Source organism: Grampus griseus (genome assembly GCF_964374135.1).
Source record: "Grampus griseus genome assembly, chromosome: 16".
Lineage (NCBI taxonomy): Eukaryota > Metazoa > Chordata > Mammalia > Artiodactyla > Delphinidae > Grampus > Grampus griseus.
Window position 1 is genome coordinate 55190328 of NC_139010.1, and position 144179 is coordinate 55334506.

Below are 144179 nucleotides of genomic sequence, written 5' to 3' on the forward strand. Positions count from 1 at the left end.
TAAAGAGAATTGTTCTCCAAATTAATATCATTTAATTCTTTAATTATGGTTGTAACAGTTATCATTTTTATAATGCTTATGATATACAAGCTACAACTAAAAGCGTGCTTACATTTTTGTAAATGCATATATAAGCTTGTTATAACTTTATTGTGGTATGATGTTATCTATGATTCGAAGGTGTGAATCCCTATAGTGACATGTAATTTCCACTTATATGTTAACTATTTTTGTGAAGTATAGAATAATCCAGAATCCTTTCTTAAGCTATGTTTCAGTATCCTCTTCTTTGTATTCTTTCTCGCTCTTTCTTTTAACCATCGTCTTTCCTTCCTTGTGTTTCGTTCCCTTTTATGTGCTAACCTTAATGTTCTAAAAAGAGGGCAAGAGAGTGGATGGAGGTTGTGTGATACAGATGGAGGAAGAAAAGAGGGAAGAGACAAGTTTGGGGCCGATATAAACGTACAATCTAATTCTTTCATAACATATGCAGGTTTGCAAGATTTTTTAGGTGAATGTATAATGCAAGGGTGAAGTTGTATGTACTGCAGAGAAAAGGGGTGAAATTTCTTAATGTGAAAAACAAAAAACAAAAATTATATCAAAACACAAAATAACTGTTCATGTTCCCAATTATCATCATCTTTTTTGCTATTAAAAAAAAATCCTACTTCTCTTTCCTCTGTGATGTATGTGCATGTCTGACTTGCATGGAAATAAAGACGGGAGAGAGGAGGAGGATGTTTAATGCAAAATAAAATCCATTTTGTAAACATGTTCTTCATTCCATATTGGCATTCCTTTAGGTGTTTATGTAAGATTTCTCCTTGTGTGTTTTATACAGGCATACGAGTACAAGATATATGAACACACCTAATGTGTACTACCCCTCATTTCCTTTTTTTGAACTGTGTAGACCAGTAGACAGTGATAAGAAAATTCCTTAAAGACAAGAGTGAGGATTCCACAGAGTACATTTTTATTAAAGGATGCAGAAAATCGTGTGTATGGTTACATGTCAACATTTTCAAATCATACTCTAAGACAGTGAAAAATGTTTAACATTTTAAAAGTTTTTTTTTTCAATCACAAACGGCATATATACTTCCTAAGAACATATGGAACATAAAAAATAGAAGACAAAAATTCTATCTCACTGCCCCTTTTAATATTTTGGCATATCCCTCCCCTCCAGTCACGTTATTTTTTTCATTTAAAAAAAAGTTGCCACCATAACAACCCCCACCCCCTCCCAAGGAAGGTTAATTTATGTAAAAAAGTGAGGTCAATTAATAGATTTCATTTCAGAAATCCGCTAAAGGATAGAAGAGACATACTGGCCCCTGGCGCAAACCTAATCATATTAATTGACCTCTTTGTCAGCCCTGTGTGTAGTGTTGGAAAAGATTCCTTTGATGGGGATGAGAGCCTCTCTTGTTGAACGATGGTTTTCAGATCAATTATTAAATATGTACATGTTTGGAGTTCAATATGTCTTCCAGCGCTGCTTGTGGCAGCTTCCTTCGTTGACATGGGCTGCAATGGCTGCTAAACCCTGCCATGTCGAAAGGAAGGAGTGGGGGAGACGCCATTTGCAAAGCCGGAAATGATTAAAATCTCAGGGTTGAGACCATTCCCAGTCAAGCAAGGGTTTGCCAAGAGCACAGTTCCTGCTTCTGATGTCTTCTCTGAAGAGCATAGAATGGAGGTGTGTCTCTCATTCCATTGAAAGTAGGCTCTCTTCAGCTGCTGGTGAGCCAAGGGGGGCAGCGAGCCACTGCCGTGTCAGGCACCCGTGAAGCGCGCTAAACGAGAGGTCAGCAGCGAGCCCAGCTCCGTGGCCTAGACTCACCAGGGTGGGGGGAGGACCCTGCCGGCCTCCGTCCTCTTCCGCTCGCCTCAGGTGCGGCACGAATCCCTCCGCCTCAGCGAGCGCTCCCGGTAGTGCTGCGATCGGCTTTTCGGCAATACCCGGATGGAAGCATAATGGCCGCCATCAGGGACTCGCAGGCAATGGGGACCACGACAGGTATTCCCCGTGAGCGGGGCCGCCCAGACCTGTTAGGATGCCGGGACTTATAGAGAGCCAGCCAGGGAGCAAAGGGCGAGTTTGTGGGGGCTGGAGGACCCCCCGAACCCTCGCAGGGTTCCGCCTCTCGTGATAGGAAGCGTCTGTTAAATAGTCCCGGCCATTCAGCGCTTCCGCCTAACTTGTCGCAAAGTTTTTCTAGAGAAGTCGGTCCTTTTTCTAGGCGCTCCTAGGCTGCCAGAGCTAACCTTCAGTCCTTTAGCCTGGGCTTGCTTTACGTCGAGGCTTTTTGAACTCCGCACTCTCCCCACAGTCCAGGAACGGGAGCGGGAGCGCGGCACAGTGTGCCTCCGCGAGCCCGAGGGGCAGCCGAGCCCCGGAGGAAGGGGCGGATCGGGCGCGGTGTTTGGGACGGAGCGGGGCGCGCGGCGCTCGAAGCACCCACTCGGCGCGTACCGGGGCTGGTGGAGACTGCTTGGGCACCCCTCAGACCGCACCCCTCGAGCTGTAGGTTCGCAGGTCCACGGCACCCCGACTCGACGGCGTCCCCATTGTGGGTTCAGTCTGTGGTCTTTGGAGGTCTTTTTGTTGTTGTTGCAGATATGCTCAAGTCTCTGGCGCGCGCGCCCTCCTCCAGAGTTGGCCAAGGGCGCTCTTCCGTGCAGACCCCAACCACACCCAGTGGCAGATGGATTTCTTTGTAACTGGCTTTCTTACTTGTAGGGTCCATTTTGAGTCTGTTCTTAACATGATGTCCTTATTGTCAAGTAGTAGACAGTCTCTTCCTAGATGGCTATGGTAATTGAAAATATATAGGATGAATGTATGTAAGGTAAAATGTTATAGCTCTTAAGTAGACCAATGAAACAAATACGGTAGCTTTAACGTTCTGAATGCAAAAGTCCAGGTTCAGTTTTCTTTTTAGGTTTAAATTTGGGGGCGTTTAGTGTTTGTGAACAATTTTAGCGAAAACATTCGTTGGGTATGTTTGGATATCAAAACTTAAAAAAACACTAGAAAAGTAAAATAAGTCAGTGTTTAAAGAATACATAATAGTGTTGAACTCTGAGCGGTTGTCATGATGATGAAACATACCACCAAACTGTACATCAGGGTGGGAATTTCGTTAACTTTGAACGTCTATGTGTTAGGCCTAGTTTACTGAAATGGTTGAATTGTTTTTCATGCAGGAAGGGATCTGATTTGAGTGTACTGTAAAGTTATTGTACTCAAGTTGAACAGATAGAAATCACTTAAATGGATTCTGTGAAGTACCCTAACATTTTTCAGAGTTTAACTGCAAGTCAATAGAAATGGGTTCATTATCTTTCAGCAAAACTGAATTTTCCTGAAATTCATTAAGACATTGCATTGTATTAACTTTTTTCAGGGTGTTAGCATTTCATGAGGACGGTAAGCATAGTAGACCATGTTGATTTTTGTTAAAATTCTCATAAATAAGATGAATCCTAGATCTAGAAAATTAACAAAAGGGTGGGGAGGGAGAAAAATGTAGGTATCTAACACCTGTTCTGCACATCCAAATATTTCCTTGTTGTTGCCACGAAAAGTAAGTACAAGTATCAATTCAAAACGTTTTATGTCTGTTATTTGGGAAGGATAAAAGGACAGCAACCACAGTGAATATCTACTTTGCACATTGATAATGTATGAACTTTTAAATGCTTGCGATTTTTATCATCACACTTCAGATCTTCTCCTATCCTGTCTGGTAATAGTGTAGTCTGTTGTGATCCCAAAGTTTTTATATCTTGAAACATTCCAGAGGGGATATATTTTAGCATAACTCTACAGTTTGACTTTAAAATATACTTTAAACATGCTCTTTCAATATACTTTTATTGTTTACTTTCCTGTTTATTTTTGTTAAGGCATTGTGTACTGTAGATCACCTAATACAGCTTTTTTTTTTTTTTTTTTAAAGATAAAAGACTTGGACCTTGCCCAGTTTCCTTCAGTTACTCTACTAAAAGTTTTTTGGCAAAGCACTATAAGCAAAAGAAAAGAGTTAAAGTTGGAAGTATTCTTAGTTATCTTATATCAGATGTGTAGGCTATGAGTATTTCGGTTCTATATGGGGTATTGGCTTCACATGGTGAGCAGTTTTCATGGAACCATAGATATCAGAAGTGAGTATTAAGAGGTAGCATTATCATGGTAGGATATCTAGGTTGGAATCAGATCCAGATTCTAGTTCTAGCTTTGTGAATTTAGACAAGACTCATTTTCCTTATCATGTAATAAATGAAGATATTGAATTAGATTGATTCTAAGCTCCCTTCTAAGCTTTGAGTTTTGTGACTTGTAAATTGATGACATGTTATCACTGGGTGTCAATGATAGGTTATTTGTCTTAAGTGCAGAGAGATTTTTTTCTTCTAAATTTATACACATACATTGACTATGAAGCATAACTGAATCAAAAGTTTAAAAACATTTTATTGACAGTTTTTGCAGTCAAAGTTTTAAAATTTTGGTCTTCATTTCCAGATATCATCTCTTCTTTTGATCACTGCTCCTGATTGTGGCTTTGTCCAAGCATTAAATTGTGTGCCTTTTGTTCCTTGAAGAAAGAGGTATGGTGAAGATTGAAGTACTATAGTACATAGTCTATTAAGTAGTAAGTTAATATGTTTTAATATTGGGCAAAATGGAATAGTTACCTATATATGAATTTCCGTAAGTTATAGTTTTACTTTTGGCCTAAATAAAATACATGTGGGTTTTCATTTTAATGGAAGCAAAAAAAGTAGTTTTTTGTTTCATAGTTTATGTTTCAACATTGCATTAGAAATCTAAAGATGATTTTAACTGTATCATCCTTCTAAGTATAAAGATGACATTAAGGGCTCCTAGGTAATGGATGATGGAGATAAATACGGTAGGAAGATGTTTTGAAGCTGTATAAATGGCCAGAAGAGTGTTTCTGTTTTGCTCTAGTAAGTGCAAAGTAATACACCTAAATAAAAATTATCTAATGTATATTTGTATTGTGATTAATGATATCTGCATTGTGAGACAGAAAAGGGACTTAGGAATCACTATAGAAGTTATGACTGGTTTCCTGGAAACAGTCGTCTGAATATCCTGGTTTGGACAAAAAGAAGGAAAAATGCCTGCCAACAAATCCATGGTGTTATAATAAGGAAGGCTTTGCACTCAGTGGAAAATACTTTACCCTTGTACGAAAACGTGGCATATTTATCCTTGAAACACAAGTGCCTCTTGCTGTTTGTGTTGGATAGATTTGGGGATATCACAGTATCATATAATTCCCCTCACCAAATGTATACCCATAAGTAGAACCCTAAGTTAGGAATAAGATTGTGTATGTAACTACTAAAATAATTTAAGTAGACTATACCAACTTAAATTATTACTTTAGTAATTGTAACCATGTTCTGTGAACTTTACTAGCAGATGGATTTTTTTTTTTCAGGCCATTTTTCACAAAGGTACAAATTATTTTATTAAAAGTTAAGGTAATATAACAACTACAGTAAGAGAGCAACAAAGCTAAGTTGAGATACCAGGTTATCATTTATGTTCATTTACATGTGTCATTTCTTCGTATATAACATTTGTTTGATCTCTTACCGTGAGATTCACATGGGTACTGTGTTGCTCCTTAACAGAGAAAGTAAATGCTGAGTGCTAAGAGTTTTCTTTGCTAAGTTTGAGCCAAACTACTCAAAAAAAGTAACATGGTGAACAATGAAAGCTTCACGTGTAACGAAGTAAATAAGAGACTGCTGTATGGTAACAGATCAAAATGATTTGGATTATCTGAGCTTAAAAATTATAATCAAAATCTGACTAAAATTTTAAAATCATGATTGGTGTGACTGCATGAAACCAGTGTCAGAATATTGGAATGCAGGTGCATGACTTGAAGCTTAGGAAAATTAAGTGGGTTTCATGTGGGTCTCATTTCAAAAAGTGGTAATAGCTGAAAACAAATATTGGCTTTATAGGAAGTCAAATAATTTCAAAATATGGTAAAGTCATCACCAATTCCTAATTAAAATTGAGTTGTTGGAGGTTGTGGCTGGTAGAAGACGTATATACATGTGTGTACGCATATTGTTTTCGTCAATCCAGTATCTCTTCGTTTGGGGAACCATCCTTCCCCTGTTATGAGTGGTTGGTGTCTTGTCTTATGAGTCAGTGTTATAACGCAAGCCCAGTCGTCCCTGTTGAAACAGTGATTGCCCATTACTCAAGCAGAGCCAATCAGAATCCTTTGAAATTGATATATGAATGCTGGGAGAAAGATGCTCCCTTTTCTCTAATGTTGTTAATCTGGGAGGATGCTAGTGACATTCTTTCCTATGTGTATGAGAACCGCATTTGTAGTAGGTGAAAGTGAAGCCATATAGATGGGAGATAGATGGAGGTAGAGTACCACTTTTAGTCCCAGGAGCCATGGTATGAGGTATCTATGGGTTTTTTTTTGATTCTGTCTGCTACCCTGGTGTCCTTTCCAGTCCCTTGGCCCAAAATTCTGCATATAAGTTAGTTTGAATTGGATTGTAGCAGAAAACCTCCTGATGAATATATGGCCTTTATGAATTTAAGATCTATAGCTTCAAGTTGATCATTCACGTCCATACATAATTTGCCCTTTCCCTCTGCCTTATAAAAGATACCTTTTATTCATGCATGCATGCATGCATTCATTCATTATACATGTATTTAGTCCTTCATTCAATCTACAAATATTTATCGGATACATAGTAGTATGTACAAGTATGTGCACCTGCCTGGGTAGTCAAGGTTTGTACATACTTGGCTGAGTGGATGGTGGACTTTTTCTAATACAGCACATTTTTATATACTTAGGTTACACAGATCAACAAGCGTGTGTTGAGAATAATCTGTGGTGTACTTAGCTTTTTAGTAATATATAAGAATAAGAGGAGCTCTTTGCTTTCAAAGTGCTTATAGTTTAGTTAAGTAATCCAGATTAATATACATGAAACATAATACGAATGGCTAAAAAGGTTAAATGAACGCACAGTCATATGGGTTGTAAGTCTGAGTTCTGATAGGGAGGAAATTAGTGAGGGCTGGCCCAGTCTAGAAAGGTTTCTTGAAAGGAGATATAACTTCAAATGGATTTTGACTTATGAATTGGGTTTTGATAGGCATAAAGAATAATTGAAGAATGGATGGAGTTGAAAATGATTAAGTGCTCATCCAAGATTGGGAAGAGACTGGTTTGACAATAACAATTTGTATTTTGGGGGAATGAGAGGTAATGGGAAATAAGGTTGGCTGTTTTAGGTAAATCTATGTGTGAGGTATTTGGAAAGCCAGGCAGAAATTTTGCTTCTTTCTAGTAAGGTGGAGCTTTCTTTGAGTAAAATGTTTGTATTTCTTTCAGTGTGATACCATTTTTGTGATGCTAAGATATAAAATAAGTGTATTCAAGTGGTGTATATTTATTTGTCATGGAAAAGATCTTGTTGCTAATAACCATCCACCTTGAAAATTAAAAAAAAAAAGTAATTAACCTGCGATGCTGTTCTGTGTTTTATATGTAGTTAATTTCTTCTTACCTCCTTCTTTTTGAGAGCTCCCTTAGTACAGTGGCGAAACCATACCTCCTCTGTAGAGATAAAGCCAGATCAAAACTAATATAGCGATAGTTATAAAAACATTTGAAAAGAGATAAGGAGTGAAATTAAAGTAATGTTTGATTACTCATAGAATATTTGTTTAGAGCTCAAGGTATTAGGAATGATGTATAGGTTAATGTGTCATTCTCACTAAATGCTGTTGTTTCCTAGGTCTTTGTTTATCTTCTTTCTTCTTTGTTTATCTTCTTCTCTTTTTCTTCTTTCTTCTTTGTTTCTTCTTTTCTATCTGGTCCTCAGCTCAAAGAGTTAACAGAGATTCCAATATACCAGGGTTGGCAAACTTTTGCTATAAATGGCCAGGTAGTATATATTTTAGGCTTTGTGGACATATGGTTTCTATTGTACCTATCAGGTGCTGTGTAACACCAAAGCAGCCATAAACAATATGTAAATGAATGAATGTGGCTGTGTTCCAATGAAACTTAATTTACAAAAATAGGCAGCAGGCCAGAATTGGCTGTTGGCTGTAGTTTGCCAACCCCTGTCGTAGACTTAAATGAGGCATTTCTGTCCACAACCTCTCACAATAACATCTACCCACCTGCTGATGTCCTTTTCTTTCTCTCCAGTAACTACAGGTGAATTATCTTTGTTCTTTTCTAAGTTCAACTCTTGCATTTGTTCACTAGATTGCATCTCTTCTCACTTACTAAAGGACATTGCCTGCATTTCTTTTCTTTCTCTCTTCCGTCACTAATTTTAACATTTTTACTGGATCATTTTTATGAGCATACAATCATACTATAATTTCTTCTACCTTTAAAAAACAAACAAATCAAAAAACTCCAAGTCCTCTATTTCTTGGTCGTTTGTAGTAAAATTCCTTGAAACAGTTGTCTGTATTACACCTCTATGTCTCTTCCCATTTTCTCTTAAATTCATGTTTGTGAGCCACTGAAACCATTCTAATCAGTGTCACCAGCACTCTTGACATTAAGTCCAGGGGTCATTTCTCAGTCTTCATCTTATTTGACAGAGTTGATCATTATGATTCTGGAACCACTTTCTTCACTTTGCTTTGACGGTACCACTCTCCTAATTTACCTTCATTCTCACTGCTCATTCCTTTCAGCCACACCAGCTCTTCTCTTCTTTATCCTCTAAATGTTAGGGTATCTTAAGGCTCACGCCTTGGACTTCTCTCTTTTTTTACTTACCCCTTTCATTCAGTTCTATGTACAAAAATACATACACATATATATACACAGACTAATAACTCCCCAAATTTTATCTTAACACCTAGACCTCTGTATTTTGTATTCGGTTACACATTCCATGTTTCCATTTGGATGTCAACTGGATATCTCCAGTTCTACATGACCAAACCAAATTCTTGATATCCTTTCCAAACCTACTACTCCCACACTGTCCTTTCTTAGTAAAGAGCAGCGCATTTCTTCCAGTTGGTGAGGTCAGAACTTTCAGAGTTATCCTTGATGTGTTTCTTTCTCTCATAGACCAAATTTAGTCTGTCAGCAAATCCTGTAGGCTCTATCTTTAAAATATATTCAAAGTCTGACCGTGCATTATTGTCTCTACCAAGCCACCATCTCTTACCTGGGTAATTGTCGTATAATAGTCTCCAAAGTGGTCTCCTTGCTTCCATTTTTACCTCCCTCTCAAATACTGGGTTCTTAACATAGCAGCCAAAGTGATCTTTTCAAAAAACGATTCAGCTCATATTATTTCTCTACCCGAAATGCTCCAGCAGCTCTCCTCATTACTTCTTTGATTTCATCTTCTCCGGCTGCTTTCCCTCTGGTGCTTTCTGTTCCCATCATACTGACCAACTTCTTGCTGTTCACCGGACATGTTAGGCACACTCCACACTCAGGGTGTTGGCACTTACTCTTTCTTTTCTTTTCTTGGAATGCTGCTTGTCTGCCTCAGCTCCTTAAGATCTTAGCTCAAAACAGACCATTTCAAGTGAGGTCTCCCTGACTTTGTATTTAAAATTAGAACTCTGGTTCTGCCTTTCCTTCTCTACTTTGTTTTTCTCCACAGCATTTGTCACCTTTGACTATATTATATAATTTACTTGTGTTGATATTATCTAAATAACCAGTAGAGTGTTAGCTCCATGAGGGGAGGGATTTTTGTCTGTTTCATTCACTGCTGTATTCCCAAGGTTTAGAACAAAGGCCGGCACATATTTGGTGCTAGCTACAAGGCCAGCACTGTGCCAGATGCTGGTGGTATAGCAAACAACGTGACAGGTGTGGTCCATGTGTTTATGTGCTTTTATTCTAGTGGTAGAGACAGATAGAAAATAAATTGACAAATAAATAAAATATTGCCAGAGGGGAAAATGTTATAGAAAAAGAAATACAAGGGGCTAAAATAGGGAACAATTTTTTTTGTTTGAGGAGGGAATGGCTTATAGGTTGGGGAAAGCCTCTCTGAGATGGTGACATTTGAGCTGCCTAAAAGATAAGAAGGATCTAACCATTTGAGGAATGGGAGAGAGAATATTTCAAGCAGGGAGTAGCAGGTGCAAAGGCCTGAGATAAGAAAGATAGGAAGGGAGTATCGAGGAACTGAGAGTCTATATATGGTAGCTTACTGGAGTATATTTACAGATGGGAAGAGTGGCATGAGATGAAGTTGAAGAGTGAAGTCCAGGACCAGATGTCACTGTTTCTTGCAGGCCTTGGCCAAGAGATTAAATTTTGCTTGCTAAGTGCTTTGGGAAGCCCCTGAGGAGTTCTAAGCAGAGAATACTGTAACCTGTTTTATATTAAGAAGATCACTTTTGCTTCTGTGTGGAGAATGGATTCAGAGAAGGGTTGGTGGGCAGGGGAAAGCATGAATGCCAGTTAGGAAGACTATTATTTTAATCCAAGTTAGAGATGACAGTGGACTAAGATGATGCCAGTGGGGATGGAGAGACGAAAATAAAAGAATAAATGAATTAAGAATTTGTTAGGTCCCTGTGTGCCCAGTCTTCTTGGTTTTTGAGAGGGATAAATGAGAAATACAAAATAGAACTTATTTTTAAGATGCTTATAAGTTATCTTGGGAGGTAAAACTTAAAAATGAAATGATGTATCGATAAAAGTGTAATAAAGTGATGCGCAATGGCTATCCTTGAAATGAATATTCAGAGAAGGGGGGAAATTAGTGTGTATTGCAGAATGTTTCATGTCCCTACAGGAAGTAGAATTAGAAAAGAAGTTTGACCAGAATTGAATTAAGAGAAAGAGGGATGACAAGCCTGGTGAAAGGAAACAGTATGAACAAAGATTAATATAGGTGTATATATTGGGGAGCAGAAAGCATCTTATGTGTTGGGCTGTGTGTGTGTGTACAGTGAGCAGTTACAGTTTCAGAGAGTAAAAAGAAGATTCATCTGAGTCAGGAACTGCTTCTGTATTTTAATTTTTATTTTAAACTCCTTCATAATTGTATACCAGTGTCACAAATCTACCTGAATGGTATGTGGCTTACATGTACACTAGCATTTTGAATATTTCTATATCTGTACTTGATCACATTTGCATACTTAACTTTTTATTTCTCTTTTTTGTGGTAAGTTAGGTCATTAGACCACAATGATTTGAAGGGAGCTGACTTTCAATATAAATTTCTACAATATTTATTTTTCACTTGTTTAAAATAAGATAGGTGTCAGCTTCTGGGGTAAACTTTTTAAAAACTTAAAACAGCTACAAAAAGAGTAAGCCCAAAATGTTCCAAGTCATGAAAAGATAATAGTTTATTTTGAAGACATTAAAATAGGTTCTGTTAGTTTCTACTAACACAACATTGTAAAACAACTATACCCCAATTAAAAAATAAAATAAAATAAAATAGGTTCTGCTTTGAAAATAAGAGTTTTAGTATTTTGTGTATTCTAGGTTCCTTTTAGGCAGAACTTTATGTTTTTCAGCAAGCTCTTCCTGCTGCATGCTGCTTTGTTCTGTCTCCAATTGTATGTTTATATGATTGTTTTGCATTCAGTTATCTCTGCAGAGAAAAATTCAATAACTCAAGGAATGCAGTAGTTATAAAAAATAATGACTAATCAGTTTTCTTAACTGTGTATGGACAATTAATGTGACAAGTTAGGTTACAGAGGTACATGCTGAGTCACAAATAGGGCTAAACTAAGAGTTTTTTTAGTTCTTTGTTTAATGTTTGAGCAACTAGAACGTTGTGAGTTAGCACATAGATTCTTTTTATACCTTTTCACTAAAGCTGAACACTGTAGAATGTTTTTGCTTTTTAAAGCAAAACAAAACTCTGTTGTAGAAAGCAAAAAAAAACTCTCCAGGAATGGCACTTTTTGATTCACTCTAAGTCTCTATCCTTGGCATTTTATTCTGGGAATCATCTTTTAAAAACTTTCTCTGTACCTACTGTGTGATTCCTAACATATGCTAACACTGCCAGTTCTCTGGTTCCTCACTTTTTTGTTTGGATTGTCACTTAGTCCTCTTAGTTTTCTCACTTCTATTTTTACTCTCTTTCTCCAATATATCTTGCTGTCTAGTAGCATTCTAATACTATTTCTAAAGTACTGCTTTCATAACTCTCTGCTCATAAAGTAATATGGATGGCTCCTTGTTACCTTTCATTTCAAGTTCAAATTTGTCCTTTGTAGTCTTCTTTTTTTTTTTTTTTTTTTTGCGGTACGCGGGCCTCTCACTGTTGTGGCCTCTCCCGTTGCAGAACACAGGCTCCGGATGCGCAGGCTCAGCGGCCATGGCTCACGGGCCCAGCCGCTCCGCGGCATGTGGGATCTTCCCGGACCGGGGCACAAAGCTGCGTCCCCTGCATCGGCAGGCGGACTCTCAACCACTGCGCCACTAGGGAAGCCCGCCTCTGTAGTCTTCTTACTTAACCTTGCCATTCTGTCTGTGATCTAGATCCTGCAGTTCTTCTAATATTTCTTTTTTTCTAGTCTAGATAACCTTTCCTCATTTCTTACATGTTTAAGTCGTTTAACTCTTTAAAGGATCATCACAAAACCTTCCTTTCTGTGAAATAAACACAGTCAACATTGATCTATTAACTTAATGTCAGCGATGCAGACGTAGAGAACAGACGTGTGGACACAGGGAGGGAAGGGAAGGGTGGGATGAATTGGGAGATTAGATTTGACATAAATACACTACCATGTGTAAAATAGATAGCTAGTGGGAACCTGTGGTATAGCACAGGCAGCTCAGCTGGGTGCTCTGTGATGACCTAGCTGGGTGGGATGGGGAATGGGAGGGAGGTCCAAGAGTGAGGGGATATATTTATACATATAGCTGATTCACTTCCTTGTACAGCAGAAATTAACAAAACATTGTAAAGCAATTATACTCCAATTAAAAAAAAACAGAAAGAAAGAAACTTTGGTTACAAGTAATAAAACTAGCTTAAGCTAGTTTAAGCTAATGTTAGCTGAAAAGGGGGAATTATGTTAAGGATACAGAATTTCCTAGAATTCAAGGGCAGGAATATACAGGCAGGCCTCAGTAAAGACTTGTGGTAGTGACATTGCCTTCTTGGTTTCAGTCAAGGTTCTTATGAGATCTGATGATTCTTTCCCTGTTGTTTTGGTTTGTTTGTTTTTTTGTTTTTGTTTTATTTTATTTTGTTTTTGCTGTGCCATGCTGTCATTCCTTTAAAATAAATTAACCTGTTATCAGTAGTTTGAAGGATATCTATAAATTTGTCTATGTACAAACATGTACTCATAGGATCTTTGCTTCTGACATAAAAACAAGGCTCTTTCCTGCTAATTTAAAAATATATTACATGCCTTAGTCTGCAACTTCCTTTTTTGAAAACTAAAAAAATTTCACAATAAATATCTTTCCAAGGCAATTCAATACATATACCTCTTTCTTTATATTGTTTTCATGTGGATATTCCATAATTTACTTAATCATTTTCCTATTCGTGGACATTTAAGTGCTACTGATACATATCTCTATGTTGTGCTTTTATTTCTGTAGGATAGATTGTTAAAAGTAAGGTTTATGGAGGTATACTTAGAAAATGTGAAGGAAATTGCTTTTTTTTTTCAAGGAAAACATAAATTGCCAAAAGTGATTTAAGCAGTAGAAAACCCAAAGATCCCAGAAACCGTAGAAGAACTTACAAAGATTGTAAGTCTAAAATTTAAAGAGGTACCAGACCCATATGGTGTGTTGGTGCAGTCTGTAATTTTAAAGAGCAGGCAAGTCTCATGTTCAGTGAACTGTTCAAGAGCAGATTAAATGATGGAAGGTACCCCAGTTCATTTTACAAATTCTTCATAATACCAATACCAAAACTTAATGAGAACACTAGAAAAGAAAATAAGAATAAATACAATTTTGTCAGATCAAAGCCAGTACTTTATTAAAGAATTATATGCTTAACTACTGCAAAAACAGTTCAACATTATACTTGCTATTTATTTCTTTATATAGTGTATAGAAAAAAAAAGTCAAATTTAGATTGATGTTACAATTTTTATTCTTTCTTTTAACAATGTACCAAGATCAGGAATCGTATTATTAGTTGAATACTATTTGTTTTCTGTATAAAATACATATAACTTTTTATTTGTTTAACAGCAGTGCATACATAACTGCTATTCTGGTGGTGCCAACTCTCTTTTTACTTATTTTTTAAATAACCTCATGGCTTTCAAATTAATTGTTAAATTAAAAAATTTCTCTTCATAGCATGAATTTATGAGGTATAGTGACATCTAATAGCATAGTTCTTCATTCTCTTGAGTATTATGTTTGCCATTAGCTTTGTAGCTGTTACAGTGTAATTGGGTACCTGTGTGTTGATAAGGGGAGGACAGCGTTGAATAATACCTATTTTGTTTTAATTTCTTGTCCACCTTTAGTGTCAACATTCTTCAATTTTGTACTGGTGTCAAGTTTACTATTTTGAGTTTGTTCAGGAAAAGCTTAGTTGGTTTACCACAAAGTCAGTTGCTTTGTTTGAGAATTACAAAAGTTTCATGGATTCATGCCACTTTTTTTGATAAAGCTTCATAATAGTGTGGTCTAGGGACAAAGAGATTGTCATTCTTGTTATATCCAAATGTAAGCTATTTGCTTGTGCTATGATAAGGAAGTATGCCAGTGTGGAGGTCATAGTAATCCAAGGATAACATTTTAAGAAACACTGACCTAAGGATAACCAGTAATCACTATAAACATTTTTTGTGTGTATGTTCTTGACTTCTTACTGAGAGTTTGTAGGGGACCATGTGTCTGTTTATCCATTTATTTTCTACCCATCTAATAGTTGAACAAATTAAATCCTAACATGTCTACTGTTTGAGTTCTGTTTTTTTCACTTAATGTGTCTTGGATCTCTTCCTGTTAATAAATGTGGGTTTACAATGTTGCTTTTAAAATTGAAGAATATTCCATTGAATAGAAATACCGTATTTATTGCTGGGCTTTTAGTTATTTTTAATTTTGTGATTTTGTAAACAGTGCTTCTGTGAACATCTGATTATTACCTTTAGGATAGATTTCTAGGAGTGAACTGGAAGTTGATGTACTTTCTCCCCCAGCATATATGTAGATGTAGATATGTTTATATTTATATTATTTTATAAAAATTATTATAATATTTATAATAAATACATATATTTTACAAACTGTTTTTTATGAAAGTTCTGTCAGCTTACATTCCCATCAGTATGTTGTAGTGCCTTTATTTCTAGAAAATGAAATTTTATAGGAAATCCATGCACAATGTTTATCGAACGAAAAATAAAATGATTTTTAGCATGGTAAAAAACAAAAAAGAAAATGAAATTTTAAAAAGAAAGCATGCAAAACAAGCCCAAATTTTTATTGTTGGATTCAACAGACATAAACTTAACACTGTGAAAGTGCTGTTACAGTTTCTAAATGCTTACTTAGTTTCTGTACAAATCTTGTCATGGACTGGTGACAAATGGTTCATGGATCATCAGCAAACCACATTTTTAGTAGCCCTGTTTTAGCCTAGGAGCCAACTGGGGCATGGCATGGGGTTTGTGTCTCATATGTATATGGTCATTTAATCCTCTTCTTTTTGGTGTGGTACCCACTTTCTCAGCTGTGTCTGGTATCCTGTATTTCAAAGATTCTGTTTTACTTTATGCAGAGAATAACCTCCAGACTTCTGCTGTGGTTGGGGAACAGCAGTAACCTAGCTTGATGGAGTGGGGAAGAGAATCTTAGCATCTAACCAAAACTCAAGCAGCTTTCTCCAAAATTCTCTTTATTTTATCTTCCTCCTCCTTTCTTCTTCCCATTTCAGAGTGACTTGGTGCTGCCAGTTCCTAAGTCTTTTGAAGATTCAGAGTATAAAATGGGTTAGTTCTTAGTTTGCACTGTCTGCCTGGGATTGTTTTCTTGAGTCTGCAAGGTCATTTACTACTTATCTCCTTTCCAGTATCTAGAATTTTGTTGCTATTGTCACCTCTTCTGTTTCCCATCGTTAATTTTTCTGTAAGGGCTTCTTATATATTTGTCATTTAGCAGATGTTCCTATTCTCCAGTCTTTTCTGCTTTCTTAACTGTGTTTACAAAATATTTACATTTATTTCTCTTTTGTAGATGTTATTATTGACAGATATTTCTTTTATATCACATTTTTTTTTAGTTCTTTTTTTTTCTGACTGAAATTTGGTTTTTGCTGAAGTATTAAAAATTTTCCTAGAAACAGTGCATATGTAGTATATTCTCTGAATCTTTGCATATCTAAAATTGTGTTTTTCCCTCCCATATGAGAGTTTTCCTGGGTATAGAATTAATTCTTGGGTTAATTATTTTCCCTCAGAACTCTATAAATGTTATTTCATTGTCTTCTAGTGTTTCGAATTGTGAGTAAAATGTCTGATTAATATTGATGTCTGATTAAAGTTGGTACTGTGAATATCTTTTTAGGTAATTCCCATTCCACTCTTTTTTGGTAAAATTTCATTTTTATTTTTTAATTCAAACATTTTACTAGGATAAGTTTAGATACTGAGTTTTATATTTTCCCACTAATAATCTTGCCTGGCATTTTGGGGAGCCTTTGATTTTGAAAATTCAAGGCTTTAAAACAAAAAAAGCAACAACTCCATGTAATTTTTTTCTCCTGTTTTCAAAACCATTATTTCTCCCCCATCTACTTTGTTCTCCCTTTCATGGCAGTATGTTTTTTTTTTTTTTTTTTTTTTGCTGTGTGGGGGCCTCTCACTGTTGTGGCCTAGCCCGTTGCGGAGCACAGGCTCCGGACGCTCAGGCTCAGTGGCCATGGCTCACAAGCCCAGCCGCTCCGCGGCACGTGGGATCTTCCCGGATCGGGGCACGAACCCGTGTCCCCTGCATCGGCAGGCGGACTCTCAACCACTGCGCCACCAGGGAAGCCCGGCAGTATGTTTTATTTTTGTTTTTTGTTTTTCTCAGTATACTAGCTCAGGTCTTAGTGACATTGCCAATCACTACTTGATTTTTTTTTTTTTAAGCTTTCTCCGTTTTCCTCCAGTAACTTTCATTGTAGTTATTCGTTTTCACTGCTGGTTGAGAGAATGGGTGAGAGGTTTCTCTGAGTGTTCAGATTATTTTCCCTTTTTTGAGCTGCTGCATCCAGTGATGTTTCTGCCTGCTTATCTTTTTTGATGGCATTGGGAGTTGAGATGTATTGTTGGAGAATAAACCAAGATTTTCGTAGTTGGTTAGATGAAGTGGAGAAAGTTAATGTAATTTTCTTCTGACAGCTTAGAGTTAGTAATTTACTTACATTGAGAAAAGGCAGCACTCTTAAACAGAACAAGATGGCCATGGATTTAGGAAGATGTATCTTTGTTCAGAAATGATGTCTTCTTTACATCTCTCCTGACAGCTGGTGCTAGCAACCCCCAACTGTGTCTGGTCTCTGGACCCAGCTCAAAGCCCTGGATTCATTCTCTTCCCATACCTCAGCCTGAGCCTTCTGTCACCCCAAAGGGCTTCACACAAGCTTCCTCTCAAGCCCTCACTTCTCTCACAAGGTATGTTTAGGAGAGGGAGTGGGTGGACTTGTTACTTTTTTACTTAGGGCATAATAGATAGATACTCATTGAATATTGGTTGAATGAATGTCTCCTAGTGTGCTTCCTCTTTAAAAGTGGTGCTTTAAAAGTGCTGCTTGATCAGCATTTGTTTTCACTCTTCTCTCTCTGGACCTTTTCTTTCCAAACACCTTGTGGCATAGCTGTGGAATGTGTTTTAGTTTCTTGCCATTTTGTAGGATTTGTTTTAATTATATTTTTTGGTTTGTGTTTCAGTTGGGAGAGGGAGAAAATCAAATGGCTTGAGTTGCTATCTTGATGCAGCAAACTCTGGGTTACTTTAAAGGACCAGTCATACTTTAAACAAATAGTATTATTTTAAGGCTTGATGAGATGTTTTTCAAGTCTTATGAGATAATAATACATATATGTAAGGCAGTAATTTAAGTAGGAGATTTAAAATCAGTAATCCTTGGTGGTGGGGTGTAGAGATTGGTCTGTAGTGAAAATAGCATTAGCTAATAGGTTGGAAGATTAAAATTATAATAAAATCTCTTTCCTTTTTTTTTTTTTTAATGGAACACATCTTTTCCCCCCCATAGATGGCAACCGTAGTATAATTTGCTACCAGGTGTCATCTTTGATTGCTTCCACATAAAACAGGTTGAAAAAAATAAAACACATTCTCCAAACTTAAAATTTGAGGGCAAATAAACCCCAAAATACCTAAAATGCACAAACTCTCTTAAAGCTTCATTATATATGCCATACATTAAATATAAAAAATAATGACATTCAACATCAGTTAATTAGCAGTTATCAGACTTAAGTAAAAGCTAAGTGGATTTCTTAATGAGGTGGTCCCTTTTTTCAGCATTGTTTTTTTTTTTGCGGTACACGGGCCTCTTAGTGTTGTGGCCTCTCCCGTTGTGGAGCACAGGCTCCGGACGCGCAGGCTCAGCGGCCATGGCTCACGGGCCCTGCCGCTTTGCGGCATGTGCGATCTTCCAGGACCGGGGCACGAACCCGTGTCCCCTGCATCGGCAGGCGGACTCTCAACCACTGCGCCACCAGGGAAGCCCTTCAGCATTGTTTTGTATGTGAGGAAGGGGCATGTACACTAATGGGTGAACTCTGTGGCGTCTGTTTTGGCTGCCATGCATCCTACTTAACTATTTTCTATTTTTTTGTATTAGAAGCTTAAGGTTGCTGGATGATCAACTCTGAATAAGCAGTATATTAACTTATTTGTCCTGCCTCTTCCTTTAGATTGCGAGCTGCAGTTAAGGGTAGGGACCATGTTTTTGCATCTCTCCATAGCACTCATCAAAATGCAACACATTTATAGTAGGTATTTTTTTAGTAAGTATTAGTTGATGAAGTTATTTAAATCACACTGGTTGTCAAACTTTGGGATATGTGTTTTCTTCTAAGAAAAATTTTAAATTATATAGGTATTTTGAAATGAAGTTGATGGTATTTAGAAATATTATCAAAATATGTAATTTTTTAGCATTATACATTTTTGGAAACATAATATTACTATAAGAAGCAATTTGCCTTTTGTAATGAAACCTATGATACAGACTTCTCTTGATTATATATAGAAATACAAAAGCTTGGGTATGGATAGTCTGGAGTGACCACAATATGGTATCCAAATGTGGAAGAATCATTACTTAATGTGCTTTAAAAGTTTCACATATTTGAGCCCCACCCTCAGATTCTGGTATGGTGTAAACTCCATAGATGACCATGATGCTTGTCACTCACTGTTGAGAATGTGATACTCTGTAGAGAATCTTCTCAGTTGGTGTGAAGTATCCACCAGGTATCATTGAACTTTTTTCCAGCCATTTATTATTATTCTTACTTTTGAAGAAAAAGTCTTTACATTTAGCTTTAAATAATATAGTAAAAAATTTAATATTTTTTTTACTGTATTAGGCATGGTATGTAAAAAAATTTTTTGTCAGTAAACTCATACCCTTCTAATGAATTTATTTTCAAGTGAGCATATATATATTTGAAAAATATTGAAGGTGTTTTTTAGACCCAACCAAAAGTTTTAAGTTTGAGAAATATTCAAAGGGCCTCTTAGTAGTAATGTAAAGTAATTTAACTTTTAATTTTATTCTCTCAGAAGGGATTTTTAAAACAGTGAAGTTCCTAGTTACTTAGATTAATTGAAGTTTAGAGGTGAGACCTTTGGATAGACATGGATGAAGCTTAATGTGATTTATACTTTATTTTTTTAGCTTACCTAATTGTATCTATTACTCATATACATATTTAAGACCATGAAAGTAAGAAAATGTAGTACTGCTTGATATATTTACTACTGAACCTTCAGTAGTCAGATTCCATTCTCAGCAATATATTGTCACATCCTTTTTTTTTTTTTTTTGGCCCTGCTGTGTGGCATGTAGGATCCTAGTTCCCCAACTAGGGATCAGACCCGCACCCCCTGCAGTGGAAGCATGGAGTCTTAACCACTGGACAGCCAGGGAAGTCCCTGTCACATCTTTTTAACTCTACTGTTTTCTGTTCCTCTGCCCCTTGAATCATAATGTCTCATACATGGTGATCACATACAGTAATGGTGGTAGCTACAGTTTATATAGTACTTTACAGAATTCTGTTACTTATGTGTCCTCATTTAATCTTTACAACAACCCTGTGAAAGGGGTAGGGGAAATACTAATTTTTTTTTTTTCATTTTATAGATGAAGAAACTAAAACACAGAGATTGAGACTTGTCTAGAGTAACACAAACCAGTAAGTGTTTGAATTAATGGAGGCAGCTAGTAATGGGTACATTCTAATCTGCCAAGGGCTTGCCTTGCTGCCACCTGACTTAGTTCTAGGGACAAAAAAAGCCAAAATGGTAGGGAATCAGAAGTAGTAGCTAGACTTAGGAGTACCCCAGGGAAATGTGTTACTCCTTTTAATTTCTTCTTTTTTTACCAGTTATTAATGCTAACTTGAGACAGCAGGCAATGTCTTTTTGTTATTGTTGTTTAGGTGAATGAAACTTTTATTTTAAACGTAAATTATCCCTGAGGCACTAGGGAAGTAGAAAATCTGCAGAGAAGTCTGTTGAAATTCTCACAAGGTAATAGCTATAGGGTCAACTAAGTAATTGAGAAAGTTAATGGTATATATGTACAATTGGAACCATGTGTGTCAGTGGAACTTAAGTTTATAGGGCTCTCTTGTTGAGATTTTTAAAATCCTGTTTAAAAACTGTAGTATCAACTCTATATAAAATCTTAGAGCTTAAAGGTGCATATCCAATTGTGGTTTTCTTTAGATGAGGAAACTGAGGTGCAGAGAAGTCAAACCTTACCCAGTGTTACAGAGCAGAGCTGGAAGTAAAGCTTATATTTCCTGAGATCCAGATTAGTGTCATTTCTACTTCAGACTATTACTTCTTGGTAAGCTGTTCTTAAAATACTAAATAGGTCTTTTCTGTCTTTTGTTTGATCAACATTCTTGCTTTGTGCCAAAATAAACTTAAAATATGAATTTTACTGATACTTCTGTGATGAAAATTTCAGTTCTTTGTTTGATTTTAGGTGAGTTAATGTGGGAAAAGTCCTGGTATTTTGAAGATGTCTCGGCACAGTATTGTTTCCTGTTCAAATTACAAGTAACTTCAAGAGTTTGCAGGAAAAAAAGAAATTGGGATATTTTTGGTTAAATCATGCCATCTGAACAGAAACATTTATTTTTTGATGAAAAACAGAATACTTTAAAAAGAGATTATGATGTGAAAAATGAGAGAGTTGATACTATCAGATCAGTACTTAAACCAAAAATTTCAGAAAGTAGTTTTCATTATGAACTAAAAAATGTGAAAATTGTTTTGCCGAAGATAAATATTCCAAATGAGGTCCTATTGAAACATGAAGTTGACAAATACAGAAAATTATTTCAGCATAAACCACAGACTGCAAGAAAATCTATCGGTATAAAGACTGTAAGCTGTGTAGAGGAGTGTATGTTACTCCATAAGTCTGAGAGAGTTGAAGAAGAAGGTATAAAAATGTCTGCAAAAATACTCAACTTCAACTGTTTGAAGTGCCGAGATAGTACTCGGTATAGCCCAAATGATTTGCAGAAACACTTCCAAATGTGGCACCGTGGTGAATTACCTTCATATCCTTGTGAAATGTGCAGTTTTTCAGCAAACGACTTCCAGGTATTCAAACAACATAGACGAACCCATAGAATTACTTTAGTAAAATGTGACATTTGTAACAATGAGAATTTATATACTTTATTAGACTTGACAAAGCATTTTTCATCCACACATTGTGTAAATGGTAATTTTCAATGTGAAAAGTGTGAATTCTCCACCCAGGATGTTGGCACATTTGTTCAGCACATACATAGACATAACGAAATCCTTTATAGATGTGGTAAATGCCATTATATATGTTTAACCAAAGGAGAGCTTCAGAAGCACCTTCATATTCATTCTGGTACGTTTCCCTTCACTTGTCAATATTGTAGCTATGGTGCTACCAGGAGAGAGCACCTTGTAAGACATGTTATAACTTTGCACAAAGAACATTTATATGCGAAAGAAAAACTGGAAAAAGACAAATATGAAAAAAGGATGGCAAAGACTTCAGCAGGACTTAAACTAATATTGAAAAGATATAAAATAGGTGCATCAAGGAAGACATTCTGGAAACGTAAGAAAATCAACAATGGAAGTGACAGAAGTATAGAAAGAAACACTCAAGTGCTTAAAAAAGTGAACAAAACACAGGCTAAATCTGAAGACCAGAGCCATCTTGTTCAGGAACATATAAATGAAGAAAAGGATGAAAGACTATACTGTGAGAATAATGATAAACCTGCTGAGTCAGAGTCAGAAAAGCCAACTCTTCTGTCCACTGGGCAATGTAACGGAGCTGAAGAGGGATCAAATTCTACTTCAGGTTTCTTGAAGACTGCTGTACAAGGACCTACAGTGTTAATGGTAAAAAATAATAGAATAACAATTCCTGCTAACTACAGTGCTAAGTTTATGGGCTTTAAGATGGTGGATGGAAAACAACATATTGTAATAAAACTGTTGCCTACCAATAAACAGAATTTATATTCACCAGGCTCACAGTCAGGTGCTGTAAGGGACAATACTGCAATTTTGCAACCCCAGACTTTGGACACTACTGCATTTTTAACAGGAGTAACAACTGAGTTAAATGACACAGTTTACATGAAAGCAGCTACTCCATTTTCATCTTCATCTCCTATACTTTCAGGGAAGGTAACTTCAGAAAAAGAAATGGCTTTGCTATCTCAAACAAGTAATATGCTTCCAGCAATGGATGATGGAAAAAGTGTTTCTCCTTTGCCAGTAACATCAGAATTGAGCACAGCATCGGTGAATTTGACCACAAAAGTAGAAACGAGAGAGAATGTTGACTTATGGGGAAGTCATATTACTCAGTGTCACCCTGAGGTATCAGGTAGTGCCATTAAAAGTCAAGATAAAGTCACCTGTACTACCAAACCAAACTCATACAACAGTGGAGATATGCATAACTATTGCATTAATTATGTCAACTCTGAGTTACCTGTTGAATCTTCCAACCAAGGATCATTACCTTTTCATAATTACTCAAAAGTGAATAATTCTAATAAACGTCATAGGTTTTCAGGGACAGCAGTGTGTGAAAACCCTCAAAGAGAATCTTCATCAAGCAAGACAGCAGTTCAACAGCCAATAAGTGAGTCAGTTTTATCACTAGTGAGGAAGGAGAGCTCAAACCCAGATAGCCTGTTAGCATCTATTAGTCGTTTAAATACTAAAGATGGAACTTTAAAAGCACAAGCTGAAATTGAAGAACAGTGTGTTTTAGAAAAAGGACAAAACATTGATGGGCAGAACCTATACACTAATGAAAATCAGAATGTAGAGAGCATGACTGAAAAGCCTAAATGGGATGACGTTTCTAGTGTTGAATCACCTATGATGCCTAGAATTACATCTGTTTTCTCTCTCCAGAGCCAACAGGCGTCAGAACTTTTGCCACCTGAAATAAACCAGTTACTTCAAGATGTATTAAAAGCAAAACCTGATGTAAAACAAGACTCTAGTAACACTCCAGATAAAGACCTGCCGCTTCATTGTGACCAGTCATTTCAGAAACATGAGGGAGAAGACAAAATGGTTGAATCTTCAAAAGACTTGAAAGTACAAGGCTTCTTTCCAATTCCATCTGGTAATATGGGGATTAATGTGGCTACAAATTATCTGAATTTAAAATTTAGTGGAAAAGAAAAACAAATGTTGTCAATGTCACAAGATGTGAGAGATTCAGAGAAGACTCCTAGAATTTCTAGTTTTGGCACATTACTTAAGACTCAGTCAGATGCAATAATTACACAGCAGCTTGTAAAAGACAAACTACGAGCCACTACGCAAAATGTAGGTTCTTTGTATGTGCAGAGTCCACTTGTAAATTCAGAACCAAAAAAGGCTATCTTTGTTCAGACTCCAAAAGGCTTTTTTGTACCATTGCACGTTGCTAACAAGCCTACATTACATGTTTCAGGAAGACCACTTCCATTGGTTAATACACAAGGTGTCCCTGCCTCTCTCCTTTTAAACAAGAAACCTGGGATGATTTTAACATTTAATAATGGGAAACTTGAAGGTGTTTCTGCTGTCAAAACTGAGAATGCTCAAGCTTGTGGAACTACAAGTAAGGAGCCTTGCAGAACACCTTTTTTAAAAGTAGAACCAAACAGTAATTGTCTAACCCCTGCACTTTGTTCCAGCATTGGCAGCTGTTTGAGCATGAAAAGTAGCTCAGAAAATACTTTGTCATTAAAAGGCCCTTACATTATTAAAACGCCAGCAAGTTCTTCAGTGAAAGGTGTTCCTGCTCCTAATACAGTATCTGAGCATCAGGGCACTAAGTTGAATATCTCAGATTCAGTAAAACAGCAGAACAAGATTTTTCCAAAACCACCTCTTTACACTCTTTTGCCTGATGGCAAACAAGCTGTTTTTTTAAAGTGTGTGATGCCAAATAAGACTGAGCTGCTTAAGTCTAAATTAGTCCAGAATAGTACTTATTATAAAAATATACAGCCAAAGAAACCTGAAGGAACACCACAAAAAATATTGCTGAAAATTTTTAACCCTGTTTTAAATGTGACTGCTGCTAATAATCTGTCAGTAAGCAACTCTGCGTCCTCATTGCAGAAAGACAATGTACCATCTAATCAGACTATAGGAGGAGAGCAGAAAGAGCCAGAATCTTCTAGAGATGCCTTACCCTTATTACTAGATGATATGATGCCAGCAAATGAAATTGTGATAACTTCTACTGCAACATGCCCAGAATCTTCTGAGGAACCAATAGGTACTACTGACCATTCAGAGGCCAGGGTATTACGGTGTAAAACAAATTGTAGAATTGAGAGAAACTTCAGTAAGAAAAAGACTTCGAAAAAGAAATGTTCAAGAATAAAAACTCATGAAAGAAGTAAAGATTCTGAAACTTCCTTTGTATCTAGAAACAGAAACTGTAAACGCAAGTGTAGGGATAGTTACCAAGAACCTCCAAGAAAAAAAGCATTACACAGAAAGTGTAAAGAAAAAGCAAAGCCTGAAGATGTCCATGAATCATTCGGATTCAGCAGACCTAGGCTTTCAAAAGATTCAGTCAGAACTTTGCGGCTTTTCCCCTTCAGTTCCAAACAGCTTGTGAAATGTCCTAGGAGAAACCAACCAGTTGTAGTTTTGAATCATCCTGATGCAGATGCCCCAGAAGTAGCAAATGTAATGAAAACTATTGCTAAATTTAATGGACGTGTACTTAAGGTTTCATTGTCAAAAAGAACTATCAGTGCGTTACTGAAACCAGTTTGTTATAACCCTTCTAAAACAACTTACGATGATTTTCCCAAGAGGCACAAAACATTTAAACCTGTTAGTTCTGTGAAAGAAAGATTTGTGCTAAAATTAACTCTCAAAAAGACAAGCAAAAACAATTACCAGATTGTGAAAACTACCTCTGAAAATGTTCTGAAGGCTAAATTTAACTGTTGGTTTTGTGGTAGAGTATTTGACAATCAGGATGCTTGGGCTGGTCATGGTCAGAGACATTTAATGGAAGCTACTCGTGATTGGAACATGTTAGAATAATTTACTGTAATTACCAAGGAAAAGAAAAGTAAAAGTACCTTAGAAGAAAATAGTGGGTTGAATTACTAATGCAGACATTTTTTACTTCAATATAGTACCTGAAGTTAAACATTTAAAAGTTGACTATATTTCCATGGAAGAGCAAAAGTTTTAGTGTGATATTTGAAAATGCTGTCAGTGCACATGTAAGTTTTGAAAGAAACTAATCAGCACAGATATACCTTGATTTAATTTTTTAAAATGTGTTCTCGGGAAGTTAGAGCTAAAAATTTTGATAAAACAGTTTTCCGAGTTTAGCGACTCTTAGTAGAGAGTAACAGGTGACAGCCCCATTCCCTCTCTTCTTCCACCAGCCTTATGATTCTGATAACTGTAGCTCCCCTGAAGAGGTTGAGAGCTCTTTCATTATGGAACTGAAGGAGTTTCTCATCATTTGTGAAGATACTCTAAGAGAACTTGGGTAAAGAACGTACTCTACATCTGCAAAATGTAGTTCTTTTGAAGGTAGTTAAGCTCCTTTGAGGGTACATTTAACTCACTACAGTTACACCTCATATGATGGTTGATAAGAGTTTTTGACAAGCAGATCTTTTTTCCTTGTAAGCTGTGTTACATGTCATTGATTGGAACACCCTTCCAAGGTGATTTTCTTTTTCTAAATGGCTCTCAAGCGTTGCAGTAGATGGGCAATCTCGAGAGAAGAATTAAACTCTTTGTCTAGTTTGAAGTTCATTTAAAGAACTTGAACATTTTTTTGAATTTGGTTATATTCCCCAGTGATTCCCTTCCACAGAACTATGTTTATTTGATTTAAATTGTTTGTCCCCTCATAAACCAAGTGGCCAATTTTTTTCTTGGTTGCCATCCCTTTAAAAAGAGTGAAACATAGAAGCACTTCCAAGGGAATGGCTTTTCTTGAAAATTAAAAATTATTCCTCAGAAACAATATTTTGAAGTAAGATTAGCAAAGCAAATCATACTTTTGTGTTTATTATTAGTGTCTGAACATGTCCACATTGGGACAAACCATTTTTGTTAGCAACTTCTCAGTATGACTGACAACCCAAAGCAGATTACTGATTGTTTGCAGTTGGAAATTGAAGAAGCATTAATAGTGGACTCAGTGACAGTGCATAACACTTCAGGACAGATTCCGAAGGGATATGCCCAACAGGTAGAGTTTTAAAATGAATATTTTCGTGACAACAGAATCATCAATTTAAACTTCCCACTTTGTAAGTTTGAATCAAATTTTGTTGGACCGTTGGACAATGGAGTTCTTGTATTAAAAAAGTACATACTATATAATTTTTGTTACATTGTTACTACTAGTGTTATGACATTTTCATTGATTGAAAACTTCAGGGCTCCTTTTCTGTATATAACAAAGAATTTAAAACCTGTACATATTTTTGTACCTTTCAGTTATGTAAATTTTGCACAGAAAGTTTTTGACATAAAAAGTTTATTTTCTTTCAATTTAGTTCTGTGCATGCACTAATAAAACTTGTCGTTTAATTTAAAAGGAATATGTAAGACTTTACCCATGTTATTTTTTTGGTTTTCATTTCAGATGTACAATTTCTTTTTTTTGATAAATTCAGTTTTCAGGGATTGAACACTATTGTTAGCAAGTGCCTAAAAGATGTGAAACAGTTTACATACGTCAACTGTAACATTAGGTCCCAAATGGGCCCACTCCCCCAATAATTTTATTTTAAAGAAAGCCATACATAGATGCTTCAAGCTATCTTGCTATGCACATTATACATGTACTGTTTTTGTGCAGTTTGTCTACTTTCTTAGAAGTGAAGTATTTTTTGTATAAAACCTGTTACAATTGTGTTTCTTAAATTGAGCCTAAGAACGGAATTGATTGGAAATATACAGTATATATTAATAATGTATATGGTGTTTAAAGAATGGTAAGCATTGTTAAAATCTGTAACGAATGTCTTCTTCAATTAAATTTATCTTAAGTTTGTGTTTACATAATTTTTTTTACTATGATGAAGTCAAATGGGAATTTTATTCTAGTGGGAAATACTTAGTTTTCAAAGCTTTTTTTTTTTTTTTAATGCTAGTGAATGCAAAATGAAGTTTGGGATTTTATTCCCCAGAAATTATAGGTGAAATTTTGAGATTTTGTTTGAGAAGGGTAACATATATTATAATTTAACTATGCTGGTAAGAAAAGCCACAGAGAGGCTTATGTTCTTCAGTACCCTAATGGCAGCAAAACTGAAATGTTGCTCTGTTATGGTTAGATCTATTATGATGCATCACCTTCTGTGAATAGAGGAGAGAGAAGGAACTGTCTTGCCAATGTTTGCAGCACTATAAAAATACATTTCAGAATAGCCATACCAGTAAAAAAAAAAAATCTAATGTCAAGATACATACTTTTTGCCTTAAGGTTTTAAAAGCTATTTTAAAAAGCTTCATGCCCCAGATACTCTAGTTGATACCTTTTATGAGTTTTTTTGTTTTGTTTTGTTTTTTAAACTAGGTTATTCTGAAGGAGGAAAGCCTGCTTGGAGCCTCTTTATTGCCAGAGCAGAAAGTCTGAAAATAAAACCCTCTATCCTTTCTTTCCTTCTGGCTGAAAGTTAGCTAAAGATGGCTTTCCAAAATATGATATTCATTAGTTTGAAGTTCTTATTACAACTGGAAGAGTTAGTGTTATTTTTGCAATCCAACTTCTGGGTCAGGAGATTTTCATTTTTTCCTATTTGTTCTTCTGCATTGAAATGGGCCTCACTATTTGTCATTCACTTAAAATAATAGTTCAACTTTTACAGTTTGAAATATAATTTCAATACTAAGCATTCAGCACAGATTGAATTCTAATAGTTTTTTATAAAAATTTTTGTTTTCATTAAGGAGTCAGGTATTTCAGTAAAGGGTCAGACAAATAACTTAGGCTTTGTAGGCCATTAGTCTCTGTTGTTAACTACTTTGTCATAATGCAGAAGCAGCCATAGATGACACATGAATGAGTTTGCCTGTATTTTAATAAAACTTTGTTTAAAAAAAACTTGTCAGTGGGCCAAATTTGGCCCATCAAATGGTTTACCAACCCTTGCTTTCTCTCAAAGATCGGTTTTTAGATTGAGATTTTTATTCAAAACAGAAGTTTGATATAGTTTTTTTTTGTGATATACACCAGCTATATAAAAGTTACAAGTATAAAAACTAAAATGTATGTATATACAGTTAACCAAGGTAGATGTATTTGTTTGAAAGTGAAGTGAATGTAAAGGTAATGAAAATAATTAGTGGGTGAAGTAGATAGGTCTTTTGTGTGCTAAGGGTAATGCAATTTATGGAGAGATTAAAAATGAGATCAGTTGCTGTGAGAATTTATGTCCAGGTTAGATGAGAAATAGATACTAGTTCTTTTAGTGACTTGAAATCACTGGTGAGAAAAAGTAATAGGAATTCTTTAGGATGGGGGGAAATGGAGGTTAGCTGAAAACAGAATGTTGTATTAATTCCATGCAACTCACTTCAGATTTTTTCTTTTTAGTAAGATTCCTTTTCACCATTGACATCTGCTTACTTAGGATATGTCCCATTTGTGTTGAGGTGTTGGCTCTGTTCCTTGTCACAGCAATTTGTTACGATCTTTGTTTTCAGCAAAGTGCCTTGGGGATCTCACCTGGTAAAACTTGCTGGGGGATGTTAGTTAAGAGTGCAGTATTTGCAAAAGAATTTCCCTATAATGGAGAGCTGAAATAGGATCAGCTTTGTTGATTTGGGTATTTATTGCTTTAAGTATGCTTCCTTTAATAACTAGACAAGAAGTAGCCAATATCTTGGAAGAGGTGTTTGATAATCTTATTTGAATTATTTTTTGACTATTTCTCTGTCTAAAATGACTTCTGTTAATAAATGCCCCAAGTTTAAGAATCTTTTTTCTTTAAAAAGTGAACATCATAAATTATCATAGTGTAAACTTGAGTAATGTAGGAGGAATGTTAATGTACATCAATTTTGAAAATCATGATTTTAGTCAATGCCAAGAATGTACTTATAAAAAATATTAATGCCTAGTAGAAACATTTTTAATATGTTAAAAGAAGAATTCTTCCTTAATAATTTAGAGTCCTTCAACCAAAAGTGAAGGTTATATTCAGGTTGCAACTCAAATTGCCTCTTTCAATTAAGTAGTGAAACATAGGTGCCTACTGTCATCAATTATTTCATAACTTATTGCTATGTTATTGTAGGAAAGCAAAATGAAAACTTGGAGAGAGACCAAAATACTATTTGCAAATGACTTTATTTCAGTATTTTGAAAATCCAAGAGAGTACGTTGAGAAATAGTTTTCTGAACACTTAAGAGTAATCATTTGGGAGGCAATAAAAGAAGACCCATTTATAATAAGAGCCACAAAGTAAAAATTGTGTGAAGCTTCCAAAAGAAAAACCACAGAACCTAACTGGGAGAAATACAGTGTTTCTGGGTGTAAGGTTAAATATACTGCTGTTCAGAAGATCTCATTTTCCATTCTTGTGCCCCACAGAAGGCTTGTATTGAATAAGGTGGTGGCGGCTGGGTAGTGGTGCCCATTGCCCCATTCCTAATTCATGCAGTATAAAAATCAGGACAGGGCAGCTACAGAACTGTGCAGTCCCCCTTTCCCTCACAGCTCTGTTATAAGCGACTTAACCTGCTCTGGTTGGATTGGCAGTCATGTGGCAGCATACATCTCTCCCAGCTTTCTTGGGGCAGGAGAGCTATTGTATGTACATTCAGCAGCTGGTGAACCTTGGCACATTCTAGTCTCCTCCTATGCCTTCCCCAGCCACCAGCACAGGTGTTCCACAGGGAGTATTCAGGGAGCATTCAATGTAGACCCAGTTTCTCAACATTCCCCCACCCCACAACCTGCTCCATAGCACAGAGGCACAGGGGTCCTGTTCAGGGCAGGGTTGGAGTGAACTTCAAAGATTTGGTAAACAGGCTGTCTGGGGCCTGACTTTATCTGGATCAGACTGGAGCAATTTATACCCTATAGTATTGTTGAAAACAATAGAGCAATCATCTAGCAGTTACTGAAGGCTAACAGTTGCTGGTGATACCACTAGATATCACTGAGAAGCTTAAAGATGAGAGAGAGAGAGAGAGAAAGTCTGAATAAAACTGCAGACGTCCTTTGTAATCAGAAAGAATGTGTGCATGCTCAAGGCTGCAACCGCATAGGAGCAACACTTGCTGAATGTAGGGCAAATCTTGTAAACTCCCTAAACAGTGAAAGCAGCCTCCAAGTCACAGATCCAATGGTAAAGGGTGTAAATCTCTTCCTGATTCAGGGGGCTTAAGCACAACCTTTGATCAATCTGGCTGGTTGCTAGGTGGTGTTGACTTGAAAGCAACCCCTAGGAAGTCAGGCTTAAAGATAAAAATGAGGGGGAAACAAGTTGAGCAGTGACAACAGAGGGTGCATACCGTGAGGGGAAAAAGACTTGGTGAATTAGTTTAGCCAAATTACTAAAAACAAGTCCAGAGTGGGCGAGGAGTATGCAGAGATCCTACAATATGTTACCTAAAATGTCCAGCTTTCAATATAAAATTAGACATTCAAAGAAATAGCAAAGTGCGACATATGAGGGAAAAAGGCAATAGAAACTTCCTTTGAGGGGTACCAGATGTAGGATAAATGTTAAGCAGCTATTATAAATAGGTTCAAAGACCTAAAGGAAACCAGATTTAAAGAATTAAAGTATACTGACAATGTCTTATCAAATGGAAAATATTAAAATAGAAATTACAAAAAAAGAATGAAATGAAAATTCTTGAGTTGAAAAGTACAATAACCAAGGTGAAAAATTTACTAGAGAGGCTCAACAGTAGATTTGAACTGGCAGAAGAATCAGCAAACCTGAAGATAGATAGAAATTGTGAAGTATGAAGTACAGACAGAAAATAAAAATGAAGAAAAACAGTCTTCCTCACACCACATACACAAAAATTAACTCAAAAGGGAGTATAAACCTAAATGTAAGAAAAAACTATAAATCTTGTAGTAGAAAATACAGAAGTAAATATTTATGACCCTTGTTTAGTCAAAGCCTTATTAGACTTCTTCTTTGGTGTCATCACCAAAATCACAAATGAAAAAATAAGAGACAAAAGATATATCGAGTTTTTATTAGAAGAAGACATTGTAAAGCTGATCTATTTCACCTAGTTTGGATTAATACCAATTTAATTTCATTAATAAAAACTTTGCTCTGTAGCTTCATCTCTCCACCTCCCCCCATGCTGTTATTGTCACAGATTATATAGCTTTATAAATTGTGTGCCCATCAATGTAGATTTATAATTATTGCTTTATGCATTTTTCTTTTAAATGAGAGGGAGGAAAAGTTACAAGTAAAATGTGTGTATTTTTTGTCTTTTATATTTACCTATGCTGGTATTTGTATTTACATTTATCAGTTGTGTATTTCTTTGTGTGGAATTGCATTACTATGTAGTGTCCTTTAAACCTGAAGAACTTTTTTTGTAGAACAGTTCTGCTAGCAATGTTTATCTGAAAATGTGTTAATTTTTCTTTCCTTTTTGAAGGTTAGTTTTGCTGAATATAGAATTCTTGGTTGGCAGTTTTTTCTATGCAGAACTTTGACTATGTCATCTCACTGCCATTTGGCTTCCATGGTTTCTGATGAGAAATCAGCTGTTAATCTTACCGAGAACCTTTTGTATGTGATGAGTCACCTCTCTTGCTGCTTTCAAGATTCTCTGTCTTTCAATAGCTTGATTATGATATGCCTTGTGTGCACATTTTAAGTTTATCCTACTTGAAGTTCTTGAAGCGTTGTGGGTTGATAGACTAATGTTTTTCATCAAATTTGGGAAGTTTTTATTTCTTTAGATATTCTTTCTGATGCTTTTTTTTCTCTCCTTCTGAGACTCACTTTTTTTTGTTTGTTTGTTTTGTTTTGTTTTGTTTTTTTTGCGGTACGTGGGCCTCTCACTGTTGTGGCCTCTCCTGTTGCGGAGCACAGGCTCCGGACGCGCAGGCTCAGTGGCCATGGCTCACGGGCCTAGCCGCTCCGCAGCATGTGGGATCTTCCCGGACCAGGGCACGAACCCACGTCCCCAGCATCAGCAGGCGGACTCTCAACCACTGCGCCACCAGGGAAGCCCTGAGACTCACTTTTTAATATGCTGTTATGCTTGATAGTGTCCCACAGATCTCTCAGGCTCTGTCCATTTCGCTTCATTTTTTGTGTTTCTGTTTCTCAACATGGGCAATATCAATTGACTTATCTTTAAGTTCATGGATTCCTTCTTCTGCCTGTTCAAATCTGTTGCTGAGCCCCTCTAGTGAATTTTTCATTTCAGTTATTTTACTTTTCAACTCTATAATTGAAAGTTCTAGAATTAAAAATTCTTTTCATAAATTCTGTCTATTTATTTATATTCTCTATTTGGTTGAGACATCATTGTCTTACTTTTTTTTCATTCTTTAAACATAGTTTCAGCTCTTTGAACATATTTAAAATAGCTAAATTAAAATCTTTGTTTAGAAAATCCAGTGCCTGGGCTTTTTCAGGATTTTTATTGATTGCTTTTCTGTGTGTCTGGGCAATACTTTCCTCTTTGTTTACATGCCTTGCAATTTTTTTGTTGTAAACAGGACATTTAAAATATTATAATGCGGCAACTCTGAAAATCAGGTTCTCCACCTCCCCACACACACCCTCCAGGGTTTGTTGTCATTTTTGCTTGTTGTATTTGTTTGTTTGTCTAGTAACTTTTCTGAGCTAAGTTTGTAAAGTCTTTATTCTTTGTTATGTGTCACCAATAAAGTCTCTGTAATGTTAGCTTAATGGTCAGCTAATGATTGGACAGAGAATTCCTTATATACTTGGAATGAAAAAGTCTCTCAGTGTTTACCAAGGGACACTGTGTGTGTTTTTGTGGTGACCCTGCCGCACTTAGCCAGGCAGTTTACAGCTCTGCCTTAGCCTTCACTTCTTACTTCAACAGAGCCTCCAGGTCAGCCAGATAGGAGAGCTTATGGCATTCTTAGGTCTTTCCTTAGTGTACACACAGTCGTGGGCATGCGTGTGACCTTCTAGATTCCCAGGAGTATGTTAAAGCTTTACAAAGCCCTATTGCTTTTCTCCCTAGCTTTTTGGTTAGGGATAACCGTAACCAAATCGCCTCAAATTTTATCTATCGCATCAGACAGCAGCGACTAAAACATCTGCCTGTCAATGTTTTCAACATGGCTCCTAGGTAGCAGCTGTATCTCTCTGCCAGCTTCATGTCAGGCAATAGCCAATCTTCCAGGAAGTCACCAGAGTAGTCAAAACAAATAATTACAATTCTCTATGAATGAAGTCTGTTTTGTTTCCCTCTGATACCAGGAATGAGGTTTTTTATTTATAGGACTCTGCTGACATCAAACTTAAGGGTGAAAGACTGACAACTTTCTCTTTAAGATCAAGAACAAGAAAGGATGTCCACTCTCACTGTGTCTGTTAAACATTGTACTGGTGGCAGTTAGGCATCCAAATGGGAAAGGAAGAATTAAAATATCTCTATTTTTAGGTGACATGATCTTATGTGTGGAAAATCCTAAGGAATCCATTAAAAAATCTCATAACTGGGCTTTCCTGGTGGCGCAGTGGTTGAGAGTCCGCCTGCCGATGCAGGGGACACGGGTTCGTGCCCCAGTCCGGGAAGATCCCACATGCCGCGGAGCGGCTGGGCCCGTGAGCCATGGCCGCTGAGCCTGCGCATCCGGGGCCTGTGCTCCGCAACGGGAGAGGCCACAACAGTGAGAGGCCCGTGTACCGCAAAAAAAAAAAAAAAAAAAAAAAACCTCATAACTAATAAAAGAGATCAGCAAAGGTGCAGAATACAAGATCAATAGAAAAATCAATTCTATTTCTATACTTCAGCAGTGAGCAATCAAAGTGAAATTAAGAAAAAAATTCCACTTGGCATCTAAGGGAATAAAATGCTTAGGAATAAATTTGACAGAAGAAATGAAGGACTTTTACACTGAAACTACAAATCATTGTTGAAAGAAATTAAAGAAGACCTAAGTAAGTGTAGAAACATGACATGTTTGTGCATTTATTGTTAAGATGGCAGTACTACCCAAGTTGATTCACAGATTTGATACAAGCCCTGTCAAAATTTCAGCTGCCTTTTTGCCAGAAATTGACAAGCTGATTCTAAAATTCATATAGAAACACAAGATACAGAATAGCCAAAACAATTTTTAAAATTAATTAATTTACTTATTTTTGGCTGTGTGGGTCTTTGTTGCTGTGCGCAGGCTTTCTCTAGTTGTGGCAAGCAGGAGCTACTCTTCATTGCAGTGTGAGGGCTTCTCATTGCAGTGGCTTCTGTTTGTTGTGGAGCATGGGCTCTAGGCACGTGGGCTTCAGTAGTTGTAGCATGTGGGCTTAGTTGCTCTGTGCTATGTGGGATCTTCCTGGACAAGGGCTCAAACCCTTGTTCCCTGCATTGGCAGGCAGATTCTTAACCACTGCACCACCAGGGAAGTACCAGCCAAAACAATTTTGAAAAGAAGAATAACATTGGAAAACTCACACTTCCCCATTTCAAAACTTACCACAAAGCTACTGTAATCAAGACAATGTAGTACTGATGTAAGAATAGACATATAGATTGGTGGAATAGAATTGAGAGTCCAGAAATAAACCCAAACATTAATGATCAATTTATTTTTGACCAGAATGTCAAGACAATTCAACATGGAAAGAATAATCTTTTAACATATATTGCTTCAACAGCTGGATATCCACATGCAAAAGAATGTATTTACATACTCCTTCATACCATGTATAAAAGATAACTCAAAATGGATCAAAGACCTACATGTTAGAGATAAAATGATTAAAATATTAGAAACATATAAGTTGAAATTCATTAAATTGAAAACATTTGTGTTTCAAAGAACTCAAGACAATCCACAAAATGGGAGAAAACACTTTCAAATCATATATCTAATGTGGGAATTGTACCCAGAATACACATAAATGATTACAACTCAATAATAAAAAGACAAACAACTCAGTTAAAAAATGGTCAAAGGAGGGAATTCCCTGGCGTCCAGTGGTTAGGACTCTGCGCTTTCACTGCCGAGGGCCCGGGTTCGATCTCTGGTTGGAGAACTAAGATCCCACAAGCCATGCAGCCCAAAAAATAAAAGAAAAATTGTCAAAGGATTTGAATAGACATTTCTGCAAAGAAGATATACAAATAGCTAATAACAACATGAAAAGATGGTTAACATTTTTAGTCATTAGGGAAATACAAATCCAAAGCACAATGAGATATTACTTCACACGCTTTAGGGTGGTTACAGTTGAAAAGACAATAACAACGATTGATGAGTATGCAGAGAAACAAACTCATACACTGTTAGTCAGGATGTAAAATGGTGTAGTCACTTTGGAAAACAGTTGGGTGTTCCTCAAACTGTTAAGTATATTTGCCATAAGACGCAGAAATTCCACTTTTAGATACATACCCAAAAGAAATGAAGAACATACATCCACTCGAAAACTTGAACAAAATTGTTTATGGTAGTAGTATCCATAATAGCCAAAAAGTGGAAACAACTCAAATGTCCATCAATTGATTAATGAATAAACAAAATATGGTATATCTATATAATATGTTATTCAGCAATGAAAAGAAATAGAGTACTGATACTATAACATAGATGAACATTGAAAACAGTAGGCTAAGTGAAAGAAGGCAGTCACAAAGGACCACATATTGTATGATCCCATTCATATGAAATGTCAAATATGCAAGTCTATAGAGACAAACTAGATCAGTGGATGACTAGGATGGGAGCTCGGGGAGAGTGGAGAGTGTCTGCTTATAGGTATGGAGTTTCTTTTTGGTGTGAGAAGATTCTAAGCAGATTGTGGTAACGGTTGCCCAACTCAATATAGTCAAACCCACTGAACTGTATAGTTTTAAGTGGGTGAATTTTATAGTATGTTAATTATATCTCAATAATACCATTAAAATTATCAACTAGTAAAAGTTGGTTAACTATTAGAAGGGGAAAATTGGATATTAAGGAATGCAGAAATGACAAGTGAGAATAAGCAAGGAAGAAACTAAGCACTTAGAATAGGTCTCACCAACCCCTAGTCTGAGATTCAGGCCTTGTTGAAGAGGTTGTAGCTGCCACAGGGACATTCAGGCTGCTGATAGTGAAGAAATTTTCTAGAAGGTGCAGACCTGACTGAGCCGGTTTGTGGGAATAGTCAATTCAGTGGCTGTGAAACTCATTGGAGGGTGCTGGTCAGCTAGAGCTGGTCTACTCCTGCTAAGAGTTAAAGAAACTCACTGGAAGGTGCTGGCAGCCTTGAGCTGGTCCACAGGAAGTTTCCTCACCGAGTGGCAGACAAACTCATAGAGGGTGTGGCCAAGCTAGAGCCTACTGGGTGGCTGAGAGAAATTCATTGGTGAGAACTGGTGGGATAAAGCCAGTTAGCAGAACCTGGCCTGGGGGTGCTGCAGAAAAGCTCAGTGGAAGACGCCACAGCCCAGAACTGGTCTGCAAAAAGTGACCTGCTAGGTGGCTGAGAAACTCAGAGGAGAGTGATTGTCACTGGGCTTCCCTAATCCACTGATAGGGAAAAAGCACACTGGCAGCAGGGAGGGAGGGATATATATGTGTATATATATATAAAGCAGCACCCTTATTGGCCCATACTCTGCCTCAATTGATGCCATATTCTGTTAGCCTTATCCACAACTCTGTGAGCCCCCTTGATTGGTATCCTAATCTTGTTATGATAATTGAGACCCCCCTGGCTTCTGATATGTAAGTGCTGCTATCAATGTCCCAGGGTTTAGACTATTAGCCCTAGCTACCATTAGCCCTGGCCAGCAGAACAGGGCTACCAGTGAACTTCTTAGTGATATTTGCTCCTTTCTTACCAGTGCATTTCTAATGGCCTTGGTGATCACACTTGTCCTTTGGGACATAATTCTCTGGTGGGCCTTCTGCCCTCACATAATATATCCACTCCAGCACGCTCAGTTCCCTGAGCCTTTTAATTCTCTCCTCTACTATCTGCCATAGCAATTCAGGCATTTCACCCTCAATCAGTGAAGGTCATCACTTTTTCTAGTCTTCCAGGAGCCACTCAATGAGTTTGCATCATCTCCTAGGGTCATTGCCAGAGTATTAAATTATGTATCCTGAGAAGCGCCTTTAAGTTAATAAATTATTCCTTATCCAATCTTATATTCTGGCTTCTTTGCTCAAGTATTCTCAAAATCTAGTTCCATGGTACTCCCTCAGCTCCTGCCAGTACATGGTGCCTAATTCATCAGTCTCTTTCAGGATGTATTCTTTCCTCCCTCAGCAGGCCTAGCACATTTATAGCTGATTTAAGCTGCAACTTAACTTTAGTTATTGGCCTAGCAGCCCGGACAGAAGGTAGGGGCATATCCTGAGGGGTATTTCTGTTGCCTTGCAGGGGAGAGGCCTCTGCAGTGTCTTCCCACACAGGCAGAATGCTATTTCTTAATGACAGGGGTTAACTCTGCTGACTCTGAGGGTTCAGAGGAGTCTGGGAAGCCAAATAATTGGTGGCATTCACCATTAATGATGGTTTTACCATCATTCATCCCCAGATGTTCTCATCCCATCTGTCAGGGTCTCAGGGTTTTTGAACTAGGACTCTGACCTTGGTTGGACAGACCTGTCTTGGTTTAGCATTAAATTATCTTTGCATGGAATTCCCTGGAGGTCCAGTGGTTAGGACCCAGTGCTTTCACTGCTGTGGGCCTGGGTTTGATCCCTGGTCAGGGAACTAAGATCCCACAAGCCACACAGTGTGGCCAAAAAAAAAAAAAATAGTTTTGCAGTTCAGCAACTGTATTAAATCCTGAGTTTGGTCTTCCGCTTTTTCTTCTCTCCCACTGCAGGAGATTAGCAATTGGGTCACCACTTTGTACCAGGGATGGTTCATGCCTCAAATACCCCAAGGATGGAGTCCTTATTGTCAACTGGGTGGTGAGTAATCTGGTTCAAAGATGCCATCTTAATGCCTACTTTCTTGAAACTACTCCTGGTACTAAATCTGTCATTTGGGTCTTCTGGGGAGAAGATGCTGAGATGTAATTAGGAGTACAAGAGGTTTATTGGACAGTAATGCCTGGGGGATGGAGCAAGATTGAGTAAGAAAAGCTTTCACACCGTAATGCAGATCTGATACTGGTGAAAGAAAAGGTTGGTGAGTGGAAGCAGAATTAGGTATAGAAAGCCTCAGACTTCCATGCACCACTGACAAAGTCAGCCAACTCAATGGATACTTTAGGTTAAAGACGATCCATTAGTTAGAGGAATTCCATGTTGGGCAGAATTAGCGAGACTGAGGGCTGCTTAGGAAAAGCATAGGCTTGGCTCAAAACCCAAGGCAGATTCTGAAGGCATTAACAGCTAAAGGCTGTCAGCTAATTGCACTCCTACAGCTGAATGCCAAATTTTTTCCTGATGGGAGATCCAAACAGTGCACCTCCATGGCTGCCATACGATGGGGCAATATCAAGTAGTGTGACATTCATGTAACTGGAGTCCCTGAAGGGGAGGAGAAGAAGGATAACAGAAAAAATATTTGAAGAAAAAATAAGAATTGAAACTTTTCCCCTAAATTTGATGAAAGCTATAAATACAAAGATCCAAGAAGCAACATGAAGCTCAAGCAGGAAAAAGAAAACCATACCAAGACACATTATAATCACATGTTCATCATCACAGGTGATAAAGAGAAATGTTTTATTGCAGCCGGAGAAAAAAAGCACACATTATGTACTGAGAATCAAAGATAAGAATTACTGCAGACTTGTTGTCAGAAACGCTGCAGGCCAGAAGAGTGGAATGATATCTTTAAGGTACTGAAGTCATCCTAGAATTCTTTCTCTAGCAAAATTACCCTTCAAAAATGAAGATAAAACAAAGAAAATTTCACAAAAGAGAAGTCTAAGATATGTCATCACCAGTAAAGTTGCTCTATCTTAAATGTTAAGAGAAATTCTTCATGTGGAAGGAAAATGATACCAGGTGGATATTAGATCTATACAAAGAAATTAAGAGCTCTGGAAATGGTGAGTAAACAAATAAATATAAAAGTGAAAGGGGGGTATTATGACATTTAAGAATACAGTTATTTTTATAAGTGAGTTTGTGAGTTCATAACCTTCTAGAATTTCAAACTCCTTTCAGATTGCTGTCTTACTCAGTGATCAAGTGCATTCCTCATTTAATTATTAGATTTATCTTAATTAGCTGCTTTATCATTTCAGTGCTGTCTAAAGTGCACAGTAGGATAAAAAGCTTTGATATGACAGAGTATAATACATTGCTGGGACAACCTAAGACCTTGGATATGGCTGCTCACAATGGTATCTCTTTTATTCCTGAGTGTTCATCAATGTCTGCTTTTCTGCCCCTGTTCTGTGGGCTGTTTCCCTAGGCTTTTAATCTAGTTTTGCTCTCATCCCACTCTGAACCTCATATCAAGTTTAGGGTCCATTTAATAGACATGCAGATCAAAGAGGGTACAATTATATTTAATAAGCTAAGCTAACAACATAATCATGGATAAGAAAGTTCGTATCTGTATACATCTCCCATGGTTGGGAGCTCACAAAAAGGAACCATTACATCCCCCTTATTTGTATTTATAAATATCATATATTATCTATATTTTATTTTCTACACATTAAAATTTTAACCAAGGCAATTGTCAAGCACTGACAGTAGGCGTCCTAGTTACACTGGGGCACTAGGACCATTGTGGTGGTCTAAATTTTCAGCAGCTTTGTTTTATCCAAGAGCATCATTTTCTTTTTCTGGAAGTAGCGCGTTATTTTCTTACATGACTGAAAATACTTTACACCTGTTTTTTTAAATAAAGACATTTATTTGGAGAATATTAGTAGCATATTCTCAGCCTCACCAGATATTAACAGTTCATCAAGTCAGGCAACAGAACATGTCCATGTGAGCTTCTTATAAGGAAATCGACGACCACCTCAACAGCTTCCTCATCTTCTATTTTATTACTGGACGATTCATAATCCAAAATATGAAGTTTTTGGACTTTTTCCTCAAAAGTAGAAGTAGGTAAAATGTCTGAAGCAATGATGTTGACTTCCTTTAAAAAATTTTTTTTAATTTATGAAACTTTAACTGCATATTTCAGTCTTGTGGAATCTTTTGTGTTATTCTGACTGTCAATAAGAACCAGGGGACTGTGTTGATGATTCTTGATGATTTCAGCAACACTTCCAAAGTACTAGAACAAGAAAACATAGATGAATTATAAATTGGCGTTTATATTAACAGTGAACTCCACTCCTCTCATCTTCTCCAACTCTTTCAAGTTAGTCAGAGTTACTAGGTCCCAGATGACATTCTATCCAAAAAAGTCTAATTTAACAATGGCTGTAACCTTTGAGGTGGCAGACCCTGGCCATTCAATGAGACTGAAAATGCAACTGACATCCTCAATTAGTATAACTTCTTAGGGAAAATTACTTTATTGAGTTATGATGTAATATTTTAATATTTTGTTTTTTATTTAGTGCCAAGTGTAAAACTGTCATACATTGAATTTCTCTGCATTTTTATAAAACATAGATTATCTGTTATGTTGCATGTATTAGATACAAGGACTGATGTAGTAAATTAACATTAGAATTTAATGTGAAGAGAGTTATTTCCCAGGTTAATTCATGTTTGTTTTTGTGTTCTTTTTTTTGAATAAATAAGGGAACCTTTATAAACCTTCATATACCCATTTTTGCTTTAGCTCTCAGTAAGTTTAGAGCTAAATTAGTGCCTAGTTAATAATTTCATGCTAGGCTCTTACTATACATACATATTTTTCCGTATATTAATTCCTATTGTCTATTGGTTTTAGTTTAAGGCTATCACAATTTTTTTCTGAAAAATGATCAATGTTTTAAGTGAAAGATAAAATAAGTATAATACAGACCAAGAAATGAAATGCATTGATTATACAAAAGTGCTACAAGCTCATGATCATCAGATAAATGCATTTAGAGTCATTTTTTTAAAGGGATAATTGTTTTGCAACACTACCATATAATTTAGCAGTTACCACCAATTGACTTCATTTTCTCTTAGTTTTTCATATAAAGATAAACATCTGGAATAAAAAATGTTTAAAAGCCTTTATTAATTATTTGAATAGCTTCCAAATATTATATATTAAAATAAGTAAAGTATTCAGAATACTAGTCATTTTTCAAACAAAACACCAGTTGTCTTTTAGGTAATTGGCTTCTGAATATTAGGTCAGGGAGGAGAGACAGAGACTTTCAAGTACCTTTAGTCCTTATTTCTTACTTTCTCTTCAATCATTCAGCCCTCCTGTACTTGCCAATGAATTGTTTTTATGATATTCATAAAGACATTCATTCTGTTTGTTTGGCACAGCATATTGTTAATCTGAATGCAGTTGGAAGTTAAATTTATGGACTAACACACCAGGAAATGAAATAGTACAACCTCCTTGAAGTGAATTCCAAGTGAAAAAATGTGTTCTGAACCCAGTAAATATAGGAGAGAGTTGTTTTGCTTATACAAATAAGCATCTCATTCTGTCCTTATACTCTTCTGAATATTTCTGAGGATTGCTGTGTTGCGGAGTTTGGGGATTAAAATGTTTGAAGTAGGGGGTTGAGCTGAGGTGAAATGTTTGAAGTAGGGACTGGACTTGAGGCATATTTGTGATTTGACTGAATGAAGGATTGAGCATAACTTAGTTGCAGTTTCCCCTTAACACTTTTTTTTTGGTCTACACTAATTCAGTGTATTTGAGATATTCATACATGGACAGAAAAACAATTGTTTGATAACTCAAAATCCCATGGTCAATAAAATAAAGCAAACAGATCTCAGAGTGATAAAATACTCAATATGTATCCACATAATGTCAAAACATTTGCAAAAAAAGTTAAACAGTTAATCAACTAGTTACTTTTTCTACCCATGAATACCCAAACACAAATACAGACAAACAGACTTTTCAGGATCTCCACATGGTTGACATCATGTAACCAAAGTTTTCATTTTTCAATTCAGATGTTCAGTATATGGGAGAAATTATCTTTTTATTATAGATAATTTAAGTAAGTGTTTTAAAGGACTCTGTCAGTACTTCCAGATGCTATTATAATAATATGTATTTATTTTGGTATCCATAGGCTGGATAATTGGGGAGTGGGGTGAAGCTCTGATCTATTCATTCTGAGGTAGGGATGAAGATTCTTTAAGCCAAGAAGAATCACTGTTTATCAGAGTTTCCTAGCAGGACAAGGAAGTCCAGAGCCCCTCTGAGAGCTCAAAATTTATCTGAGTGAATTTCAGTACCACTAAAAAGGACAGCGCCCTCACCTACCCTTAAGCCTCTTATAGAAGTACTGGACCCCTGGGGAGGCTTTTTTTTAAAAAATTTTTTATTATTTATTTATTTATTTGGCTGCATTGGGTCTTTCGTTGCTGCGCGTGGGCTTTCTCTAGTTGCAGCGAGCAGGAGCTACTCTTCATTGCGGTGTGCTGGCTTCTCATTGCAGTGGCTTCTCTTGTTGTGGAGCACGGGCTCTAGGTGCATGGGCTTCATTAGTTGTGCTCGTGGGCTCTAGAGCACAGGCTCAGTAGTTGTGCACAGGCTTAGCTGCTCCGCGGCATGTGGGATCTTCCCAGACCAGGGCTCAAACACATGTCCCCTGCATTGGCAGGCAGATTCTTAACCACTGTGCCACCAGGGAAGTCCCTGGGGAGGCTTTAGAATGTAACCATCCATCCAAAGTCACTCTGTCCTACTAGGATCACCACCATATTCTACTACTGATCACTGTTGAGGAGCATATAGTTTAAAAAATTTGTCATATCAAGGTTTCAGTGAGAATGAATGTTTTTGTGAGTAGGGAGAAGCAGACAGTTCTGTTAAAGTTTAACTGGTGTGAAATGATAATGCAATCTATATTTTAAAACCCATTTGGTCTTGATCAGTGTTTTGTGTTTTCAGAGTTTTGCATTTTCTAACTATCTGAGACTTTATTAAAAGCAAAATAAAACTCCAAACTATAAAACTCCTCGAAGAAAACATAGGGAGAAAGCTTCACGAGACTGCATTTGGCAATGATTTCTTGGATGTTACACCAAAAGCACAGGCAACAAAACAAAACATAGACAAATAGGACTACATTAAACTATACTACAAAGTTATGAGTTCTTTACATATTCTGGATATTAACCTCTTATCAGACACATAATTTGCAAATATTTTCTCCCATTTCATAGGTTGCCTTTTTACTCTGTTGATTGTGACCTTTGATGAACAGAAAATTTTAGACCATTTTATTATACCATATACAAAAAAAAATAGACTCAAAATGAATTAAAGATTTAAATGTAAGACCTGAAACCATAGAAATCTCAGAAGAAAACATAAGCAGTATGCTCTTTGACATTGGTCTTAGCAATATTTTTTGGACATGTCTCCTCAAGCAAGGGTGACAAAAGCACAAATAAACAAATGGGACTACACCAAACTAAAAAGATTTTGCATAACAAAGGAAACCATCAACAAAAGAAAAAGGCAACCTACTGAATGAGAGAAGATATTTGCAAATAATATGTCTGATAAGGGGATAATATCCAAAATATATAAAGAACTCTTGTAACTCAGTATCAAACAAACAAATAAGCAATCTAATTAAAAAATGTGCAGAGGACCTGAGTAGACATTTTTCTGAAGAAGACATGCAGATGGCCAACAGGCACATGAAATGATGCTCAACATCACTAATCATCAGGAAAATGAAAATCAGAACCACAATGAGATATCACATCACACCTGTGAGAATGGCTATTATCAAAAAGACAAGAGACAATATGCTTGTGAGGATGTGAAGAAAAGGGAACCCGTGTACACTGTTGGTGGGAATGTACATTGGTACGACAACTATGGAAAACAGCATGGAGATTCCTCAAAAAATTAAAAATAGAACTGCCATATGATCCACCAATTCCTATCCTGGGTATATATCCAAAGAAAATGAAAACACTAATTCAAAAAGTTATGTACACTCTGATGTTCATACAAGCATTATTTACAGTAGCCAAGATATGGAAGCAAACTAAGTGTCCATCAAAAGATGAATAGGTAAAGATGATGTGATATATATATATACAATGGAATATTACTCAGCCATAGAAAGAGTGAAATTGTGCCATTTGTGACAACATGGGTGGACCAAGAGGGTATTACACTAAGTGAAGTAAGTCAGACAGAGAAAGACAAATACCATATGATTTCACTTATATGTGGCATCTAAAAAACAAAGCAAACAAAATGCCAAGTCAGACTGACCTCATTAAGCAACAGGATAAAAGATATAGCTTTTACATCATACCAGTCTTTCCTCCTCTCCGTTCTCTCATAGGATATACTGCCCAAACATAGTATTTTATCTCGTACTCTATGACAAGGTGCAAGCCTTAGGCCAGGTACTCTTGTATCCTTTCTCCACATCTCTGGCACCTAATACAGTATGATGGCATTGTGCTCAAAACATAGTTATAGAGTTGGATTAGAAGAGAAATTACTGACCTCTTCACCAGTTTTCTTTCTGCCCAAAGCATACTGTTTTGTTGCTTCAATAAATCGCACAGGGATATTATATACTCGCTTATTAAAAAATACAACTAGTGTATATGGCTGTTTGGAATCATGGCCAGAGCTTTTCCGAATAAGAAATGATCCATCCTGTTTATTAAAAGAAAGAATAATTATGATTAGTGTTACTTGTATTTCCATAGGTTAAAAATCAGTTTATGAAAAATACCTATATTATATTCAAAAGGTAATTATTTAGGTATATGATTTTTATTACCAATTAGAGCTTGTTTTATTATTTTGCAAGAAAATACTTCAGTAAAAATATATACTTACAGAAAATTCTGAAAGAAGTAAATGCTGGCATTTTGAGGCACTAAATAAGACCTTATGTTTATAGGCTTTGGAAATGTGTGAAGGGACACATTAAGATCAAACCTAAAGGGCACTCTTGAACTAGGAACCATGTTCACAAGTTGCCTATGAATAAAAAAATATATCAAACAAATTCCATTCAAAAGTGCTATAAGAAGAAAGCAGATATTGGGAATCAAAACATTTCAGCTGATAAAAATTCTCTCTCCAAAAATTTATGTTGAAGCAGAAAAAATATTGTAACACAACATTCCAAATTTAATTAAATATCTTGTAAAATATTCTACAATCATAAATACAAAAATTATGAACAAAAAATAGAGAAAAACAGGAAGAAGGAATGCAATAAAAGTTGATCAAACCTGGGAAAAAGCACTTACCTGGTGGCACAGTGGTTAAGAATCTGCCTGCCAATGCAGGGGACATGGGTTCGAGCCCTGGTCCAGGAAGATCCCACATGCCACAGAGCAACTAAGCCCATGTGCCACAACTACTGAACCTGTGCTCTAGAGCCCATGAGCCACAACTACTGAACCCACGTGCCACAATTACGGAAGCCCTTGCACTCTAGGGCCCGTGCTCTGCAACAAGAGAAGCCACTGCAATGAGAAGCCCGTGCACCACAACGAAGAGTAGCCCCTGCTAGCCACAGCTAGAGAAAGCCCACACACAGCAAACGAAGACCCAGTGCAGCCAAAAAAACCCACAAAAAACCAGTATATTCTGACAAGGCAAGGTGCAAGTGGGCGGAGAAAAGAGAAAGAAAAAGAAAAGTGGCACTTTAATCTTGGATTGTCCAGACTGTTCTAGTGTTCCTATATGACTGGGCTTCGACTCTCCAAAAATTTCCTTCCCAGTACTTTTTGCCACCTTGATCCCAATCTTTTATCCCAAGCATTGATCCAAAATAGTCTGTTACATTTCACTCCTGGATGGATCTCATGTAGCACCAAGCCTTACAGAGATCCCCTCCAGAGCTTTCTTCTCTTCCACTATTTGGAGAGCAGTGGAGCCTATGGATCCGTGTGTAGATGAAAGGATAAGCAGCAATACAGAGGAACAAAGAAAGAGGGAGGTACTTCAAAGAGAGGAGGGGACGGCAGTTCCTCTTGAGTAAGTAAAGAGAAAAGATCCCTGCATCCATAATTGTTGCAATTACTTAATTAGCATATTATCGGGATGACAACTGTGCCGATATAGGCTGAGGGCACAACATGAGATTTTAAAATGGTCAGACCTTGTTCGATCTGTATAATGCCTCTTCGGCCGACTTTCGATCGCAGGCACCAGCGTACCATGGTTTACAGTGAACGTCAGCTTCCTGTGAGTGAGAGGGCATTATTAAGCATGAGATGGCCCTTCAATGACACTGAACCTTCTGTGCACTAGAAACAAAGTCCCATTTTGCATTACCAGAAAGGCCTAAGTACATTTGGGCTAGTAATCTGAAGATGAGTTTTATGCTTCTTTTGATCAACCACAAGGATTATAATTGACTTTTCCCCAATTTGGCTGTAGGGGGTAGACTTAGTATTTCAACTTGAGACCTAATCCTGCTAGATTCCTGGACCATTTATTACTTTCTCCTAAATAAGTTATAATCTCCCTCTCTATTATGATCTTACTGTTGCTTTTTGGAGCGTTTTATAATTTCCGAAGTGTTTTTACAAATATCTTATTTGATTCTTGTAACAACTTTGAAGGCAAGACGAATACATGCTATCATCCCTATTTTACATTTGAGAAAGCTTAGAGACTTGCCCAAGGGCACACAGAGTCCTTTCTCTGTCTTTTCCTAAACTATGCTATTTTATGTGTTTTAATATCATATGCCTCCACAGATCTATTATGAAAAAATTACATAGTTTAAATAGAATCTATGTGAGAGGAAGAACAATAAAAACAACACACTTCTTTGCTAGTTTTGAAGAAACACCAATTGTTATTTATGGCATCCAGAATACAAATTAGTATAAATGGAGCAAAGTCTTAACAGTTGGGAAAAAAATGTATTCTGTACCCATCAGCAAATGACAACTCACAGGCTCACTTAAAATAGAATCTGTTTCCAAGCTTCACTCCAAAGTCTCTCTTATAAGAAGTCATGCCCTTTCCTGCAGTTTACTGATAACGAGTTCATTTCATACCTGTTCTGACAAATTGGAATTAGATGAAAAGCTGGGTAATGGGCCATCCACAGTTGGGCTTCCCCCTTCTGGAAATCCTGAAAGGGATTTGAAAAATCAGTGGATCCCATTATATCTTGAGCAGTTACTCTGCCTATACCTCAACACTGTGCTGGGAGCTACAAGGAACACACACACTGAAAAATCACACACATAAAAAAAATCACACACACCAAAAAATTCTTAAGAGTTGTGCTTCTCGAAGTGAGGTCTGAGGACCCTGGGAATCCCCAAGATTCTTTCAGGGCGTTTGCGAGGTTTTTTCTAAATACATATCTCTGTGAAGCCCAATTTTCCTCATATACTTCGACCAGTAAAACATATTGTAACAGATTGAATGCAGACGCAGATATGAGAATTCAGCTGCCTCTGTTATTCCAGGCATTAAAGAGATTTTAAAAATGTAAAACAATGCCACTCTTCCCCCTAAATTTCTTTTGTTTGGAAAATATATTTTTTTCATAAAAATATGTTGTTAACATGTAGTGAGTTTAATATTTTAAAAATGGATTCATAAATGTTTTAAATGTCTTCTAACTAATACATTAAATATCGTTAGAAAGAAACACATAAACCATAGTTCTTTGGGTCTGCAGTGATCTTAACAGTGTTAGAATGGTCCTGAGGTCAAAATGATTGAGAATTTCTGCCCTAAGGCATAAACTCCCTCAGGGAGTTTACCATCTAAATGTGGAGACATGGAGACACATGAAATGGAGAAAATACTTAGCTGTATTCATTCATTCATTCATCCACTCACTCATTCATTCTTTATTGTGTACCTGCCATGGATCAAGGCTTTGGGAGTATACAGCAGTCAACAAAACAGCAAAATGCCCCTCCCTCTTGGAGCTTAAATTTTAACGGAGTGAGATAGGCAATAAAGACATAAGTAAATATATATAAAATATTACAAAGTCGTAAGTGCTATGAAGAAAAGTAGGCAGGGAAGTGGGTGGGGGATATCTTCGGATAAGTAGTATGTTTAAATAGGCTGGTCAGGGAGAGCCTCACTGAGGTGACACTTGGGTAAGATCTGTAGGTGGAGAGGGAGGAGGCCTGTGGATATCTGAGGAAACAATGTTGCAGGTGTAGGGAACAGTGAATGCAAGGGCCTGGCATATTTGAGGAATAGAGAGGGGGCCACTGTGCCTGGACTGCAGTGAGAAAAGGGGTGAAGAATAAGGGATGAAGTCATACAGGAGGTGGTGAAGGGACCAGGTTTGTGGGACCCAGTGGACACTTAGCATGACTTGGGCTTTAACAAGCATGGTATGGGAAGCTTTTGGGGGGTTTTGAACAGAATAGCGTGATTTGCCTGTCTTTTAACAAGGTCACTCTGACTCCAGGGCTGGAAATAGATAGAAGGGGGCAAGAGCAGAGAGAGGAGGTCAGTTGAGTCTTGCAAGCCCAGGCAGGAGGTGATGGTGGCTTGGAACAGATGGCATCAGCAGAATTAGCAAGGGTGACTGGATTCCAAATGTATTTTGAAGGAACGGCTGGAAGGTGTGAAGAAAGCAAGTGAGGGGACTTCCCTGGTGGCGCAGTGGTTAAGAATCTGCCTGCCGATGCAGGGGACACGGGTTCAAGCCCTGGTCCGGGAAGATTCCACATGCCGCAGAGCAAATAAGCCCGTGAGCCACAACTACTGAGCCCGTGTGCCACAGCTATTGAAGCCTGCACGCCTAGAGCCCATGCTCCGCAACCAAAGAAGCCACCACAATGAGAAGCCCGCACACCGCAACGAAGAGTAGCCCCCGCTCGCCGCAACTAGAGAAAGCCCACATGCAGCAACGAAGACCCAATGCAGCCAAAAATAAATAAATACATTTATTAAAAAAAAAAAAAGGAAAGCAAATGAGGAGTCATGGGTGACTCTAAGGTTTTTGACCAGAGCAACTAGAGTTGTCCTTTCTTAGGAGGGGAAGTCTACAAGAGAAACAGGCTTAGATGAACCAACTGCTTCAGATAAAAGTGCCCTGGACATTCAAAGGTGACAGCCACCATTGTTAACAGGAGGGAGCAATGAGGGCTTGGCAGGCCCAGGAGGGCTGAGTATGAAGGAAGGCTGTGTTCTGACAGGTGGGGACAGTATTCCCGGGTGGGAGCAGCAAAAATAGGGTGGGAGGTCACGCTCTTCTAAAGTACGTAGTACAAGGAGGTTGGTGGTTTCCACAGTTTGGGCAGTTGGGGGGGTTCAAGGCTGACATTTTCTGATCCCTGAATATGTGCCAGCCCTGTCCTGTTTCTCGCATCTTAGCTCACTTTGCCTTCACTTCCGCCCTTTATGGGAGGAGCTATCAGACCCCATTTTACAGGTGACGTCTTCCCTGACCACAGCAGCCCTCACTGTCTCCATTCCTCTCTGTGCCCACCCACTGCCACCTTGCTTTATTTTTCTTTATATCACTTTAACATTTGCCTGATATTGTATGGCTTATCCAGTTGTTTATTTCTCCTCTAGTAGAAAAGAAGCTCCATAAAGGAAGGGGCTCTGTTTTATTCACTGCTGTATCCTCTGGGTCTAAAATATTGCCTGGCACATGGCAGACAGTCAATAAGTATTTGTCAGTTGAAAGAATGACTTGGGTTGAAAAACAATAAAGGGTATAATAAAGCTTTACGTAGTAAAAATACAATAAAATTTCTATAGCTATACCATTTCACTTTGTGTTCAGAATTTTAGAAAAGTTTCTTTTATTTAAGATGAATCAAAAATCCAATTAAAGCCTAAGAAACAGATTTATGTTTATATAAACACACATACTTTTTGTATATAATAATTATTCTCTTTATTTAAATTTATTGAATCTTGATTACTTTGGAATATTTTCCAACTTATCCATGTACAGGAGGGTTTTATTTTGTGTTTTCATTTTTTTCCTACATTGAGTAGAAAGTAAATCAAGGTTTGGGCAGCTGTGTTCTGTGAGTCTGACTTCATATATTTTTAGGGTATTGTATTATTAGCCTAGGGAAAATTATCCAGATATCTGCCAGATCTTCTTTTCAGGGTGCCCTCTGTAGATACATTTTACGATCATTAAAATGTATTTTAGATTCAATTTAAATAGCTATCATTTACTGAGGACCTTCTATGTACCAAGCACAATATGCTGTTTTACTTAATCATCTTATTTTGAAAATAGTTGTATTGTTGTTGTGAAAAAAATTAAATAAATAAAGATGACCAGTATGACCAGTAAAATATTCAATCAAAACTAAAAAAGTAAAAATGATCTCAAATCTATTTACTTTTCAGAACAGCTCCATGAAATAAATATTCTTGGCCCCGTTTTACGGATGAGGAAACAAGCTAGAGAGGATACTAAGATACTCCAGCTGGAAGAGGCAGTGTTGCCCTGGACCCCCAGGTGGCTCAGACGTGAAGAGCCAGCCTTAGCCGATACCTGATATTGCTCTCCGTGCCTTCATTGTACTTACTTGGCAGAGGTATGGGTTTTTGATGAATTGGTCTGAAAGGAAGAATTTCAGATTAATTAAAGGGCAAAGCACAAGATGAATAAGTTTGACTTTTTGCTTGCACTGAAGATACTCAGAACAGGTGCATCACAAAAGATCAACAGGAATGGCCAATAAAACATATCTAAAGATAGGAGAGGCACCAAAACCTTCAGGATAAGTAAAATTGTCCCCTTTAATTTTATAAAAAGAGGAGACTTGACTAGTGTTATTTTTTAGTGAAGTCCAATAATTAACCCAAATATTAGTTCAGTCTCTGTAATTCTAAGCAGTTTTTTTTAAAGTTGTTACCTACTTAACACCTTTTTAAATTTAATTGCGAAGCAATGAAATATTAAATCTTTACCAATCACAACAAGCCAGTGTTTCTGTGCAGTATAACAATGCAGGTGTTAAGGAAACTTTAACTTTTTTGGCCACACTGCGCAGCATGTGGGATCTTAGTTCCCCGACCAGGGATTGAACCCGTGGTCCCTGTAATGGAAACGTGGAGTCCTAACCACTGGACTGCCAGGGAAGCCCCAAGGAAACTTAGTTTTAAAGGAAAGAATTCTTACTTCTGGGGAGGAGGAGGAAAAACTTGTGACTGCATATTTTCTTGTCTGTGACTAGACCCTCGGTGGCGTTCAGCAGGTATAGGTTTTTCTGCATTAAGAAAATTATCATAGTAGGATTAGGGTGAAATGTCTGTCTCCATGCCCAAACTCAGAAACATCAACCAAGAGGAACCAGATTTGGTCACATGTCTTCCCATGAGCATGTCTTTCACCAGGATGTCATCCCTTTGTGCACCTGTCAGTGTGGTGGTGTGTCTGAGCTATTAAGACCAGGACTCCTACTCAGCGGTGTTACAAGCACACCCTACCACCTCTGCATTCACCTCTTGGCAATGTACAAATACGTGGGGACTGAACCTGTGGAATCTGGACCTTTAGGTGTGTGATTACAAGTAAAAGCCAGAAGATGGGCAAGCTTTAGCCACCCCTGATTCCTATGTGGCCTCCACATAGGTGTTACAACACCCTGCTGTGTCTTCATTAGTCATAAGACATGGTATAAGTAATTTCTTACTGATAAGAGGCAAAATATCAGCGTTTGAGAATGATCTACTTTTTTGAAAATTGAATTGAGCAAATTCAAGGTTATCCCTATAATAACGTTAAATCTCACTTGCATTTCACTCTTTTCCTGAGTGAGAGAGGAAGGGGTGGAGTTATAATTAGTTCACAGGGAAATGTGCATAACCTGAAATCTAAGAAGTTTATGGTGAAGAACATTTATTGCTGAACCACTAATAAAAGTGATTATAAATTATTGTAATGCTTTATTCTCCCTCGAATTTCGTCTAGGGTGTGTTAAAGTCTGGGTATGTCCAAAGGTCTGTCTCCTGCATGGAAGAAAGTTTGAGAACTACTGATCTCCCACTAGAGGATCCCCAAATAAATAAAAGCAGTAAGAACTCAAAGACTCAAATAAATGATGATAGACTTCAGGGTTTCTTGAGGTGCAGAGAAATTCAGAGGTTTTGAATCTCTGAAGATTGTTTCAAGTTTGTGGCAAGTTACTTCGAGCTGCCACGTGAGATGTTTTGTTCATGACTTTACAACATGGTAATTTCAGGAGAAACAGTGAACACTTTGGTTTCCCACGGCCTGATGAGCTTTGACCACCCCTGCTTTTGCGCCCGTCCTCCAGGAGGCTTCCTTCCTAGGTCAGAAGAGACCGCTCACCCGCTTTGGGTTTGGATGGCCATTGCCTCTACTCTTGAAATGAGAGACCACACTCCTGCACTGGGAGCCCTTTGGGAATGAGGACACCCGAGCCGCATGGGACATGCCAAGAGCCTGTTCTCTGATGGTTTTCAGAAGCTTCTGAAGCCATGAAATTTGCACAGGGTTGTACTTACTTCCTACAGAGTCTCACCCTAATGCTCCATTATCACTCCAAGCTCCCTGCTCAGCAGGCATGGAAGACTGTAAGGAATGGAAGGAGAGCAAGGCAAAAGCATCAGGAAAGGCAGAAGAAAGCAAGACACAGGAAGGGAGCGGTACCTCAGGAACAGCCTGGGAGAAAGATGTGGGAAATGATGTAAAAAACTCAACAGAGCAGTCAAAGCAGACAGGTGAGTTGTAATGCACATTCAGAAAATGTCTACCGTCCATTGTGAGACCAGGTGTGCCCACATTAACTCAGGAAATGGTGAGCTTTTAACATTGGGTACCTTCAAGATTGGAATTAGACGGGTGCAGGATTTTAATTTCTATATAGTGTTTTAAGTGTTGAGATTATGGATGATTCTTCTTCTTTCTGTTTTTTTTCCCCCAGTATTTTTCAAATACAAATATTTTTTTAATGGGAAAGTTCTAATAAAAAGTATACATAAGGGTTTTAGGTTATGATAAAACAAAGGAAGGGAAGCATTGAAGATGTACTAAGATAGATGTTTGAACTCAGGAAACATTATTTTGAAAACTTAGCACAAGAACTTGTTCGAACAAACAGGTTTTTAAAAATTCATTACCTTAGCCATTAATTCGAAGATACATGACTGGCTCTAAATAAGTGTTCACACCTATGTAACACTGTGGCACTGTTTCTGGCAAGTCATATCTGTCTACAAACAGGCAGGTTTTGGGCATGTAGACTGTGGCCTGCCCCAAAGGTGCAGCCTGGCATGCGCAGGTCCTGATCAGCTTTGCTACTCACTACTCATGGCAAAGTAAAGACTGTTCTGTTTAGAAAATTGAGTTTTATGTTCACAGTTGCCTTATGAATAATTAAAGAAATTTAGAAATACATTTGTATACAAATCCTTAATCAAAATAACTTTCGGAGGACATGCTCATCTGTCAAGGTAACATAGGCTTACCTTCACAAGCACTTGAGGCATTCTGTTGAGAGACAACTGGAGTCTATTTAAAAAAAAAAGAAAGGCAAGGATCTTCAATACAGTGTTATGTGGAAATAAAAGTCAAAGCAATCTTATTAAAATAAATACTGGGGGAGAACATTTCTTTGATGCATAGCTTTTTTTCAGTCACAAGACCAACAATTAAAAACACACAGTCCCCCGGCCCACTTTTGCATTAACTGACAATGGACTGGAAGTGTGTCAGGGAAGGAGCAGTGTCATCCTGGCCTCCCCACTCTGTCAACAGGGTTGGTGGATACCATGATCCCCAGCAGCTGCTGGGCAGTAGCGCTTATGCAGTGGAAATCTGGCATCCGGCTTTGGTCTCAGGGCCCCACCGTCTTGGTGTTTGTAAGGGACTGTAAATGTCAGGCTACAGTATAGGTACCAGGTCAAGGTGGGCTTCCTCGAATAGTGGGCTGGCCCAGGTTCCCCACGTTCTGCCCAGAAGTTGAGTGTACTCAGGCCTTTGTGCCTGATACGCAGTTGTCAGTCATTAGTTCCCAGGCCTGTGGGTGGGAAGCAGACACAGGGGAAGACAAAGGTCTTGGGACGCAGGGAGCCTGACCGCTGATCGGCCGTTCATATTCAGTGAAGCCACCGGGTTCAGGGAGGATGTGACCCTCCCATGCAGCATCTTCCCTACCCAGGTGAGGATTCCAAGTTTCTCTTGGACTGTCTGGGCAGCAACATGATTGCTGTGTTCACCTTAGCGGGAAGCATCGTCAACTTTAAATAAGTGGACAAGAGTAAACATTGCGGGAAACATGAAGCACATTTAAAAGCAGAATTAACGCACCGTCTTCAGCGGCGTAGCTGTTTTTTTCCTGGGGGATGAAAAGAGATTGGCTTTGTTAAAACACAACAAAGATAAAGAGGAGCTGATTTTATTCTCAAATTTAAACTAGAATAGTGAAAGTGATACAGGTGTGTAGGAAGACTATCCTTGAAGGGAAGAGAGGGATGAAAGCAGGATTTAGCCATGATCCTTCATAGCCTCAGATAGGGTCTGCTGACAGATGGCAAAGGGGTTAATGGGGATAAACAGGAGGACCAGTTGCCAGGGAATCAGGATAACTGAGCTCTTGTTCCAGTTCTGCTACTGATTACTCTGCAACCTCAGGCCCGTTTCTCTCAGCTGTGAGGGCCAGTCTGAACTTTAGTTTCTTCATCTGTAAAATGAGGACCAGAATCAGCGTTTGCAAAGTGTGTATGTAGAGCCGTCCCTTCCCCCAACAGCACCCCAGGGCTACTGTCTTGGGAAGGAGGGTGGAGACACGAGGGTGGCCAAGCAGGTACGTTTGTAGCCAGCACCTCCCCACGCCAATGTTCCCCCTGCTTCAGGTGACTCTTCTCTGCTAGACGTCTGCCTAGAATTTCATTCCAAACAGATAAACCCAAGACCAGCACAACACAAGTTTGAAACCCACTCTGATCTCTGGTCCTGAAGGTGCTTGCCTGACCTAACGTACTGGTTTGTCTTAGTTCAGTAGAGATTGGGCTCTAATATTGCTAAGGCTTTATAATTCTCTTCTGTGTTTATTTTGAATACTGGCTTTCTCTCTATCTCTCACTTTGTTTTGGCTGAGAGCTAGAAGATTGGGGGAAGAATACTAACAATTCCTAAGTGCCTCTAAGACGCCTGGCACTGGGTTAGGCTCTTCATATATTTTTTAAATCTCACACTGTCCTTTTTAAATGGGTGTTTTTATTACATTTTAGAGATTAGGAGACTAAGTAACTTGCCTGAAGTGGTAAACCTAAGCCAAGAGAGAAGTGTGCAGAATTTTGTTCAATAAACCCCTGAAATGGAGAATTTCTTTGCTTCACTCAGAGGCAGAATTAAGGCTATAACCACGCAGGCTTGCTTTGGACAGATTTAAATGTGCTTTTAAAATAACCTATTGAGCCAATATGAAATTATGGGGTCACTGTTTGTAATATTAATACGTTACATTCACCCAATATCTTACAAAGCTCTTCTAAGTTCAATGAGAAAGAATGCCTCTCTCATCTCCCTTTTGAAAGGAACCTTGGCAGTGTTGCTTTGATTGAACACCCAGTGCATGCTGCTCTGTGTACACATTTGTTTGCAGATCACTAACTACTTGGAAGAGAAACCGAGGAGTAGAAAGTAGGAATGAAACCTGCTAGTGAGTCTTAAAATTATTCAGGTGCTGGAGCTTGTGTCTTGTGGAACACAAGTCAATGAGCTCAAGATTTAGCTATAAGTTTATGGGAGGAAAGACTACTAGTTTTTGATGTCAGCAGGGACACCCCTAGTCCAACTTGAAGCATGCATGGGTGTGGAGAACACCAGGGCAATAGGGTTTCATTTCCACACTCTTCAGGAACACACCTATTGTAATGTTAGGTGCACCTGCATATGAGCTTGGGCAGGTATGCTCTTCTGAATGGAAACAGCAGAAAAACACCCCCCTCTGGCCCCCAGATTCTCAAGCAGGACTCCTATGTGGATTCCAGGCAGCTCTGCTCACAGCAGTGATGGAGACCATACACTGAATTCACAGAGTTGCTTCTCTGCAACAGGAACTTACCCAGCCCTGGGCAGTGGGGATGGTGCAGCAGGTGAAGAGGTTGACTTAGAGTCCCAGGCCCCGCTCTTTCGACCTGCGCAGACATATACACAGGTCAGTCTCTAGCCCTGAACTGAGGGCTGATGGTCACAGTGAGCTGGCCTTGCTGGCAGGCTCAGAAATACATGCACATTTTTTCTTACTTTCAGCTAAGCATATATAAGTAGTTACATTGAAGTTTTGGGGGAAAACCTATAGGCAAAGGTGATGAAACATTTTATAAATGCCAATTTATAAGCTCAGAACTAGGATGTTAATTAGGAACTCCATCTAAACATTGCTAAATGACCTTCTTATTTCCCCCATGGGACAAGTTCAGAGCCCCTGATTCTGTGGGTTCAATAAGAGCTCACAAGGGTTCCTATGGAAGGGAGCTAAGAGCTCTCACACTTGTATCTATATGCACTGCACAAATGTGCACAACAGCAGTGCCTAGAGACAGAGGGGCACAGACCCACCACTCCTGATCACACCTATAGACACTGCTCATTCCTAACCACATTTACACAGTACACAAACCTAACCTCACATTTGGAGAACACTCATTCATTCATTCATCTCTGAGTTCTTAGGGCCTTCGCTCATTGCAGAAATAAACAAATGGAGAGAAGCAGCAAGCTATTACCCAAATCTCATCTTCTGAAGTCACAGAAGGGACCCAGAGGGCCTTGTCCCCCACGCCCATTTCCCCTCCCTCTACCTGAAGATAGAAGCCAGAGCATCGTTATGAGGGAAGAAGGTGAGAGACAGGCAGAGATTCACTGCTGAGATAGGCAGCAGGCCTGGATGCGGAGAGGCCAGAGCTAAGCCAGCTCCCCTCAGCGTGTCCCAGCTGCCTCCTCTCAGGCTGATACCGCCTGCCTGGACATTACTGCTCAGTGAGATAAAGGCTCTCTACTGAATTAAATTGAACTGAATAAATGTTTTAATTAAGAACTTACTACATTTATAAGTCCACAATTCCTAATGGACTTAAAGGGGATACTCTGTACATATAGGTTGGACTTGCCCACAGTATGTATTTGAGTTTGCAAGATAAAGCACACATAAGTAAACACTGAGGTAATAATCTATTAGCAAGAGTTATTGAGAACCTGGTATGTGTAAAGCCCTTGGAGGCACTGTGTTAGGGGCTGTGGAAGAGCTGAAGAAGTAGACATAGGCTTCTGCACTCCCAAAATTTATAACAAGAGAAGACACATGCACCCCCATGCCACCTCATCTGACAGGACCACCTATTCCAAACACAAAAAAAGGGAAAAAGTCCTCGAAAAGTATTAAACACAGAGATCATAAAGTTCATTCTCATGTACTTGACTAGAGAGAGGCCTTCAGGCTCTCACTCAGAGCCCATTTACTCTTTCTACACATAGTCCTTACATAGGGCTAATTTCCATAAGCACTCACCAGTGGCATCTGGTGAAGGAACGGCCCCTCCCATGTAACCCTTACTTAGATGTAAGCTGACCCTGATGGGATTTTTAAAAACATTTTGAGAAAGAGACTACATATGGAATTATTTTTTTTTTGCGGTACGCAGGCCTCTCACTGTTGTGGCCTCTCCCATTGCGGAGCACAGGCTCCGGACGCGCAGGCTCAGCAGCCATGGCTCACAGGCCCAGCCGCTCCGTGGCACGTGGGATCTTCCCGGACCGGGGCACGAACCCATGTCTCCTGCATCGGCAGGTGGACTCTCAACCACTGCGCCACCAGGGAAGCCTCATATGGAATTTTTAACATTTCCTCCGACAATAAACTGAAATGTCATCTGAATGTGTAGTAGTATGAGTCTGTGTTTTATTAGCAAGGGTATCAAGTTGATATTGTTCTTCACATTCTCAATACTTAAGATTCACATTGTGAAAATACACTTTGCTACTCATAGATGTTGATAGAAAGTTTTGGGGAAGAGAAAAAAAATCCCTCGTCTGAAAAATAAGGAAGCAGAAAGAAGGTCTAAGTCAGAATTTCCTCCCAGGGGTCCCCTCTCTTTTCACCAAGGGCTCGCTTGGCCTGAGCATGTTATTGTTGTCATATCTACTGCCTGGCTTCTTTACTAAGCTTCCCTTTCCTTCATATCTGCAAACAGTTGGCCAACGTCTTCCTTTCCCCTTCCCTCCTCGTAAATAACTTCTGCAGTCAGAGGAGAGGGAGGGGCATGCTGGCTGTCCTCTGTGGTGGTGGAGTCCAGTACAAGCTCTGGTTTTGCATCAGGAAGACAGGGTTCCAGTTATTTCTCCACCACCAAACTGGCTGTGTGACCTCTTACGAGCCACTGTGTCTCAGTTTCCCCCTCTGTGAGATGGGGATGCCACTAGCTACTTTATCTAACACAGAGTTACTGTGGTTAGGTAATAAGGTAACTTTGAACATGTAAAGAATTAGCCAAATATAAAGTAATATTGCTGGAAAGGGACTGAAAGTTTTGAGGGTCAAAAATGTTATGCTAAGTGAAAGGAGTGAGATGGAAAAGACTGTATATTATATGACTCCATCTATATGAATGTTTGGAAAAGGCAACTCTATAGCAACAGAAAGCAGATCAGGGTTACCCAGGGCTGAGGATGGGAACAGCATTGACCACAAATGAGCATAATGGCTCTTTTGGAGTTGGGGTAGGCACAGAAAGTTTCTAAAACTGGTAGTGCTGGTTACAAAACTCTATAAATGTAATGATTTACAAAAAACATTGAATTATACATGTAAAATGAGTGAGTTTTATGATACATAAGTTATAGCTCATAAAGGATCTTAGTAAATATGATTATTGCTATTTTCATTTTCTCATCTTGTTATCTACCACGGCAGTATCTCTAGGTGCCGGGCACTGTGCCAGGTACTTCACATGTGCCACTTCTAGGCCTCACATAACATCAAGGGAAGCAAACAGAGGCTCAGAGGGGTTAACGGGCAGGGCCAGGGTTGGAAACCAAGGCCATTCAAGTTGAAAGCCTAGGCAGGCAGTGTCCTCTCTAGCCAATATCTCATAATGTTACTCTGGGGCATGATTTGGCATGTCAGATTCACTTGCTGCTTCTCCCTTATGTGGGGAAAGATTAGTGAAACAGAGGGCTGCTTTTGTGAATGCCCACGGGAGGATGGAGAGTTACTCCTCGTAGGCCAGTGACCCTCTCTGCCGCCCTGGCTGAAGTCAGACCCCGGGGCATGGCTGGGGTAGGACAACACTGTACCCTTCTCATTGCCAGGATCCCTGCTTCCTGGCCAAGCCGAATTCTTGGTTGGAAAGCTCCAAGGGAGAAACTGGGGATGCAATAGAGGGAGATGTGTCCAAAAGCTTACTAATAAAAGAGAAAAATCATCTTTGTTTAAATCATAGGGAGCAAAAAGTTATGTTAAGGTTTGATTTAACAGCACAGGCCTTGCACAAGCTGGTGCTTACCGAAGTTTCTTAACTTGGAAAACAATTTACCCTTAGTTTTTCCTTCTACCACGTATATTTTATACATCATCCTCTTTTCAGTTTTGCATACAGTGGTGGTAGGTTTCCTTATTCTTAATGATCTCAGTGTTGGCATTGTAAGCCCTTGGGATTTAACTCTCTTTTAGCTGTTATAGACACCCTATTATCATTAGTGGGGCTTGCATACTAGCCGAAGCATCCCTTACTCACAGGTACTATATGAACTCTTACAAAATACATAAAAGAGATTTAATTTAACAACTTAAGAATAATTTGGGCTATGGGTAAAATTCTGCTTGCATATCAGCAGGGCATTGTAAATTCCTAAACTCCTCCCCTATTTTAAGAAATAAAGAGATAGAATACTTCAAAAATGCTGTTTACTTAGAGCAAGCTCAGAAATACATGCTCTGTCTACCCTTTTCTGACAAAAGCTACAAATTAGGCAGAGGTTGCGCTGCCTTCTTCTAAATGCTCATTTAGAGATAAAGCACAATGGACTTCAGTCTTTCAGTTTGTTGAGACCAGTGCTTCTTAACTGGGAGTGATTTTGTCCCCCTCCCCCAGGGACTTTCTGCAATGACTGGAGAAATCTTTGCCTATCACTACTGGGGAAGGGGGTGCTAGTGGCATCTAGTGGACACAGGTCAGGGATGCCGCTAAACAGCCTGCGATGCACAGGACAGCTCCAACAAAAATCACCTAGCCCCAAACACCAGCTGTATTGAGGTTGAAACACCCCCGAAATTTAGAGTAAAACTTTATATGGAAAGGAAGAAACACTTCTCTGAGGTGTGTACCGGGTGATGTGCCAGGCTGGTCATGAATCAAGGCAGGTTAAACAAGGGATTCTGAGCAATAACAATAATAAATCACAAAGCTATCATTTTATGAGTGTGATTCATATCTTTTTACTCATGTAATTCTCACAATACCCCTAGGCATAGGTGCCATTTTCCCCTTCATTTTTTTCAGGAGAGGAAACTAAGAAACAGAGGGATTACTTAGCTTGCTCAAAGTCTGGCACCTAGTGAGTGAAGACTTGGACCCTCTGGCTTTGGAGTCTGTGCTAACTCCCGCTACTGTACTTCCCAGTATGGAACATGAAGGAGAGGGAGAGCCGACCTCTGCACCTAATTCGCTGTGTAATCTGCGGCCAGCAGCTTATTAGCCATCAAAGAGCCAAAAGCAACATTAACCAGAGGCAAGTGTCGTGGCGTGGGACTTTAACAGAAACCCTGAAACCTTAGCACTTTCATGATGCCTATCAGGGAACTTTCTGAAGCCTTTAAAGACAATGATCTGTTATTTAAAAACACAGGCAAGTAGTCTGATTATTCCTTTTATAAAAATCATCTCTGAAAACTGTACTGTTTGCACACTCAGAAACTCGCTCTAGCTGTGCAGGTTTGTTCCCTACCCACGCCCCGCCACGTCCCCCCGCTCAAGTTATCTCACTTCCTTCCTCCTCCTGAACTTCCTCCTGTCTATATCCAATAATCATTTAACCAGGAAATTATTCTCTTGTTCAGGTTTGGTTTCTTCATCTGATGCCTCTAGTGATAAAATATAGCTATACTAGGTTAATATAAAAACTAATGAATAAAAAAATCCAGTGGGCTAATGCCTTCATGATGGGGCCATGTGATTCCTTAAAGACAGCCAGAGTTGGGGGACTCAATCTCTCTCTCAACCAACTGACCCATCTACCATTTCAGCACCTACTCTGAGCCAGGTCCTGTCTAGGCCTTGGAAACACAGCTATGAGCAAGACATGGAGCTGAGAGTCTTATGGGAAAGACAGGCTGATTGGAGTACTGGGTGTGTTTTAGGAAGGAGAGGTCTGTGTAAGGCAAGAAGAGCATTTTAAGATGTAAGCACCAGAGAGTATTAAACTATTACTCTAAAGGAGGGTTTAAGCCTTCATTTATCTGTATCAGTGAAAGGTTCTCTATTCCAGTAATAACAGCCCTTCTGAGTTATCAAGTGTCAGGAGTCTCCGTTTCAGTTGGGACCAAAGCGACCTTGCCGTGACGTTTTAGGTTGGTGTGTTGACATTTGTTCCCAGAAATTAAGATGAGCTGGATAAGATGGCTCTGACCTCTAGTCCCCAAGTATAAAAACCCTGTGGATTCCGAGGGCGAGGATAAATAAGAACTTGTGAAGAGGATGAGCAATTGCACAGGAAATGAGTCTAGGAAAAGATTTTTAAAAATACTCTTCTTTCATTTTCTCTCAAGGAGCACGTCCCTGAAAGCAGAGGTCAGTCTCCCAGTCTCTGTGTTCAGCCTTCAGGTCTGGGACAGAAGGGAGAGAGAGAGAGAGAGAGAGAGAGAGAGAGAGAGAGAGAGAGAGAGAGAGTGTGTGTGTGTGTGTGTGTGTGTGTGTGTGTGTGTGTGTGTGTGTGTGTTTGGTACAGGGTGGGGGAGAGGAGAAGGAGAGAATGCTGTTGAGGAAGCTCCTGCACTTCTCTGTGCTGTAAAAGGGTTGGGGTATGGGCGCCACTCAGTACTGTGGGCCTCAGTCTGGGGCTTGCCAAACCCTACAGGAGACATCTAGGAACCACTGAGTGTTCATGGTTTGGGTAGGGATGACATGGTAAAAACTAACTTTGTAATGGAATGAAGCTAGCAACATTTGGAGGGGGTCAGAAGCTCATCTCAGTGACTGAGGAGAGAGCCTAGAGGCAAGATTATGGCTAGTGGACTCTGTAAGACAGAAGGTATGAAGTGATAAAGTGAAGAAAGCCTGGCTCAGGTGGTGGCAACTAAAATAGAACAGCAAATTCAGGAAAAAGCAAAGCAGAATTGGGACAGAACATGGGCACTCTGAGACATGGAGCCAGAGGCTGATGTGTAAAGAGGAATAAGGATGCCCAAAGAGTAAGGGTGTTGGATGCACTGAGCTTGAGGTAGTGGGAAGGTCAGTGTGTTCAGAAGGGAAGAAAGGTCAAGGTTGGACACCAGAGAGTTATCAGCTTAGACCAGAGAAGTGAAGCCAGAAGAATGGATAAACCAGGAAGAAGTGAAAAATACTACTCTACCGAGCACCTACTGTGTGCCAGGCACTGCATTAAGCATTTCCCATTCACAATTTCAGAATTCTCCTGTCTCAGGGCACGGGCTATCGTCTCCATTTACCGATGAGAAAATGTGATGCTTGGAGAGGTGAAGTACAGACCCAAAGTGATACAGTTGATAATGGGGAGCACTGGGATGCCTGGCCCATAACCCAAGCTCTTAACTGCACGACGTTCTGAAGGAAGAGCAGAGGGCTGAGGCTGAACGGTGCAGGCGTCCTCAGTCAGGGGAGGGGAGAAGGAGGGCAAGCCAGCCAAGTGCCCAGAGAGGTAGGATGAAAAAAAGGACTTGTCTGATAGAGGCACAGGGGCATGGGGGCGAGGGTCCCCTCACATAGGTGCCCCCAGACGGTGGATGAGCCTGAGGAGAAGGCCTCTGTTACCATTTATTAGGACATTTGGATATACAGGGATTATTTCTTAATATTTGCTCTGAGTTGTTTGTTTTATTTAGAACAGATTAAAAATGAAACCCCCAAATGTAATCATTTCACAATAAAAAAAACAGAAACAAAACCACCAAATCTTGTGTACACTCTACCTGAAGCTGTCCCTGGAGGTGAGGCTGGCTTTGAGAAGTTATTTGGCTTGGTTGATCTATTCACCATGGGAGCTGAAACACAAAATCACACCTATATTGTAATTATATATATACACACACACACATACACACACACACACACATATACATATATAGTAGATAGTCTACTGAGGGAGATTCACACTTATGGAAAAATGCATTGTGGAAATGATGGGTCAGACCAGAGAATCTGCAAAGAATGGGGGACACAATTAGTAAGCCACAAGCCATTAAAAGAAGCCTTCTCAGAAGAAAATAACATTTTTAGAATGAATATATTAATAATTAAAGTGAATACTGGCTTGGAATTTCATTTGCCAAACTGGGTGTCTAGGAGATGAAAGAGTTTGTTTTTTTACCAGGAGACGTGCATTGAACTAACAATGGAGGGGCCAGATTAATAGCCCCACCTTCCCTGCCACACGTAACACACATAGCACATATCATTCCTCTTGGATTTTGTAGGTTTTTGGGGGGTGGAGGTGGGGGCATTTAATTTGTATTTATTGTTTCATGGTGATGGGTGAATTCAGAAATTCTGGTGGGTCTAGAAGCTGTCGGTGATATTTAGGGCGTGGGAGAGGGCTGCGACGTGATGGCAGTGTAAAAACCGAGTATTGCTACCTTGGAGTCAAGTTTATTAGATGAGTAATGTTACTTGAAGAGGCAGCGTTTATACAGGATTATATTTTCCATAGCGACTATATCCAGAGTAATCACACACTGTTCCACACCTCATCTGAGGCTATGTGGCACGGGCTTTTGGAGATGATTTGTTTGTAGCTGCGTTTGTTATTTCGTGAAGGATTTACAAGTGAAATGTCTCTCATGGGCCTGAGATAGTACTCAATTTTAAAGAATTAGAACATAGCATATTTTACTCTTTCATTTTTTCAGTCCTCTGCAGAAACTGTTCTGGGGCAATATTTGTAAGGTCAACATGGTGGCTCATGACTTTGTGAGTATTAGGTTTTATAAGAAATCCATTCTAAGTGAGTAGCTAAAGAGAAGAACTTAGGTGCTTTTATACCTTGAGAAGAGAGTATTAAATCATGGAAGAGGATGGAGAAAGAAGGGTAAAGGCTATAAAACACAGAGATGGGTTGCTCACTATGCTCTCTGTTCCACTAGCCAAAGAAGGCAAATGCTACGGCCACAGAGGAGAGAGGCCTGGGCACTATCATTTCTGAGCCCCTTAGAGCTCGCTACCAAATGGTCTTGTATGCCTCTATCAACTGCAGAAGTTTTCAGGTGCTTAAAACTACAAACTCTTGCCTTTTTCAGATGGGGGTGAACTGTCTTCTGTGGGATGAATATAGTTTTCATCTTCATCTTCCACAGGGACCACATAATCAGCCTAAAAGAAATACAGAAATGCTGTATATTCAGAGTTTACTGCATAAGAAGCAGTGATATTTAGAAAAATCTTCTGAGATATAATCCATATACCATTAAATTCCCCAGTGTAAAGTAGTTTGGTGATTTGTAGTTTATTAACAGAGTGTGCAACCCTCACTGCAATCTAGATTTAGAACATTTCCATCACCCCCAAGAGGACCCCTGCACCCATTAGTCACTCCCATCCATCCCCTCCCCCGACCTAGTCAACCACCAACCTTCTTTCTATCTTTAAGATTTGCCCATTCTGGACATTTTATATAAATGGAATCATACAATATTTCAATACACAGTCTTTCATGACTTCTTTCACTTAGCATAGTAATTTCAAGGTTTAACCACGTTTTAGTACTTCATTCCCTTTTATGGACAAATTATATTCCATTGTATGACTATACCACATTTTACTTATCCATTCATCAGTTGATGGACATTTGGGTTGTTTTTACTTTTTTGGCTATTATGAATAACGTTGCTGTGGACATTCATGTACAAGTTTTGTGTAGATGGACATTTTTCTTGAGAAGATACCTAGTGGTGGAATTGCTGGGTCATATTGTAGCTCTATATTTAATAGTTTGAGGAACTGTTAAATTGTTTTCCAAAGTGGCTGCACAATTTTTCCATTCCCACTGGGAATGTATGAGGGTTCCAATTTCTCCACATATTCACTAATACTTGTTATTGTCTGTCTTTTTGATTGTAAGCATCCTTGTAGGTGTGAAGTGGTATCTAATTGTGATTTTGATTTGCATTTCCCTTAATGATGTTAAGCATCTTTTCGTCTGCTTATTGGCCATTTGTATATCTTCTTCAGAGAAAAGTCTGTTCAACCCCTTTGCCAACTTTTAATTGGGTTGTTTGTCTTTTTTATTCTTGGATTATGAGTTATTTAAATGTTCTAGATTTAAATCTCTTATCAGTTATATAATTTGCAAAAAAATTCTCGCATTCTACACGTTGTCTTTTTACTTTCTTTATGGTATCATTTGCGGCACAAACGTTTTACATTTTAAAGTCACTTTTATCTACTTTTTTCTTTTGTTGTTTGTGCTTTTGGTATTGTATCTAAGAAACCATTGTCTATCCCAAGGTCATAAAAGTTTATACCTGGGCTTCCCTGGTGGCTCAGTGGTTAAGAATCTGCCTGCCAATGCAGAGGACACGGGTTGGAGCCTCTGGTCCGGGAAGATCCCACATGCCGCGGAGCAACTAAGCCCATGCGCCACAACTGCTGAGCCTGCGCTCTAGAGCCTGTGAGCCGCAGCTGCTGAGCCTGTGTGCCACAACTACTGAAGCCTGCGTGCCTAGAACCCACGCTCCACAACAAGAGAAGCCACCACAATGAGAAGCCCGCACACCACAACGAAGAGTAGCCCCCGCTCTCCGCAACTAGAGAAAGGCCGCGCGCAGCAACGAAGACCCAATGTAGCCAAAAATAAATAAATTTTTAAAATTAAAAAAGAAAGATTTATACCTATGTTTTCTTCCAAGAGTTTTATAGTTTTAGCTCTTACACTTAGACCTATGATCCAGTTTTATTTAACTTTTTATATATGGTGTGAGATTGGAGTACAATTTCATTCTTTTGCATGTGTATATACAGTTATCTTAGCACTGTTTGTTTAAAAAACTAATTTTTCCCGTTGAATTTTCTTGGCACCTTTGTCAATAATCGATTGACCATAAATATAGGGAGGGAGGGATTTTATAAGAGGTAAATAAAGTAACCAGATCTCAGAAGTGGTTTTTACAACCTGCCTTGGTTGGTTGCCAACATGGGGACTGGGAGAAACAAAAACCAAACATGTATTGAGCGCTTCTTGCCAGGTGCTCTTCTGAGTACTTTACGTGTGTAATCTCACTTACTCCTTGTAATAACCCAGAAAGGCAGGTGCCACTAGTACTATGCTGTAACACTATACTAAAGCTGTTACCTGCCAAAATAAGCAGATGGTCAAGAATCATCATAATCTGTGTCCTAACAAGTTCATCTTCACAGTGCTGCGGTGTTTTGATATAAACCCCATTATCCCATGTTCACATCACAAAAAACTGGCTGTAGTTACATGAATAATTGGTCTTTTGAAGCCAGGCAGATTATTCTACTGCCACAACCTACATGCTATTAGAATCCTTCCTCAGCTTTTACAATGGCATGATTAAAATATAGATGATTATTTAAACAATCATCTTAGATCAACTCCAGTGTTTAGATGTTCAGTATTAAGACACCTGCTGTAGGTATTTACATGTTTGCCTTCCCCCAAACTTTAAATGTGAAAAATAGGAGCACCACGGATTCATCTTATTTTCACTTTCCCATTGCCCTTCACCCCATTCCATGTCAGGAGTCGTTAAGATGAGCTATTAAATGCCCACATGAGTTTCTTGCTTAATACAACTCATGTGAACATTTAATAGCTTTACATACATTATTTTACTGAATTCTTTCAATGATACCTACGATTAAGTTAGGTGTACTTATCCTCATTTTACAGGTGAGGAATTTGAGAGCAGTTGAGTAATCTATCCAAGGTCACATAAAATCACAAAACTGATGCCCTGCAAGGACATGTACTGGGTCTGCTTTGGGCACCAATGAAGCCCTGGCACATTTGTGTTGAATGAAGAGCTGGTCTCTTCTCAGTGGATACTGGAGAGGTGGCACAGGATAGCTCTTTAGCACCTGGGATCTAGTATGTAATCATCTGATTTCAAATGCTGGCTCTATCATTTACCTCTGTGACCTTGGACAAGTTCTTCAACCCCTTTGCACCTCATCTGTACCATTTCCTCATCTGTCATGGGGGTGATAATAGCACACACTTCCTAGGGTTGCTGTGAGGATGTAATGAGATAATACATACGGAGTGCTCAGAACACCACCGACACACAGCACTGGTCAAGTGTCAGCCGCTCTCGTTGTTATAGCACAGATGCTCCTTCCTCCCACTGCCAACTCTCTGGTCAGCCTGAACCCCCATATTATGCCTGTAACCTGCATGGTAGGGCTAAACGTCTTCATTTATGCTTCTGTTTGACTTCTTTTCCTGTCTAATGGCTCAGCCAGATCTTAATGTTGGCTTCTTTTTTCTTTTTTAAACCTCTTTCTCATCTTGACTGTCCATCTGCCCATTCCAGAATGTGCCTCCTCCAGACTTCTCCTTTTCCCACTGGTTCAGGCTTGCCTGAGCCACCTCCACAGGCTGCTATTAGCAAAGCTCGGCCTCTCTCCACTGGGGCCCACCTCCAGTTAGTCACAGAGATGGAGAGCTTCACATAACCCACAGTCTGCATTTGTATTCTGTGTCTGAATTGATATCTTCATATGGATTTGCCGAATGCTGAAAGAATTCACCGTGAGACCCTAACAGATGGTCTCCTACCATGTCCCACGCTCAGATTCTCCCGGCCACCCTGTTCTCACCCTGAAAGGGCAGCATCCCCTCTCAGACTGACAGACAGACTGAGGATTGACAAACCATACTCATTCTCAGTCTGCTGACTTCCTGACTTAAACTGTCTCTAGAGAGGGGGTCATAAACTCAAATACTTATAGGAGCAGGCGTGGAACAATAAGGGGACATGCACAGAGTCAGGGTGTGTGCAAGTCTTGTATGAGTGATGGGGATGATGACAAATGGAAACAGGGGCCAGGGATTCACAGCTGAGCTGGAGTATTGCCATGAGGCTCAGCTGCTTTGAGGCCATGGCTGGCCAAGTGTTGACAGGCCCTCAGTCTTCAGGAGAAACTAGAAAACTGGATTTTATAAAGAATCTAGAATATGGTAGAAAGGAATCCAATATCTATATATGATACATGGAATCCTTTGTGTGAGGCACTGTATTTAGTGATTATATATATATATATATATATATATATTCCTTTATTAAATCTTTAAAATAACCTGAAGAGAGGAAAAGTTGAGACTCAGAGAGTTATCTGACTTGCCTAAGTCACACAACTAGTAAGGGTCAAAGCAAGAATTTGAGCTTGGGTGCTGCCTCTATTTTATTTAAAAGTCTCTTTTCCATCTCTTCTTCGGCTACAAATTATTCTAAGGTGGAAATGAAGGTCATTTCACAACATGCTCATAAGCTGTAGGTTTTACCATCTACAGGCATTTAAAAACAAGTTACTTCTGGGGCTTCCCTGGTGGCGCAGTGGTTAAGAATCCGCCTGCCAATGCAGGGGACATGGGTTCGAGCCCTGGTCCAGAAGATCCCACATGCCGCGGGGCAGCTAAAGCCGTGTGCCACAACTACTGAGCCTCTGCTCTAGAGCCCATGAGCCACAACTACTGAGCCCGTGTGCCACAACTACTGCAGCCCGCGTGCCTAGAGCCCGTGCTCTGCATCAAGAGAAGCCACCGCAATAAGAAGCCGTGCACTGCAACGAAGAGTAGCCCCACTCTCCGCAACTAGAGAAAGCCCGCGCGCAGTAACAAAGACCCAACGCAGCCAAAAATAAATAAATATATACATAAATAAATTTATAAAAACAAGTTACTTCTTCGAGAAGCTGCAGTAAGATTATGTCGTGATGGTTAAGAGTTGCCCCTAATGTTCTTTTCTTTCTCAGACTGTTACACTTGTAGGGTTGTTCTAATGGCTAAGTTTGAGGGCTTGTCTGACTTTATTTAAAATACAAGTACATCTGGGAGCCATAACATATTAGGCTTTATCAGTCATTCCTCCAATAGCCTGAATGGGTTTACCTGTTCATTTTTAAATTGGAACAATTCCATATGGAATAAGACGTGAAAATCTAGATGCTGGCAGAAGGGAGATTGATGACATAAACCGAGAGTTGGGTCCTGGACAATCGGCAAAGATGGTCCCTGGATACCCGGGACTGGGGAGAGGGAGTGAGAAGCAAGAGCTGCCGAGGGAAGCGAGGGGTCAGCTCCTCCACGGGTTGTGCAGGGTCTTCCTACAGACTAGGGGTCTCCAGTGTATGTCCCACTGCACCCCTCTGCATTTTAGAGGAGGGGGGTGGAGGATCAGAGAGAAAAGAAGGTGGGGGAAAGAAAATGAGGCAGGACAGGGAGAGAAGCAATGGGGAATAAAGAGGGAAATATATTATGGAGGAAAGAGAGGCTTGCAGGAAACTGAGGGACTCTTTCTCGAAGGAATAATTAGAGGGGCACAGTTCCAGTATGGATATATATGCCTGTAGTAAATGAAAGTGCTTAAAATAAGACCATATATGCCATTTTTAAAGAAAACATCCTTTCAGCATTAACAGTGGAGAGTTAGAGGGGGCAGGGTGGCTAGTGCCGGCTGGAGAGCAGGGCCTGGAGGAAGGAAGACACGCCTGAGGCCACACTGTCCTGCCCCTCCCCCTATCCGGCCCACATCCTGCCTTCCACTGGGTCTGGGCAGTCTTCTGGACCGAGTTACTTTACCTCATCCTCAAGGAGCTCTTTGGGTCTGGGTGGGACTTGAGGTTTGTGCAGAGAAGTCGGGGCTGGCAGAGTGGCGGCTTGCCTCGCCTTTGCCGAAGGCCAGTTGGGTTTACTGGGAAGGGTCTTGCTGAAGGGCGGAGACTGCCTCTGGCTTGACCGATTGTCTTTGAGAGGAAAAACAACAAGAACAACAAAGCATAAGATGAACGGGTTCTGGATCATTCCTTGGGCGGAAGCCACCGAGATCTAGAAAGTATAAAACCCCCAGCATCTATGTAGCCAACACATTATTAACTGGGGCATTCCCTTAAAGAGTAGAATGACATGTTAGGCAAAGATTTCAACTGCCCATTGACTTACATTATAAAAACCAGGAGAATGTCCTCATCAAAAACATCCTCCTAGGGACTGATGGAGACCCACAGACCCAGGAGAGCAGACAGCCCAAACACTCTGCTAAACAGAATGGATGGTGACCTTGTGTGTGTGGGGGGGGGGGGGCAGGGTCTCGGGGGGGCGGTACTCCTCAGTGGTTCACTTTGCTCCATGAAGCCTTAAGGGCAGTGATTCTCAATCCTGCCTACACATAGGAACCACCTGGGAGCTTTAAAAAATGCCAAGGTCCCACTCCAGACATGCAGTTTGAACTTCTGGGGAGGGACCTGGTATTATAAGTTTTAAAATTCCCCAGGTTATTCTAAGGTGTATTCAGGGTTGCAACTACTTATGCGGGTGAACCTATACGTTCCTCCCCTTGATGATGTCCTCGAATCATGGGGAAGTCGTGAGTACCCCCTGGTCCAGGACCGTCCTCACCAGGTGTCAGGGAAGGAGTCCAGGCTCCTGCTCTCCACCCACCAGCGGCACTCCTTTGGGCTGCTTCTTCATTATGTAACCTCTCTGGGACTCACATTCCTCATTTTTAAAATGAGGATCGGAGCTATCCACCTCAGAGAGTTATTGTAGGGATTAGGGAGAAAGCAGCAAGGCAGAGCCGATGCCTAATATACACAACTAACCTTACCTGCATAATGTGGTGGAGGGCTTAGGCAACAGGGCGTCTACCCGGTTGATCTGCGAGCACACATTCTGACTGATACACTGTAGGAAAATCTTCGCATAGGAGTAAGCTGGCGGGTTCCCCTTCCCGGAACCAGCCCAGGCGCTTACCCTGGCTTCCTGCTCCTTCCTCCTGCTACGGCCGGCCCCTCCCTTGGTACAGCTGCCCCTGCCCCTGCCTGGCCCACTCTGCTCTCCTCCCGGCGCCTGCTCCAGCCCTCGGCCCGCGCTTCTGCCTCGCTGAGGGTATGTGGTTAACTTTACACTTGGTGCCTCCTTCTGGTGGCGTAGCTGCGTTCAGGCGCCAAGGCATCTACTTTACTATGCCTATGACTGTCAGTTTTTGTAGTTTTATTGGCAGCTCTTGGAGTTTACTGAGATTTCTTAATATAAGATTTAAGCCCATCAGAAGGAGCAAAACATAGAAGACAGGCTTCGAAGAGTATGACCTGGAATGAGCCGCGTAACCATCCCGAATAGCGGTTTCTTGGTCTGTAAACAGGCCTGATGCAGCCCCTTCCTCCCCAGGGTTGTTGCGATGATTGAACGAGGTCACAAATTTGGTTGCGGTGTGTGGAGCAGAGTGGTGAAGAGCACGGGCTTTGGAGGCTGAAAGGCCCGACTTGCATCCCAGCTCTGCCACTTATAAACCTTGGCCCAGTGAGTTCACTCCTCTGAGCCTCACTTTCCTCCTTTGTGATTATCGAGAAGGTGAAGTAGGCCATGGCTGTAAAGCACTAAGTTGTAAACTGTAAAAAGTCGGGAAGTCTGCCTGTCCTGCTTGCTGCTTAGCATAGCTCCAGCACATAGTAGGTCCTCAACAGATGTGGCACGAAGCAGGGGCAGTACCTGGTACCCCGTAAGGAGGAAGTTATCCTCAGGGATAAGGGACACTAAACCCTTTACACATAGGGATGCTCTGTATGACTCCTAGCCTCACGGTGATCACATGGACACACTCCCCACCTCACCTTGCTGAACTTAGTCACCTGTTAGAATGGAACACAGACTTCTTCTTGGGGGAGGGCGGGGGGGGGGGCATTAAAAGCTACACTCAGGCCTGGAGGCCACACTTAAGACTCGTCCTTTTAAACAATAAGGCTAATTCCAGGCTTAGAGGGCTTCACTCCTATCCCCTCCCCTTGCCCCTCCCCTCAATTAAAACTCCACTGTCCAGACTCAGTGTATCTGTACAGCCTGCCAGCGTGGGGCTGCGGTGGGAGGGATGGAGGAAGGAGGGGCCTTAGCAGACACTGGGATCCCTGAAGGTCATCCTGGTTCCATACAGCCATCTCAAGAGAAATTCCAGAACCTTGTACGCAGGAAGAAGGAAGAGAAGAAGGGACTAATCTTGGGTTGATTTCTCTGGGGACTATTAGGAATTGAGGTGGGGTGGGGAACCACGTCAGGATGTGCTTGTTTTATCTTTTGCCTGTTTTCAACATTCCCAGTTTAGGCAGGATACCCCTCCCTTCCCCAAAGGGCAAACTTACCAGCGGGGCCTCCAGTGCCTGTGAGTGACCAGATGACCCACTTGGAGGTGGTGAGAGTGGGAGGTGCCCACCATGCTGCGACCTTGGCCTTCCCGGCTCCCTGCTGCCCTGAAGGCCTAGCGCCCAAGGTCTGGGTGGGGACTCACCTACGTACTCGCCCCTGGTGAAGGGCAGGGCCCGGTGAACTATCCGAGTCTCCTGCTCGGCGGGTGGTGGCTCGTAGCTGTCGTCCCCAGCCTCCTCCGCCGGCAGCACATACATTTCCGAGTCGGAGTGCTCATCTGGGTTTTCATAATCGCTGTCCTGCAAGTACAGATACCATGCTCAGCGCCCCACGCGTGCTTAGGAGGGACGGAGGAACAAGAAAGCAAGGCTGGGAGGGGTCGGCTAACCAGGGTTAGGCAGCTGTTAGCAGCAGCCCTGGGGTTGAAGCCAGGCCTTTTGCCTCCAAAACGTATCACCTGGACTACTATCCTGGGGGAACGCATGGACTACTAACCCCAAGGGTGGCTGAATTCTGTATGTCTGCAAAGAACAGCCAGAGATAAAATATATTTTAAGAAGACAGAAAAAGGACCCAATAAAATAGAATAACCAAATAGGTTTTATTAATCATGAAGGTTGATGGTTGAGGAAAATGTAAGTTTAATAAGAGAGGGTAAGGAGAAGCTCAGGAATATAGACACTTTTGAGGAGATAAGGTTTGTTTGTTTTAAACAGAGCTGGACAGTTGCAGGGACAAGGACTTCAAATTGACTCAGAGTCCATTCTCTTTCTTTTTGTTTGTTTTTTTCATATAAATTTTATTTAAGTCCATATTGAAAATACGTTGAGCCAGTCTAAAGTTCCAACAGTTCACAAGGAGGGAAGTCTTCCCAGCCACTCAGTTCCTCTCCCTAGAGGCAAACAGAGGGACTAGCTTCTTGTGCGTTTTGTTCAGAGATAGTTTATGTGTGTAGCACACATACATATACTCATATGGAGGAAATATTTGATTCAGGACTTAAGAGGTCCTCTGACCTCTGTGCCCACTGCCCCCTCACACTGCCTGACATGTTGCTCAATCCATACATGATTTTCCGATGAATCTATGATGTACCTGCCTTTTGGCCTGTCTCCTTTCCCTGGCAATTGTGTAACATTGAGGCAGGTATAGCGTTTCCTTCATTGCTGTATCCTCAGGGCCCGTGACAGGGCCAGCACATGAGAGACACTCAGGATGTTTGGAACAAATGAAGGAATCAGTGAGCGAGCACTGTGCTTTCCTCCTCAGTCCGTAGGGAGATGCGGGAGAGGAGAGGAAGAGGGTGAAGAGTGGGATAAGGAAAGAGAAAGGAGGCTGAAAATAGAGCTTTTCCCGAGGTGGCTGGAGGAGTCGGGGGAGACAGAATGAAAGGAGGAAGGAGCCCAAAGGAGGGTGCTTGTCCTTACCCTGGCATGGGGGAGCCAGGAAGGGACAGGGAGAGGGGGGAGGTAAGAAAATTCCTGTAGGGGGGATTTTCCCAAACCCCTAGGTCAGAAATAGCAAATGGGAATATGAAATTAGGCTGAATAAAGTAATGATAATAGTAATGATTATTATTATCACTAACATATCTATGCACTGTATACCTCATTGACCCCTCATCACAATCATATGAGGTAGTTTTTTAAAAAGTCACATTTTGCACTTGAGGAAACTGAGGCCCAGAGGAGTTGAGTAATTTAAGCCTGCGGTCTGTGCTCTGGGGAAGCCAAAGACTGTTCCCAGGCTGGAGGCCTGGGAGGTGGAGTGGGGGTGAAAGGGTGGGCCAGGGGGAGGCTTAACAGAGCAAGACCCTGGCTTCCCAAGCCAGGGACTCTCTTCATCCAGGCCAAGGACCCAATTAGTGCTGCTGCAGCATCCCAGGGAGACGTCAGTATGAGCACTGAGAAGCAGTTGCTTTAATAGACATTCAGAAAGTGAAAGAACCAGTGGGCAGCCAGACACATGTGCCTGAGTGGGGGACGGTTTGGGCACCCCACTTTGTTTCCGTTTTCGTGGAGCAGGGACTGGCTTCCTAGACTTAATTACCTGGAGGCTGAGGATCAGTGTGCATCCCGGGGAGGAGTCTGGAGTCCTTGCAGCCCCTCCGGCACAGCAGTCTGACTGAGAGGACCAGGTTGGCAGAGGTGGCAGAGAAGGTAGAAAAAGAGAGATCCCACGTCAGCTGTTCCTGGCAGCCGTCCTCTGACACTGAGCTGCCTACCAGACTGTGCCCCCATGAGGACCAGACTGAGACTATATATCCAGGGCCCAGCATGGGACCTGCTGCAGGGTAGGTGCACACCCAGCATACTTGGAATGAATGAATGCACTGAGCTGCTGCCTGGGCTCTGAAGGGACTGAGGAGGAGGGAATGGACGCCCTTCATTTGGGAAGTCTTTTCTGTGGGAGATGTACCACAAGCCCCTCCTACTTCAAGCACAGTAGAATGCGTTGAATACCTTTTCATCAAGAGAATTAAAAGGGAATCTATTCAAACTTCTGAGAGTTTAAAAAAATCCCCTCCCCCCAAATTATTCTAAATTATGACAAACAAACTTCTTTTGTTAATTAATTAATTAATTAATCCATTCATTCATTCAATACTTGAGGAAGTACAATACTTTGCACAGTCTAATGGGAACTTTGAAGAAGGGAATGTGTAATCAGACAAAAATCTTCTCAAATTGTCCATTTCTTCATGCATGTAATCAATATTTATTGAGCACCTACTATGTGCCAGCCATCATGCTTGACTCAGAGCACAGTCCCTGGTCTCATAGTGCTTGTGTGCTAGCATGGGAGACCAACAACAAACAAATAGTGAATAATAAATAAGTAAATAATCAAACAGATAAAATAGATATGCCTGGTCATAGATGCACTGAGGGAATGATCAGGTTCCTGAGACAGAGAGCAAAGGGAAGAGGGATTCTGTCTTGGAGAGGGGTGCTGGAAAGGCCTTCCTGGTGAGAAGCAGACACTTAAGCCAAGCCTGAAGTACAAGAAGGAGCCAACCAAGTGAAGAAGGATGGGGATACCCTGGTTTCTCCTTTCTTCTGCTCTTCCTTCACCTGCCCAAGGACCATGAGTCTGATATTGCTGAGTTAGGCAGGACCTCGACCTGCTGTAGGGACTGAGGGCAGGCCTGTGTGCCTGGGCTGGGATGAGCAACCCCTGCTGAGGGGGTGCAGGGAAGGCTAGACATGGCTGCAGGGGTCAGATTCCATCAGGTCTGGAGGCTTTAGCAACAAGCCTGGATTTCATTCTATGTACCAAGGGAATCCAATAAGGTAAACATTGTGAGTGAATGTTCAATCAATCCTTACTATAGCTGGTACCTTCATTTTGGTTGTTTAACTCTGGGGACACAAGTCATTCCCTCCTCTTCAGGCTGATTTTATTTTGTGTTTGCTAGGTCCCCACCTTGTCTTCTTCCAGCCAGCGAGCTCAGTTTTCTCGGTTGCCTGGGGGAGGTTGGTCCAGCGTCTTAACTTTGCTTCCGATGTGGCCCTGTGTGTGTGTGTATGCCTCCAGCAGGGGGCGCAGCTGCAGTGCTTCTGAGGGATCAGTGCTGCTGGGCCCTGGGAGGCTCTCCATGCCTAGGTGACCCACAGTGAGGCCACCTCACTCCTTCTTTACAAAAATATTTTCTCTGCAGTTGAAACGGAAGGAACTTCCGTCTCCTGATACTCTGAATAAACCCCAGGTGATGTACACAGTGCAGAGCTGGGCTCAGGCTCAATTCTGGGCCCTGGACAGGAGTCCTGGGTTCTCATCCTACTGGGTCACTGAGTAATTGAGAGATGGTCGGCAAGTCATTTTCAGGCTCTTGGCCTCAGTTTCCTTATGGGGTATGTGGTTGTGTGGAGGCCCTCTTGGATCCCTTCCAGATATAAAGCTCACAGACTGGAGCAGCCTAACATTCTGCATGAATCTGATATGTGAGGAATAATCATTGTACAGAAAAGTTTTTAGGATGTCTTGTCTCTATAAGATTCAGGCCCAAAGAGAAGTGGCCCCTGGGGCCCTGTGGGTTGCAGAGCCATCTTGAAGAGGTTCACAATTAATTCTGACACACCACTCCAATGTCATCATGGTCAGGGAGAGCCCTCGCCATCTGTGGCCCCCAGAGTCCGTTCATATCTTCTTGGTCACAGCAAGCCCCTTGAGTTTTAAAAGTCTGCTTCTGAGATCTGAGAGACTGGGTTTGAATTTTGGAATTGCAAGTTACTTAAACTCTCCATGTCTTGGTTTCTTCACCTGTAAAATGGGCAGGGCTGATGTCCAAACTGTTTAAGAACAAATCCAGCCCAGGTACTGACCGTGACCTTAAGGAGTGTCCCGGAGACTCCCCGATGTGCCAAGCATTCACTCTCTAGTTTGTTTAGGGCTCCTGGCAGGGACCAAGCAGTGATGGGGCACTGCGGAATTCAGGGCAGAGGCATTTGCCAACTGAGGTGGAAATATTCAAGCATTTTAACGTCTGTTTTGGCTGTGCTGAGTACTCTGAATACCAGCAGAAAATGGGGATAAGAATGCCTACTCATAGGGCTGTCATGAGGATTACATGAGGGAATAAGTAGGAAGCTCCTAGCCTGGCACATGATGGTGCTTGCTCAAGTCAGCCGTTGTGAGGTTATTGCTGCCCTGCCTATAGGTGGCCCTTCCAGCCCAGCCATCTCCCCTCCATGATGGGCAGCTGACCACCAGCGTGTCATTCAGAAACAAGTCTTTATAAAGGCCTCCCAGGGGCCCTGGTGGAAATGATACCCTTCTGGTCCCAGGAACAAATACTTACAAAGTCATCTGACCACTGCTCCTCTTCGTCAGCTGGCCTCTCTGAAATGGCATGTGGGAAGCAGAATGCACAAACATAAGTCTCAGCTGACCAGCTCCACCCTGTCCACAAGCACCCCGAACCTGCCTTCTCTGCCTTTGAGCCACCAGCTCCTATCTACTAGGCCTTGAACGGTTATTACAGTCATCTCATGTTCATTCCTTTCAAATCCTTTTTTTGTTTGTTTTTTTAAAGTCAGTTCTCAGAGGGAAGTTTATAGCTATACAAGCCTACCTCGAAACAAGAAAAATCTCAAATAAACAATTTAACCTTACACCTAAAGGAGCTAGAGAAAGAAGAACAAACAAAACCCAAAGTTAGCAGAAGGAAAGAAATCATAAAGATCAGAGCAGAAATAAATGAAATAGAAACAAAGAAAACAACAGCAAAGATCAATAAAACTAAAAGCTGGTTCTTTGAGGAGATAAACAAAATTGATAAACCATTAACCAGACTCATCAAGAAAAAAAGGGAGAAGACTCAAATCAATAAAATTAGAAATGAAAAAGGAGAAGTTACAACAGACACCGCAGAAATACAAAGCATCCTAAGAGACTACTACAAGCAACTCTATGCCAATCAAATGGACAACCTGGAAGAAATGGACAAATTCTTAGAAAGGTATAACCTCCCAAGACTGAACCAGGAAGAAATAGAAAATATGAACAGACCAATCACAAGTAATGAAATTGAAACTGTGATTAAAAGTCTTCCCACAAACAAAAGTACAGGACTGGATGGCTTCACAGGTGAATTCTATCAAACGTTTAGAAAAGAGCTAACACCCATCCTTCTCAAACTCTTCCAAAAAATTGCGGAGGAAGGAACACTCCCAAACTCATTCTATGAAGCCACTATCACCCTGATACCAAAACCAGACAAAGATACTACAAAAAAAGAAAATTACAGACCAATATCACTGATGAACATAGATGCAAAAATCCTCAACAAAATACTAGCAAACAGAATCCAACAACACATTAAAAGGATCATACACCATGATCAAGTGGGATTTATCCCAGGGATGCAAGGATTCTTCAATATATGCAAATCAATCAATGTGATACACCATATTAACAAACTGAAGAATAAAAACCATATGATCATCTCAATAGATGCAGAAAAAGCTTTTGACAAAATTCAACACCCATTTATGATAAAAACTCTCCAGAAAGTGGGCATAGAGGGAACCTACTTCAACATAATAAAGGCCATATATGACAAACTCACAGCAAACATCATTCTCAATGGTGAAAAACTGAAAACATTTCCTCTAAGATCAGGAACCAGACAAGGATGTCCACTCTCACCACTATTATTCAACATAGTTTTGGAAGTCCTAGCCACGGCAATCAGAGAAGAAAACGAAATAAAAGGAATACAAATTGGAAAAGAAGAAGTAAAACTGTCATTGTTTGCAGATGACATGATACTCTACATAGACAATCCTAAAGATGCCACCAGAAAACTGCTAGAACTAATCAATGAATTTGGTAAAGTGGCCTGATACAAAATTAATGCACAGAAATCTCTTGCATTCCTATACAATAATGATGAAAAATCTGAAAGAGAAATTAAGGAAACACTCCCATTTACCATTGCAACAAAAAGAATAAAATACCTAGGAATAAACCTACCTAGGGAGACAAAACACCTGTATGCAGAAAACTGATGGAAGAAATTAAAGATGATACCAACAGATGGAGAGATATACCATGTTCTTGGATTGGAAGAATCAATATTGTGAAAATGACTATACTACACAAAGCAATCTACAGATTCAATGCAATCCCTATCAAATTACCAATGGCATTTTTACAGAACTAGAACAAAAAATCTTAAAATTTGTATGGAGACACAAAAGATCCCAAATAGCCAAAGCAGTCTTGAGGGAAAAAAACGGAGCTGGAGGAATCAGACTCCCTTACTTCAGACTATACTACAAAGCTACAGTAATCAAGACAATATGGTAGTGGCACAAAAACAGAAATACAGATCAATGGAACAGGATAGAAAGCCCAGAGATAAACTCACACACCTATGGTCAACTAATCTGTGACAAAGGAGGCAAGGATATACAATGGAGAAAAGACAGTCTCTTCAATAAGTGGTGCTGGGAAAACTGGACAGCTACATGTAAAAGAATGAAATTAGAACACTCCCTAACACCATACACAAAAATAAACTCAAAATGGATTAAAGACCTAAATGTAAGATTGGGCACTATAAAACTCTTAGAGGGAAACATAGGAAGAACACTCTTTGACATAAATCACAGCAAGATCTTTTTTGATCCACCTCCTAGAGTAATGGAAATAAAAACAAAAATAAACAAATGGGACCTAATTAAACTTAAAAGCTTTTGCTCAACAAAGGAAACTATAAACAAGACGAAAAGACAACCCTCAGAATGGGAGAAAATATTTGGAAATGAATCAACAGACAAACGATTAGTCTCCAAAATATATAAACAGCTCATGCAGCTCAATATTAAAAAAACAAACAACCCAATCCAAAAACTGGCAGAAGACCTAAATAGACAGTTCTCCAAAGAAGACATACAGATTGCCAAGAAGCACATGAAAAGCTGCTCAACATCACTAATTATTAGAGAAATGCAAATCAGAACTACAATGAGGTATCACCTCACACCGGTTAGAATGGACATCATCAGAAAATCTACATACAACAAATGCTGAAGAGGATGTGGAGAAAAGGGAACCCTCTTTCACGTTTGGTGGGAATGTAAATTGATAGAGCCACTATGGAGAACAGTATGGAGGTTCCTTAAAGAACTAAAAATAGAATTACCATATGTTCCAGCAATCCCACTACTGGGCATATACCCAGAGAAAACCAATTCAAAAAGACACATGCAACCCAATGTTCATTGCAGCACTATCAACAATAGCCAGGTCATGGAAGCAACCTAAATGCCCATCGACAGACGAATGGATAAAGAAGATGTGGTACATATATACAATGGAATATTACTCAGCCATGAAAAGGAATGACATTGGGTCATTTGTTGAGACATGGATGGGTCTAGAGACTGTCATACAGAGTGAAGTAAGTCAGAAAGAGAAAAACAAGTATCATATATTAACGCATACATGTGGAACCTAGAAAATGGTACAGATGAACCAGTTTGCAGAGCAGAAATTGAGACACAGATGTAGAGAACAAACGTATGGACACCAAGGGGGGAAATTGGTGGGGGTGGTGTGGTGGTGTGATGAATTGGGAGATTGGGATTGACATGTATACACTGATGTATGTAAAATGGTTGACTAATAAGAAAAAGAATTTTGAAAAAAATAATATAAAATAAAATAAAGTCAGTTCTCAATGTGTTAAGAAAAGTCTCACTGGGGCAGAGAAATGGTGCATCTGACCCTTATATGTCTTTGTCAAGGGACATTTTTGGGACCTGGGAGTAGCAATCCATACTGTGCTGCTTCCAAGGATTTCTTTGAGTCAATATGTGGATGGTGTAATAGGAAGAGCACTGGACAGGGAGTCAGATAGACCTAAATTCTCATCCAGGATCTGTTTCTAACTAGTTGGAGAGTAGGCAAGAATATCTAATATCTCTCGGCCTCAATTTTCCAGATCTATAAAATAAAATCCCAGATCTCTAAAAGAGAGTAACTTCTATGATTCTCTGTGGCTCAAATGTTGACTTTCTTATAAAAAAAATTTTTTTCTGATGCTTTACTCCATGCCAGGCAATATTATCAGGGCTTTGTACTCACTTAGCTCTCTCAAAAATCTTATGAGGAAACTGAGGACTAGAGAAAATAGATCATTTGCCGAAGGTCATATAGTAAATGGTAAAACCAAGGGTTGAGCCCTGGAAGTTGATTGACTTCCAAGTGCATGCTCTGAACCCCAGCGTCATGCTGCCTCATTGTCCTTGGGCTCCAGGGTGCAGGCACTGTCTTAGGCTCCACAGGGTGTATAAAAATGGATGTGACAAGTCTTAAGTAGCTTATGATCTTGAAGAATAAAATAGGTCTGGATTATGACAGTCAAGGAGACTATTAGACCCCTTTCCCACCAAAACACGTTTAGAGTATGAGAAGCTTAGCGTCAATCCCATCACATAAACTGACCTCAGAGTCTAAATACAATTCACTCAATGAGACACAGGTTCAGATGGCAGAGTGGCTCTGATGACTGCACCATAAAGCATCCCATCTTCCCTCCCACCCCACTGAGCAGCCATGGCTAGAAGGCCTGGTGGATGGTCCCTGAATCCCCCAGAACCTCAGTGGAAGCTTTTCTTGCCATTTCTATCCCCTGCCACAGCAGACCACTGACTCCTGAACCAGGGGGAGTCCACAGAGGCACAAGGAAAAGAATTATGGAGCTGAAGCACGGCCAGAAGCAAGTCTTTGGATCAAGGTGGCCAGGTTTTAAGCAGTGGCATCAACAGCGCCCTCTCTCAGGAGAAACGTGATAGAGGCTCTAAGAAGGAGCTTCATTCTACACGTCAAACGTGAGTAAAACCTTGACATTAACAGAAAATAATTCTTATGAAATTATTTTCTGGGTTGACTTATACCAAATTGTAGTGTATTCTCATCATTAGGTTTGCCAAGAAACTCTAGAAGAAGAGGTGAACAAGTCCTCTTCCCAATATGCCAATAATGGAACAGTGGGGGAAGAAATTTCTAATATCTTAAGTTTGGGGATAACTGAAGGTCAAAACGTAAGGCAGCAAGATGTTTTTGTTTCAATCATTTACAATAGAAACCTTTATAAAATGCTTTTATAAGGTACACTTCCCCGCCTTGCTTCACTCCTGTTCTCAGTCAGGCAGGGTCCACTTTCTGATTAGCTACTGGTGAAAGCAGTTACAGCCATCGTCTAACTAGTTTTCCTGTCTCCACTATCCTTCCTCTTCAATTCATCCTTCCGACCGTTTCTGGCTATTTTCTTAAAATAAAGGTTGGATCATGCTGTTCCTTTCCTCAAGAATCATCAGTGGCTCCCTATGGAATAAAGTCAAGCTTCTGTATCAACACATTCAAACGCCTGAACCTGCTGTCCCTCCATCGGCTCCTCTTGCAGCCGGATCGTCCTTGTTCACGTCTAGTAATAACAGACGGCTGGTTCCTCCAGCCTGCACTTTTGATAGTTCTCTGCTCTGCTAGCGCCGCTCCCCCAGCCCATCTTCCTTCTTCCATGGAAATCCCTGTCACCCCTCCTCCATAAGGTCTCTCCCAGTCCCTCTGCTCATAACCCATCAACTTCTTCCTCTGAGCCCTCGTAGATGCTGCTGGCCCCTTGTAGCATGTACTTCATTCTGCCCTGTGCTATGACTAAGTTGTTTGTGTCTCTCTGTACCGAAAAGCAAGACCTATTTAATTTATCTTTGGGTCTGGAGTTTGTAGTTCTGCATTAATAAAAGCATAAACTGATAAATGTGTTGAATGGGTGACAATGAGGAAAATAATAATAGATTCCATCATTGAATACCTCCTATGTGCTGGGTGCTAGGGGAAGTGTTATAAGTGTATTTCTTCATTTATCCTCAAAGCAGTACTGTGTGGTAGGTGCCATTATTATCTCTGTTTTACAATCAAGGAAACTGGGGCTAAGGCACATGTGTCTGAGGCACATGGCTGGTGAGTATGGGGGCTGGATTGGAGGCCAGGCTGTGTTGGCTCCTGCAGCTGAAATCTCATGTGAGCCCCTGGCCCTCCACTGAGCATTCAGATAAAACCAAGGAGAAACAGAAAGCTCTGCTTCTATGGTGGGCATTTACCCAGCAATCCCTGTCTAAGTATCTTTCTTTGCCCTGAGGTCTCCCCGCTTTATCATTGCTCTGATCTCTTCCCTGAACGTTATCAGTGGTGGGAGGAGAAGGTGGACCTCCTGGGGACATGACAACAGCCCCTGGCTGTCAGGGCCCTAGGGTACAAGGAGAGAGGCCTTGTTCAGTTCTGACCTCTCAGGGGCTTGCAGAGTAACGAGTGGGGCTTCTGCAGTGACCCCAGAAGACTCTGGGGCACCACGACTGATCTCCCCTCCCCACCCTCCCTCTCCAGCCAGACCTTAGACTCAAAGATAGAGGAGGCTGTTCAACTCTGAAAGTTCAACAAGCAGGTGTTAATGTCAGAGGCTCTGGGGCTTTCAGAATAGTAAATAAGAAATGCCCCAGAAAAGTGTAGCCATCCCAGCTTGGGTCAAAGGGAGGAAAAATGGAAGCCTGGGGTGGGTCTTCTTTTTAGTGGCTGCAGTAACCTTGGACAGGTTACTTAATGTTCCTGAAACACATTTTCCTCATTTGTGAAACTGAGATAGTCATTTCTGTATAATGTGCTAATGGGAGATTAAATGAGCTAATGTCTGTAAAGAGCTTAGCATAATGCCCAGGACAGAGTAAACACCCAATATGTTTTGGATATCTTCCTTTCCCACAACAATGCCAGCTGCAGTAATACAGTTTGCTCAGTGGACCGTGAGCTCCCTGTGAGCAATGTTCCCTCCTCAGAGACCAAGTAGGGTTGTGAGGTCTGAAGTGAAAGCAACAGGCTGCACGCTGGCCTGACCTGCATCTGTAGGAGGTCCAGGCCTCCATTCTCTGTATAATTCAAGCTTTGTCCTTACACACTCCACTAGAGGGACTGTGGTTACTCTTTTGCTGACCTCTGGGGGGCGCTGGCTCTTTCTAGCCTCTGCTCGCTGAAGGTCAGCATCACCAAGGTCAACACACTCTCCAACTTGGCTTAAAGGGTTTGGGAAGCCATTTGCTTCCGGAACTGGAAAGAGGACATAATTCCAGCATCCAGCTGAAACAGGTGGGGCTGTTTCAGAAGCCTTGGGTGGATCAAATCTGCACAGCCCTCCAGGGAGCACTCGATAGGCTTCCTGGGCTCAGGAGGTCTGGTGGGCTAAGGTCTCCAAGCACTGGGGCCTCCAAGATCCTTGAAGATGCTATAGGTTCAGGAGGAACTGTCAGGGTTGGTTTCTGAGGCCCCAGGCTTGCAGCTGCGCAGGGACCCCAAGGCTCAGGGAAAGTAGCTGGAAATGCTCCTGGGACATGAGTTGGGGGGGGCAGGGATTGGCAAAGGGGATACTAACTGCAGGTGATGATGGTGGTTTTGCCAAAAGGACCTTTTCCAGGGATTGAGTGTAAGAGCAGGGAGATTAAGCAAGGCCGTACTGGTCTGGTGAAACAATAGGATGAATTTTAGAGATTCTGGAACTTCAACAGATTTGTCTTTCAGTTCAGGAGAATCAATATAAGAACAGAGTTGGTGGTTTATAGCAGGGTTTGTCAAATTTAATATACATTCAAATCCTCTGGAGTTCTTAAAATGCAAATTCTGATCCAGTAGTTCTAGGGTGGAGCAGAGATTTTGCATTTCTAACAAGCTCCCAGGTGATGCTGTTGCTGCCAGGCTAGGAATTACACTTTGAGTAGCAAAGACTTAGAAGACATGACTGGGCCAGGTTTCTGTGTTCCAAGAGAGATTAAGTACAAATGTACTGATATCAAGACTATTTGGGGGGTTTCAGGGAAGAGAGCAGGTGTCTGAGGTCAAGAAAGGCAACTTCTGAGCATCAAGGAGATTGGAAGAGGCAAAGTTCTAAAGCCAGGGAAGGTTAGGAGAGACTTGCTTCATCACTGGGCCCTGGGCTCCCAGGACTTGTGTTTCTGCCAGAGTGTTGAGTATTTGCTTTGGCGGGAACCTAACAGGTCTTCTGGTTCAGCCCTGCATGATCTAGAAAAGGAGAAAAGAGCGAGTTGTCCAAAGTTACACAGCCATTTAGTGGCTAGGCATTGAAGGACCTTGTATGCAGGCTCGGTAGTTTGCAGTTCTTCTTGTTGATGATGGAGAGCCATGAAAATATTTAAGCAAAGGTATTTCAGAACAGTTCTCTGGTGGAGGTTGAGAGGACCCCGTGGAATTAGGAATTCAGGAGACTACTTAGAGGCTTTTGTTCTAGGACAAGCAAGAGATGACCAGTGTCTGAGCTGTAGCCATATACATAGAGAGGGACAAAAATATTTGAGAGACACTTAAAAGAGAGAATTAATAAGTTTTAGAGATTAATTTTTTTTTGTAGAGTTTGAAGGAAGAGGAGGAATCAAGGATGATCTCCAGTGTGTGTGGGTTAGGCCAAAGGGTGAATAAATCATGAATCTCCCTGTCTTCCGCCCAAGTAAAAAGTAGAGGAAAGGAAGGGGCCTGGGTGAGGGCATGAGCAAGGAGACAGTTGAGTATGAGGAGGCCAGACATCCATCCTGAAGTCAGATAGATCGAATTGCCTCTGAGCACCTAATGTTTGTATCCAGCATCTCCAGTGCTGCTGGGTCATCTACAAAGTGACAAACGTTCCTCCTAATTCCCCAGGATCCAAATTGAATGTCACCGTCTCAGAGAGACCTTCCCTGACTGCTTACATTGTTCCCTTACCCCATACTGATTCCCTATCACTGCATCTGCCATGTTCCTTCACAGCAGTTACCATGTTTGGTAATTTGTATTTACCTGTTTATGTTCTGATTTATTATGTGACTCCCCACTAGTCATTAGGCATTTTAAGGTTGAAGACTATATTTTGTTCCTTATTATATATCTAGCACAGTGAGTGTCAAACAGGACACTCATGTAATATTTGTTGAGTGAATCAAAGACTGTGTGGTATGGCTGAAGCACCTGGAGATGTTTATTCTAGAGAAGAAGCCATTCGAAGGACCTCACTTCTTAATTCTATCCTTGAAGTTTCACAGAACAACTCTGTTTCCCCTTTTTTTAATATTTAAAAACTTGCACTATGTGGCCACCCGGAGAGACTTAGGAAGCCACAGGAAATGGATCACATCTTCATCACTCCAGGGTTGTCTCTCCATGACTGGACAAGACAGGCTTGGGAGGTCATCACAGGAGGTGTCCAAGTGGAAAGTGGGCCTTGTGTGTGGTGCATGGGGGGGGGTATCTTTAAGCACTGGATTGGATGTTAGATTATATGACCTCTGGGGTCCCTTTAAAACCTGAGACTCCATGATTCCATATTTTCCAATCAAACCTTTGGGTACCTAACAGGTTCAGTCTGCTTTGATTTCTTTTCTTTTTTAGAACTTGGAGGGAAAATGTATTTGTTCTCTTTAACTTTTCTTTTTTTTTTCTGGCTGTACCGCTCGGCTGGTGGGGTATTAGTTCCCCAACCAGGGATTGAACCCGGGCCCTCCGCCAGGAAATTCCCTCGTTTGCTTTTGATTAAGTAGATTTTAGACAAGATTGGGTGTGTTCAGGGTGGTATGGCCATAGACAAATTAGGTAGATTTTAAAAGTCAGGACGGGGTGTTTATTCTTTAGCTCCAAATTGCAAAGGAATCCCCTAATCAACTGTCTAGGCTTGCTGACTGATTGGTAATGTGAGGTCAATAAATACCGTGTGACCTAGTGAGTTCTGGAAAGTGACCAATGGGTCAGGCACCAGACTTGGTATGCTGGTCAGCATTTCTGAATGTGATAAGATTTCATCAGTGCCCAAGGGGAACTCAACTACCTGATTTAATGCTATCTTGATCAGTGGCAGAAAAAAATAAAATAAAATAGTAATCATCCTTTAAGGGTGTGATTTGGTTTTAGCTGTTGCCCTATAGAGGAAGAGTCTTCATCAATGTCTGTAGCCTTGTGGTTTTCACTGAGGGCTGTATAGATCTGTCCATATCCAGGACATTTTTATATTTAAGCCAGTAGAAAGAGATTTTAGACTTATCCTCCCAATGCATCTGTTCTAGAAAAGGCAAGTGTGGTGGATGGTTTACTTAGCTTACTGCTGCCATAAACACTACCAACCTCAAGACTAACTCCTCTTCCCTGACGAAGTTGATCTTAGGTGGAATGGGGTTGCAGGGCTAAAACTTGGAGAGCACTGAGTAACTATGTGCTATCAGTAATTTATTCCATACCCCTCCCCCCCACCTCACTGACCCTCAAATATCTTTTTAACAATTCTTTGTCTAGGAAGCCTTCCATTCCCCACTTCCTGCACATTCTCCACCTCAGATTAGATTAGGTACTGTTGCTGTGTACTTCCATAGAACTTTGCGCTTCCCCATCACGCTGAATTGTAATTGCTTTTAATATCATTTATCTTCCCTTCTAGACTATAAATTCTGTGAATATGGAGATTATATCTATTTTATTTTCACTGTATTTCTACTAAAGCCTTGCATGTGCCTGGCACATGGAAGTTGCTTAGTACATATTTGATAAATAGGTGAGTGGATGTATGGATGTATGTATGTATGGTTGGATGGATTGAAGGATTACTACCTCCCTGCTACAGTCAAATGCCTAATAGATTTGGTCATTCTTAAAATTAGGATGGGCTCCTTTTGTTTTCAGATGAGGAGAACAGTGTTCCCTTTTCAAGAAGTAACTGTGAACGTTAGAGTAGTCAAGAGTCCAAGTATCTTAGAAATAACTCTTACCTGAGGCATAGTCCCTTCGTGGAACACTTGGAGGTGCTTTGACTTTCAGCCTGTAAATAACAAATTAGACAACTGGTCAGTGAGTAGGACAACTGTTGTCAAGGTCCATGATATAAGCATGTTTAGAGATAATGGATAGATAACTAATAGAATAATAGCTTCTTTTGGACTCATCACATTGAAAGGCTAAACGTACTGTAAACATAGCGAAGCCATTAGTGAGCGGTTTCCCACCTCTCCCCATCTCCCCGGTGTGGCTGTGACTCGACAAAAGTGAAGTTGGGAGGTGAAAGGGCTCCGAGAGGCCAGAATATATGTAAGCGCTGAGCTCAGAGGTCCAAGGAAGGTAAATGTTGATTGGTTGATAAGAAGGGAGGAGAAGATGAACTCTATTTTAACAAATAATTTAATAAACGTTTTAAATAATAGTAAAAAATTAGCTATAATCAACAGTTTAGCTGTAGGTGGGACTGAAATTATTTTTGTACTATTGAAAAAATGCCAAATAAGTGAGCAGTGAGTGTCTCCAGGTTGGGGATTGTGATATTTAGATTAGAAGTTGAACTGTTTCAAGCACTCTCAAAACTGCTATCTTTATGCACATATAAAATGTTCTGAATATGCACAATGCTTCCCCACTCATTAAAAGGAGAAAACTAAAATTACATTTCAAAAACGTATCCCAGTTTTTAGGCTTTTTACAAGTTCTGACAACACTTTCTCTTTCATTATTTGAAATGTGTAAGGTTTATAGTAAATTATTATTTTTAATAATAGTTACCCATTTTATTTAAGAATGATTTGCTTAGTGAAATTTAAAATATATATAAATAAACCTATATAAAACTCAGTAGCCTTCATATACTAAAATATCACATCTCTTTATATAAGCAGTGTATAAGGTAACCATTACATACAAAACATATTTCATTTTGGGGGGAAAAAAGCGGTACAGAAAATCACGTTTGATTACAAAAAACAAGCCTTATAAACCAGAACTGTAATGTTGCAAAACTAACAATATTTATATTTGCCTAGAAATTCTGCGTTTTGTTTCACCAAAGGCTCTCCTGTTTGTTATTTCATTTAATTCTCAGCAAGCCAGCAGGGTGAGCTGGGAAGACATTGTCATTAGACCTATGATGAGGTCCAGAGAGAGATTGTCCGAGGTGATGAAGGGAAGAAAAACAAAAACAAAAGTGTATCTGGTGTGAGATCTGTTCATGGAACATTAAGATTTCAAAAAACACAAACCAACTATTACTTTTTATTGCCTTCCTTTCAAAAAAGAAAAGAAAGGGTATTTTAATACCCCCAAATGTGTGAAGGTCATCATCTCAGAATAAATGACAGATTCAAGAGATTACCGTTGTTCACTGAACACCGACCAGGAATAAGAGGTGTGGTTTGGGCCTCACTGAGCAGCCAGCAGCTGCATGCCAACCCCCAATACTTCAAGGTCCTTATTTTCTCATTTGACCATGAACCAGTGACAACTCTGTTCTGCTCTTCTGTTAGGAAACCAGTGTACTCAACTGTGCTTCCTCCTTTCAAGGTGGCACCTGTTACTTGGTTACGAGTGAGAGCTTAACTTCGGGGCACTTAGACCCAAAGGGCCATTGACTTCACCCAGGGTTATGACTGTGGCAGCCATATTTCCCAAGCTGAGAAGAAAACATGGTTTGTCAAGTAAAAGTGCATTTAGGGACAATGGGCAGAATGACGTAGAAATTATATGGAAAACTTTGAGCTCCATGGCTTCTGTTAAGTATGACTGGCCATGGAATAAAGAGACATTTTATACAAAGACTTCATATTATTGAGAGAATTGGTTTATTGTAAAATTGGCAACTGTGGGATAATTAATCTAGAATTGCTAGTAATTGAAACAATGACTAGCAGGGTTCTCTCATTTCAATGAGATTCTATATATATCAGAAATAAGAAATGAAAATAATCACACACCTCTCCCCATCATAGGACAGAACATGAAGACAAATTCTTCTCCTGTATGAGGTGACCACTGCCCCACAAGCAGAAGACCATTTTAACTATTTTATGGTGATCAGTTATACATATTGAAACTCGTTTACATTTTATAGCCTAAAAACACCACAAAAAGTGATTTCTTACTCTTTTTTTAAAATTTTATTTATTTTTTGGCTGCATTGGGTCTTCGTTGCTGCGTGCAGTCTTTCTCTAGTTGTGGCGAACGGGGGCTACTCTTCTTTGCTGTACGCAGGTTTCTCATTGTGGTGGCTGCGAAACACAGACTCTAGGCGCGCAGGCTTCAGTAATTGCAACACACGGGCTTCAGTAGCTGCAGCACGCAGGCTCTAGGGCACAGGCTCAGTAGTTGTGTGGCGCACGGGCTTAGTTGCTCTGCGGCATGTGGAATCTTCCCAGACCAGGGCCTGAACTCATTTCCCCTGCATTGGCAGGCAGATTCTTAACCACTGCTCCACTAGGGAAGTCCCTGGTTTCTTACTCTTAAGTTTCGCAAAGACCAAAAAAGAAAAAAAAAAGATACTCTGTTCTGAAGGCACAAGGAAATGAACTTTTATCCACTATTGGTGGTACAAAATTTTTGGACAGCAATTTGGCAATATCAAGCAAAATTTCAAGGGCACAAATCCTTCTACCCAGAAACTAGAAATTTCAGTTCAGGAATTTAGCTTTCTGGTACATTCAAAGTCTGCAAAGGATATTTATTGAAGTATTATTTGTGACAGGTAAACTAAAAGAAATGGCCACAAAATTTTGATAGATATTATCAAATTGGCCCCCAAAATGTATGTTTAAACTCCTACTCCCACTTTAAAAAATGTCCATCAATATGTAGCTGGTTAAATTAATGATAATACATTTATAGTAGACTATTAATTATCTGTTTAAAAGGTATATGGTGGGCTTCCCTGCTGGCACAGCGGTTGAGAATCTGCCTGCCAATGCAGGGTTCAACTCTGGTCCAGGAAGATCCCACGTACTGCGGAGCAACTAAGCCCATGCGACACAACTTCTGAGCCTGCGCTCTAGAGCCCATGAGCCACAGTTCCTGAGCCCGCGAGCCACAACTACTGAAGCCCACGTGCCTAGAGCCCATGCTCCGCAACAAGAGAAGCCACTGCAATGAGAAGCCCATGCACCGCAACGAAGAGTAGCCCCACTCGCCATAACTAGAGAAAGCCCGTGCACAGCATGAAGACCTAAAGCAGCCAAAAATAAATAAATAAATAAACTTTTAAAAAAAGGTATATCGTTATTTTTACATACTAACAAAGAAAGATGTCCGTGATTTAGCATTAATTAAAACCAACAAAGGAAGTTGGTAGAATGTGTATGTAGTATGATGCCACTCATGATGAAAATGTATGTACTATATCTATGTCAATGTGTGTATGTGAGTATGTAAGCATACACATATAGATATATAAACCAAATTCACTCATGCTGTGTCCATTTCTGGGGAGTGGGTTAGGGTGGGGATAGGAGAAAGTGAGAGATTTTGACTTTGTACAATTCTGAACTCTTTGATTTTTTTTTTTCCTGGTGAATCTGTATTACTTTCATAAAAACAAAAACAAAAAAGCCTTAAACAAAATCTTAACAGAATACCATTTCCCCTTTCCTCTTGACTTAGATTTTGAGTGGCAAATGCTGGTATGTACAATGTACAATTTCTATTCTCTAAAAAGCAACAAAAAAAAACTTAGGGGCTTGTATGTGTGTCTGTGTGTGCAGGAAGGTTTGGAATTCTAACTTGCCCTCTCCAAGTGCCAATTGAAAACACCATTTTAAGGCCATAATTGAAAAAGCAGAAATCAAAATATGGAAACAGTTATGGCATCCTAAAGAAGTCAGGCTGTGTTCTTGCAACTTCTCTTTTGGACTTCTCCAAGTGTGTCCTAGTGACCCTTGGCTAAGTGGTCAGAGAAGCTGATTGTCCTGCTTCTATAAGGGTCTCTTTTGATGTTTGCCAGGCACCTTGCATGGCATAGCTCAGCTTTCCAGCAGTGAGAGAGAAAAGCAAGGTGCCTGAGTACCACCCACTCATTCACCATGTTTCCTGAATGTGGGTCTGACCACCATGACTCTAGCCATGAGTAAGAAAGTGTCGCATGCTAAAGAGGTTGCAACTCATCACTCGGGTAACAGGGAAGTTTTGTGTTCTTCCACTTAGTGCAGGCTGACATAAGATGTTATTCACATAAATAAGTGTTCACATAGTGCTATGGCATCTAACTTACTTTTTGATCTTGTTCATTATTCCACCTTCATTGTTCTTGATATCATGGACCATTTTTTGAAGCTGCCTGTAAGAAATGAAATTAAACATAAAATATTAACAACTAGGTTGATTTTTTAAAAAGTCTTCTCTCCTTCTTGAGTATAAAAAAAAAAAGAGAGAGAGAAAGAAACACCTTACCATAAACCCCCAAACACCCGTTCAACGCCCCCACCCGTTGAAGTCTGGGTCAGTCTCAGGCTGTAAGAGGAATTCTGATTCTCAGATCAGAACAGAATATCTGTTCTGAGGAGACATGTGAGCTCTCATAAGCCTCACTGTTTATCACTTATTGTCCTCGGAGCATCAACATTGCAAGGATGCAGCTACCTTGAAGGACACAGTATAGACAGAAATCAGCCTCAAGATTTTTTTTTCTTGGTTAACTTTACTAGGTAGAATCTGGAAAATTGCACAGATATCTGAAACTTCTGCAGAACAAAAAGTAATATGCACAAAATCGAAAGATAAATGCCATGCTGGAAGAAATATTTGCAACACATAATAATAAGAAGAACTACATGTTTTGATTAACAAAGAAATCTTACAACTCAGTTAAAAAAGTTTAAAAATGTGGTAGGAAAATGAGCAAAAGATGTGAATGCAGAGCTAACAGAAAAAAAATACCAGTGGCCAACAGACCAATGAAAAGTTATTTAACATCACTTACATTTAAAGAAATCTAAATGGAAACAATGAGATATCATGTTCTACCTATCAGATGGGCAAAACTTAAGCATAATAATCCCCAGGATTGACAAGTATATGAGAATACAGATATTCTTGGGAATATAAATTATTACAATCAATATCTGTCAAAATGTAAAACCACTATGCCTTTTGACCTGGAAATTCCACTGCTAGGAATTTACCTTATGAACATAGTCACAAGCTATACAAACATTATACATATCAGCATGTTTATTGCAGAATTATGTGTAATAACCCTACTCCTCCCTGCCTTTCCCACTAAAAACACCTGGGAACTACCTAAATGCCCATTTATCATTAAAAGGGAACTAGTTAAATACACATTGATAAAACCATAAATGGAATACCACAGACCTTAAAGAAATACAGCTATATTGCTGATATGTAAAAATACTCGAGATATTAAATTAAATGAAAATGGAGGATGAGGAGAAAGAAAAGAAAGAAGGAAAATTCAGAATATGCATATATTTTTTTGTGGGAAAAAGAAGACATACATACATGTGTGCTGATATGGGCATAACTTTTTAGAAGGATATGCAAGAAGTTGTTAAATGGTTTTCAAAGCTAATTGTAATTAGAAAAGTTTACAAATTAGAAAAAGGGTCAGAGTATAGGACCATGTTTTGTTTTCTTAATAATGATTTTCTAACTTAAAATATATCTAAATAAAATTTCACATGGTTCTGCCTTGAAAGAGTAACATATTTGAATTTACCTTCCAGGCAAGCCTTTCCTTTGTTCTGAGAAAACTATTTCATTGGGCCCTTTAGTTAATGAAATGTAAACTTGTATATAGCCATTGTTCTAGAAGAAAATGGACTTTTTCCATTAAAAAATGCAGATTTTTCTCACTTTGGGAGCTAAGCCCTCTGTTAGCTAATATGAAGAGTAGTGCATAATTAGGCTTAGCATAGGTCTAGGAAACCCCATTGATTGGAATTGGAATCTGGGAGAACTAGTCTCTTGGACTATGTATGGATTTATGACTCATATGCTGCAAAGTTTTTTGGTGTAGGGATGGAGCAGTTGAGAGGATGAGAGGACAGCTTGTCCGAGGAACTCCGCCTGGCCTGGCCTGTTTGCGTCCTCCACTAAGTGTTAATCTCAGGCTAACTCTCCTGTGCTGATGTTCTGCTGTAGTTGTTTCCTGAGGGCCGTTGGGCATCAAGGAAATGGCGGGAGATTTATTGCATAAGTGATAGACATTCCCTCTCTCAACAGCCTTGGGAAAAGGGAGATTGTCAAACAAGAAATGGGAACTTAGACTGGGGATTTGGGGGAGCGCTTTTCCCTTCTAGGTCTAATCACTGTGAGGACCTGGAGACCTGCAGAGCAGAGACAAACCTGAGGGGTTTTCAATGGTGGGGAGCTGGAGGGGTGGGGAGGTAGCCCTGAACCTGAGACTGGGTCTGGGCTTCTGCGTTGAGAAGAGCCATCCACAACGCCATCCGCAGCCATTTTCAACTAGATAATTCTCTTTATTGTCTCTGAATCTTCAGTAGTATCCTGTCAGGATCTGTAGCCCAGCCTTGGTTGGGCTGTGGGGAAGAGTGTGTCCCATTGGCACGGAGCGGTGGAGTGCAGAGGGAGGACAGGCTGGAGAGTGGAGTAGAAAGAGAAGAGAGACTTCTTTCAGGACATCCTTAAGGCTGCATCTTGGGGAATCATTTACATAACTGGGGGACCCACTGAGGGGCCCAAGTTCAGATATGGGAAGGTCAGTGCAAGTCATAATTTGGGTAACAAAGGAAATGAGGCCACATCTTATATCGCTAGTTAGGGAGGCTGGGCATGTTGACTCCATATGTGTGAGAGCTCAGCAAAGCACCAGGCTCAGCGGCAGAGAGAGAAGGATGGATGAGAGAGAAGAGGACCAACTGGCCCATCAGAGACACACAGAGGGTCCTTCAAGCTGGACTCTTGAGTTACCTCAGAACCATACAGTATTCTAGAATTTGTTCACGTACATCCTGTACAAACCCCTTTCTCCTTTACCGGAGGAACTATAGAGAATCTGTGAGATAGAGGAATGGGTGAAAATGAAAAATAGGAGGTCTGGGAGTAGAGAGGAAATGAGATTGAGAGAGAGGTTGAAATGGATTGATTGGAAAGAACTTGAATAATTTCAAGTGGAGAGCAGAGGGCACCTCTGGTTATAAGCTGACTGTAACCGAGTGGAAAGTCTTTAGCCTAAGTTAATGCCTAAAGGGGTAAAAGGCCAAAATGAGCCAGAGTGAAGGATCCTATCAGAGGTCTGTCAAGAGTGGGACACAGGCAGAGTAATAGGGAGCCAGAGGCTGATTTGCATAAGTGACTTTGCTGTAGGCGTAGACAAACAGATGTTACAAATAGTTGCAAAAAAGTTTGAGGTAATTTTGTCATTTGTTCAACTTGGTAGCTGATGCTTCTTGGCATTTCCTAATTACTTTTAATTATAGATTATTAAAATAATTATAATCTATAACTATAGTAAATCGTTGAATTTTTCTCCTCCCTCTGCGTCTCATTCACACAAATCCTGACGTCCACAGACTGCTCAGTTACAGCTGCCAAACTTAGGTTACCTTATAAGTCAGTGTCCCCCAAACCAAGAAAATGTGGTAACGCTCTCAGCTCATTCTATCAACTCTTCATACACTGTGCGATGCACAGCTTTTGCTGCCCTCTAGTATCTTCTGCTCCATGTTGGAGCACAGTTTTTCCTCTACCACAACTTGAAGGATGTGCAATAGCAAAGAAATGTGCAACTGGACTGTTTCAGGAGAGGATGCTCTCGAGCTGAACATCAGTTGTTTCACCGTGATAAGTTGTGTGTGGGTGAAAATAGGTAAGGCATAAAAAAGCTGCACTTTGATTTTTCGTTTCTGAGATATCCTTCCATGGTTGGGAGAATGAATAATAGGATCACAATGTTCTAATTTTTTAAAGTTGTGAAGAGACAGCCATGTGTACGTAACAAAATAAAACAAAAGACATAGCTTATCTAATACACATTTTAAAACAATATTAATATGCAATTTTTAAGCAGTATGGCATTTAGGCGTTTAAAAATGGTGAGAAGGTAATATAAATAATTATATTTATTATTCCTTGTATAAACCAAATTGAATTTTATATTCTCTCCTTGGTCATTGTTTCAAATTTATTTTTCAAGGTTTTGAGTTAATATCAACAAATTTATTTAACAACACACTGTAGTGTGTTGGCTGAGCCTGGATCTCAATAAATTTAGATGCCATGAGGTCCTGAGAGAGGAAAAATCATCATTTGAAAGTTACAAGCAGTTTTTTGCCTTCAAAGAAGCAGCTTACTTTAGAATCTGATAGACCCGTGGTCCTCACACCAAACTGCACCGGAATCACCTGGAGGCCCTTTGAAACCCAGAGTTTCACTCCACCCCCGGAGTTTCTGATTGGGTACTTCTAGGTGGGGCTGGAGAATTTGCATTTCTAACAAGTTCCCAGGTGATGCTGACTCTACTGCTCAGAAGCCCACCCTTTGGGCTCAACTGTGAAGGATCATACCTTTTCCCACTGCGGGCCTTTTAGTTGTGTCAAGTAAAGCAAATACCTGCTTGAGGAAAATTAAAATCCTTGTTAACCCCGTGCAAAGTTTCAGACAGAGAAGCTGAGTGGTCAGTTTGGTAACCTAATTTGGACGTATTCTTTACCAGACTGTCACTTCTTTATGGGACCTGATTTTTCTCTGTGGGAATTTAGACTACCTTGTGCCTGTATATTTTTATGTTTCTTATAGTCACACACTTTCTTCTTGAGGCACAGTTTGTAAAAGCTGCAGAGTGGAGATGAAGGGGCTACAGGAAGGATGTGCCCCTGACACTGTGCAGTAGTCCAGAAGCAACTGGACCTGCTCTGAGCGGAGTGCTATGGCTGGGATTTTGCCATTCCTCATATGGTGCTCTAACACGGAATGTGGTGGCGTTGGGATGAAGACACAACCATAGCCCTATCTGTGGGGGATGAGCTGTCCTTGCTGTCACTCATCCTGCAAAGACTCCAGTCCAGAAACCGGCAGTGAAGAAAACGAGGATGTGGTCGGCAGGTCTTGGGCTCTGGTACCGGGATGTTTCCTGTCTACCTGGGGCCTCCCGGTTGCTGGTCCCTGGACTACAGGTTGAGTTGACCTCTAGTAGCATTCATTCTCATGATGCAGAGGTGAGCTGGCACTCGACGTGGTCTCTGGCTGGGAGCAAAGCAGGGAGGACCTGAGGAAGGGTCCAGGACACTAAGCGAAGCCTTGACTAGTAGCAAATATGTGTCATTCTTTGTGTTATACTTCCCTTCTGTTATTCCTCAAACTTCAGTGAAGTCTTATTAACTCTGTTAGGACTGTGGGGAAATAAGGGATGGGTTGGTGGAAAGAGGTGGAAGGAGCCCAAGAAATCCAGATGGAACCTAGAAGATACCCTCTGCACCAGAGAATGGCTCCTAGAGACTGGTGAATGGATCTGGACACAAGCAAGAGCCAGAGTAGAGATGTGGGACGTGCAAGCAGCCCCAGGACACTCAGAATCCCAGGGGAAGGAAGTCTGTAAAAGTGGGCTAGGGCTACTATGATTTGAATGGCAAAAGATAACCATTTTTCTTTTCTTTTTTTTTTTTTCTTTTCTTTTTTGGACTTACAGGTAAGTAGTGGCTGGTTACACAGGCTGTACAATTTTTAATTTCTGATGATTTCTGATTTAAAATGTAATGTGTGCTAAGTAAAAGAATCCAATCTGAAACAACTACATACTGTATGATTCCACCTGGAATCTGGAAAAGGCAAAACCACGGAGACAGTAAAAAGATCAGAGGTTTGTTAGGAGCTCAGAAGGAGGAAAGGATTTTTAGGGAACATGGGATTTTTAGGGCAGTGAAACTATTTTGTGTGAGACTGTTAATGGCAGCTGTATGCAATACATGTTCATTGTAGATGGACTTGGGTAGATCTCCTCCAGGCCGGAAGGTACCCCAGAATTGGGTTTTATTATTATTGTTGTTGCTGTGGGTTTTTTTTTTTTTTTGGTAGTGGCAGGGAGGGTTAACTGAGAACACTCCCGAGCCTGACATGGCTGGTTGGCATGGAAGGATGGATTGGTGGGATGCAGAGCTCCACTAGGGCTGGGATTGGGGTGGGGGGCACTGGGAGGGCAGTTGCACGTGGCCAGATCAGCAAAGAGTAGTCCAAAAACAGACATATTTCACTAAAAACCTTTCTAATAATTTTTATTATATACAGGACATGATTTAAAATATGCTGTCATCTGCAAGAGTGCTTTTTTTTAAAGTTTGGTAGAAAAAAAATCAGAAAATATCTTGTTTTCCTTTTAGCTTCTTATTGCACTCACAGAGGACCATGAAAAGACAGGTTTTAGTGTATTTTTTTTCACTCTGTTTTTCTAGAAAAAGTGGAATGTAAAGCAATGTTAATCTGAGAAAATCCCTATTTAATCTGGATTTCGGAATGGATTAAAGAGGGTTTCATATTCAAGCAACTCTTCACAAACAAAAAGAGCAGGCAACTCCTTCCTCCTTCTTCCCCCCCACATCTTAACCTCAAGCCCAGTTCTGGAGTTTCATCCTTTCAGTATGCGCGGGGCTGGTCCTTCTCCTGCAGCCAAGATCCACGCCTACAGCTGCCCCTTTGCACCAGGAAGAAGCTGCCTCCGCCCGTGTACCTCTCCAATCCACGCTCTGAAGCTTTGTCAGGGCCTATTCAGCTAATGTTTCTAAAACCCAGCTTTCACCAGGCCGCTCCCTCCTCAAGGGCCTGCAGCACCCCAGTGTCTATTGAATCAAGCCTGGCTTTTTGTTACTCTTGGCCGAGAGTTACTCAGTCTCACCCTGCGTTCCCGGAACTGCGAGGGTGACTGCCTGTGAATTAGCTACACCTGCTTGGTTGGGTACTCTTAGGACATCTACCTGTGTTCTCCTCACAACTGGCCTGGTATCTCCAACTTCTATGTTTCTTAGATCAAATCGGAGTAGAAATATCTCTAATATTGTCTTTGGTATATGGAGAGGCAAAGAGAACATCCAGTCTCTTAACTACTTCACGCTATGAACGGATTTTTTTAAATGTAACTCTCATCACTAGGTCTGCTGATTCTTTAGCTGACTTCCCCCTTTTACTTGAGTTTAAATGATCTCATTATTGACTCTGGATGTCTTTTTTAAGATGCTACTAATCATTTTATGGTATATTTTATTTTTGTTATTAAATTTAGCAAATAATTAAATAATCTGGTGTTCTTGGATCTTCAGGCTTGAAATTTCCAAGCTTTTTTTCTTTTTTTTTAACTTTTTCTCTCTCTCACTGACTATTCATCTCCTCTCACCAGTTACATCAATTCATCTTTAGATGCATCTTACCCATCTCTGTACCCTCCTGTCCACTCCTTCAGCTACAGCCATCGTGATCTCATGGATGATGGACTATGCCAGTGGTCCCTCATCTTTTGTTTTTAACTTTTTATTTTATATTGGAGTATAGTTGATTAACAAGTTGTGCTAGTTTCAGGTGTACAGCAAAGCGACTCAGTTATACATACACACGTATCCACTCCTTTTCAAATTCTCCTCCCATTCAGGTTGCCACATAACATTGAGCAGAGTTCCCTGTGCTGGTCATCCACTTTAAATACAGCAGTGTGTACATGTCAATCCCAAACCCCCTAACTATTCCCCCCACCCCGCTTCCCCCTCGGCAACCACAAGTTCGCTCTCCAAGTATATGAGTCTGTTTCTGTTTTGTAAATAAGTTCATTTGTATCATTTTTCTTTAGATTCCTCATATAAGCGATATCATACAATATTTCTCTCTCTCTCTGTCTGACTTACTTCACTCAGTATGACAATCTTTAGGTCCATCCATGTTGCTGCAAATGGCATTATTTCATTCTTTTTTTTAAATAAATTTATTTATTTATTTGTTTTTTATTTTTGGCTGTGTTGGGTCTTTGTTGCTGCGCATGGGCTTTCTCTAGTTGAGGCAAGCAGGGGCTACTCTTCATTGCGGTGCGTGGGCTTCTCATTGCAATGGCTTCTCTTGTTGCAGAGCACAGGCTCTAGAGTGCAGGCAGTAGTTGTGGCGCACGGGCTTAGTTGCTCTGCAGCACGTGGAATCTTCCCGGGCCAGAGATTGAACGTGTCCCCTGCATTGGCAGGCAGATTCTTAACCACTGCGCCACCAGGGAAGCCCTATTTCATTCTTTTTATGGCTGAGTAATATTCCATTGTATATATGTACCACATCTTCTTTCTTCATTCCTCTGTGGTCCCCCGTCTTGTCTCCCTACCTTCAGTCTCTCCCCTTCCCCATGTTCATTTTCTTAAATTGCTTTTATCATGTCATTCCACTCATGAATAGTTCTTCGATGTCTCCCTGTTGCTTGCAGGATAAGGTAAAAACTCATTAGCTTGGCATTCAAAGGCCTTCAAAATTTGGACACCAAACATTTTAGACATAATTAACCCACTGTTATGAACACACAATTGTTCCCATTCCATCCCACCAGCCTACAGCCCAGCTCAAGTCATCCCTTTCCCCTTACAGATCATTTCTTGATCTGTACACAGGAAAGGCACAGGAAGGGAGGCCACTTAAGGAAAGAGCACTGGATTGAGAGTCTAGAGATGCAGATTCTACTCTAATCTCTGAAGCTTCCTGGCTGTGCAAATCTGAGCAATTCTTGTCACACTTAATGCTTCATTTTCTCCTGTAAAATGAGAAGGCTGGATTACACGGACATTCAAGTCTTTCACAGCTCTAAATTATATTTCTATATATCCTGAATTCATAGCACTCACATAGTACTTAGTCATTTAATCTCCAGTGCTATAGCAATTTTTGAATTATGATTTGGTTCACATGACATTTTTTGTATTTTATATCTTAAACTGTTTTTTTGTCCTAAACTGAAAATAGTTTTTTTGTTCAGTTTATGAAAGTAATACAGCTAATTTTTTAAAATTCATGTGATACAGACAGATAACAAGTGAAAACTACTCATAATTCTTTGCTGGGAACAAGGAAGATCAGAGAGCTGTAAGAATCCTAAAAAGGGAGTGACTGCTTTGAGGTTTTAAGATGAAGGGACCTGAGAGCTGGATCTTGATGGGAAAATAAAAATTCACCAGGCAGAAGAGTGAGGAACAGCAGCTAGGTAGTGGGAACAGCAACTACAAAGGCTCAGAGGAAATTGTCTGAGATGTTTGGGGTCTAGTGAGAAGCTGAGAGTGCCAGGAATTGGGGGTATGGGGGGGAAGGTGCCGTCAAAGCTGAGGCTGGGTTGGGGGGATACAGGGAGTCAAGGACCTTGTTAGTCAGGCCAAGGAGATGGGGTTTATGGGCAACAGGAAGCCTTTGGAAACCTTTACTCAGAGGAGTGTCATGATTAGGGTGGAAGAATGGAGGAGGGCCTAGGCATGGTGACACTGGTGGCTCAGAGACCAGTAGGAAGGCAACTCTGCTGGGCCCTGGCCCAAGCCCACAGCAGTGGGATCCCCAAAATAGTGGAGTAACACTAGGAGTGGCCTTCAGGGCCTCAGCTGGGCAGAAGAGAGAATTGATGGCCGCAAGGCCAACAGTTCTCACAGAGGACTGTGCTGGAACACAGCGCCGTGTCAGTAGCCCTGGTCCTGTCTTCATTTAAAATGTCAATATTTTGTTCATCATGGAATTTTTTGCATTAATTTTGATTTTTAAAATATTACATGAAAATATTATTTCTTGATTTACTGACTTGGGGGGCCTCCTCCTTAAAGTTTAATATTATTATTTGTTTTATGTAAGACATGTATTTGACTTATTTACTCCACAAATATTCAGTGAGTGCAGACTGAGTAGGGCATGTGTGGATCCAGAGCTACCCTGAACACAAACTCTGTGTCTGGTAATGCAGGAGGAAGGTCCCTTCTGCCACCATATCACATGACAGAAGCCTATGACTTATATCAGACCAGAGGACAGAGAGAGGCAGATGGGTGGGGGGTAGGAATTCTCTGATTCACACAAAATATCTTCCTTCCATCTCAAAACTGAAGTCTGGCTACCGACCGTCATTTTGAAACAGAATGCCACTTTTTAGTGAGTATTCTGTTTTTTGCATGCAGCAGACCTTGTCCTATCACCAGCTTCCCTCCTCCGTCCTTTCCACAGCCTCTTCTAGCCCTGGCCTGGCTTCCTCATGCCCCATTTCCTCCAGGCCAGCCTTTCTGTGGTATTATTGGTGTTATATTTAGATTTGCAAATTCAGCAACCAAAGCTGCTTCCTTCTGGAGAGCGAGTCCACGGTGAAGCTGGGACAGAAGTTTTGGCAAGTCCTTTCCATCCTGTGATAACCTGAGAAGCCTCCCAAGAGTGAGGTAGCTCCCCCAGCCCCATTCACAGATGCAGATACAAGGCCCAGTAGGTCACCGGGCTGGTCTCAGACCACGCAGCTCTGAAATCCCAACTCCTAGTTTTGCCTGTTATCAAGGTAGTCACAGAAGTTTGATGGTGAGAGAGACTTTAGGAATATCCTGGGTCAGCCTCCTACTGGAAGGGAGGACACTAAATTCCAGAGACATTTTCCCATTGCACCAAGATCAATTATTGAGGATTCCCCCAGCTCTTTCCCTCACACCCTGCTCCTTCCCTTTCCACACATGGTCTGAGTCTCCTTCTAGAGGAGCAGCTTTTCCATGGCAGGGATGTGCCTTCCAACTTCTCATACCATAGCCCAGAGCCATGGTTACAGTCCAAGCCCAGTGAGCCAGGCTAGTGGTCAGTTGGATAATCAATGGCGACAACAGTGAACGCCAGCGCTCACTGAGCATGTGTTATGTGCCAGGTACTTCGCGTGCTTATCTCATTTAACCCTCACAACCGTGTGAGGTAGGTCTTATTATTATCCCCATTTTAAAAAGTGTGATCAAAAACTAACCACACAACCTTAAATTTATGATCGTAACCAATGTTAAGTGTACAGTCAGTAGTGTATTCACATACGCATTGTATATTCACATTGTTGTGATTATCCTAATTTTTATAGTGAGAAAATATTTGCCCAGAGAAGTAATCTGCCCCAGGTCCTACATGTAATAAACAACAGAGCTGGAATTCAAAATCGGGCCGTCTGACTCCAGAACCCGTGCTCTCATCACCCCTGGATGACATGTGCTGACTTGTCTCAGCCTGGGCCCCTCACCAGGGTGGATGACCAGCTTCACCACGGGCCTCTTTGGGCACCTTTCTCTCCGTCCCTGGAGAAGGCATCCAATCCCTCTACCAGCCAAGTGGGTTTTACCGGGAACACATGTGCCCCCACTGCCCTGCCACTAGTCCCCAAGGTCAGACTTGTTGCTAGACGGTTGCGTGGTCTCTTAGGGGCCTGTTTCAGTCTTTAGGGAGGGGCAGAGAAAAAAGAGGAAGGGACAGATGGCAGGAAAAGGCGGAAAGAGAGGGCAGGGCACACAGGCGGCAGGAAGGAATGTGGCAGGGGCTCTCTGGGTCCGGAACAGGCTTACAAGCAGAGTGGCTGAGCTCAGCTGCAAGGAGACCTGGGTAGCTATCCCTGTGTGCCCTTCTTATCACCCTAGTCAGAAAGGCCACCTAAGAGTCCTGGAGTAGGTGCATGTGTGCACATCGCACGTGAGCATCTCGCAGCCTGGGTTGTCTTACTAACCACCTATTAACCAGAGAAAGTAATTTTCAAGTTTCTGCAGACGCTCCACCATTTCCTTCTTTTTTTTCCCACTGAGATCTGCAAATATTTTGTGGTAGTCTCTGGCATATCTAGATTGCTGATCTCGGTTATAAGCAGACCGAAATTGGGCTGACTTGGCATAACCAGGACCAAGGATGATCCTACTAATACCCTGATTCCTTTCCAAAAAACTCCTGGCACACTCAACCCTATCAGAGGCAGTGAGGCTTGGGCCACACCGCTCTGACGCTGATGAGATGACAGGAAACTAGGTTATACTAGCTGTAAAAAGTTCTTAGAAGATTTGCCCCTTGATGTGACAGCAGAAATTGTCAGGCTCCCCCCCTCCCAGATTTTAGGGGTCTGTAGGGATGCAGCACTTTCCTTCCTCTTGCTGGTGCTTGCTCTCACTCACCCACACAGCAGGGAGGGACTGGGATAGAGGGAAGCTTCTTCCTAAAACATGTGAAAGCAGGTTGTGAAAAGCAAAAACGTTAAGGGAGACTCATGGGTTTGGAAGAACCCCCAGAGGTCCTGTTACTTAATCCTGTACTGGGCTCTGATTTTTTTTTTTTAAACCTATTTTTTTTAATATAAATTTATTTATTTTTGGCTGCTTTGGGTCTTTGTTGCTGCGCACGGGCTTTCTCTAGTTGCTGAGAGCGGGGCCTACTCTTCACTGCGGTGTGTGGGTTTCTCATTGCGGTGGCTTCTTTTGTTGCGGAGCACAGGCTCTAGGTGTGCGGGCTTCAGTAGTTGTGGTGCGCAGGCTCAGTAGTTGTTGTCGCTTATGGGCTCTAGAGCGCAGGCTCAGTAGTTGTGGTGCACGGGCTTAGTTGCTCCACGACATGTGGGATCTTCCCGGACCAGGGCTCGAACCCATGTACCCTGTATTGGCAGGTGGATTCTTATCCACTGCGCCACCAGGGAAGTCCCTGGGCTCTGATTTGCTTCTTGTTCTAACTAGTTGCTGGTAGCAGGAATTTTGTGATGTTTACAGTTTTTCCTCTAACAGCATGAAAATTATTGTGTGAAACTGATGATTCTCAAATTTGTAAGACTCAAGGATAAATAAGTAACTCTAATCATTTTCATAAAATTCTGAAAATATAATCCTATGTAATTCTAGAAAAGGAATATGTTTTAAGAATTTGAGCGTGTTCTTTAAAAAATTAGCCTCAATGTAGAAAAAACATGAGCCTTGGCTGTGTCTACATGGTACACCCACTTGTCTGGGCATTCATTTCTATAGCTAAAAGCAAAGATATTTTCAGGGAGTAAAGAGAGATTTTGCAGAATGGTATTGCCGATACATTGAAAAAATTTGACTGAAGCTCATTTCTTTGGGATCTTAGTGAAAAAAAGATATTGGGGAATATCACGTGTGGGGATTGAAGTGGAAGGAAGCATTGACATTCTTAAATGTTTACCATCCAGAAACATTTATCGATAATACATTTTTTATTTTTTTGGGCGCACCGCGCGGCTCGCGAGATCTTAGTTCTCCAACCAGGGATCTAACCCAGGCGTACGATAGAGAAAGCCCTGAGTCCTAAACACTGGACTGCCAGGGAATTCCCCAGTTAATACATTTTTTTTTTAAAAAAAACAGCTTTGATACAGTATCTAATTGGTCGAACAAAAATATGATCATGGATCCTCATAATATTTTATGGTAAATATGGAAAATAATTTCATTATCAAAAATTCATCATTCCACCACTTCAAAGTGTTCAATTCAGTGGCATTTAGTAACTTCACAGTGCTGTGCAATCACCACCACTAACTAGTTGCAGAACAGTTCCTCACCCCAAGTAGTCATTAACAATTTTAAAGCGGATTTTTTTTTCCAATTTACTTTTGAGGCACATGAATAACTTTTGTTTTAGTCATGTTAGGAGTTGTTTTCAGCATTCATCAGGTGAATCTGACCAGTCCTCTGGGATTGGTTGGGCAACTGAAATAATCTGTAAATGTGGTGATGACATGAAATCAAAAGGTTTTCAGTTGTAAAAAGCAGATTTTGACCCTGAACAGGCTGTAAAGACAATTCAAAAGGCAAAATAGTTACATGTATGTAGAGGGCCCAGTTTTCCAGTGATGTGGTATTGCATTTGCCATGCTCCTTTTTGAAAGTATATTTCTCATGTTTGTATTTGATTCTACTGTAGTTATTTGCACTAAAATGACTGTTTCCTTCCTGTCCAGGATTAGGTATGGTCATTAATATGTCAAACATGCTTAAAAGGTACTCTTCATCCTGCAGTTTTTGCACTTTGAACCAAGTGAAGTTGTAAAGTAAACAGCAACAACATAGTCAATGGGGGAGGGCATTTCTTTCTACCTTTGAGCTCAACTCTCTAATCCTCTGGTCCAAACAACCTCAGTCACAGCCTCCCCGCTGGGAACTCCCTTTACTTAGGTGTGGTCTCCCTCCTCTGACCTTCCCCTCCTTCTTATCACCACTTTCCTGAACAATGTCCCCTTCTTTCAACTAACAACCATAGACTGAGCCACCTCTGTGCTGGAGACAGAAGAGCACAGCTCTCTGTCCCCACGGTCTGAGCTGTTAGACTCCCACTTGGGTGTTAGTGACGGCTAAGGCTTAATGCCTTAACCTATTACACATAGTGATGTTTAAGTTTGGACCAGGACTCTGAGACACGCCTTATCCCAGGAGGATGTCTCTCTAATGACACAACTGGGGCAACAGGAGAGCCCAGGCCAGGAGGGACTTGTGCAGAGGGGACATTGACTGAACTTTTACTCTCTATTTAATATGTTTACTGTTACAACACCCTTATTATATTATATATTATTATTCCCATTTTCCAGGTGAAAAGCTGAGGCTAAAAAGGATTAAGTAACCTTCTCAAAGACCAAGAACAAGGGAGTACAGAGCAAGCATTCAAACCTAGGTCTGCCTGATTCCAAAGTTCAGCAAAAAACACCTTTCTGGGGCCCTTCTTAAATTATACAACATGGTCCTGTATGCTTAGTCTACACATAAGACCAACTCTGCTCTTTTTAATTATAATTCACTCTCAGATTCCATGAACAATTGTGGGAGCATTCCTTGAAAAATATATAGTCTCAGTAGGGTACCAAACATGACTGAGTCAGTGTGAAATTCAAGTTTGGACCTGGAAACATATAATAGCATGAAATACTGACAGTAATATTCTGTAGGGCCTCACTGGGGTTTCTGACTAGTAAATTAGCTGCTTTTTAGTTAAACAAAAAAAAAAGTCTCGGAAAAATACAGAACACAGACTAAGCTAGAACGTTTTACTGGCCAGTAAATAACACAGGAAAAAAAAAAGGAAGGCGTGGCCTGCTGTTCCTCCCTCCTCCTAGGCAAACATGGAGGTGTAGTTCTAGACTAGGCCTTTCTGGTGTGAGCTTGGATAAGTGACTTCACCTCTCTGGGCCTCTTACCTGAGGGACTAGAGAGATGGCCGCTCCCTCTCACTTGCCCTGTAAACCTTTCTGATTTGGGGGCTGGGGAGAGGAAAGGAGGAGGCTTCTCCACTGATGTTTGCGTCCTGACACACTGCAGGGAGAGCTGGCTCAGCCGAGGGGCTCACGGAACTTGTGGCCAGCACTGGCTACCTAATTTCTGGGGCTCAGTGTAAAATGAAAATGCAGGGCTACTAGTTGAAAATTATTGAGAATCTTAAGACTGCAACAGCAGACATTAAACCAAGCATGGGGCCCTGTGAGACTGCACAGCACAGGCCCAGGAAACTTGGTGGCCTCTGCTGTGTATTCCCTACACTGTGGGGAGTGTTGAAACCTGGAGGAGATCTGGGGCCCCCAGCTAGCCTGCTGGGAGGCAGAGACGCCCCTGGGATAACGAGCTCCTTTTTCGGGAAAGTGGCCAACAGGGAAGCACCGCCCATCAAGGACATGCAATACATCCCTTAAGCTGGCTTCCATGCCTTGCTGTGGAAATGAGCATTGAAACAAGCCATGCTGGACTGAGGGACTACGGCCTGTTTGGGGGCCTAGACCATGATGCTGTAAAAGGGTTGTGAAAACACCTGAGTGGAAAATCAGCCTGCAGATATAGCTGCTGATGAATGACCTTTCGGAAGGGAGGTGAGACGGGACAGGTAGGAGAAGGCGGGTCAAACAACGAGGAGCTGGAGGGAGGAGTTGTTGGGAGCAGACAGTCCTCAGCTGTGGAGCGAGGTACAGGCGTGGGAAGGAAGACAAGCTTGCCCACTGAGGGATGCAGAACTGGGAATGGGAGCACATGAGCCAGCGAGAGGCTCAGCCCACAGCAGGAGGTGTGCTTCTCTGAGGGAGGGTTTCCACCGCAGACCAGGGGACCTGTGCTCCAACATCAGAGCCCGGCACAAAAGCTGCTTCGCTACAATGTGCTGGGGGTCCTTGAGGTCAGTGGGACCTAGCGGACAGTTAGCTGGAGCACGCTTCAGGGTTCACGGCTCCCTGGATCTGGAGGCAGGACTTGGATGGGGCTGGAATTCCACCCAATCTGCAGGGGGGGCCCATTTCTGGAGCCACAGGTGTGCCATCCTCTTAACCTCTAATTGTGTGCTTGGTCCCTGGAGGCTTAGGAAGCTGAGCAGGTACGTGGAATGAGAAAACTAAAGCTGTTTCTGAGAGCTTAGACATCAACACCTAAGGGAGCAAATAGAGAGGTGCAGGGTCACCTTAAAGAAGCAGAATGGTTCCAGGTCAGTGAGATTTAAGGGGACCTGATGGATCCAAATCACAAAGTAAGAGACACAATGTGTCTGATGGGGAGGCAGCGGCAGCCCCTGTGACCACTAACCTACAGAATCGGAGTCTGACTGACTTTTTATCCTAACTCTAGTGGTGTCCACTCAAGTTGCCCAGTCTACTTAGAGAGGTAGAAACATACTATTCTAAGGCGACATGATGTCTGGAAATCTTTTCCTGCTCTCACTTCTCTATCCAGGAGAGAACAACTTATGCTTCAGTGGTGCATGGAGTTCCTGGAATCTAGTTTTGTTTGACACTAAAAATTCTTTTTTTCAAAAACAACTCATTGAAATATAGGCTCAAGCACTTCTGAACTTTCCCCTTGGCAACCCCTGACCCAAATCATCCCAGACAGAGGAAAATAAGTCCAGCAAGCAGAGGCCACATCAATTGCAAAGATATGTATTATGAATACATACTGTCACTATAAGCACATGCAAGTGAATCTGTGCTTCCTGCTCTACACAGAATTCATTCCACTTGGTCTCGATCAGAGTTTCCCAGATGCAGCACTATTGACATTTTGGGCCAGATAATACTTTGCTGTAAGGATTGCTCTGCACAGTTCAGGGTGTTTAGCAGCACCCCGGCATCTACCTACGAGGTGCGAGCAGCACCCCCTCCCCAAGTGGGATAGTCAAATGTCCCCTGGAGGGCAAAATTGTCCCTGGTGGAGAACCACTGATCTAAATGATGCAGCTATGTTTTGGGGGAGGGCAGAAGGAGATAACTTCTATGGGGTTTATTAAAAAGCCAAAGAAAGCCATCCAGTGTTTCAATATCTCTACAACAAGCTATTATTTAATTTCTTTTTTTTCTTATTCATGTTTTCTTTAACAAGCCTAGATTCCTTCATGTCATTGCATGAGGGCAATAGTAAGATCCTCTTTGAAAAGGCACCAAATAAGTAAATTCTCCACAGAACAGATGAGGTTAATCATCTGTGGGGGAAAACCGAGAGATTGTAAATGTGTGCTTAAGGCATCTGGTACCAGCCCAATCTCCTCCCGTCCAGTGATGTAAGAGGCAGGGCTAGAGTGTAATTGTGGTTCAGTTCTTGGAAACCGAATTAATTGCATCATAGCCACTTTGGGGACAGGTTGCACGAAGAGGGAGGAATTGTTCAGCCACAGCACATATTGTTCAGGTGATTATTGGATCCAGAAGAGAGGGTGCCTTGAATATGTGGACTCTGGTTTAGCATTTTCCTGGCAGACCCATGCCCAGAGTGGATGAGAAAGAGTGCCTTGAGTTTTCCTAGGTGATGATCCTGAAATCCACAAACACCAAGCAAATGTCTAAAGTGGCTCTCATGTAGCTTGCCCATGAGAAGACAGAGACCTTGTCTGAGAATTGCATCCATTGGTACAACACAATATAGCCTGGTTGTGCAGGTTCTCAGCTGACATAAGGCAGGTAGGCAGTGTGAGGAGAATAGGAAACCATACTTCCTGGGAAGTCTATCTTATCTCTACCATTAGATGCTGTGCCTCCTCTTGCCCTCCCACCTCAGCACTGGCCTCTGATCTAAACTTATAAAAGAATGAGAAGAGAGATGCCCGAGATACACTTGTATTCAGGATGTGCTCTATCCACCCACTGTGAGCCCCTGGGCAGCTTCCTGCTCTGCTTGCCCTCCAGTTAAAGGGGGTTGGATCTTCTACCGTGAGTAGGAAGAGAGAGAACAGATGGTCACTCATGAAGGGTGGGTTAAAGTACTGATTGTTGTATTTACTTTTTATTTACTTGTTATACTGACCATGTGACAAATATTCTGGGCACTTTAGCCCATGTCTTCACAACAAGCCTGTGAGGAAGGCATCTCTAGTTTTATTTGACAGTTGAGGAAACTGAGGCTTAGAGAAGTTGAGTGATTTCATCAGGACCCATAGCTCGTAATTGGCAATCGGAATCCTGACCTTTTGGGTACCAATTGCTTTGTCCTTCTAAATACATCATAGCTACCTTCTAGATGATGCATCTGGATGCTGTCTAGATTAATCCTCTGTTCCCAGTGTTCTGAGTTGGGCAGTTTTCAAAAACTTTGTAAGAAAAGAGTTTGAAAATATTTTGAAAACTATCTCAAACAAGTTGATAATTCCATCAGGAAATATTTCCTGAGGGTCATGGGATGAAATGGTAGCCTTAGAGGATGTAACATTTCAAGCATGGTCTTCACGGCTAAAGGATCACACAGCATCAGAGCTGAGAGGGACTTTGAGAATTGTCAGATCCAAACTCCTCATTTTGTAGCTGGGAGACACAGGGTGATGAGGACCTAACCAGGATGGTGTGGTAGAAAAGGAAAGAAAAGGGCATATATGGAAGCATCATGAAAGAAAGACTAGAGGTTGTGTTAGGTGAGTGGAGGTACAGAGGAAAGGATGCATCAGGCTTAGAGTTGATGATGACACCATTGACAGAAACAGGGAGGACCAGAGAGAGATCTAGTGGCAGAAAGGTGAAAAGAAGATAACTCTGTTTCTGAAGAATTGAACTTGAAAAGTCAAGTAACTGGGAATGCCAATTGAGGATTCCAAGACCTGAGAAGAAAAATCATGTCCCAAGATCTGTCAAATAGGATCTCCAAATGAGAGCCCTAGCCGTGAGACCCAGACACCCATGGCAGGGCTCTGTCATGCTCAACAGTTTATTAGCCACTTAGATTAGGGCAGAGAAGGGACGTTTGTCACGTCACAGCCCATGCAAAGCTAAATGCCACAGATGTCAGAAGCAACAGGTAAAATAGACAAAATAGCTAAAAAGAAGAACTGAAACTGACATGAAATTTATCAAGGATCAACATAAAGTACTATGTTTCTGTTCGGAAAATCAATTGCACACCTATAGAATTAATAAGAATAACAATAAGATATTAAATAACCACCATTTTTCAATCCAATAATTACTATGTACCAGGATCACTGTAATCCTTACAACAGCCCTGTGGGATCAGTGCTGTTATTATCTCTATCTTTTCAGCTGAAGTAGCCGGGACCAGGGAATTTAAGTAAACTTTCCTAAACTCACACATATGTTAGTTTGACTGAAAAATACCATACTCTTCAACCAATAATATAAGGATTAGGGAGACTTGGCTTGACCACACCTGTGTCAAAGACTTTTTCCATTTGTAAAAATAAGTGAGTATGTGTTTATGGGAGCTACAAAGAAAAATACACACGCACAGACGATGAGTCATCTGGGAGGTTATTAAAAATATAAAAACGTAAAATTTCCCTTACAAACTAGTTTCACTAACTTGAAAGGAATATAGTCATTGTGATTCAGGACTGTAAATGTTGAAACGTTTACCTAGGAGTGTAATATTTTTATGAATAGGAATACTTACTGTGGAAGGATTGAGACCCCAGGTCTGAGCTGAGTTTCTGATGATATCATTACCTTATAAAATCCAGGGAAAATCATGGCTAAGAATCAACTAAAAGATCCTGAGAGTTTTTGAATTCCCATTAACAGAGAAACCAACTTCATGTAGTGCCCCAAAGGGAGAAAAAAAGCAAGAATCTGTGCTCACACATTTCTGTGGTCACATGCAACTTAACCACTTCGCCTTTCTCAATTCCTCTGCAGTAGAAACTCTCAGGCTGACTACTCATCCCCAGCTGTCCATCTGGGAAGGTCCATCTGGAACCTTCTCTTTCTCCTTCATGTTGAGAATCTTTTTTTTTTTTTTTTTCCCAATCATGCCTGCTCTCTTTTTCTTAGCTGACTCTACTTTCCCTCCCTCCTGGTCACTCCTTCTGCCTCTAGTCTCTTTCCAGCCCTGGGAATACACCCCCTAGATCAGGGTCATCCCTTTTACTCCCCCTTGATGGACACTCACTATCTCTCTGTTTTTTCTGGCTAAGAATTTAAGCAAATTATCATATAAACTTTGATAAACCTAAGAGTATGAACACAGCTCTTCACTTATACTGTCATCTGATGCCAAATAATTACACAGCTGGCAACATTCTGAATTGGTGATAACCTGTCAGGACAGAGGATACAAACCACAGGGATCAAGTATTCATTGACCTATTCCTCACCATCCCATCTAATTACAGAAAAGATTTAAAATGGTGCTTCAAGTTCACTGTGTTTACAATTTCATTTCTTTGAAACGTTTCACATCGACAGTGCACATTTTATTAAAACAGGCCAATTCTGTAAAAACAACTCAGTAACCAAGTAGAAAAAAAAAAGTTACTTTTGCCTGAGCAGATGAAGGTAGTATATGATTATCCACAATACGGTTTTGGTTTTCTACCCTCTAATCTAGTGTTGTATGTTGTCTATCGACTGCTCTGTGACAAAGCTGAACTTTGTCCCCGAGGGAAGGATCATAAAGTGATTTAGGTTCTGTTGCCTCTCTTTATTTAAATCCCCATCTGGATATCCTGAAAGAGGTTCTAAGACTTAGTATAGGCCTAGGTTATGGAATATCTCTGAAAAGGACCTTCTAAACCCTCTTGCTCATTTGGGAGAAATCTTAATATCCATGCCTTGTTAGTTTCTTTGGCATGTCTTTCCTTCGCTCTCCCTTTTCACTGCTCTGCCCCAAGTCCAGGCCTGCAGCACTAGAGGCTTGGGTTACTTAACCGCCCCTCTAACTGAGCATCCCTGCCTCCAGGTTCCGCCCCCTCCAGTCCATCCCGCCAACCTCCCTTAAGCCCACTGGCATGACATCTGTCACTGTATAAACCGTTCTCCAGCCCTCCGTGGTTAGAGCCCTCTCTGCCCTTTGTGATCTGGCCCCACCCTACGCATCTAACCTTTTGAGGACTTTCTGGTCCCACAGGCCTATTCTACAGCCTCTGTTGGGCAGAAGACTCTCCTCATCATCCTACAAATGGACCTAGTCAAGTCCAGCTCCCAGCGTCAGCTTCCGTCTTTCCTCCCTCCCAGCACATCAGGCTTTCCCTCCAATTCTCCAACTTCTTTTATCTTACCTGCCTCTCAAAGCCTAGCTCTTTATTTATTTATTTTTATTGAGGTAACATTGGTTTATAACATTATGTACATTTCACTTTTACAACATTATATTTCTACCTCTGTATGTACCATAGTGTGCTCACCACCAAAAATCTAGTTTTCATCCATCACCATACACTTGACCTCCTTTACCCATTTCACCCTCCGCCCCCTGTCTCTTCACTTCTGGTAACCACGACTCCGTTCTCAACATCTACATGTTCGTTTTCATTTGATTTTGTTTGTTCATTTACTTTGACAAAGCTCAGCACTTGAAGCGTCTTCTCTGTTCAAACCTCTCCAGCTACTCCAATTCACTTCTTATACTCACTGAGTCACTTACTACTTGCACTGTTTTACCTACCCACCTCCCATGACGGTGTAGCAACGTGAGACCAAGGGCAAGACTGAGGAAGCTTTTTGTCTCCTTATCAACACACCCTTGAAAGGGCTGACCGCGGCCATGCTGCCTCTTGATTCCAGACCAGCAGTTCGTTTCAAACTATCATTTACCAAGTGCCTACCAGGTCTATGACCCATATTCTAACTGGGAAGGGCTGTCCCTCTGTCATTCTCAGACTGATTTCTCTTAAATTCTGTCTCAAAAGCTCTGATTCTCTAGCTCCTTATCATTTCTGATAACTTCCTTGCTACACGTGTCACATCACCCTGTGAAAAACTGAAGTTCAAGTGGTAGCTGAAATATAAAACACTCATTGAACACTTAAAAGTTCCAGTCTCAAAAAGCCATGATGTTGTCACAAAGAGACAAAAAGAAAATCTTCAAAATAAAAATTTGGGAAGTCTTTTCTTCTATAAGTCAGAAGAGTTTCTTGATTCTTTCCCCTTGGGACACTTCTGGTTTATTTATTCTTTCTAAGTGGCTTTTTATAGATAATTGTTACACTGACATGGAGACACTGGAAAAACAGATCTAATCTCCCCAAAACACTTGTGACATACCACCACAAAATAAATGAGACAGTAAAACGACAACGGATACAAATTATTACAACAATCTTTAACATTAAATAGTAATCCACAATGAAATATTTGAGTACTCAGATTAGACCAAACTCTTTTTAGAAAAGCTTGCTGTGTTCAGACTCTCCAAGCTGACCATTGGTAGAGTCTAAGCCTTTGGCTTTTCTTTTTTCTTTTCTCTTCAAAGCTTTACACTTCAATCCATCACTGGCAAAGCCAGCTAGAGTAAGCTCACCTGTTCCTACACATTTCTTTAAAAATGCAAGTCCCTTTCCCTGTAGCAATTGACACCCCACTGCCTTACAGCTAGCAAAGTATTCCAGGATTTCAGTATTTCTGAGATGCAGTAAGATCATTGAAAAAAAAAAAAAGGAGAAGAAGAAGGAAAAGTATTGGATGGCGAAAATCTTACCTCAACTTCTGACTGGCGGGGACAGTTATTTTATTAAGCTTATCCATTATTTTTGGTAACTATACGAACCACAGATCACTGTCCAGTGGTCACGTCAGCAGTCCCTGGCTGTCCTGGGGAGTAGCATGGTAAGCCTTTGATCTCAAGAGTCCTAGTCACTTGAGTCTGATTTCTGAGACTGCAGGCTGCTGGCAGACACCCCTGCACAAGGAAGAAGTAAAACTTGCTTGAGCATGTAGTCAAGTTTCGTGTTTCTACATAGTCATGTGATCTGGATAGCCAGCCGGCTTGGCCGATCACTCCACGTTGTGTAAACTTTAATAGTGAAACCTATTGGACATGCAAATTGCTTTCCAGCTGCTTTCTTCTGTAACCAGATTTATAATCAGGTCAGGGCAAGCTTCTGGCTGGTCACTACTTCCTGTTGTCCTGAACACATATAGTCCTTGTTTTCAGCAGGTGTCATGCTGTCCCCTTCCTGAGCTCAAGGAAAAGCAGAATAATCAATTCCATCTGAAAGTCTCTTTGGGACTTTCTGCTCATTTGCATAAAGTCATGGATAAACTTTTCCACTTAAAGGATCGTTATACGAAAATGGCATTTTTGTGTAGTTTCTCCTCACTCCTCTCCCCCAAATGGTTTTAAATAAATATCAAGATGACAGTGACACAGTGGTAACAGTTTACTTTGAGAGTTAGAATTCAGTTTTCCTGAAGATCTGTGTAAAATGGGAAGACAATTCTCTAGGCAAGGTCATTAGGGATAGAGACAGATAGGAGATCTGGAAAAGGGGAGAGGATCTCCATTGTACAGCATGGCCCCTTTATGAGGTTGATGGTGTCAGGAGTTGTGCTGATAGCCAGATGCTTTCAAACAAAATCAAGATGTACTCAAAGGTCAGCTAGGAACAAATTTAACAACCTCCCAACAATGCAGTTCTGACATCAGGCCATCCAGAAGTCCCCTTAAAAGCAGAGTGCCACTCTCCTCACTGCCTTTGTCCCCTCCTGGCCTCATCCACTGCTCACCTTCATCCCCTCACCAGACCTAGTGATGGGCCAGTGAAGAGGGGAAGAGGAGCGGGAGGAAGGTGAGAGGCAGAGATGGATGTAGTAGATGGATGCCTTTCCTCCTGTACCTCTCCTTTGTACAAACAGAGGTTCTGTATTTCTCCAGGTAAATCTTTTTTTTTTTTTTTTTTTTTTTTTGCGGTACGTGGGCCTCTCACTGTTGCGCCCTCTTTCGTTGCGGAGCACAGGCTCCGGACGCGCAGGCTCAGCGGCCGTGGCTCACGGGCCCAGCCGCTCCGCGGCATGTGGGATCTTCCCGGACCAGGGCACAAACCCGCGTCCCCTGCATCAGCAGGCGGACTCTCAACCACTGCGCCACCAGGGAAGCCCCTCTCCAGGTAAATCTTGATTATTCACATTCATGTACCGTCTCTGAATTTCTCGTTTAACCAGATGGTCAGGAGCAGAATCCACAGGGCTATTGAAGGGTGGGGCCCTTCTGCTCGGCCAAACCCCTGAATTGGCCAGGCCAGCAAGAAAGATCATCTTTCATGAGAAAAATGTAAGTGCTTGGCTCTTCCAATTGTTTATTTTCCCCAAACAGGAAGCTCAATTTTCTTGCAATTTATCTTGAAAGAGTTCTAGACCCTCGCCCCTCAGCTCCTCACAGGTCTTAACAGAAGGGAACTAGTAGACCAGGAGAGTGAGGGCACGGAGAATGTCATCAGGGTCAGGAAAATCAAGCTCCAACGAATGGGGCAATAATCGGCTTGTTCCTTCTAAATTACTGTAAAGTGCACCCCGTCAGCTACTTGACTTTTCTCTCAACCAACAACTCTGTTCAGCACCTGCACTGTGTACTTATTATTTCCCCAGAGAAAAAGACCAAGGACAAGGGTTACACTTCTGCTTTTTCTTTTTACAGCCACTTGTCTTTCTTCTTTTTACTGTGTCTAGTCTGACGTGATAAAAATGAGTGTCTGCTTTTCCAGACTGGGCATTTTACCCCATGTGGTACGTAGTGTGATAGCCATGATGTTCCAGGCTGCCACTACTTGGTCAGTGCAAACATGGAAATTGAGGACACCAAATTTTAGCCTATGATTTGTGAAAAGAGTAAGACCACACAACATGGTTTCCATAGCACATGGAGATCAACGTACCATGATAAACAGTCTCGAACTACACGGCACAGTGAACATGACAATTAATTAATTACTAGATTAACAAATGAAAAATGGATAATACCAACCTTAAAGAAAATGTGGAACTCCTGTACACTGCTGATAAAAATATAACTAGGTACAACCACTTTGGAAACAGCTTGGTATTACCTAATACACTTGATGACATACATACCTATGACCCAGCATGAGGTCATACATAACATAGCACTGTGTCAGAATACTAAAAATATACCATGTACACCAAGTCACGTGCAAGAATTGTCATTGAAGCACCATTTCTAACAGAAAACAAAACAACACTTGGAACAACCCAATTGCCCCTCAACAGGAAAACAGATAAATTAATTGTGGCATATTCATGCAGTGGAGTACTATTCAACAGCGAAAAGGAGTGAATACAACTGATCAGTATAGATAAATAGCAAAAATAATCTGAGCAATAAAGGCAAGTTAAAGAAGATCATACACCATGATCCAGTTATATTTAGGTTAAAGACATGTAAAACTAATTTATTATTTAGGACATATACATATATGGTCAAACCAAGGGAGGGAATGATAAATATAAAATTCAGGTGAATGGAACTAGGGAGTGGGATTGGAGTGAAGGGACACATAGGACTTCGAAGGCAACGGTAGTGTCCTATTTCTTAAGTTGAGTGGTGGGTACTTATTGTAGATATTAAATATTTAACAAAAATATATAAAATAAGATCTGGTCTAAAGCTATGGGGCAAAGCCAGGACAGTCCGCCCAAGTCTCAGTTAGCTCTGTGAAATGATGAGGCTTGAGAACGAGAAGACATTATATTGGAGTCTGGGGATGAGACCGACCAGCCCTGGTTTCTGTTGGGTTCTTTTCCTTGCATCCGTTAATGACAACCAACAACAACATGCTTTTTCAATGCTTTTATGTTCGTGTACTATGACACCATTCATTTTTTTTTCTTTTAATTAATTTATTTATTTGGCTGCGCCAGGTCTTAGCTGTGGCACGCGGGATCATCGCTGTGGCATGCAGGCTCTTAGTTGCGGGATGTGGGATCTAGTTCCCTGACCAGGGATGGAACCCGGGCCCCCTGCGTTGGGAGAGCAGAGTCTTAACCACTGGACCACCAGGGTAGTCCTGACACCATTCATTATACATGTGAAAAAACGGATTCATAGGGAGGTTAAGTAACTGGCCCAAAGTTACACCACTCGTCAATGCTGGGATTCAAACCCAAGCTTGTTTCCATAGTCTAAGCTGACAATCACAGGGTTTTGCCATCACAAGAGATACCTGTGCTTCAGCAGAGGGCCCTGTCCTGACATCAAGGCACCAACTTAACCAAGACCTTGGGTGAATCACTTAATCTCCCTGGCCTCAACTGCTCACCTTTAGAGGATGAGAAAGGGTATTCAAGAAGGGCTCAGACTCCCTCTGACTTGGCATCTGGACATTGGCCCATGTGCACAGAAACTGGATTCCGTGAGCAGAAACACTCTCACAGCTTCCAGAAGAGATGCCTTTGGTGGTCTGTGCGAGATTGCTTCCCAGAGCGAGGCTAGGTGGTTGTGTCAGTTTACAGACCTTTGGAAATAGTCCAAGTCCTCACTGAAACTGGAAGGTGAGCCACGGTTCACCCTCTCTGCTCTGCCACCCACCTGCTCATGGCTCTTCCCCTGCCAGGGCTGGTTGAGGCAGATTGCCAAGGGAAGTAGACGAAGTGAGGCATGGACACTATGCTTCTGTTGTTCTAATCATAACCTACTCCCTCGAAGGTCAGCCTCACAACAACTCTATGGGGGGGTACGCTTATCATTCACGATGTGAAGTCTGAGCCTCAGAAAGGTGACAGCACTTGCCTAAGGCCACCCATTCTTCCTGATCCCTGAGCCAGGGCCCTTTAACCCCCAAACCATTCCCTCTCTTTTCCCTGTGCTGGCCCCCATTCTTGGGATGGGGGTGGGGGGGCTGTCCTGCAGGAACGGTGGCCCTGGCAGCTTTCTGACACGTGCAGGCCAAAGGAACAGGGGCTTGCTGTTGGTCAGGCCCATGCCTGGTGAATTGGCCAGTGCCAGTTAAGGGCCCCGATGGAGGAAGGTTTGGGAGGAAGTTAGGGAGCCTGGGTAAAGCACTGGAGAAAAATAGCAGACGAGGCCAGAGAAAGGCCAAGAGAGAACAGGAACTGAGGCAGACGCTGCTAGTGGTCTATCTGTTCTCCTTTGCGGGGAGGGGGCAGGAAGGGAGGAAGAAGGAAGGAGACGACACAGCTGTGACTTGAACAAAGCGGCAAAGGCTCTTTTAAGCTCGAGGCTTCACTTTCTGTGACATGAATCAGTTCCCTATTTCATCTGTTCAGTAAACTCAATATTCTGCATATGAAATTGGCCTGGAGTGCAGTATCCGTATTACGAGGAGAATCGCTTTGAAGAAAACCGTCCAAGTATCAGTCCAAGTCCTTGGTTGGTAAGAACATTACCATAGCCTGTTGTCAGGACAGACAACTCCTGGCCTTTGTCTCATCTTCACCTCCTCCCTTGCCTTCAGCCCTCAGAGCCAGTCTGCGAGCAGGACTCTCCTTTGTAATATTTCCACCCTCGCCCAGTTCTCACTCCAGCCTAGATCCTCACCTGGATCACTGCTCAGCCTCCTGCTTCTTCTCTGCAGCTAGATCCACCCCCACTCTCATTCCCAGGCCATGTTCCCAACTGCTGACTCTCAAGAAGGATTTCAGAGGTTTTTCCTTTCTTCTAGAACCAAGTATGAATGTCATTCATGCCCCTGTCACTGAGTCTCACCTTGGGGCTTCATCTTATTCCTCACTGATTCCCAGCACGTGACCATCCCTTTGGTCAGACTGGTTCGCAAACACCCGTACTCCTCATCAGTCACACGGCCCAGCCACCAGCCAGAAATAGCTCTCCAAAGATGGGGTGGGAGGCAAGTACATGGGGTCCTCGATGGTCAGGAGGCCAGGTCTTCCCTGTTAGTCAGGGCCACGATGAAGCCAGAGAGCAGGCAAGGGTGGAGAGGCAGAGTGCTCTGTCCAAGGAATGGGAGTGTCAGAGAAGTAGAAAGCCAAGATAAGGCTCATGGCCTCCAGGGGTTGAGGTCCTGGAGGCCAGGAGAAGCCCTTGAGAGCAGATGCTGTGGCTGTTGATGACAGATTTCTGTTACCTTTTATCTGGTGGAGCGCCACTAGTCTCCTAGTCCTCTTACCCAGACAGTCCATCTAGATTCAGAGGGTCCCCGACTAAAGCAGACTTGAACAAATCGGGAGATGGTCCATGTTCTTGGGTAGAATGACTCAGTGTCACCAATGCCATTATCTCCAAGTTAATATATAAGTTTAATGTGATGCCAATAAAAATAGCAATAAGATCCTCTCCTCCAACGACACCTGAGGGAAGTAGATTCTAAATTTCCTCTCTCTATAAAAACAAGCAAGAATTGCCAAGAAATCTCTGACAAAGAAGATCAAGGGAGTGGAAGGAGATAGACCTCTCAGATTTAAAGCACGCTATGAAGCCTCTCTAATAAAAACGGCATGGTATTTCTGCATGACCAACAGAACTAAAGAGAAAGTGCAGAAATAAACAAGAATTTAAGGAGATTAAATGCTATGAATGTGGCATATCTAATGGGAGAAAGATGGACTTTTTTTTTTTTTTTTGCGGTACGCAGGCCTGTCACTGTTGTGGCCTCTCCCGTTGCGGAGCACAGGCTCTGGACGCGCAGGCACAGCGGCCATGGCTCACGGGCTCAGCCGCACCGCGGCATGTGGGATCTTCCCGGACCGGGGCACGAACCTGCATCCCCTGCATCGGCAGGCGGACTCTCAACCACTGCGCCACCAGGGAAGCCCAGAAAGATGGACTTTTTAATAAGCAGGGCAATTGCAAAGCCACTGGGGAAGAGATAACATTTAGATTCATACCTCAAACCATTCAACAGAAAAAACTCCCAGTGGATCAGAGCTCTAACTATAAAAATGAAGCCATAGCTGCACCAGAAGTAGACACAATTAAATTTCTTTATAACCTTATCTATGACTTAAAATCCAGAAGCAATCAAAGAAAAGACTGATAAATGTAACTAGAAAAACATAAAGAACTTGTTTGTGGCAAAAAACCATTATAAACATCATCAAAAGACAAAGGACAAATTGGGAGTAAAGAGTTGCATCATGTATCACAGATAAAAGGCGAATCTCCCTAATAGATAAAGAGCTCCTAAAAATTGAGACGGAAAAAAAAATGACCATGAAAAGCCTTTAAATGGATGGAAATATGCTCCATCTCCTATTAAGAGAAAGGTTATAACCAGGCCGAAGAACATACGCATGTTTACGTACCAGATTAGCAAAAATCTGCAAGTCTGATGATAGGATGCTCTTAGGAAACAGGCACTCTTTGCTAACAACATGTTACAATCCCATGGAGGGGAACTGGCAATATTTAACAAAATAAATGAATTGACCTCGTAACCCAGCAATGTCACTTCTAGAACCCTCTCCTGAAGATACACTTTCACAGACACAGGCATGCCACATCTGCACAGAGTTATTTGTTGCAGTTTTATTTGCAACAACGAGAATTGGAAAAACCTAAATGCTTTTCAGTGGAGGACTGGTTGAATACATTTTAGTTCATCCTTGTAGCAGAGTTCTGTGCCGCCATAAAAATGGTGTGACCTCTGGGATACGGTAAGTGGAAGAGACAAGATCAGGACAGTGTAAGCTAGAGGAAGATAGAGGATAATACACATACTTATTATTGCAAAAACAAACATAAACACTAGAAGGAGAAATCATAAACTAATACAAATAGTCATCTATAGGAGGCAGGAGGGAGCTGGAAACAGAGCAGAAGTGATAGGGATGTAGATTGATTCTCGGGATCTATCTTTTCATAGTTTTGACTTTTAAACTAGATAATGGCTTGACATATAATAAAAAAACAAAATTAATGCAAAAAATTTAAAAAGGCAAACTTTAGAATAAAAGTAAACAGAAACAAGTGAATGTAAATAGTAACATACCCTGGAAAAGAGAATTATTTTGACTTTTTTTTTTTTTTTTTTTTTTTGCGGTACGTGGGCCTCTCACTGTTGTGGCCTCTCCCGTTGCGGAGCACAGGCTCCGGACACGCAGGCTCAGCGGCCATGGCTCACGGGCCCAGGCGCTCCGCGGAGGGGCACGAACCCGTGTCCCCTGCATCAGCAGGCGGACTCTCAACCACTGCGCCACCAGGGAAGCCCTATTTTGACTTTTGAACACAGTCCTCTGTGCATCCTCAGTGAAACATATTCTAAGAATGAAAATGTTACAAAGAAATCTCAAACTCTACTCAGTATTTTTATTTTTAGTAATAAAATGTGTATTATAATTTTCAAAGTTTTTTTTGGTATAATGTAGATAAAGCTAATAAATATGTTCATATTAGCAGAAACTAAGGTTTTTAGTGTGAGAGAAAAAATACAAATATAAAATCAAAGAAAAACTTGGTAATGTTAAATTTAATTGGAAGTATCAATCTGAACTCACTATTTAGTTCCTAGCACTAAATCTTGAAAGGACCTAGAAGCAATGACATTCCAGATTTTAAACACATGAAGTGATGCTCAATTACAATTATATCAAGAAACAGACAAATTCCCCACTAGCAGGAGCTAGAGGCTAGAAGGCAGGGTTGATTTCAGGTCTGGGGCATAGACAATGGAAGCTGAACCTGGAACATCTTGTGCCAGAAAACATCAAAGATCCAGGAGCAGATCTTTGAAGGGGGTGATTTGAGCAACAAAAAAAGAATAGTGACTGTAATTTATTTTAAAATTTTGAACAAATTAAAATCCACTGGTGTACGATAATAAAACCCAAAACCAAAGTCAATTGCGAAAATTGGAGATAACTATTCCATCAACTCCTTACTTCTGGTAATTAACACATTAGAAATGAAGGAAGCATTTACCATTTTTTAAGAGGAATTGAAAATCCTCCTTGATTTTCTAAGCATGCTAGCTAGTAAAGAATGCTAGCATTCTAAGAATGCTAGCTAGTACAGTAAAAACACTGTAACAGAATAAGAAAATCACCATTTTGCAATGGCAAATAAATAATTGATTAAGGTGAGGATCATCAGTTATTGCTAAAACTAGTAGGTGAATGTTGGGGAACAGGATAGTCTCAAGGTGTGAAAGGCTCATCCCATGGGCTGCTGGCTAATTGCCAAGGGAAAAGCCAATGTTTGCAGAGATGAAATCTGGCTGTCATTGTCTTAAGTGTTCAAACTCAGCATGATCCTTACTTCTTCCTGATGTGATGCAAAACTAAATACATCTCACTAAGAAGCACTGTTGCCACAAATGTTTGATCGCAATCTAATCAATTTTTAGACCTAACTTCCAGTTCACAGAGAGTGAACATATAATCAATCATCCAAACTAGGGCACTTATGAGAGTGAAAGAGGATTCATTTAACAATTATGCCAGGACTACAGGTGTAAACAGGCAGGACATTCCCAGATAAACTGGAATGTGAGATCTCGCTAAGTTTACAGGAAGTAAAGGTGGTAGAGAAACAAGTTGGACAGCACTAAGAGGGAAGAATATAATTTTTAAAAATCCAGATGTGGGGAATTCTACAGAACAACTACCTGGTCTTAAAAAAAAGAAAAGAAAAAGAAAAAAATAGAGGAGATGTTCAAAATTAAATCAGACTGAAGAGTCGTAACAACCAAATGCAATGCATGAACCCAAATAGGATACTGGTGGAAAGAAACCAACTCTAGAAGACATTTGCGGACCATTGGGAAAATTTTCATATGGTCTGGAGATTAGATGATATTAGGGAATTGATAACATTCTTAAGAACAATCATGGTATTGTGGTAATATAGAAAGATCCTTATTAGGACATTTTTGGGAGGTGAATGATTTTGGATTTAAAGGTTTAAGTAGGCATGTCTACAACTTACCTTCAAATGATTCAGAAAAAAATGTTAGCAATGATTGAAGCTGGGTGGTAGGTATACAGGTGTTTGTTGTACCATTCTTTCAACTTTTCTATACATTTGAAATTTTCATGTAAGTGTTTAAAAAATGGCAGGACTCCAAATGTTTCTCACCCTCAAGCCCTCTACAGAGCCATCAGGGGTACTGGAACTGCCTGGTTCCCCAGGCCTCCTCATCAGCGCCCTCTCCATCAATGTAGAATCCCGCTCAGGAGTTCCCAAGCACAGTCTTTCTGTCTCCCATTTCTGGCCCCAATCTTGACCACTTTCTAATTTCTTGTGGCCTGTCCAAATCCCACTCACCTTCAAGGCACATTTCCTCCTGGAAACTTGTCCTGTCTTCTGGTCCACCTGGGCTACTACTCTGACCTCCTCCAGCTCTTCGAACTTGGACCACAGTTTTTGCTTTTAGCCATATGCCAACTCTCTAATATTTTTCCCAAGTGTATATCCTACTACCTTGATGAGATTATAAACATACCAGTGAAAGGACTATATTCTATTTCTTTGGTCTTTCTCTGTAGCAAGCACAAAACTAGAATATTGTTTGTATATAATAAATACTTTCTGAATTAAACCTTACAGCTATTAAAAGATATGTGCAAGTAAATAAAGTAAAAATTAGTTGTGAGACACAATTACTATTCAAACTCAGGAAGTGAATCAATGTTAAAAATCATTGAAGTTGCTGGTTTCATATGTAAGGAGCTTGGTAGTTGTCACTCCATCCTAACAACAAGTGAAAAACTGAATAGACTGAAAAAATCAACAATTCTTCTTTGCTCTGTAAGAGAGGAAGTATACAGTGCAAACTGCTGCCCCCAAGGTCGAAGAGACCGACAGGTGCATACAGGTCATTATGGCTTACTGGAGCAGAGACTTCCTAGCAAAACCACTGTAGGAACGAGTAAGGGTGTAGAAAAACCTGAACTGCAATTGATGAATTGCTGGAGGCTCAGTGGGGACAACTCTGAGGATTAAAAACTCCAGGAAGACCCAGTCATAAGGCGACAATATTTTGAGATTTACCTCTAGGAGCTTGACCAGGTTCCCACAGTAAATATCAGAGAAAAATCCCCTTGAGATTCCGGTAGGGGTGGAGAAAAGAAAACATTTTGAAATAAATCAGAGCACTCCATTATTAACAAGCCCTGCCCCCAGTGGAAACTAGTTAACCATGGCCTAACCTGCTGGTGTATTATCAGAGCCTAACTGACCTGGGAAAGGGAAGTACCCAATTCCAGCCCACTCTAGTCATGCTGTCCCACCTAAGTGGGAGAATAAAAAAGAGAAGCATTTGTGAAGTTCACGGTCCAGAGGCTTAAGCTCACTAAGACTGAGACCTGATCACAGGACTGCAGAATGCTCCCCGCCACATTACTAAAGACCTGTTTACAGCAGTTCCTTTTACCTCATACCTCATGTCTAGCCATCAAAAAAAAAAAAGAAAAAAAAACCAAGGCATACCAAAAGGGAAAACCCCACAATTTGCAGAGACACAGTGAGCATTAGAACCAGACATGGCAAGGATGTTGGAATTATCAGACCAGGAATTTAAAACATCTATGATTAATACGTTAAGGGCTCAAATGGATAAAGGAACCCAGCATGAAGATCAGGTAGGCAATGTAAACAGAGAGATGGAAATCCTAAGAAAGAATCAAAAAGAAATGCAAGAGATAAAAAACACTGTAACAGAAATAAAGAATGCTTTTGATGGACATATTAGTAGACTGAACATGGCTGAGGAAAGAATCTCAAAGCTAGAGTAGATTTCAAGAGAATCCTCAAAACCCGAAAAACAGAGAGGACAAAGGCTGAAAAAAAAACCCCAAACCAGAACAGAGTACCCAAGGACTGTGGGATAACTAAAAAGTTATAACATACACAGAGTGGGAGTACCAGAAGGAGCAGGAAGAGAGAAAGAAGCAGAAGCAATATTTGAAACAATAAGGATGGAGAATTTTTCCAAATTAATGTCAGACACCAAACCATACATCCAGGAATCTCAGAGAACCCCAGGCAGGATAAGTACCAAAAACTACACCAAGGCGTATCATTTTCAAACTGCAGAAAATCAAAGCTAAAGAAAAAATTCTGAAAAAAATCCAGAGGAAAAAAACACACAGAAAAAGATAAGAATCACATCCGACTTTCCTACACAGAAAAAGATAAGAATCACATCCGACTTCTCAGAAACCATGCAAGCTAGAAGAGAGTGAAATGAAATATTTTAAATGTTGACAGGAAAAAACCACCAACACAGAATTTGGTACCCTGTGAAATTATCCTTCAAAAGCAAAGGAGAAATAGGACTTTATCAGACAAACAAAAATTGAGGAAATTTGTTGCCATTAGAATTGCCTTGCAAGAAATGTTGAAATAAGTTCTTTAGAGAGAAGGAAAATAATATAGGTCAAAAAACTGGATCTACATAAAGTAAGAAAGAGAATTGAAGAAGGAATAGATAAAGGTAAAATAACTTCTATTTTTCTTATTCTTAATTAATCTAATAGATAACAGTTTGCTCAAAATAATAATATCAACAATGTATGTATGTTTATGTATATATTTTATGTATATATATGCTTATGTATGCTTATACATAAGTGAAATAAATGACAGTGATGATACAAGGGATGAGAGGGAAGAAATTAAGAGTTATTTTATTATCAATATAAGGTACTGACACTACCTGTGAAGTGGTATATTCACAGGTTATTTGAAAGTGGACTTGGATTAGCTGTAAATGTATCTTGCAAACTCTAGCTCAACCACTGAAAAAAGTAAAGAAGGAAGTATAAACAATATGCTAAGAAAGGAGAGAAGATCGAATCACATTAATCACTGGATTAAAACCACGAAAGCCAGAACCTTCCTGGACTGAACAGGCTACAGAGTTACATATATGGTTAGGACTGTTTTTCATGTACTCTGGGCCTCTTGGTTAATTCCTTACTGGCGAGATGGCTCTGGCTCAGTGGGTTGCTGGATGTAGTTCATACCAGCTCTTGAGAGACAATTGTTAAAATTTTAGGAATTTTGTGAGCCTGTTGTTAACATAGCCATTATTTGAAAGAGATAAATTATTTAAGCCTACAATTAAATGTTATAATTAAAACAAAGGTAATACGGTGACTTCCCTGGTAGCGCAGTGGTTGAATCCGCCTGTCAACGCAGGGGACAAGGGTTCGATCCGTGGTCCGGGAAGATCCCACATGCTGCAGAGCAACTAAGCCTGTGTGCCACAACTACTGAGCCCATGTGCCTCAACTACTGAAGCCTGCGCGCCTAGAGCCCGTGCTCTGCAACAAGAGAAGCCACTGCAGTGAGAAGCCTGCGCACCGCAACAAAGAGTAGCCCCCACTCACCGCAACTAGAGAAAGTCTCCACGCAGCAACAAAGACCCAATGCAGCCAAAAATAAATTAATTAATTAAAAACAAAAGAAACCTTAAAAAAAAAGGTAAAATATACTCTAAACTCATCTTTCATAGTTATTTTTTTGCATTTTGCTCTTATCTGTGCTCTTAAGGTTATGTACATCCATTGCATCCATGTCTGTGGTGGAAGGATTACGTGATGGTGGTGCTTCCCAACTCGGTGTTCAGCAACATTAGGTTGGAGCTTGGAATCAGCCATGGTGGAAATGTTTATAGCCCTGGAATTGGCAAATACTGTACTACAAATCAGGGCTGGGTTTTTTTTGAGAGCCAATTATTAAACATTGACAAATATACCACTACTCTGCTCTAGCCTCACAGTCCCTCAGGTTCAAGAACAACAGAATGGTGACAGCACCCTCAAATGTAGTGATATCTACCCTGTTTGGATATTTTGGTCATATCTCCATCCCTGAACCAAACACCAAGGCCAGGGGGAAATTTATGCCCTGTCCTCCACCCTGGACCTTGGTCAGAGGCTGTCCCATGCCCATGTATGTGGGGTGATCCCCACATGAAAATCAGGGGCTTTCACTGGAAGAAGGGACATAGGCTACTAGAAAAACTTCAAAATATAACCACCATAGCTTGTAAAGCAGTGGCTTCCATGTAGTCTCCATCTCCCCTAACTCACCTGAAGGTGTCTTGGGCAAGAAGCAAGTGGTTCTGGACCAGTGAAGCTCCTGGTACGTGGGGAGAGATGGGGAGGCTCTGATCTGAGACCTCTTCTGCACAATCTCCAATCTTCCCCTTTGGTGGAATGATGTCCCCACTATCTTCCCCCCCAGTCCTGTTTATTCCTGCTCACAGCTTGCTTCCAACTTAGACAAATGAAACATGCATTCTTGTGTTGTGTGGGTTTCTGAGATATTTTGAAAATCAATTTAAATTATTTTTCCTGTGATGGGTCCTAGTTAAGTGGAGGAGATATACAAACAAATTATTACAAAGCAATGTGAAGTGAGTTTTCAAAGAGATATTTATAAGCTGTGCTGAGAGCTAGTGGGGAAGTTAGTTAGGAAAATGGGGGCAGCTCCCCAGAGAAGAGGACTTGTGACCTGGAGATTTACATACAAGTAAGAAGTTCCCTATGTGGCAGGAGATGCACAAAGGGGACTATCTATTCCAAAGGAACAATGTGAGTTGTGGTACCACTAGGTCAAGCAGCTTCATTTATCCCTTCTCTCTTTTTCCCAATACTCTAGACACCTCGGGAAAATTTCCCTTCCTCTCTTGCTCTCCTTTCTATTCTGAGCCAAAAATAGAACCCAACCATGGGAGTCGCACCAAAACACTGTGGGGTGCACCCTTGCATGGGGGACAAAGAACACCAGGGCTTTAAACTGAACATGCAACGAGCCCAGGCCATGGAAATGACCCACATGCACCCTGGAATCTCCAGCTGCCTCTACTACCTCCTCAGGTGAAACCCACTCCTCTTAAAGCATAAGCATTCAAAGCAAACAAGTTCTTACTTTGTTAGCTTTTCTCTTTGGCTCAGTTACTATATTGCCAGAGAGTCGTTTTCTATTTTCATCACCAGAGCAGACATTTCTCCAACAGTCTTTTGAGCCTGGGGACCAAAGCACCATTTATAGCTTTGCTTCTATGGGGAAAAGTGCTTTCAAGTTCCAAACAACGGACTTACAAATAAATTATTGAACTCAAACTGCTTTTAAGCAATGAGCTTCCTGTAATGTTCTGCACACTTCAGTGCTAAAGGCTGGTGTGTGTGTGTGTGTTTAAAATTGTCTAAATATGGGTGCCAGGTGTTACATTTTCAGACTGACCGAGTGTATCTTTTTTTCCCTCTTAAAGCAACAGAATCATTTCTTTGCTGAACACATATCCGCTTTAAAATAACTGATGAAAGAAATGACTGGGGCTGCAAAACTAAAATAGCAATGCTGAAAATTCAGGGGTAAAGATATGTATTTGCGCAGTATGCGAAAAACGGTTACCTTACTTGTAAACTTTATTATTTCAGGTTCAGGAAAAACAGTAAAGTACCTCCAAGCACAGGGAGAGTTAAGAGATCAAAGCCACCTGTACAGCTTGGTTTTACTTCGAGTCCAGTCACCCAAGGAGATCGCCAAGATGAGGTTTCTAGTCTGCTTTGAAGCAAGCCAGACACAGAAAAATTTAAAAACCACACAGTGAAGAGAGCACACAATCTGTCTCCCTGTTGTCAAAAATATCATCAGATAATGCGCATATCAGTCAGAAGGGGTGAACATGCAAAATGCTTTTTTCCATGGAAAGAAGACTCTTGGGCTCAGTACTTGATTCATTTCACTCTCCCACCCTCAATTCCTCCCTATTTCTTTTCTACACCCTTGACTGCTCTTCTCTGTTCAGTCTCTTTATTTGTCTCTCACTTCCTCTAATGATAGGAGATGACATGGTTAGAATTAATCCTCCTGAACCAAAGAAATTAATTCAGCTACAGTTTTTTTCCTTTCAAAACCTTTTATTTATTTCTGTTTATTCCAGATTCATACCCTATATATATATACATTGTCATAATGAAGCATTTTTCCCTGTGAGCATTAGCGTGTAATTTTATATGTACCTGAACAGTAGGCATTTAAAAAACTAAATATGATAACTAGCAAATTAAACATTTTTTAAAAACACCTGTTTGCCCTTTTGAACAAAGTCCAATATTTCATAGTGAGCAGAACTGGCTCTATATTTTCTGGGATCCAGCAGAACATGGAAATGTGAGGCCTCTTGTTAAAGAATTAAGGATTTCAAGATGGTGATAGCAGAGCACTGAACCACTGTTTGGTTTTTCTGAAAGTTGGGACCCTACATGACTGCACAGGCCACATGCCCATGAAGCTGGGCCTGCTGGTGGGATTTTATTAATGAGAGTGACACACACATAGACACATGCACATTTCTCTAGGCTGGTATAGAATTAACCAGCAAATTTACATTGAAAATGTAATAATGTGACCTTACAAAAAAGTGCAAACATCTTTTGGTGGTTTCCAATATACTTCCTGAGAATTCACTTATTCACAATAACTGACACAGAGAAAATATTGTAATTTGTTATGACATCTGGGACAACTGATGAACAGGGTGTTTTGGATGACCTGTTTTCAAATTTTTAGAACTTGATAAAATATGCTCAAAATGTGCTAAACATGGAAAAGGAATTTTGAAGCCATCTTTCCCCTGGGGCTAGAAGCATTTGTAGTAATGTATGTGGAAGGGCTCTGAGTATTGACAGCCACGATCAACCTTAGCCATCATGTAACAGATTAACAGAATGGCCGATAAAGCCGAGTTTACAGCTGAAGGAATCCTGAACAATTTCTCTGGTTCCAACAAATTAAATCACAGTCACATTTTTTCTTCATTAAGTGTCCCATAGCTGCAACTCGAATGGTGGTTTCATTCTCTCCTGGTCCTTCTTCTGCTAGTCTCATGGATGCCCCTCTTTTAAATCCCCATCCAGTGGCCCCACCCATTTTCCTCCTGAACACTCTATCTTCCCCCTGTGGTGATGGAGTCATCATCCCATGTCCTTTCTTGCAAACTTGGTGGGATATCAGTGGCACCTTCCTCTGTCCAGACTTCTGCTAGCTTCAACGTGGGGAGAGGCATTCATCTGCGGGATGAGGAAGGCTGATTGCCTGGACTCCAGTTGCATCTGCCTCCAGCCAGATCAGTTGCAGACAGACTCTGCTGCATTTTACAAGGACCACCATTATGAAATTTACACTTTTTCTTCAACTGCCCACTCCAATCCTTGATCTAGTCTCACACAAGTATGAAGAATGCATATATGAATATCATTGCTTTGAAGATGAGAAAACTGGGCCTGCAAAAAGAAGAGGGACTTTGATTCAACCACTGTACTATCCTACTCTTAGCCTCTACGCTGTACTGCCCTCCTGTAAATTAAATTATGAAACAGCAAATTTTAAAATTTTCTAGGAAATAATTATAAGATTGCAGATAAGCTCATTCACTCTCCCTATGATTCTCCGTGTTTTCCATCCTTCCAGCAAATCTCTCTCCTTCCCCCATGCAGATTCACTTCCCTCTCCCTCAAAACCGAATGGATGATTCTAACTTTCTAATCTTCCCTTCTCTTCCTCTCACTACCTCCCCAACTCAGACGCTGTCAGAAAACACAAAAATAAACAAAAATTAGCAAACGCAGAATGCTCACCAGCAAAGAGAAAGAAGTTAACCATCTCCAAAGAAGTTGGAAGGATTTCAAGAAAATTGATAAATTTAAAAATCTAGAATTTTGTTGCTTAAGTCAACTGGTAATGCTGTACCAACTTGTAAAAATTCAAAGAACAACTAATATGCATATTGCCCTTTATAATTTATAAAGCTCTTTCACATTTATTAATGCTCTTGAACTTCACAATATAGTATGACATAGATGCTATTATTAGTTCTGTTTTACAGAGGAGAAAACTGAGGCACAGAGCAGTTAAGTGACTTGCCCACAATTACTCAACAGGAGAAGTGAAGTCAGGTTTTCTGAGCCCATGTTCTTTCCACTCTCCCACACAGCTATTTGTTGAACTAAATTTTCAGATCAATGCATGTTTATTTCTTCTTTTTCCAAATGACAAGAGACACAATTCAGAAAGAGCTAAGAGCCTAGTCTAAAGTTCTACAGCTTGGACATCCTCCTGCTGCCAAATGGAGAAGTTACTGACCTTCTTTCAAAACCTAAGTAGGTTTCGAATCAGTGGAGAAAATACGGATTATTTAATAAAAGGATCTAGGACAACTCAAAAGCTTATTGGAGGAGAAGAAACTTGGATCCAATACCTCAGTTTGTACACAAAAATAAACTCCAAGCAGATTAAAGATGTAAACATGAAAATAAGGCTGTAAGAAAACTAAAAGAGAAGATGGGATTTTTTCCCCCATTTTAGAATCTCAGTGTGGGAAAGGGCTTTCTAAATATGACACAAAACATAGAAGTCATAAAAGATAAGATTGAGATATTGACTATATTAAAAAATCTATATGTTTGAAAAACATCACCATTAACCAAATCAAAAGTCAGTAGGCAATCTGGGGCAAGTATTTGCAATCTATATGCAGGAAAAGGGCTAATTTTGTAATATGCAAACAAATCCCACAAATCGGTAAGAAAAAGCCAACACACCCAACAGAAAAAGACAAAGATATAGATGGGTGATTTATAGAAATAGGGGAAAAGAGGCATAAACTCACTTATATTAAAGAAAATGCAAATGCAAACTCCACTGTGATACCTTTTTCCACATGTCAGATTGTCAAAGATCACAAATAATAATATTTGATAATGCACTGTGTTAAGAGTTTGAGAAAATGGTATATAATCTGAGTGTAAATTAGTACATCCTCATGGAAAGCAATTTGCAGAAGGGCAATAGCTATAATTTAAATGTACACATGGAGGATTTCAGCCATTTACCTGTCATCAGGTGTAAATGATGGAACCTAGACTGGGTTCCAAACCCCACACTATTGCACAGCCCCAGAGCTGGAGGACCATGAGGCCAGAGCAGCCCCTACCTGTCATGTTAAACAGACATTCAGTAAGTACCCGTGAGTGCAAGTAACACCTTTAATTTTCATGATAAGCTGGATGTTTATTATGCATTCTTATGTATGAGAAGACTGGCTCAGAGAGGTTAAGTTTCTTGCCCAAAGCCACACAGCTGCTAAATGGCAAAGCCAGACTCAAAGCCAGGGCCAGCCTCTTTCCACAGTACTGCTGCCTCCAGTGGCTTCCTTTGCCCAGTTTATGCTGATAGCTGGAACCCCAAAAGCTCTGTAAGAGGAGGGACCTGTATTACACCATGCTGATTTCCAACATCCGTTGGTCATATAAATGAATGGTGTAACCCTACGCTGGCCTTTGTAGATAAAGAGGATGCTGCCCTTTTTCTGCACAAAGGGAAGAAAATTACAAAGCAGAAAATGAAGGAGTGAATTTCAGGGAGACAAACATTGAGCCCATAACAATTGGTAAAAGCCAAAAGCAAAACCAAAAACCACTGTTTGCGTGTTACATGCATACATTGTTACATAAATATTGGTTCTCTACTTAGGACATTGGTTCACAACACTGGCTACACAATAGAACTACCTGAGCTTTAAAAATATCAGGAACCGGGCTTCCCTGGTGGTGCAGTGGTTGAGAGTCCGCCTGCCAGATGCAGGGGACGCGGGTTCGTGCCCCGGTCCGGGAAGATCCCACATGCCGCGGAGCGGCTGGGCCCGTGAGCCATGGCCGCTGAGCCTGCACGTCCGGAGCCTGTGCTCCGCAACGGGAGAGACCACAACAGTGAGAGGCCCGCGTACCGCAAAAAAAACCCAACAAAAATCAGGGACCAGGCTCCATCCCAGACCAATGGAACCCCAGTCTGAGAAGGTGGAGGTGGGGCTGGGCATCTGTGTGCTTTTTCACGAGCTCCGCATTTACCCTCCTGGGCTGCCAAGATTGAGAAACTGCTGGAAGAATATTTTTTTAATTAAATAAAGTAATTTATTCACAGTCAAATGCTCCAGACTTTTCTCCAACAGGAACTTTGCTTTACAACCTAGAGACATTTTAAGATAGAAAATAGTGACACCAAATGGTGACAACTAGAACTTCCATGCATGGGGCAGCAGAATCTGGGAATGAAGCCCCGCTGCATCCGGCCAGCTCACTGAATGATGTCAGTAGTTCCCCGGCAAACCGGCTTGTCAATGGCACCACTGACGGGTTTCATTCTGCAGCATTTCCCATATGCATATGTCAGGATTTGCCTCCAAGAAGCTGATATTTCTTCTCTGCCACCAGAATCCCAGACCATGCCAGGTGCTGCCCACCGCTGGCCTGTACTTCTGAGTTCTCCTTCTATGGAGGCATATACATATACGGCATATGCAGATTGTTTATAAGCTCATGTGTCAGGTTGTAAGATCACTTACCCTACCTTATGTGTGAAGAGAAAATGTGAGCTTTGTTATTTTGTCCAGAGAAAAGCTGATTTTCTTTCTTCTTGCTGGAATGTGGGGAAAGCACTAAAGTTTAGTCCCATCTGGCCGTTTTGGTTCAATCCAAGAATTTAAATTGTCTCATTAGGTATCTCAGTTTCTGCTTGGAAAACTCCAGGAAATGTCACACCCCCAAGATGGCATCTGGGTATGGGAGAAGCATGTGACCATGTGTCCCTGCGGCATCTTGGACGCTGTCTCACGGGGTGGTGATGAAGTGGAGCTAGTACTCAAAGGGGGGCAATGCCTTCTCCTGATGCCCTGCTTGATGCCATTTGGCAAGTGTTGGTTGGTGTAAGTTTGAGGTGTCCAGAATATTGAGGAAAATGTTCCACCAGTTAAAAGTAGTGATTTCCACCACTCAGAATGGCCATCACCAAAAAATCTACAAACAATAAATGCTGGAGAGGGTGTGCACAAAATGAACCCTCTTGCACTGCTGGTGGGAATGTAAATTGATACAGCCACTATGGAGAACAGTATGGAGGTTCCTTAAGCAGCTAAAAATAGAACTACCATATGACCCAGCAATCCCACTACTGGGCATATACCCTGAGAAAACCATAATTCAAAAAGAGTCATGTACCACAATGTTCACTGCAGCTCTATTTACAGTAGCCAGGACATGGAAGCAACCTAGGTGTCCATCAACAGATGAGTGGATAAAGAAGATGTGGCACATATATACAATGGAATATTGCTCAGCCATAAAAAGAAATGAAATTGAGTTATTTGTAGTGAGGTGGATGGATCTAGAGACTGTCATACAGAGTGAAATAAGTCAGAAAGAGAATAATAAATACCATATGCTAACACATGTATGTGGAATCTAAAAAAACAAAAAAAGGTTATGAAGAACCTAGGGGCAGGACAGGAATAGAGACACAGACGTAGAGAATGGACTTGAGGCTATGCGGGTAAGCTGGGACGATGTGAGAGAGTGGCATGGACATATATACGCTACCAAATGTAAAACAGATAGCTAGTGGGAAGCAGCTGCATAGCACAGGGAGATCAGCTCCCTGCTTTGTGACCACCTAGAGGGGTGGGATAGGGAGGGTGGGAGGGAGACGTAAGAGGGAGGAGATATGGGGACATATTTATATGTATAGCTGATTCACTTTGTTATACAGCAGAAACTAACACACCATTGTAAAGCAATTATACTCCAATAAAGATGTTAAAAAAAAGTAGTGATTTCATTTAGCAAATCCAAATATCAAAAGGGAGTAGGGCAGGAGTCTGTCTCTATATCTTTTTATCTATATATAAAGGAGGACAAAATAGAGTTAGCAACGGCAGCCATACACACAAAATTCTAAACCAGCAGTTTCTCAAACTTGGCAGTACAGGAAGGTAATTGTGGAGTTTGTAAAAAACACAAATGCCTAAACTCCCACCCCCACCCTCTGAGATTCAGATTCCATTAGTCTGGTATAGAGCCTGATCCTTGATATTTTAAAAGCTCAGCTAGTGTAGCCAGGGTCATAACCAAAGTTCTAAGTAGAGAAAAAGTATGTATGTAACAATGTATGTATGTCACAGGCAAACAGTGTTTTACGGTTTTGTTTTTGTTTTTACCCATTGTGATGGACTGAATGTTTGTATCTCCCCAACATTCACATGTTGAAGCCCTAATCCCCAGTGTGATGGTATTTGGAGGTGAGGCCTTTGGGAGCCCATTAGGTCATGAAGGTGGAGCCCTCGTAAATGGAATTAGTGCCGTTATAAGACAAGACACAGGGAGTTCCCTGGTGGCCTAGTGGTTAGGAGGCGCAGGTTCAATCCCTGGTCAGGGAACTGAGATCCCGTAAGCCACACGGTGTGGCCAAAAACAAAAAAATCATACTGAGTGAAGTAAGTCAGACAGAGATAGACAAATATATGATATCACTTATACGTGGAATCTAAAAAAATGGTACAAATGAACCTATTTATAAAACAGAAATAGAGTCACAGATGTAGAAAACAAACTTATGGTTACCAAGGGGGAAAAGGGAGGAGGGATAAATTGGGAGATTGGAACTGACATATGCACACTACTATATATAAAATAGATAACTAATAAGAACCTACTGTATAACACAGGGGACTCTACTCAGTACTCTGTAATGACCTATATGGAAATAGAATCTAAAAAGAGTGGATATATGTATAACTGATTTACTTTGCTGTACAGCAGAAACTAACACAACATTGTAAATCAACTATATTCCAATAAAAATTAATTTTATAAAATTAAAAAGAAAAGAGGAGAGACACAAAAGACATGATGTCTCTCTCTCTCTGCCATGTAAGGATACAGCAATAAGGTGGCAGTCTGCAAACCAGGAAGAAGGCCTTCACCAGGAACCATATCGGTCAGCACTTTGACCTTGGGCTTCCCAGCCTCCAGAACCATGAGAAATACATTTCTGTTGTTTAAGCCACTCAGTGTATGGGGGTTTTTTTTGTTGTTTTTTTTTTTGCGGTACGCGGGCCTCTAACTGCTGTGGCCTCTCCCGTTGTGGAGCACAGGCTCCGGACGCACAGGCTCAGCGGCCATGGCTCACGGGCCCAGCCGCTCCACGGCATGCGGGATCCTCCCGGACTGGGGCACGAACCTGCGTCCCCTGCATCGGCAGGGGACTCTCAACCACTGCGCCACCAGGGAAGCCCCAATGTGTATGGTATTTTTGTTATAGTGCCTGTGCTGACTAAAACACCCGCCATGCCCCAGGAGACTCTAACATCTAGAATTTACTGAGTTTTCCTCTCAGAGCTGACAGCCTCATCTTGAATTTTCCTGGAACTCTCCCCCTTCTCTCTCTCTGTCCTTCCTTAAAGCTATCTGAAGCAAACCTCTTCCTTCAGCCAAAGTTCTTTCTTCTGAACCCTCTTCTGCCTTTTCTAATAAAGCTCAGACTTACTAGTAGTGCAGAGGTTTATTTTCTCTGAGACTAAGTAACCTGCTGCCTCAGAAAACTTTTGAAAGGAGCCAGGCTTTTTTACACCAAAGTAGCATATAGTTTCTACAAGCTAAAACATTTGATTAAATTTAATCACACCATTTAGCATATAACTTACAAGCTAAACTATTGTCTCCACTGTTTTAAAACATTGCATATGAACTTTTTTCAGCTTTTTAGAAAGTAAACAATTGCCACAAACCTTTATGAAAAAAGTTATGATGTGGAAGTGAGCCTCTGCTCCTCACCCCCTAAATTATTCTCTTTGAGAAGCACACATTCAACAGAAATTTCTCAAAGTTGTTGTATCAAGAACTGAGTTTCATACCATATTCACCAATGCGAGGTTGTTTTTACTGGGCCTGAGCGGTTGAACCCCTTTTTCCTCCCAGGTGGTGATAAAAGACTTTCACTTCCTGGCAGGGAATCAGAGAGGGTTTTGGCTGCAAAACCAGCTTCAGAGAAATGGTTTGGCACAAACATCTGTGGGCCTGAGCTCTCTTCTTCTATGCACCAGGGTGTGTCATCCACACAATTCTCATTGGTCTCCTGGATGAAAGCAGAAATGGGCTCTTAAGCCTGTAATTAGGGACAGTCATTTACGGATAAGGACCCTGGAGGGTACACAAAGAGGTCAAGCACAGTCTCCTTGCCCTCAAGGAGGTTTTGAAGAGAATTTCAAGATGGCGGAGAAGACGTTGAGATCACCTTCTTCCCCACAAATACATCAGAAATACATCTACATGTGGAACAACTCCTACAGAACACCTACTGAACGCTGGCAGAAGACCTCAGACCTCCCAGAGGGCAAGAAACTCCCGACGTACCTGAGTAGGGCAAAAGAAAAAAAGAATAAACAGAGACAAAAGGATAGGGACGGGACCTGCACCAGTGGGACGGAGCTGTGAAGTAGGAAAGGTTTCCACACACTAGAAGCCCCTTCGCGGGCAGAGATGGGGGTGTAGAGAGCAAGCAGAGAGATTCCTGCACAGAGAATCGGTGCCGATCAGCACTCACCAGCCCGAGAAGCTTGTCTGCTCAGCCGCTGGGACGGGCGGGGCTGGGAGCTGAGGGTTGGGCTTCGGAGGTCAGACCCCAGGGAGAGGACTGGGGTTGGCTGCGTGAACACAGCCTGAAGGGGTTAGTGTGCCACGGCTAGCCAGGAGGGAGTCCGGGAGAAGTCTGGAGCTGCCGAAGAGACAAAAGACTTTTTCTTCCCTCTTTGTTTCCTGGTGCTCGAGGAGAGGGGATTCAGAGCACCGCCTAAACGAGCTCCAGAGACGGGCGCGAGCCACGGCTACCAGCACAGACCCAAGAGACGGGCATGAGACGCTAAGGCTGCTGCTGCCGCCACCAAGAAGCCTGTGTGCAAGCACAGGTCACTATCCACACCTCCCCTCCTGGGAGCCTGTGCAGCCCGCCACTGCCAGGGTCCCGTGATCCAGGGACAACTTCCCCAGAAGAATGCATGGCACGCCTCAGGCTGTTGCAACGTCACGCTGGCCTCTGCCACCGCAGGCTCGCCCCGCATTCCGTACCCCTCCCTCCCCCTGGCCTGAGTTAGCGAGAGCCCCCTAATGAACTGCTCCTTTAACCCCGTCCTGTCTGGGCAGGAACAGACGCCCTCAGGCGACCTACACCCAGAGGCAGGTCCAAATCCAAAGCTGAACCCCAGGAGCTGTGCAAACAAAGAAGAGAAAGGGAAATTTCTCCCAGCAGCCTCAGGAGCAGCGGATTAGATCTCCACAATCAACTTGATGTACCCTGCATCTCTGGAATAGCTGAATAGACAACGAATCATCCCAAATTGAGGCGTTGGACTTTGGGAGCAACCGTAGACTTGGGGTTTGCTTTCTGCAACTAATTTGTTTCTGGTTTTATGTTTATCTTAGTTTAGTATTTAGAGTTTATTACCATTGGTAGATTTATTGATTTGGTTGCTCTCTTCCTTTTTTTAAATATATAGATATATGTATTTTTTTCCTTTTTCTCTTTTTGTGAGTGTATGTGTATGCTTCTTTGTGTGATTTTCTGTGTAGCTTTGCTTTTACCGTTTTTCCTAGGGTTCTGTCTGTCCTTTTTTTTTTTAGTATAGTTTTTAGCACTTGTTATCATTGGTGGATTTGTTTTTTGGTTTGGTTCTCTTCTTTCTTTCTTTTTTCTTTTGTTTTAGTACTTTTTACTTTTTAATAATTAAAAATGTTTTTATTTTAATAACTTTATTTTCTTTCTTTCTTTCTTCCTTCCTTCCTTCCTTTCTCCTTTCTTTCTTTCTTTCTTTCTTTTTCCCTTTTCTTCTGAGCTGTGTGGCTGACAGGGTCTTGGTGCTCCACCCAGGTGGCAGGCCAGTGCCTCTAAGGTGGGAGAGTCGAGTTCAGGACATTGGTCCACCAGAGACCTCCCAGCTCCATGTAATATCAAATGGCAAAAGCTCTCCCAGATATCTCCATCTCATCACTAAGACCCAGCTCCACTCAATGACCAGCAAGCTACAGTGCTGGACACCCCCATGCCAAACAACTAGCAAGACAGGAACACAACCCCACCCATTAGCAGAGAGGCTGCCTAAAATCATAATAAGGTCACAGACACCCCAAAGCACACCATCAGACGTGGTCCTGCCCACCAGAAAGACAAGATCCAGCCTCATCCACCAGAACACAGGCACCAGTCCCCTCCACCAGGAAGCTTACACAACCCACTGAACCAACCTTAGCCACTGGGGGCAGACACCAAAAACAATGGGAACTATGAACTTGCAGCCTGTGAAAAGGAGACCCCAAACACAGTAAGTTAAGCAAAATGAGAAGGCAGAGAAATATGCAGCACATGAAGGGGCAAGGCAAAAACCCACCAGACCAAACAAATGAAGAGGAAATAGGCAGTCTACCTGAAAAAGAATTCAGAGTAATGATAGTAAAGATGATCCAAAATCTTGGAAATAGAATGGGGAAAATACAAGAAATGTTTAACAAGGACCTAGAAGAACTAAAGAGCAAACAAACAATGATGAACAACACAATAAATGAAATTAAAAATTCTCTAGAAGGAATCGATAGCAGAATAACTGAGGCAGAAGAATGGATAAATGACCTCGAAGATAAAATAGTGGAAATAGCTACCACAGAGCAGAATAAAGAAATAAGAATGAAAGGAATTGAGGACAGTCTTAGAGACCTCTGGGAAAAATTAAACACACCAACATTCAAATTATAGGGGTCCCAGAACAAGAAGAGAAAAAGAAAGGGACTGAGAAAATATTTGAAGAGATTATAGTTGAAAACTTCGCTAATATGGGAAAGGAAATAGTCAATCAAGTCCAGGAAGTGCAGAGAGTCCCATACAGGATAAATCCAAGCAGAAACAGGCCAAGACACATATTAATCAAACTATCAAAAATTAAATACAAAGAAAAAATCTTAAAAGCAGCAAGGGAAAAACAACAAATAACAGACAAGGGAATCCCCATAAGGTTAACAGCTGATCTTTCAGCAGAAACTCTGCAAGCCAGAAGGGAGTGGCAGGACATATTTAAAGTGATGAAAGGGAAAAACCTGCCAAGATTACTCTACCCAGCAAGGATCTCATTCAGCTTCAACGGAGAAATTAAAACCTTTACAGACAAGCAAAAGTAAGAGAATTCAGCACCACCAAACCAGCTTCACAACAAATCCTAAAGGAACTTCTCTAGGCAGGAAACACAAAAGAAGAAAAAGACCTACAATAACAAACCCAAAACAATTAAGAAAATGGTAATAGGAACATACATATTGATAACTACCTTAAATGTAAATGGATTAAATGCTCCAGCCAAAAGACATAGACTGGCTGAACAGATACAAAAACAAGACCCATATATATGCTGTCTACAAAAGACCCACTTCAGACCTAGGGACACATACAGACTGAAAGTGAGGAGATGAAAAAGATTCCATGCAAATGGAAATCAAAAAAAAGCTGGAGTAGCAATTCCCATAACAGACAAAATAGACTTTAAAATAAAGACTATTACAAGAGACAAAGAAGGACACTATATAATGATCAAGAGATCAATCCAAGAAGAAGATATAACAATTGTAAATATTTATGCACCCAACATAGGAGCACCTCAATACATAAGGCAAATGCTAACAGCCATAAGAGGGGAAATCAACAGTAACACAATCATAGTAGGGGACTTTAACACTCCACTTTCACCAATGCATAGATCATCCAAAATGAAAATAAATAAGGAAACACAAGCTTTAAATGACACATTAAACAAGATGGACTTAACTGATATTTATAGGACATTCAATCCAAAAACAACAGAGTACACTTTCTTCTCAAGTGCTCATGGAACATTCTCCAGGGTAGATCATATCTTGGGTCACAAATCAAGCCTTGGTAAATTTAAGAAAATTGAAATCGTATCAAGTATCTTTTCTGACCACAACGCTATGAGACTAGATATCAAATACAGGAAAAAATCTGTACAAAATACAAACACATGGAGGCTAAACAATACACTACTAAATAACCAAGAGACCACTTAAGAAATCAAAGAGGAAATCAAAATATACCTAGAAACAAATGACAATGACAACACGATGACCCAAAGCCTATGGGATGCGGCAAAAGCAGTTCTAAAAGGGAAGTTTATAGCAATACACTCCTACCTCAACAAACAAGAAACATCTCAAATAAACAACCTAACCTTACACCGAAAGCAATTAGAGAAAGAAGAACAAAAAACCTGAAGGTAGCAGAAGGAAAGAAATCATAAAGATCAGATCAGAAATAAATGAAAAGGAAATGAAGGAAACAATAGAAAAGATCAATAAAATTAAAAGCTAGTTCTTTGAGAAGATAAACAAAGTTGATAAACCATTAGCCAGACTCATCAAGAAAAAAGGGAGAAGACTCAAATCAGTAGAATTAGAAATGAAAAAAAAGAAGTAACAACTGACACTGCAGAAATACAAAGGATCATGAAAGATTACTACAAGCAACTATATGCCAATAAATTGGACAACCTGGAGGAAATGGACAAATTCTTAGAAAACCACAACTTCCAAGACTGAACCAGGAAGAAATAGAAAATATAAACAGTCCAATCACAAGCACTGAAATTGAAACTGTGATTAAAAATCTTCCAACAAACAAAAGCCCAGGACCAGATGGTTTCACAGGTGAATTCTATCAAACATTTAGGGAGAAGCTAACACCTATCCTTCTCAAACTCTTCCAAAATATAGCAGAGGGAGGAACACTCCCAAACTCATTCTATGAGGCCACCATCACCCTGGTACCAAAAACAGACAAAAATGTCACAAAAACAGAAAACTACAGGCCAATATCACTGATGAACATAGATGCAAAAATCCTCAACAAAATACTAGCAAACAGAATCCAAGAGCACATTAAAAGGGTCATACACCATGATCAAGTGGGATTTATCCCAGGAATGCAAGGATTCTTCAACATACGCAAATCAGTCAATGTGATAAACCATATTAACAAATTGAAGGAGAAAATCCATATGGTCATCTCAATAGATGCAGAAAAAGCTTTTGACAAAATTCAACACCCATTTATGATAAAAACTCTCCAGAAAGTGGGCAGAGAGGGAACCTACCTCAACATATTAAAGGCCATATATGACAAACTCACAGCCAACATTGTTCTCAATGGTGAAAAACTGAAACCATTTCTTCTAAGATCAGGAACAAGACAAGGTAGTCCACTCTCACCACTATTATTCAACATAGTTTTGGAAATTTTAAGCACAGCAATCAGAGAAGAAAAAGAAATTAAAGGAATCCAAATCAGAAAAGAAGAAGTAAAGCTGTCACTCTTTGCAGATGACATTTTACTATACATAGAGAATCCTAAAGATGCTAGCAGAAAACTACTAGAGCTAATCAATGACTCTGGTAAGTAGCAGGATACAAAATTAATGCA

The 144179-nt window shown here is 40.8% G+C and overlaps 2 protein-coding genes across 2 annotated transcripts; one reads left to right on the plus strand and one right to left on the minus strand.

The window, feature by feature from the left end:
- The first annotated feature begins 1922 nt into the window (after positions 1-1922).
- Positions 1923-27766, plus strand: ZNF518A (zinc finger protein 518A). The gene is made up of 5 exons (XM_082673803.1): positions 1923-2029; positions 4541-4626; positions 17521-17668; positions 20982-21105; positions 21247-27766. The coding sequence occupies exon 5, from the start codon at positions 21375-21377 to the stop codon at positions 25842-25844; it is 4470 nt and encodes a 1489-aa protein (XP_082529929.1). The 5' UTR covers positions 1923-2029; positions 4541-4626; positions 17521-17668; positions 20982-21105; positions 21247-21374; the 3' UTR covers positions 25845-27766.
- A 13041-nt stretch (positions 27767-40807) lies between these two features.
- Positions 40808-115833, minus strand: BLNK (B cell linker). The gene is made up of 17 exons (XM_082673804.1): positions 115638-115833; positions 93071-93136; positions 88824-88873; positions 78326-78366; positions 73667-73823; positions 70969-71132; positions 65435-65516; positions 64121-64192; positions 57041-57113; positions 55282-55309; positions 54441-54483; positions 52129-52216; positions 51533-51564; positions 48050-48126; positions 47140-47223; positions 45522-45677; positions 40808-41174 (listed from the first exon to the last, which is right to left on the minus strand). The coding sequence occupies exons 1-17, from the start codon at positions 115682-115684 to the stop codon at positions 41055-41057; spliced, it is 1380 nt and encodes a 459-aa protein (XP_082529930.1). The 5' UTR covers positions 115685-115833; the 3' UTR covers positions 40808-41054.
- Positions 115834-144179: the final 28346 nt, after the last annotated feature.

What these genes read in the sequence shown, in the direction of transcription:
- ZNF518A (XM_082673803.1), top strand. Translation starts at nt 21,375, where the DNA reads ATGCCATCTGAACAGAAACATTTATTTTTTGATGAAAAACAGAATACT.
- BLNK (XM_082673804.1), bottom strand. Translation starts at nt 115,684, where the DNA reads ATGGATAAGCTTAATAAAATAACTGTCCCCGCCAGTCAGAAGTTGAG. An exon ending in CCCGCCAGTCAGAAGTTGAG is followed by an intron (nt 93,137 to 115,637) that starts GTAAGATTTTCG and finishes CATTTCTTACAG; the next exon opens with GCAGCTTCAAAAAATGGTCC. An exon ending in TCCCCACTGCCCAGGGCTGG is followed by an intron (nt 55,310 to 57,040) that starts GTAAGTTCCTGT and finishes TTCATCCCCCAG; the next exon opens with GAAAAAAACAGCTACGCCGC.